This window comes from Lonchura striata, chromosome 28 (genome assembly GCF_046129695.1).
Source record: "Lonchura striata isolate bLonStr1 chromosome 28, bLonStr1.mat, whole genome shotgun sequence".
In the NCBI taxonomy this organism is placed as follows: Eukaryota; Metazoa; Chordata; class Aves; order Passeriformes; family Estrildidae; genus Lonchura; species Lonchura striata.
In genome coordinates, this window is record NC_134630.1 from 2,429,044 (window position 1) to 2,554,590 (window position 125,547).

Below are 125,547 nucleotides of genomic sequence, written 5' to 3' on the forward strand. Positions count from 1 at the left end.
CCAATGCAGGATGTTTCAAATGGTACTTAATTTCCATGTGTAAGGTGCCTGTAATGCTCCTGAGTAAATGAAGAAGTTACTCGGGTTTAATCTAATTGTATCTTCCCTGGGTTTATTTCAGGGCTGATGTTGACAAGCTGTAGCTTCAGGGGAAAAAAAAAATAAAGGCTGAAAATGATTTTTCCTCGTGACTCTGGGCCAGACACGTGGAGGTTCCTGCTCCCACTCAGCCCCTGCGTGGCACCTCAGCAGAAGGTCTGCATGTGGCTTGTCTGCTCTGAAGGAACCTGGAGGAAACAGAGTGTGACCCAAAAATGTGACCCACCAGCAGATTTTGGGATGCTAAAACCTACTGGAATTCTGTCCTCGGCAATAAATGGCAGGAAAGGGACAGCAGAGCCCTCCAGTGCAGGTGCTGCTTTGGAGAGGCTTTTCAGATGAACTCAAGAGGATTTGGGTAAAGACCAAGATGATCCAAACCAGGCACCCAGAGCATGAAACCCCAAACCAGCACTCCCAAATCCCCTCATCCAGCTTGTGAGCGAGGTCTTGGCTCCTCCAGAGAGAAAAGGAGATGGGGCTGGGCTGGCCAAGGACCCAGAGGGGTCACAGCTGCTGACGGGAGAGGAAGGGTGGTTGGACAGCCCAAATCTCCCCATGCACTTACTCCAGCCACAACCATCTCCTTGAGAAGTCTGAAGTGATCTGGAAAAGCCTGAGGGGTTTTTACACCATGCAGTGCCTGTCTTTTTGATCTGGCTTTAGGTTTGCTTTCAAACCTTTTAAACATCTCATCCTCTCACATCCAGCCCGTGCTGTCGCCCTAAGAGCACTCTCTGGCTGCCCTTGGCTGGGTTATTTTTATTTTTAAGCATCTCTGCCTTGTTGCGGCCGTGCTCGTGAAATCTTTGCACTGATGGAGGGGGAGATCCAGCATTGAAACCACAGCTCTGCTCTTTTCCAAACACTTGCAGCCGCCAGGTTTTATTCTGTAATTTGTTCCTGGCTGCCCTTCGCCAGCCCAGCAGCGCCCAGTGGGTGAGGTGCCAGTTTGCCCACCCAAAGAGAGACTGGCTCGGGGCATGCCTGGGGCTGGGGCTGAGCCAATCTTCTCAGGAGCAGACAAATCTGCAGCTCTGCCTCCCCAGCAGGGCAGGAGTGATGGCAGTTGCCATAGCAGTGTCCTCTCCCTCCAGCCCTCCCTGCCAGCCTGGTTATTTTTGGCTATTGTTTTCCAGGCTGTTTGGAATGGAACCAGGAGTGAACTGGAGGGAGGAACGAAGTGAAGTTGGAGTTTTCTGCTTCTCCCCTTGTCGAGGGTGCACAGGGGAAAGCTCCAGGGCAAATGGAGGTGGTTGTGGGTCTGCTGCACCCTTAGGACATGACGAGGCTGAAAGGCAAGGGGAGGTGCTGCAGCATCTCCATGGCTTGGTTGGGAGTCACAGAATGTGGGGCTCAGATTCAGTCAAAGAGAGAAACGGGAGTTTCTGGCCAGGCAGAAACCAGGGAAAGAGCTGGAGAAGAATGTAAATAATTCTTTATCTCTCTTGTTTTTCACATTGTTTATAGTTAAGTTCTATCACTGTGTGACAAGCACTCTGCACCAATGCTGTGGGTTGTTTTCACTTCAGGACCGATGGAGTTGGTCCTCACAAAGCTCTGTATAAAAGAGCAGTGTATTTTGAATAAACCGGAATTTTACTCTCAGCAGCCTTCTGAGTCCACTCTATTCATTCCTGTCCTGCCTCGACAGCGACAACAGAATCCTGGAATATCCCGAGTGGGAAGGGAGCCCAAAGATCAAGTCCAACCCTGCCCAGACACCCCAACAATCCCACCCTGTGCCTCCCTGAGAGAGGTGTCCAAATGCTGAAATTAAATGAAATACTACTGAAATGAAATACTTTGACCTGCCATTGCAGGATGCTTCAAATGGTGTAAGGTGCTTGTAACGCTCCTGAGTAAGTGAAGTTACTCAGATTTAATCTGATTTAGAAGTTACTCAGGTTTAATCTGATTTAATCCTGGAGCTCTGGCAGCCTTGGGGATCATTGTGGGGAGCCTGGGCAGTGCCCAGCACCCCTGGGAGGAAGAACCTTTCCCTGCTGACCACCCTGCACCATTCCAGGAGAAAGGGGTGGTGTCCAGTGGGTGTCCCATGGCAGGGGCTGCAACCAGATGATCTTTAAGGTCCTGCCCAAGCCAAACAGGTCTGGGAATCTCTGATTCTGTGAAAATCCAGCTCTGCAGGACCCAGGCCAGAACTGCTCCCATGGGATCCTAAGCCAGGGGATGAACAGACTGGACAGACAGACCTGAGGACAGACAGACCCCAGGACAGACAGACCTCAGGACACACATGCACATGCAGGACAGAACAAGGCCTTGAAGAGAACCCCTCCATGGCAGAAGCCTCTTGCTGGGTGAAGGATCTTCCTCAGCATTCCTGTTTGTCATGCAGGACCTGCTGCTTCTTCCACGTTCTCCAAGAGCAGATCCTTTCCTGGGCAGGTTTGCTTCTCCTGGAGAACCTGGGACCAGGAATGTGACCAGGTGGTGCCTGGACACCAACCCTTGTGGAGGATTTCCATGTGGGACCCACCCTGATTCACACAGCCTTCACTAATTCAGGAAAAAAAGCAGAAAATTCAGCAATAAATCTTGGTGAGGAGGCAGGAATTTTCATGGAAGCTGCTGCAAAGGATGATTGGGAAAGTTTGCAGAAAGATCTGAGGGTTATGAGGAGTCTGGGCAATAAAAGGGCAGATGAAATACAGTGTTGATAAATGCAAAGATGCACAGGGGGGAAACCTTAACCCCCTCTCTGGGCTCCAAATTGGCTGCTGCTGCTGCTCAGGGAAGAGCTCTGGGAGTTAATGTGGGGAAGCTCTCTGGAAAATCATCTCAGTGCTCAGCTGCAGACAAAAAGGCAAAAGGGAGGTTAGCAATGGCTGGGAGAGGAGCAGAGGAGAAATCAGAACAGATCATTTTAGTCCTGTGTCAGTCCACACTCCATAACCCCTCTGCTCCTGCCCTGGTGTCGGAACCCCGGCCTGGTTCAGGGGCTCCGTGTGCTGGAAAAGTCTCCAACCCGAGCTTCCCAAGAAAGGCTCAGCAGTCTCTGTTGTTGGTCTCAAGGCAGTTTATTGCAAGTTATCTAAAAGATTTTCTCCTTGGGCTGCTGTGGTTTGCTCACAGCTCAGGCAGAGGCACACACACACCCTGACATCCTCTCTGACCCCGACTGCTTCTTCTCTCCCACCCAGGGCTGCTGCTGTCTTTTATATGGGACATTACGTGTTACATATTTATGGGTTTTCCCCAATGCCTATTACCTATATTAAATGGTGCTTTTCTATCTTTTATATGGTTCATTTCGTGTTACATGTTACAGTTTTTCCCCAATACCTACTACCTATATTACAAAGTGCTTTTCTACTCTAAACCAATCTGTGAGTGCCAACAAGAACATGGAGGTAAGGAAGAAGAAAGAGGAGGAACAGGACCGGCCCAAATCCCTTCATCTTAAAACCTCTGACCCCCATGTAAAAAGTAAAACCCCCCTGTACAGGTGTTAAAACCCCCTTGTACAGCACTAAAAAATTCTTCCCTCTACTTTGTGACTACTTCTATTATAATATCTAAACTTTTGTGACTTCTTGTTCTTCCTGCAAGGTTGGTAAATCATTCCATGGTTCAAACTCAAAATCACAGCTGTTTGCAGCTGCCTGCCAGGGTCTCAAATGCCTGTGACCTGGGCCTGGAACCTCCAAAAATGTCTGAGGGACATTTTGAGTTCAAACACCCTGGGAGCTGAGCAGGGAGAGGCCCCAAGGCTGGGACTCACATGCAGGGCCATGAAGGGGCATTTGAGGAGCCCTAAAGATTGAGATCAGCCTGGAGAAGAGGGGACAGGATTATTTTCTTGCTTTCCTAAGAGAATCTGGAGGTTTCCAACTCTCTCTGAGGGCAGGCTCAGGGCAAACCAGGAGGAATCCTTTTCCTCTCTGTGCTCCCTCATGTTTAAGAACTCCCTGATGTGTTTGAGGGGCTGCAGGAACCCCTGAGGCAGCTGCACGGGGCCAGGGCAGCCTCAGTGGGGTCACTCGGGAAGCTGAAGGTCAGGAGAAATGCTTCAGAGTGACAAGGGCCACCTTCCTTGTCACCAGCTTCCCTCTGGCATCAGCCCCAGGGCACAGGGAGGGACCCAAGGCTCAGGGCAGGGAGGAACAAACCTGTGGGGCAGCAGGAAAACTTCACCTCGTGGGTTGGGCTCATCCTCACCCCAACCCCAACCCTGCCCTGGCCTGAGCTGCTGCTGGGCTCTGCTGGCTTTGGGCTGTGCTGCCTGAACCAAATTCCAGCCCTGGAGAGCTGGGGGACTCCAGAGCTTCCCTCTGGCTGCCCTGGACCCTGGCAGGGGTCAGGAACCCCCCTGGACAGAGCCCCCAGAGACACTGGCTGTGATCTCTGTCCATAGAAAAGAGTTTTCAACCTTACAGGATGAATCACCAGCTCTGAGTGTTTGATATCAGTAATAATTAAGTGTGGCACGGGTGCAAAAGTAAAATTTTAGGATTCTAGATTAGGGGTCCAAAGGGCACAAGATGGAGGAAATTGGGTGTGCCTTGTCCTTTTTCTCCTTCTTCATGCCCTCCATGTCTCACTATGGTGTTGGCATTTTTCTGTTCAGGCTGGGGACACACTGTCCAACGTAGGTGACAGATATTGGCACGTTCTTGTAAATCCAGCCCAGGGAGTTTCTGGTATTTAATGTTTGTCACATCCCACTGAGGGCAGAGCCCCACACGCTGCCCTGCAGGACAGAGCTGGGCAGGGCAGCAGAACATGTGAGAGATAAACAGAATAAACAACCTGGAAACAGCACAGACCAATTATGGCTTCTGCTTTGGCAGTGGGGCTGACAGACAGAGACTTTCTACAATCTGGGAATTATCAATACCACAGATTCCAACAGAGAGCTGCTCCTTCTTCCCCTTCCTGGTGCCGAGCTGGGGAATTGTGGAATCTTTTCAGGTCAAATGCAGTGTTCTCTTGGGGGTCAGTGCCTGTCAGCACAGAAAGCCTGAAATTCTCAGTAGCCAGGGTTCCAGCAGGAAATCAGATGAACAATCCCACTTTTCTCTCCTTACCAAGCAGGAGCAGTGAGGTTTCCTTGCACCCAAAACTGGAGAGCTCCTGTGGGAGCCCCTGGGCAGGGGCTGAGGGCCATCCCTCCTTCCCTTCCACTTCATCTTCTCTCCTCAGCTCGGATTAACCCTTTGTGAGGCAGAGGAGAGCACTGGGGAGGAGGCAGAGGAGGGGCACAGGAGACTCCTGGAGAGAGGAGTGCTCTGGGGACCCCAAGATTCCAAACAAAATTCCCAAAATTCTCAAAAAATTCCCCTCTAAAAATCCCCCCAAAATTTAGAAAAAAATCTCAACGAATTCCCAAAGAAGTCAGAAGAGTTGCCCAAAAAATTCCCAAGATGTCCTCCAACGGCAGAACTCGTCCGTGGGGAGGGATGTGCAGGCTCCACTGCCACTCCCACCCTCAGCACTGCCCTCAGTGCCTGCACACTGCCTTGTCTGTCAGTGGCAAACAATAAAGCTCAAGGTGAGCATCACCTCTGCCCTATCTCGCAGATTTGCCTCCCTCCTGTCCATCCATCACTCTGCTCTCCTGCAGCCGATTGCAGCCAACCTGCATCAGCTATTGATTTATTGACACAGGCCGGGGCTGGAAGATTCAGGGAAGCAGCTCCCCACAGAAACGCTTTTCAGAAGTAGAGATTTGATTTTTTATTTATTCTTCTCTTCAATGTATGGATTTAACAAGCTCTAGGCAACAAAGAACTTACTTCTCCAGCACGCAGGCTCTCACACTCCCTCCATCTCCTTCCCTTCTCTGGCACAAAAGTCATTTCTAAGGGATTACTCTTTAAGGGCAGAATGCAGCCCTGTGGATGGAGCAGCTCCCCAGGGCTCAGATGCTCCATAACCTCTCTGCTGACCTCTCTCACAGGGGTAAATGTCTCCCTGGCTCTCCGTGTTTGTCATGCATTTGTGTTGGTGTCAGACCAAAATTCCCTGGGTTTTTTCCCTGTGTCCTGCTGCTGAACTTCCAGCCCAAACAGGTGCGGTGGGCCAGAGGCACCTCTGGGTGAATGGTGGGGAGAAACCCACAATCTATACATGCAGTGATGTATTCCCATCCTGACTGAGAAAATATGTGTGGAGAATATCCTAAAAATCCTGTTTTGGGATGTTGCACGCAGCTCCTGTGCTGGGGGCTGCCCCAGCAAGGCAGGGCACAGCTGGCAACATCTGCACCTCCCCTTTCCCGTGGCTGCTGGTGAGTCCAACACTTGGTTTGGCTTTTTCCCTCAGGAATTCACTGCCCAGGAGTTTGGAGAGCCCAAAACCAGGGGAAAAGGCCTCTGAGCCTGGTTTTTCTCAGCCCCAAAGCAGCAGGGTGCCGCTGAGCCCACAGAGGCAGCGATGCTCCTGCCCCAGCCGGGCTGCCACCCCAGGCTCCCCCAGCACAGCCCCTGTCCCACGAGTCCTTCCATCACCTCTGGGTGCAGAGGGGCCACCCCAGAGCTCCAGAACGGTGTGAGGGGTGAGCAGGGGGTGTGAGGAGGAGGAGGAGGAGGAGGAGGAGGAGGAGGAGGAGGAGGAGGAGGAGGAGGAGGAGGCCAGTGCTGCCTCTCCAGAGTGATTCCCAAGGCCAGCCCTGAGGTGAGGGGGCAGCAGAACCCGTGGGGTTGGGGAGATGCTGCCCGAGCAAGCTGGGAGTCAATTCCTGGGAGAGCAGCAGGTTCTGAGACCTCATCTCACCCAGCCCTCATCCTTCACAAAGCTGTGTTTTTCTGGCTCAAATCTCTGCTTGTGCTCCAAATGCCCCAGCTGGGCTTTTCATCAGAGCCAGCCCCTTCACAGGCTTTGCAGGCAGCTGGAGCCTCATGAGCAGAGCACGGCTCTCACTGCCCCCATCCCAAAAATGTGGCACCAGCCCCTCCCCAGCTCCCCCTGCCCGCAGTCCAGGGGGGTTGGTGGGCCAGTCCTTTACAGACCTCTTGGTTTGAATAGTTCATGATGGGTGATTTCATTTGTGGCTGCATTAAACATCTGATTACTCTCCTGTGGAAGACTAATTTGCAGGCAATGGAGACAGATGCTTCCCAAACTATCAGCCAAAAGGTCTAATTCCTGCACAGCCAACTTTTTTAATTTGCTTCCTGGCTGATTAAAAAAAAATGTTTTACACAATTGCAGAGGTCAAGGTGGTGCAAACCCTGTCAGAGACTCTTCAATGCCATCCCTGCCCATGGCTGCCAGCACCTGCACTGCTGCCTTGGGAAGCAGCTCTGGTGCTCCAAGGGTGAGACTGCAGAGAATTCCAGAATCCCAGAACTGGTCTGGAAGGGATCTTAAAGCCCATCCACTCCCACCTCTGCCATGGCAGGGACACCTTCCACTGTCCCAGGCTGCTCCAAGCCCCATCTATCCTGGCCTTGGGCACTGCCAGGGATCCAGGGTGGGCACCCTGTGCCAGGGCCTGCCCACCCTGCCAGGGAACAATTCCTGCCCAATCTCCCATCCAGCCCTGCCCTCTGGCACTGGGAGCCATTCCCTGTGTCCTGTCCCTCCAGGCCTTGTCCCCAGTCCCTCTCCAGCTCTCCTGGAGCCCCTTCAGGCCCTGCCAGGGGCTCTGAGCTCTCCCTGGAGCTTCTCCTCTCCAGGGGAGCACCCCCAGCTCTCCAGCCTGGCTCCATGGCAGAGGGGCTCCAGCCCTGGCAGCATCTCCGTGGCTCCTCTGGCCTGGCTCCAGCAGCTCCACGTCCTCCTGCTGCTGTTCCCCAGGCTGGGGCAGCTCTGCAGGTGGGGTCTCACCTGAGCGGGGCAGAGGGGCAGAATCCCCCCTCCCCTGCTGCCCACGCTGGGCTCAGACCAGCCCAGGGGGGCTCTGGGGCTGGGGTGGGGCAGCTTCTGACCCACACCTGGCCCAGAAGTGTGGAGGACAACTGCCCACCTTGAGGGGTGTGTAGGAGATGTTCCAGAGCTCCAGTTGTGACTCTGAGGGCTGCCAGCCCAGCCCATCATCCTCCCGCCGCCCTGCTCCCTTTCGTCTCTGCAGGAGGGACACACAGAGCTGGCCATTGTGGCCACCACGAGCCTTTGGGTCCTGGCAGGGAGCCTCCCTTGCAGGGATGTCCCTCCCCAGACTGGGAGGGGGTCTGGCCGCGGGGCTGTGCCTGGCCAAGGTCAGCTGCTGCCTGCAAGGACATTTGCAGCAGAGCCCGGCTCGTGCTCTCCCCCAGCTCCGCACGAGCTGCATTGCTCCTAAGGCCTTAATGATTACCCTTAGATAACTTTATTGGCTGGCAATTATTGGCTGGCTGTGCTGCAGCACCAGCCTCCCTCCTCCCGGCAGCAAGGTGGGCCACAGGACCCCCGGCTGCCGTGGCCAAGGGCTGCTCTGGGGGCTTCGGGAGGAGGATCGCGGCTCCGGGTGCCTTTCCTTGCATGGAAACAAAGCAGGGCATGTCCACCTTGCCTGGCAAAGCTCTGGTTCCATTCAGGCTCCTGAGCACTTTTACACGGTGCTTCTCGCTGCCAGAACACTTGAAAGACAGGATTCCGTGAATTCCCGGGAGCCCCGGGGGAAGGAGCAGGTAGGGAGGCGGAGCCGGGGTCCGCACGGCACCTGGGAGCTGCGAGTTCGGCTGTGGCCTGCGGGAAAAGCAGGACGAGGATCTTCTCCAGGGCTGAGCTGTGCTGGTGCCACCTCACTGTCACTCGGGGCGAGGGGCAGGAGCGGCCGGAGGGGGCTGAGCCCCGTCCTGAGGCTGGGAGGGCAGCGGGACCCCCGAGCAGGGGGAGGTCCCGGTGGGATGCCTGCCCTGCCCGGGGTGCTGGGAGGGGTCCCCAGCAGGGCTGGGGGCGGTGGGCGAGCAGCCCATCGCCATGGAAACCGAGCATCCTGTGGCCAGGCGCATCCTGCCAGGGTGGGTTTGCTCTCCCCTCCCTTCCCCTCCTCCTGCGAGCCCTCGGCATTGATCCGGGAACGTGCTCTTGGCATGTATGATCCATGCAAACACCGTGTTCCTATTGATCAGCCTCCTCTGCTGCCTGGGCTCGGTGCTGGCAGCAGAAACAAAGGAAGGAGGGGAGGAACCACCCGGCCCCACAGCGAGCCAGCAGCCTTGGCAGCGCCCACGGCGTCTCTCTGGGGCTGCCGCCTCGGCCTTGCCCATTCCTCCCATCTGCCTTTGGTTTTCTCCTCCTTCGTCTCTTCTCCATCTTCCCCCTTGGTCCTGCACGCCAAAAATGGCCAAATTCCACCCTGTGCTCCTTCTGGGGCTGTCTCCAAGAACCGAGGAGCCAACACGTCCCTGTGCCCATCCCAGGGATGTGCGGGGGCACTCTGAGTGTGCTGGGGTCCCAAACCCACCTCCTTTGCCAGCCCAGCTCTGTGTAAGCCTTAATAATTACAGTGACGAGTCAATAACAATTAGGCCTAACAGCCACTCAGCAGAATTGACGCAAATTATTTTAATTTTATGTTTCTATCGATGAACTTTTCCAGGTTGGCACCTTCTCCCCCATTCCCAGCCCCCCACTTCCTGGGCACACTCCCAGAATTTTGGGGACTCCTCTTCCCCCATCCTCGCTGCACAAATCCAGAGCTGTGTGCACCAGAGGTGTTTGGGCATGGGCAGCTTTCTTCTCCCAGGAGAAAAACCTCTGCTCTTCCAGGGAAGGTGGTTCCCAGTTGCTCCTGAGGCACAGCCGGAGGGGAGAGGATGGGTTCAGGCTTTGTTCCAGAGAGCTGAGTGCAGCCTCCTTCCTACAGCACGATTTTAGGATATTTTACACACATATTTTCTCGTTCGTGGTGGGGATACATCGCCTCAGCTTTGGCTGGTACCGTGTCAGGTTTTTTTCACACCATTCTACACGATTGACCCGCTTGATACATTTATATTACATAGAAATTAGAATGAGTCTAATCCAAATGATGCCTCAAAAGCAAAGCTTTTCATGTCTAAGGCTGTCTGAAGTGCCTCAAATGGGAAATGCAGCCACAATCCCGTAGGTTCAGGCTCAGTGCTGGGTGTTTGCACCTCCTCCAGCCCTTCCAGCAGCCAGAACCAAACTCAGGTGTGGCACCCCAAGCTGGGAAAAAGACCCAGGTCATTTTTTACCATGTGGGTGATTCCTGGGAGTTTTTCTTTCCTGTTGACAGGACGGAGCCAGCTCCACGTCCCCAGGGGTGCTGCAGAGCTCCACATCCGAGCAGCGACCCTGGAGCCGCGCTCGGCGAGGCTCCTGCCCGTCCTGGGGGAGCCCTGGGGAGCCTCATCCCGGCTCCTTCCCTCTCCTGCCTCTCGGGGTGTTTTTCTCCTGTCTCGGCTGTAAATTGCCGGCATCCCGGCACTGCTGACCTGCATCTTTTCTCCTCTCCTGTCATTAGGGCGAGGCAGCCCATTCAGTGGGTGACAGGTGCTCAATTGCTCTTAAGTGGCTCCCGGATAATTGGGGAGGTCTTTAGCTACTTGTAACTTCCAATAATAAACAATAGAGAGAGGAGGAAATATCCACACAGAGCACTTAACTGATGGCCTCGTTGTCAAAACTGCATTAGGGCTCTTCTTCTTCCCCCGGGCCAGCCCCAGGCCATCGCCTGGGTGACACTGTGCCACCCTGACAAGCGAGAGCCACCTTCTCGCTGTCACCTGGAGCTGCTGGGTGACAAAGGGTGAGACCCGGGCTCAGCCCCACCGCTGCTGGGATGGGGGGGCTGTGCGGGGAGGTTTGGAGCCCTCAGGGAGTTCTTTTGGAGCTCTCGGGGTTTTGTTTGGGTGGAGGGGGTGCAGGTGCAAGTCTCAGATGCAGAAGCCAAGTCTCCATCTCGGGGATTGCTGCTGCAGCCAGGGCTGGTCTCAGACCCGCTGTGGGCAGTGCAGTCTGCCCCTGGCTGAGCGTGGTCTGAGCGTGCCCCATCCCTGCGGGCTCCAAGGCCAGGCTGGACAGCCTGGTCCACTGGAAGGTGGAACAAGATGGGCTTTAAGGTCCTTTCCAATCCAAACCATTCCATGATTCCATGAGCTGTTCTCTAAATCCAAACCCGCTCTGAGCCAGCTGCAGTCAGTCCCTTGTGAGGTGCCTCTGCTCTGAGCAAGGATCTTCCCATCCCAAAAGCAGCTGAGGAAAGGCCCCAGAGCTCCTCAGTGGCTCTGCAGGGAGAATTGTCCCTGGAGCTTCCACCCCTCTGCTGGGCGCTGCTGCTCCTGGGGAGCTCATCCCTGGCAGGAGAAAAGCAGAAAGATGGGATGGACCCTGCAAAACCACCCAGTTCGGGTTTAAAGCTGCAATTCCCTCCCAAAAATGCTCTCAAAACCACTTTGGGATGGGATGGGATGGGATGGGATGGGATGGGATGGGATGGGATGGGATGGGATGGGATGGGATGGGATGGGATGGGATGGGATGGGATGGGATGGGAAGCAGGGCTCATGGCACCATTGCAGCTGCAGAAATGTGATTTCCCCTTGCCCTGCTCGGGGTTAAGGGGGAACTCAGAGCCAGCAGGAAAGGTGGGAAGGGGGTCCAGGTTCTCTGCTGGAGCTTTCCCTGGTTTCCCCCTCAGCAGTTCCCTGAGGCTCTGGAGTGGCTCCATTGCCCTGGAGCACCGTCCTGCTGTCCCTTCCTCCCCACGTGGAGCCCCTGCTCCAGGCTGCTCCTAAAGGAGCCCTGGGCACGGGAGGAGACACCTGAGACCACGTCCTGCCCGGCCAGGTCACCCTGGGGGTCCATGGGCTGCTCCCCTTGGCTCAGGTGTTTCTGGGGGGTCTGGAGCCACCCCTCGCACATGGACTCTTGCTGGAGCTATTAATGCTGTTTTGATTGTTTTGTTAAATTTTTGTTGGATGTATTGAAGTAGATAAGGCATAAATATTATTATAATTACTAGTATATATATGATTAGTATATGTGTATGTTTAATTCTAAAAGTTTTTTTTAACTGGTGTAAGGTTTAGTTAATTTAATGGATTATAGTATTATGGGTTTTTTTACTTTCAGTTTGGTTATACTTTTTGTAATTGTATGTTTTTATGTGTAGATATCAAATAGCTAGAATGATTAATATTATTAAATTATAAACACATTATTATATATATAGTATTCATATTATTAAATTATAAACACACTATTAAAATTTTTATACTTATGTTTTTGTATTAATAAAAAATCCATTGTTCTGTTTTGTAGAGTTTGTGTCTTGCACTTTGAATATTAGTTAATACATTGTTTAGTGTAAGAGGAATGGTATGAGATTATTTAGTGGATTTAATTTTTTTAAGATGGTTTTTGAAGTAGTTTGAGATAGAAGGAAGGTTGTTGCGAATCTTTTTCTATAATTTAAATCTTAAAGCTATTATTATACTTAGGTCTGCATTGTTTCTGATTTAAGGTACAATCTTTTTGATCTTTTTAAAATTCCATTTTGGGATAGGCTGATTAAAATTTCATTTAAATTACACCTTGTACAAAATTTTGAACCGTAACACGATTTACACCGTGCTTTTGTTAACGAGGTTCTGTGATGTTCAGGGCTCTTACACTTTTTGCAGTGGCACAAAAGACCATCCTCCCCTTGTGCTGCTGTGCCTCCCCCAGGCAAGGCCGGGCTTGACTTTGGCCAACAACCAGCGAGATCCTGTGGCCGTGCCCGGGCTGGGATCTCCGTGCCAAACCCCACCAAAAGGCTGATGGATCCCCAAATCCATCACTGTCACCATCACCATGCCAAACCCCACCGAAAGGCTGGTGGATCCCCAAATCCACCACTGTCACCATCACCATGCCAAACCCCACCGAAAGGCTGGTGGATCCCCAAATCCACCACTGTCACCATCACTATGCCAAACCCCACCGAAAGGCTGGTGGATCCCCAAATCCATCACTGTCACCATCACCATGCCCTGGTTTTTGGCAGGTCCTGCTGCCCCCACAGCCAGTGGCCCCCGGCCGTGGGGATCCTCGCCGGTAAATTCTCCATCGATTCACCAGCAGAAGGAAAGGGCCACAAATATTATTCCTGATGAATAATTCAGGCAGCTCCGAGCCCTGCCTTGCGCCTTCATTACCCTCCACGAGGAGCTGGGGGATAGGGCTTGAAAGGCCCTATAAAAGGAAACGGGGGAAGATTTATTTTTAAGGGAGGGCAAATCCCGATAACCCACGGTGGGAGGGGTCGTGCCCGGTGCTGCTCAGCCCTCGCTCCTGCTCCCCCTCGCCGGGGCTTTGTTAAAAAAGGAAAGCACTTACGGGGCTCAGGCCACTCTCCTTTCTTCCCTGCCGAAGCTTTCAGGGATGAAAGCACTCTAAAGTGCTGGGAGCCGAGCAGGGAATAATGCCCCTCCTTCAGCTGCCTCCTGCCAGGGGCGGCGGGGTCCCGCAGGACCAGCAGAGGATTCTCACCCTGGGCTTGGTGCCTTGGGGAGTCCACGGGGAGCTGGGACCCAGCCGGTGCCACCAGGATTTGGGGGCCAAAAAGGGAACGTGGGCAGGGAGCAGCTTCTGCCCACCCTGTCCTGGGGCCAGGCCCTGCTGGGGCAGGGGACTGGGGGTGCTGCAGTGGTGCCCCTTTCACCACCCCAAACACCTCCCAAGGGAAGCCACCACACCTGAAAATTTGATTTTTGCTGGCTGAAGCTGCACGGAAAGAGAGGTGCTTTTCTTGGAGAATTGCCTTTTAACTTGCAGGAAAGGTACATGGGGTTTGCTTTTTCATTTTCAGGAGATAAACACAAAGGGAGGGTCAAGGTTTTGATGCGAGTCGGATGCTGCTGAGGTTTGGAGTCAGGTGTTGGCTCTGCCCCAGGGTCACTGGTCCTGCAGGTCACCCTGCCTGTCAGTGCAGAAGCCTGAAGTGGGTTGGGGTGGAAGGGACCTCAAAGCCCACCCAGTGCCACCGCTGCCATGGCGGGGACACCTTCCACTGTCCCAGGCTGCTCCCAGCCCTGCCCAGCCTGGCCTTGGGCACTGCCAGGGATCCAGGGGCAGCCACAGCTGCTCTGGGCACCCTGTGCCAGGGCCTGCCCACCCTCCCAGGAAAGAATTTCCCCCAATATTCCATCTATCTGTACTTTCTTTCACTTTAAATCCATTGTCTGTCCATGCTGCTGAGCTCCTTGGAGCAGGTCCTGTCCCTGGGCACAACCCCCCTGTCCATAAATCCCCCCTGTCCATAAATCCCCTGTCCCCCCATTACAGGGATGCTCCTGTAACAAATGACACCTTCTGCCGACCCCACACTTCCCTGCTGATCCAAAAACCACCTGCATTTCACCAGGCCTGTGCCCATGAACCTCCTGGGCTCGGAGACTTTCCCTGCCCTGACTGGCACTGCCCTCCCTGTTATCCCTGCCAGTGAAACCCGCTGGCTCGGGTGCCAGGATCCACCTCCCACCCCTGAGTGGGATGAGTGTGGGGTGCCTGTGGCAGCTGGGTGGGGACATCTCTCCTCGTGGAGAGCACCATCCATCCTGCCTGTGGGACATCAGAGGGGACACGTGGCTCTCTGAGGTGCAGCTCCTCCTCGGGTGGCCTCAGCCTGGTGGCTGCTCTGGAGTTAACTCCTTCCCTCTGGGCAGATGAAGATGTGGTGGGAAAGCTGCTGCTGGCCTGGACTGGCAGAGTCTCCTTCCACCACCTCTCCAGTGATTCCAGGGACAAGTGGCACCCAAGGGCTCAGCTCGTGGGGTTTCAGTGCTGAGGTCCCGGGCAGGAGGAGGATTCTGCTGCCTCGCTCCACGTCCAGCCTGTGCCTCTGGTGTGTGTCCTCAAGGCAGGAAATATCTTTGGTTGCTCACCTGTGCTTTGGCCCCTCCTCGATCAGAGGGTAGATCCCTCTCACTCCCTGGGCTCAGCGGGGTGAAGGTCACCAGGAGCATCCCAAGGGACCTTGGTGGAATCACAGAACAAAAGAATCACTGAGGATGGAAAAGTTCTTGATGGAATACCTCCCTGCCCACCGAGCCATGTGGCACAGTGCCACATCTGCTCTGCTTTCTGAACACTTCCAGGGATGGTGGCTCCACCACTGCCCTGGCAGCCTGTGCCAATGCTTGACCACACTTTCCATGAAGAGATTTTCTCCAATTTCCAACCTCAACCTCCCCTGGTCCAGCCTGAGGCTGTTCCCTCTCCTCCTGTCCCTGTTCCCTGGAGCAGAGCCCAGCCTCCCCGGCTGTCCCCTCCTGTCAGGAGCTGTGCAGAGCCACAAGGTCCCCCCTGAGCCCCTTTTCTCCAGGCTGAGCCCCTTCCCAGCTCTCTCAGCTGCTCCTGGTGCTCCAGACCCTTCCCCAGCTTCATTCCCTCCCCTGGACACCCCCAGCCCCTCAGTGTCTCTTGCAGTGAGAGGCTCCGAGCTGGGCACGGGGTTGGAGGTGGGGCCTCAGCAGTGCCAAGATTTTGTCCCTCTCTCTCTCTCATGCCATAATTTCCATCCGAGCCAGGGCACTCAGCAGGAAGATGCCCAGTGGCCACTCAGAGTGCAGGTGCTGGAACACCCATCTCTGGCTCTGGATAAGCATTGGTGATTAATTACCCTGGCTATTAAGAGCCTCTGCCTGGCTCCCAGCTCCTATCCCAGCAGCATCAGAGTCTCGTTAGGTTTCTATCCCAGAGCCCCTATGCTGGTATTTGTACAAATCCACCTTTTAACCTCCTCATGTGCCTGTGGAACAGCCTCAGACCAGCAGGGTGGGCAGCAGCCCTGGCCAAAAGATGTTCCAGTGGTGCCAACCCTGATCCCAGGCAGAAGAGGAGGGAGGTGGAGGCTCCATGGGTCTGTTGGAGCAGGCACAACAGGAGAGTAAATGTGCATGAGTGGGGATATGCCATGGCCAGGAGGCTCAGCAGGGGACAGGGACACCCATCCCTCCCCTAAAATCCAGCTGCTGGTGCCAAAGCTGTGCCCCTCGATGGAACCTGGGCTTGCCTGCTCCCAAATCCACCCACTGCTCTCCTCAGGCCCGGCCTCCATCCCTGCTCCCCCCAAACAGCACAGCACGGACAGGCCCATCAAGTGAAAGGTGGAAAAAGGTAATTAATCTACAGAGAAAAAAGTGTTAATACCTCTAAGACACCGGGGACACTGGCTGTCAGCTTCCACCAATTAGTCACCTAAAACCCTGCCTGTATGATCTCTGTGGTACAGCTGAGTTGATTACTCTAATTAATTTTGCATTGATCTGCATGGATCTGCAGCACCAGGGCCTATCACGGCCGAAGCAGGAGATGGATGCGTGAGCCCTGCTGGAGCGTGGAGGAGGGAGCACAGCCCGGCTCCCACGGCTGCCCCGCTCCCTCCCTGTCCCGAGGCTCCCATGACAGAGGTGACACGACTGTCCCCAAAGCAGGGCCAGGGAAAGCAGCAGTGACTCATTTGGGGACACCCCAGCGGCTGCTGTCCCACCCCCTGTGCTCATTCCTTCATCCCTTGCCCTTCTCAATTATATTATTGAGAACACGGGGTTATTCCTCCTCAGTTGTACCTCAGGGTACAAGGCAAGAATGCCTTTTGCTGTCTCATATCCAGCAAATACTCTGGGGCACCCCCAACAGCCTAGGGCCTGCTGCTTTCATGGAATTATGGAATGGTTTGGTTTGGAAGGGACTTTAAAGAGCTCCCCGTGCCTTGCCAAGGAGAATCCCACTCCTGCTGGGAATCAGCATCATGCCTAAATTCTGAGCCTGACCCTCCTCAGGCAGGCTCAGCCTCCCCTTTCTGAGGACTCCGTGTTCACTCTCAGGAATGTTATGTGACAATGGAAAGCCAAATGTTGGGTGGTTTCTAATTTTGTTTTTTCCCCTCCCACATTTTTCCCTCCTTACTTGGCTGAAATTTGACCTAAATTTACCAGTCTGCTCTGAACATCCTCCAAACCCAAACTCCAGGTGGCACTGGCAGAACCTGTGTGGAGTAGGATCCATCACCATCCTCCTATTTAGGGATTAATTTCTCCCCTTCCAACCATGTCCTGAAGCCTCTCAGCAGGAGGGATCCCTGATGGCCACGAGGAGGATCTGTGGCTCGTCTCCCAGCACTTTGTGATCCTGTTCTCCAGCCGGGATCGCCCTGGGATCACCCTCCAGCCCCAGTGGGCTGCACATCCCCAGCCTGGTTGGCTGGAGGAGCCAGGACAAGCTGTGGTGTCCCTGAGGAGCCTTGTCCCAGGAGCTCCTGCTGCCTCCCACGTGGATTTTGCCACTTGCCAGGAATGTCACTGCTCCTCAGATCTGTGACCTATTCTTAACCCTTCAGGAGGCCGGGCCACGTCCCCACCAGATGTGGTTTTGAGACACACAGCTCCTGCCCAGCCTCCTCCCAGAGCCAGGAACCAGCAGCTGCAGTGCAATCCCTGCTGGGGTGAGCCCATCTTTGCTCTGAGATTTGCAGAACGCCCAGGAACTCCCCGAGCCTGCTGCTCCCCTGCTCATCCCAACCGTGTCCCTGCCCTTAAAGGTTAGGCTCCAATGAGAGCTCCTCGCCCGTGCTTTCACCAGGGCCACTTCCACCCCTGGGTTTATCCAGCGTGGAAAAGAACAATTGAGGCACAGAGGGATTTAAACAACCCAAAGATGGAATGAGGCAAGCGAGCAGGGAATCCTCCTTGCATCGTCCTAACAGGAAAAGGGTTGGCCTTCATCAGCATGATTTCCTGGGATTAATATTAAAAATGTTTCTAATGGCTCCCACTTGTTTATTAAATACCCAGCGTGGAGATAAGTTATCAGCCCTGGCTAGAATCGCTATTAATCAAATATTCAAATCCGTGCTGCACTTGGCCACAATGGGACACACACATAATTCTCCAGCTCTGGTAATAATTAATCTTTTTCCCCCTTTTCTTCCCTTCTACTTTGGACTCCTGCAAATATCTTTTGGTGTTAAGAGGTCCCCAGAGAGACCTGCCTCTAAATGAGGTGTAAAAATCTAAGCCGCACAAAAAATAGCATGAGGCTGGAATCGATATTCTCTTCACAGCTACATCGATTAACAACAATATTCTTCATTTATTAATTATGAAGGGGAATTTTCCATCCTTGCATCTCTTTCTCTGTTTGTTGCTTGGGTGGGTTTGTGAGGCCTCAGCAGAGCCTCCCTGAGCATCCTCTGGGTGCCGGGCAGGCCAAGGAGGAGCTGGAATCTGCCAGGGGTGGATGGAAGATGGATGGAGCAGGGACAGGGAGCAGAGTTTGTCTGCCTGGAGCTCTGAGCAGCTCGAGGCAGCCCGGCCGGGTGGGAGAGGAGCTGGAGATGGGATGGATGGAGCTCAGGGATGGATGGGTGGATGGATGGATGATGGATGGAGGATAGATGGATGGATGGATGGATGATGGATGGATGGATGGATGGATGGATGGATGGATGGATGGATGATGGATGGATGATGGATGGATGGGTGGACGGATGGATGATGGATGGATGGATGGATGGATGGATGGATGGATGATGGATGGATGGATGGATGGATGGATGATGGATGGATGGATGGATGGATGGATGGATGGATGATGGATGGATGGATGGATGGATGGATGGATGGATGGATGGATGGAGCTCAGGGATGGATGGATGGATGGATGGATGGATGGATGGATGATGGATGGATGGATGGATGGATGGATGGATGATGGATGGATGATGAATGGATGGGTGGACGGATGGATGATGGATGGATGGATGGATGGATGGATGGATGGATGGATGGAGCTCAGGGATGGATGGATGGATGGATGGATGGATGGATGGATGGAGCTCAGGGATGGATGGATGGATGGATGGATGGATGATGGATGGACGGATGGATGATGGATGGATGGATGATGGATGGATGATGGATGGATGGGTGGACGGATGGATGATGGATGGATGGATGGATGGATGGATGGATGGATGGATGGATGGATGGAGCTCAGGGATGGATGGATGGATGGATGGATGATGGATGGATGGATGGAAGGATGGATGGATGGATGATGGATGGATGGATGGATGATGGATGGATGGATGGATGGATGGATGGATGGATGGATGATGGATGGATGGATGGATGGATGGATGGATGGATGGATGGATGGATGATGGATGGATGATGAATGGATGGGTGGACGGATGGATGATGGATGGATGGATGGATGGATGGAGCTCAGGGATGGATGGATGGATGGATGGATGATGGATGGATGGATGGATGATGGATGGATGGATGGATGGATGGATGGAGCTCAGGGATGGATGGATGGATGGATGGATGGATGGATGGATGGATGGATGGATGGATGACGGATGGATGGATGGATGGAGCTCAGGGATGGATGGATGGATGGATGGACGGATGGATGATGGATGGATGGATGGATGGATGATGGATGGATGGATGGATGGATGGATGGATGGATAGATGATGGATGGATGATGGATGATGGATGAATGGATGATGGATGGATGGATGGATGGATGGATGGATGGATGGATGATGGATGGATGGATGGATGGATAGATGATGGATGGATGCAGCTGACAGCTGGATGGAAGTTAGGGATGGTTGGATGTCAAGGATGAATGGACTTGAAATCTGGATGGAGCTGGATGGATATGGATGGAGCTGCATGGAACTCAGGGCTGGATGGAGCTCAGGTTGAATGGAGGTCAGGGCTGAATGGAGATGGATGGAGCTGAGAGGTTGATAGAGCTGTGGCGTGGATGGAACTGAGGGATGGACTGAGCTCTGGGCTGGATGGAGCTCTGGGATAGATGGATGGAGCTCTGGGATGGATGGAGGGAGCTCTAGGATGGATGGATGGAGCCCTGGGATGGATGGATGGAGCTCTGGGATGGATGGAGCTCTGGGCTGGATGGATGGAGCTGAGGGATGTATGGAGCTCTGGGATGGATGGAACTGAGGGATGGATGGAGCTCTGGGATGGATGGATGGATGGATGGATGGATGGATGGATGGATGGATGGATGAATGGATGGATGCATGGATGCATGGATGCATGGATGCATGGATGCATGGATGCATGGATGCATGGATGCATGGATGGAGAGCGACTCAGCAGATGAGAAGGGAAGAGGAGTTGAGGAAAGGCTCCAGAGGAGCTCCTGTGCTTGGAGTTTTCCCAGCCCTGCCCAAATCCCAGGGGCTGTCCCAGCTCCAGCCCAGGGAGTGTCTGACTCTCTCCCGAGTGCTCTGCTCCAGCTCCAGCTCAGGAGCGCTCAGGGCCTCCAGTTCCTGTGGGAGCTCTGCAGGGCTGCAGAAGGCGTGCAGCTTCCTCAGCAGAGCTCAGCTCTTCCCTGTGTTTCCCTTGGGATCTGCAGCTCCCTGGCTGGGCAGGGACACGCTGGCGTGGCAGACAATGCTCCCAGCAAGAATCCTTGGCAGCTCCCGTGGGAAATGCCACTCTCTAGCAGAGGACTCTTCCAGGGGCGTTGCAGAGCCAGCCCAGCCTCTCCAGGTGTGCAGCGGTGGCCCCCGGGTCACGTTTTGGGGCCAGGGAGACGGGAGCTGGCAGAGGAAGGGATCAGCAGAGAGCTGGAGGTCATGGGAGCAGGGTGAGAAAGCTCAGGGGCTGAGCCCCTTTTGTCGTGCACCTTTCTTCTCAGGGAGCTTTAGGAGCCCACCAGCTCTGCCTGGGAGGTGCCACATCTCACCCTGAGTTTCAGAGCTGCTCCTTCCCAAAGCCCCTGTGTGAGCAGAGATGGAGTTTGTGTCACCACCTCACCCCAAGAGCTGCTTCAGGCCTGACGTCAGCACTTGCCAATGAAATGTTTTCCCAAATCCCTCCTTCTAAATAAGGGGTGCAAATAGGAATTGCACTTGTGGAGCGCTGGGCAGCATCGCTGGGTCCTGCTCAGAGGGAAGGGAGCAGCAGGCCCCGCTGCTCACTCCTGGCAGGGGCACTCAGGCACACCTTGTACTTCCAAGTGTGTAATCGTTATTTAAAGCGAAAATTACCACCGTGCTCTATTAGACTTTAAAATAAAAATTAGAGGTTTTTGGAATAGATTTTCTCTAACGAGGAGCGTGACGGATGGGCTCGTTGGAGAGCCTGTGAGCCAAGTGCTGCAGGGTGAAATGAAATGGCATCAGTGGCGTTCCCCACTGCTCTTCTCCCTCAAAAATCCATACCAGCCCCATCCTGCCAGAGTGGCACTGGGACAGGGGCCAGACACGTCCTTGCCTCCAGTTAAAGTGAGCAAAGACATTTCCTTCCTCTCCAGAGACAGACATTTCCCTTCCTCCTAAATCAAAGCCAGCCAATGGTCCATCTCTTTCTCCCCTAAATGCATTTGCAGCCTGGATGGTCTCCCATTCCCTTCAACATTCACTCCAAAGCATCCTCAATTTTGGAGCAGAATTCAGCTTAGACGGCAAATTTCTATCACAAATTTAGCATGTTTAAATCGTGGAGGTTTTTTTCCCTTAGGTGGCCAAAAGCTGAACCCCTGAGCCGTGTGAGTGATAATGGCCAAACCTGGGGGTGTGGGACAAGGTTTTGTGGTTGGATCCTGCTGCTTTTCTGGCTCAAACTCATTTTGTAGATCAACATGTGGAGCTTTCATATCTGTTCCAAAGCCGAAGCATTTTCACAGGGAACATGGAAATGAGGTCTCTGCAATTCCAACCAAATACAATTGACGTTTTCCCAGCTTCATTAAATGTGCTATTTTTACCTCACAAGGTGTGATGTCCCTCTGTGCTCGGTAGCGAAGGGGCTGGGACAGGTTTAAAGCAGCAGCTCTTCACACGAAGTTCTGTTCAATTCCTGTGTTATCTTTCCCAGCACCTTATCAGCCTCCCCGGGCTATCTGCCTTCCCCACCCTCCCCTCGTGGCTGTCAGCGAGCCGGGGGATGCGGAATGTGAAAATCCTTTTCCATCAAAGGCTCCGCGCGGCGGTGCCGAGGGGCTGCGGGCAGCCCCTGAGGCAGGAGCGCAGCCCGTGGGCTCCTCCCGGGAGCTGCAGCCCAGAGCGGCCAGCCAGGGTCCAGAGAGCCCTTCCAGAGGATCTCCTGCCAGGCCACGAGGCACGGAGCATGTCTGGGATCATCCTACATTTTCCATCCCAGCTCTGCTGGGAGCTTTGAGCTGCTGGAGGGGTCCCCCTCCCACCGGTGCCTTCAGATCAGCCTGAAGCTGTGGATGGTTCTTGGAGAATCCCAGGAGGGTTTGGGCATAAGGGATCATAAACTTCATCCCATTCCACCCTGCCATGGCAGGGACACCTTCCACTGTCTCAGGTTCCTCCAGGCCCTGTCCAACCAGGATCCAGGGGCAGCCCCAGCTGTGCCAGGGCCTGCCCACCCTGCCAGGAACAATTCCTGCCCAATCTCCCATCCAGCCCTGCCCTCTGGCATTAGGAGCCATTCCCTGTGTCCTGTCCCTCCATCCTTGTCCCCAGTCCCTCTCCAGCTCTCCTGGAGCCCCTTCAGGCCCTGCCAGGGGCTCTGAGCTCTCCCTGGAGCTTCTCCTCTCCAGGGGAGCACCCCCAGCTCTCCCAGCCTGGCTCCAGAGCAGAGGGGCTCCAGCCCTTGCAGCATCTCCGTGGCTCCTCTGGCCTGGCTCCAGCAGCTCCACGTCCTCCTGCTGCTGTTCCCCAGGCTGGGGCAGCTCTGCAGGTGGGGTCTCACCTGAGCAGGGCAGAGGGGCAGAATCTCCTTTCTCACACTCTGGTCAAGGACAGCCTGAGGTTGTCTTTCTCTTCTTCCCACCCTCAGAATGACCCCAGCTCCTCCATCCCCATCCCTGGGACTCTCACAGTTTGGATGCTCCTGTCTGAGAGTGCCTGGACCCCCTGAACAAGGTTTCCCCAAGACTCTGCCATGAAGCCATTGTGCAGAAGTGCCCTGGGAGATGCTCACTGTCCCCTCTCCCTCCGGCTCAAGGTGCCACCAGCGCCTCGAGAAGGTCTCTGCTCTGGCCGCTGTCCCCAGAGGGACACGTGCTGCAGGGGGTGGCCCAGGCGGTGCTGGGGTGACGGTGCCAGGGGAGAGGAGGCAGCTGGGGGCTCCGGCGCGAGGTTAGCACTGAATCCGCAAAACTCAGCGTACCTTGAGCAGTGCTCAATACACCTATTGATCAGTCCTCTCGCCTTGATCAGTTTGCTGGTGCTGCTGCCGCAGTGCTGCTTTCGGGGAGGGAGGGAAGGAGGGAGGCACGGGAGGGGGCAGGGAGCCGGAACGCGCCTGCGCTGGAGATGCTCCAACTTCCCAAGGCCAACTTTGCTGGTCCTGCTGGGCTCGGGGCCTCCCCACCCTTCTGAGGAAGGCAGGCTGAGCTCTGGCCTTGGGCCTTGGCTCAGGGGGTGTTTTCGAGGCAGGAGGGTGGAAGAGAACCCCAAAAATCTCCTTGTTCCTGCCCAGCCGCCTTCTTTCCAAAGCCTCCTCAGATATCTAAAGCTGGTCGTCCACCCAATGCCAAGAGCAGAAGGCAAGAGCCAAAGGAGGGAGAGGGAAATGTGGTCTCTGTCCTGGCTGGGAGCCCCTTGAGGCCACCCAAAGGAGGGTGGGAAGCTGTGGGGGACTCGGTCCTGCTGTGTCTCTCCACAGGGGAGTGGCTGTGTAGGGGCAGAGGTGGGGTTGGGGTGTCCCACCCTGCCCAAGGACCTGTGCGTGGCCAAGGTGGTCGAGAAGCCAATGGCACCTGGCTCATATCAAAACCAGCATGGCCAGCAGGGCCACAGGGGCTGTCCCCCTGTGCTGGGCACTGCTGAGGACAAACCTGGAGTGCTGTGTGACCCCTCACTGCAGGACAGACATCAAGGCTGGAGCGTGTCCAGGGCAGGGAACAGGGCTGGGAAAGGGGCTGGAGCACCAGGAGAGGCTGAGGGAGCTGGAGGGGCTCAGCCTGGAGAAAAGGGGCTCAGGGGGACCTTGTGGCTCTGCACAGCTCCTGACAGGAGGGGACAGCTGGGGGGGAGTCGGGCTCTGCTCCAGGGAACAGGGACAGGAGGAGAGGAAATGGCCTCAGGCTGCACCAGAGGAGGCTCACATTGGACATCAGGAGGAATTTCTCCATGGAAAGGGCAGTCAGGCCCTGGAACTGCCCAGGGAGGTTTGGAGTCCCCATCCCTGGAGGTGTCCAAGGAATTCCTGGGTGTGGCACTCAGTGCTCTGGGCTGGGGACAAGGTGGGGATGGGGCACAGGATGGACTCGATGACCTCAGAGGGCTTTTCCAAACAAGGTGATTCTGATTCTGTGTGAGCAGAGGCACTGAGGAAGCTGTGATGGGATGGAGCAGAGCAGGACAGGTGGATACACAGCCTTGAGCTGCTCTGGGCTTGGGTTGGCCGTGTGTGGGGTGGGTGTGAACACCAGGATGACTCCGGGTGTCCCCATAGCCTGGGCAGGCTGTGTCCTACACTGTCCCATCATCTAAACACCCTCAACACCTTGGGGACATCTGCCAGGGGCTTGGCCATGGGACCAAGTTCCCCATTTCTGCTGAGAGGACTGGGAACACGTGCTGGGCTCAGGACTGGAGGGGAGCAGGGAGCCAAAACCCCACCCTGAAAGGTGAGGGAGTTAATTCCAGCTCCTGCCCCCCTCTCACACCTCACTGATTAATAATTGAAGAAAATATATCTCTTTTTCAGCTCGGTATGAATAAAATAAAACCCCCACAGCATCCATCTTCTGCCCAGGGTGGGAGCAGGAGCGTGGGCTGGGAGCTGCCTTGGAGCAGGGGAGGGTGGGCTGGCAGCAAGGGCTCTTTGGAAGAGGCTGGCATTGGCTTCGAGCTTCTCCCATTGAAAGCAGCACTGAAAGGCTCCTTGAGGGGAGACCTGGAAGGGGCCAGTGGAGCTGGGCTGTCCATCTGCTGCCACCAGGAGAGCCTGAAGGGGTTTTGGACATTTCCCAGTGCCCAGGTCCTCCATCCCTTGTGTTCCCATGTTCTCCATTCTTCCCCCTCCCAGGTCCCCCATTTCTCCTGCTCCCTGGTCTTCCTGCTCTCAGGTCCTGCACCCCTCTTGCTCTCGAGTCCTGCATCTCCCCCTGCTCCCAGCCATTCGTCAGCTGCTGGCAGCCTCTGGAGACACATTTGTGAATTGCTGGAATGGTGCTGGGGGAATTCACCAGCCTGGCACCCACAGAGTCCAGGAGAGCCTGGAAAAGGAGGAGGAATGGCAAGAACATTGCCCTGCCTCACCCAGGGCCATCTGCCTGAGCAGGTCTGGAGCACCAACCATCCCTCCATGCCACTGGCACATTTTTCTCCCTCTCAAGATTTTTCAGAGAGGTGCACAGAGAGAAATGAAAGAGAAAACCATTTCTATTTCTACTCTTTGTTTTTCCTATGTGGAATGTGTTTAGAGAATTGTTTACTTAGAGTGAGTGCTTGTTTAGATTCTGGTGAGGATTGTTTGAGCCTGATGGCCAATCCAACCCACCTGGGACTGGACTCTCGAGAGAAAATCACGAGTTGTGTTAGTCAGAGAAAGTCCTATGTAGTTTTAGTATCCTCCTTTTATATAGTATATTAATATATTTTAGCATAGTTATAATAAAGAAATAATTCAGCCTTCTGAATTGAATCAGACATCGTCATTTCTTCCCATTGAGTTCTCCTGCATTTACAATAACTGGCTCCTTCTCCCGTCTCAGGATCCTTGTCCAGGAGGGTTTGCCCATCCTGGCCTGTCCGTCCCGGCTCCCAGGGATGACCCCATGCTCAGCTGCTTCTCTCCTGCTCTGTCTGCTCTGTCTCCCTGCTTCCAGCCCCCGGCTGCTGGCAGGAGCTGATCCCAGCGCTCGGGACCGCCGTAACATCGATTTGCATTGATGGCTCCTCGAGGAACGCCCATGGCAGACGCAGGCATCCCTAACCGGAGCCGGCTCCTCCGTATTCATCTGGCAGCTGTCGGGGCTCACATCTGGGCTCCGGGGCGGCGCAGCGCTCCCGCACGCCTTGTTACGCGGATCCCGCTAAGGTGGAGCTGCGTTTCGCCCCTCGGCAGCGGCCCGAGCCCTTTGTTCGGGACATGGAGCCGGGCAGGTACAGCCAGGACGGGGCTGCAGGGAGACCTGGAGGCGGCAGCGTCGCTGGAGAGCCGGGTGCTGCTCCCGACACCCGGAGCACCCTCTCCTCAGGGCTGGGGGGCACCCACATCCCCCAAAACACCCCGAGAACCTGTCTAGGAGCTGGGAGGGACCCAGCGGACCCGGAGCACCTCTCCTCAGGGCTGGGGGGCACCCACATCTCCCAAAACACCCAGAGAACTTGTCTGGGAGCTGGGAGGGACCCAGCGGACCCAGCTGTGCCCACTCGGCTGCTCTGATTTCTGGCAGCCGCCTGCCGTTCCCTCCCCTCTCGGTTAAATAAAGCTTTGGGCTGTGATGAAGCCCATTAAAGTCAGAGGCGAAGGTGTGGGATTGAAATGTAGGACAGCAGCCGCTGCAGAATGTGGTTGCATGGGATCAATGGGAAATCGATACCCGGCTCTGCTCCGTGGGTTCCCGCCGGGCCCTGCTGCTGCTGCTGCGCTCCCCGGGCGCTTCCCAACTTCTGCACCCTCTGGAGTGGCCCCGGACAGCTCCCCCAAAGTGGGAAAGGAGGAATTTTGGCATGCAGACAAAGATCTGCGGCTGCGGAGGGCTCGGAGTTTTCCAGGGGGCTCGCATGGGGCTGGATCCCCGCGGGATGGGAGGGATGGAGCTGAGCCCCGGCCGCTGCACCTCTCCAGCTGGCTGTGGAGGGTGCTGAGGAAGCAGCCACGACCCACACGGGGTCAGGATTGGAGCCAGTGCCAGCCCCGATCCCTGCGGAGGGGAGCATCCATCGGGAGGCGGGGCTGCTCCCCGGGAGGGAGCCGGGATCACCGGGCAGCGCGGAGCGGGGAGCGGAGCACCGGCAGGGCATCCCTGTGCTCGTCCCGCTCCCTCTGCCCTCGGGAGGAAAGCACAGCTGCTGCCGGGGCTCATCCAGCCCGAGGGAGCCCCCGCACCCCCCGTGCCACGGCGCTGTCCCCGCGGCCCCAGGGCGGCACAAAGGCATCGCCCAGGAGCGGTGGCTCCGCCGCGCACCGATGGACCGATCCGAGCCGGGCTACTCCGGTTTGTGACAGCCGCAGGGAGCCCCGGCAGCGATTTGGGCTGGACAGAGCCCCGCAGGGCTGGGGGCGCTTCTGGGAGCGCCGAGCTGGGCAAGGAGCTCCCCACAGCTCCCGGTGTGCCTGTGGCACCCAGCGGTGACACCCACTCGCCGTGGTGCCCTCCGCTGTGGCAGCGTGCCCAGCCACAGCCCAGCAGTGTGCCCAGCTCAGCCCAGCCCGGCCCAGCCCAGCCCGGTTCAGTCCAGCCCAGCCCAGCCCAGCCCAGCCCAGCCCGGCACGGTTCAGCCCAGTTCAGCCCAGCCTGGCCCGGTTCAGCCCAGCCCAGCCCAGCCCGGCCCGGCCCAGCCCGCCCACCCTGATCCCGAGCTCGCTGTGCCCGCCTGCTCCCGGCTCATCCAGCCCCTCCGAGGCTCCACCGCGCCTCCCCTCTCCCCAAATGGCTCCTGGGGTCTCTCGGGGTCACCTCTGTCCCTCCTGCCGGGTGGGGACACCCCGAGGACAGGGAACGGGAGGGGATGTGCAAAACGCCATTGAACAGTCGGGTTTAGCATCCCGGCTCACGTGAGCGCGGCAGAACCGTGACATGATCCATCAGGGATGAACATTAATTATGATTGCACCTTGGGATCTTGATTGCCATCGATTTATCGATTCCTCGGCCCCTGGCAGCGGCCCCGCTCCGCGGGAATTGCACAGTGGGGAGGTGCCTGGGCCGGCCCTGCCTGGGATTTGGGGTTGGGGTGATGCTTTTGAGGGGAAGAGAGGAGGAAAAGGGGGATAAGGCGGCAGCACCGGCTCCTCCGCGGCACACAGGGGAGCACGCAGCAGCTGGGGACACCGAGGAGATGCTGGGAGCCCATCCCGGAGCAGGATCCCGCTGGGCTGGGGCTGAGGAAGCCTCTTTGTGCGGGGTCTGTCCCCCCCGAGCCTCCCTGCTGCTGATCCCATCGAGCGGCGATCGGATCAATGCTGGCCGTACCAAGCCCCGCTCGGGCGGGGAGGAGGAACGGGCTGCGGCACTTCGGAGGGGTTTTTCCATCGTCGGGCTCCTGGAGAAGTCGCCTCTGGGCTGCTCAGGCTTGGTACATCCAGCAGTGATTAGCGAGGAGAACAAAGCCCGTGGTGCCCCGATGTGCCCGTGCTGGGAGCGCCGGGTGCAGGACCTGGCTCCGGCGGCGGTGGCTGCGGGGATGGGGGTACAGCATCCTCCTCTGCCCAGCTTTTGGGGCATCCTTCCCTCTCAGCATCTCATCAAACACCCAAACCAGCCGTTCAGCAGCTCAGAGCTGCTCCAGGCTGGCACTCAGCAGGCTCCAGGCTGCTCCCGAAGCTGGAAAACCATGGATATGGGCAGGAGCAGCAGGAAAACCCAGCCCTGGAAAACCATGGATATGGGCAGGAGCAGCAGGAAAACCCAGCCCTGGAAAACCATGGATATGGGCAGGAGCAGCAGGAATTCTTGCTGAGTGACCCCGCTGCTGTCCCTGGCCCTCACCAGCTCACTGACCCCTTCCAGCAAACCCAACCATGCCCAGGGAGGTGCCAGCCCATCACTGCTGGGAGGCAGCTCAAGCAGTGAGAAAATAAATGATTTCAAATAAGCTGGCAGTAATAGGATATTGATAACCAGAGCAGGGCAGCACTGGGGGGAAACAACCCGGGAAAAACATTCCCGGTAAATCTCCGGGGAAAATTTTTTGCAAAGGTTAAAAAAAAAAAAAAAGAAAAAGAACCTCCCCCCAAAAAGCCTGCTGTACAATTAATTCCTTCTGATGGTCATTTCTCTGGCTGCCATTTAAGGCAGACACTTGGGAAGTGCTGGGATATCGATGGAGAGGAGGAGGAGATGGCAGGACCTCATCCCCTGCCCCTCTGCACAGGCTGTAAGTGCAGGGCCCGTGATTTATTTAGTATCCATGAATACTGAGTGAAATCAGAATAATGGGGCACTTAGCCAAGTTACTGAGAAATCGCTATTGTGATGCAATTTACTTCAATTAATTAAGCCTTTTTTGTTACCATTATTCCTTGTTTTACATTTTGTTTTAAATTTCAAACGATTGGGCGCATTGTGGTGGGAAGCTGATAGCGCTGCTTGGAGCCTGCAGTCAGAGCCATAAATACCCTGGGCTGCTTGTCCCAGCCCTGCTGCCCTCCCCAAAACTCAGCAGAGACCACAGAGCTCCCCTGCAGCTCCCCTGCAGCACCCAGTTTGCTGCTCAGGTGGATTTAATGAGTTTTTTAATGCAGCTCCTGAGGATGCTCTAAATTTGACCTGTGAAGGAAAAGCCTGAGCTTCGAGTGCAACGAGTGAAAAGGTTTTGGATTCTTTTCCTCGCTGCTTGAAAAAGGAAATCACAGACTCACAGAATCACAGAAATGGGTTGGAAGAGACCTCAAAGCCCATCCAGTGCCACCCCAGCCATGGCAGGGACACCTTCACTGTCCCAGGCTGCTCCCAGCCCTGTCCAGCCTGGCCTTGGCACTGCCAGGGATCCAGGGGCAGCCACAGCTGCTCTGGGCACCTGTGCCAGGGCCTGCCCACCCTCAGAGGGCAGAATTTCCCCCAGTATCTGTTGAAATCTGAGCTATTGATGATCCCCAGATTGTAGAAAGTCTCTGTCTGTCAGCCCCCTGCCAAAGCAGAAGCCATAATTGGTCTGTGCTGGTTTCCAGGTTGTTTATTCTGTTTATCTCTCACATGTTCTGCTGCCCTGCCCAGCTCTGTCCTGCAGGGCAGCGTGTGGGGCTCTGCCCTCAGTGGGATGTGACAAACATTAAATACCAGAAACTCCCTGGGCTGGATTTACAAGAACGTGCCAATATCTGTCACCTACGTTGGACAGTGTGTCCCCAGCCTGAACCAACAGAAAAATGCCAACACCACAATGAGACATGGAGGGCATGAAGAAGGAGAAAAAGGACAAGGCACACCCAATTTCCTCCAGCTTGTCCCCTTTGGACCCCTTATCTAGAATCCTAAAATTCTACTTTTGCATCCGTGCCACACTTAATTATTACTTATATCAAACCCTCAGAGCTGGTAATTCATCCTGTAAGATTGAAAACTCTTTTCCATGGCCAGAGATCACAGCCAGTGTCTCTGGGGCTCTGTCCAGGGGGTTCCTGACCCCTGCCAGGGTCCCAGGGCAGCCAGAGGGAAGCTCTGGATTCCCCCAGGATCCCATCTAACCCTACCCCTGGCTGTGTGAAGCTGTGACCCAGCCCTTGCAGCACGGAGGGAAGGATGCATCTCCCTCCTGGGACTGCAGAAGTTCTTTTCCCAGGGCAGGAAGGGAAGTTTTACCAAGTGCCCTTGGTGAGGAAGAGCCAGAGCTCGGGGAGGAGGATCCCAGAGCAAAGCAGCCACCAGCAGGCCCCGGGGAGCTGTTCACATCTCCCCAGGCCTTTCCAACGGCAATAACCTGCAGCAGGTGGGACCCACAGGAACACAGATCATCACGGGATGTGATTCCATGCAGGTGCTTTTACTGAGAGCTCTGGGAATCAGGGGTACAGCTCCAAATCTGACTCTGACACGGCTTTTGAGCTGAATGTATTTTATATTCTATCCTTATATAACTTACATATTCATTATTAAACCTATATTGTTTATAAGTTCTATCATTATATATTTTATATTCTATTGTTATATAACTTACATATTCATTATTAAACTTATATTGTTCTATTGTATACATTGACATGAGTTTCTCGTGATCTTTCTCAAGTCCCTGACCACCGTGTCTCATTATTATTCTTACAATTAAACAGTAATTCTATTTAATTACTGTGAAAAACAGCAGCCCTTTTCCCTGGTCCACTTTTTTATAACCATTTTATTATTATTAAACTTTTAAAATTTTGAAAACCAAGCGATTTGTGTTTTTCACACACATAATCACAGGATATTATTATATGCAGGTGCTTTTATTGAGAGCTCTGGGAATCAGCCCCAAATCTGACTCTGACATGGCTTTCGAGCTGAACGTATTTTATATTCTGTCCTTATATAACTTACATATTCATTATTAAGCTCATATTGTTCTATTGTATACATTGACATGAGTTTCTCGTGATCTTTCTTAGGCCCCTGACCACAGCTTCTCATGATTATTCTTACGATTAAACAGTAATTCTATTTAATTACTAAACAACATCACATCTAACAATTATATCATTTATCATGTACTAGCTACACAGGTGCAGTTCTAGCGAGGTACAAGGCCTTCATGTACCTAGGGTATTTATATTCAGGGCCTACTATATATTACATTATATATTATATATATTATAGATAATAGATAATATATTCAGGGCCTACTATATATTATGTATATATTATATATATTATACATATTATATCTCTATTATATATATAATATATAATATATGTAATATATTATATCTATTATCTATAATATATATATTTTATATTATATATTATATATATATTTATATATAATATATAATATATAATATATAATATATAATATATAATATATAATATATAATATATAATATATTATATATTATATATTATATATTATATATTATGTATTATGTATTATATATTATATATTATATATTATATATTATATATTATATATTATGTATTATGTATTATATATTATATATTATATATTATATATTATATATTATATATTATATATATTATTATATATATTATATATATTATATATATTATATATATTATATATATTATATATATTTTATATAATATTATATATATTCAGGGCCTACTAAGCTTAATTTTCCTTTTAACCCTAAATCCCCTTTTACTATCACTATCACTATCCCCAGGACCCCCTCCCCAACACAGCTCATGCCAGGAGGGGACACCAGGAGCTTCTCAGGCCTGCCAGGGGCTGAGGTGCAGCTGTGGGGGCTCTGCTGTGCCGGGTCTGTGCTTTGCCCAGCTGCAGCGCCGGGGCAGGATCGCAGCCCGGACACGGCTTCAGGGGCAGAACTGAGCCCTGAGCAGCTGGGAACTCCCTGCCCGGCCGGTGTCCTGGGCTGACGTTGTGCTGTTTGTGTCCCCAGTCTGTGTGTTTATGTCTGATATTCTGTTCTGTGCTTTCAGAACCGACTCTGAAGGTGAAGCTTTGTTTTGTCCTGTTACCAGCCGGCTCACCTCCCCCCATGGTCGCTGGCTAGAAGAGGCTGGTGCTGCCTGGCTTTGCTTGCTTGCTTCTGCTTTTGCTTTTTAGTGTGTTTAGCTCAGCAGTACAATTCTTTACCTGGACTGTTTCCTTTCCTTTCCTTTCCTTTCCTTTCCTTTCCTTTCCTTTCCTTTCCTTTCCTTTCCTTTCCTTTCCTTTCCTTTCCTTTCCTTTCCTTTCCTTTCCTTTCCCTTTCCCTTTCCCTTTCCCTTTCCCTTTCCCTTTCCCTTTCCCTTTCCCTTTCCCTTTCCCTTTCCCTTTCCCTTTCCCTTTCCCTTTCCCGAATACCATCCAACCTGCTCTGGACTGGGACCTGGAAACACCGAGGAGCACCGAGAGCTGCGCTCTGTGATCTGCAGCAGCCATTCCCAGTGCCCAGCGACCACTCCCAGGAGAGACTTTCTGGATTTGTTCATCTCTTCAGAGTGGTGAAAGAATTTTGTTGTCATCTGGTGTTGTTAATTTTTTTTTTCTTTTGGTGCTGGGGAGGGTTTTGTTTGTTAAATAAACAGGTTCTTTTCCACTTCTCTCCAAGAAAATATCTTCCCGAACCAGGTGGGTGGGGAGGGGCCGTGGGGGTTTGTTTTCTGGGGGCTCCTTCCAGAGGTTTTTCCCCAAATTTGCCCTAAACTAGGACACCGTGCTCAGCCCTGGCTGCTGCTGGGGTCCCCTGGGGCTCCTGCTCAGGGTTTGATGTTCGGCTGGACCAGGATCTTGCCAGGAGCCTGCAGCCCCTGCCTGCCCTGCATCTGTGCCAGGATGAGCCCCTCTGGCAGACCATGATCCACCAAGGGAGCTGAGGCTCAGCCAGAGTGCTGCTTTTGAAAAGAGCTGAAAAGCAAACAGTTATTGCAAGCACCCATCTTTTAGAAAATTTTAAAATATGCATGTACATAAAGGAATTTATACACAAATTTATGTAATATATATAATTCTATATATATATGTAATTATGTAATATAAAATTATATATAATATTCATATATCTAGATATAAATGTATCTACAAATATTTTTTCAGGTCCAGTTTTTACTTCTGCACTCACAGGGGAAGCAGCCAATCCTACTGACCCACACTTTTTGCAAACTTTTTCTTCATTGGGAGTACCCTAAGAGTAAAAACAGACAATGGCCCCACATACACAGCTCAAAAATGAACCACAGCAGAGCACCCAGATTAGGTGGATCCCAGCCCCACAGGCACCTCAGTGCACCTGGCAGTGCTGGGGAAGGGATTGGGTGCGATGCCCTCGGAAACCCTTTCCAACCTTGACGCTTGTGTGCCCCTGTGGTCCTGTTCTGCTCCTCCCACACCTCCAGCTCAGCAGCCCTGGCACCTGGGGTGGGTGTGCACGGCCAGGTGTCTGCTAAGGCAGGCAGGAGCCTCCCCTGAAATGGAAAACGTAACTCCCTTCCTCTGAATTATTATAATTTTGAAATTAAAGGGCGCCAAGGCAAAGATATGGGAGTAGGAATAACAGTTCTTTATTAGGGAAGAAAATAAAAATTTTAAAAATGCAATAAAAATGCAATAAAAACAACCCTGCCAGAGTCAGAGCAGCCCTGTCCCCTGTGGGTCAGGGAGGTGGCTCAGCCCCATCCCAGGGGGGCTCAGCCCTCCTGCAGTGCCAGCTGTGCTTCTGCTGGAGCAGGATCCTGCACAAGGGGGGAGTTTTCCTTGGAGCTCCAGAGCTGGGGGAGATGGGCCTGGGCTCCTCTGGGAATGCAGGGGGAAGGAAGCTGCTCCTCTGGGAATGCAGGGGGAAGAAAGCTGCTCCTCTGGGAATGCAGGGGGAAGGAAGCTGCTCCTCTGGGAATGCAGTGGGGAAGGAAGCTGCTCCTCTGGGAATGCAGGGGGAAGGAAGCTGCTCCTCTGGGAATGCAGGGGGAAGGAAGCTGCTCCTCTGGGAATGCAGGGGGCAAAGGCTGCTGTGCTGTTCCCAGGTCAGATTGGATCCAGGTAGGAATGTTTGGCTCCTCCCCTGGGTGCAGCATCCCCCCATGGGATGATGGAATTTTCTCAGCCATGCAGGGACACTCAGTGGCCCATGGAGAGAAGATAATTAATAATTAATGGCTCATTAACAGACGAGATCTCCTGGAGGGAGGATTGGCTGTGGGAGAGATAAAGAAACCTGCCCAATGAACAGAAGATAACAGCCCACCTCTGACAGATGGGAATGGAATAACACATCTCCATTTCCAACCCAAGACACCTGCTCAGCATCCCAGCCCCTCTCCCAGCACCTCCTGTCTCCAGCAGAGCCCAGGGATGCAGCAAGGCCCTGGCAAACAAAAGGGGACATTTGGTGCCATCAGGAGTTCTCCTTCCAGCCCTCCAGGTGATGCCATTTCACCTCCCCCGTGGCACGGTTCCAGCTCCTGTGCTGACACGTGAGGGGTTTCTGTGTGGGGCTCATGTCACCCCTATAATGGAGGGGAGAGAAAATATTGGTGCCTCGGACCCCTGGGAATAAATTCATACTGCAGGATTGATTCGATTTTTTCCCTCCCTTTTCCTGATTCCTGGAGCCTCCTGGGTAACAAAGATTAAGCTTCAAGCCCTTCTGATATGACTTTGAAATGCAGAAACCTGCAGAAAAAGAGACTAAATCTTCCCTCATCCTGGCAAATGGCAAATATCTTTGGGGATGGGCAAGTGCTTGGCTATTTGCTCCTTCTCCCACCCCCGGATTAAGCCAGCCCCAGGGCTCCCAAACATCCCCAGGGGCACCACACACCCCTGCACCTGCCCACGGCTCCCTCTGGCTCCCTCTCACTGCTCAGGAAATTCAGATTCACTCCTGGAACCGGGGCTGAGCTGTGGCCAGGAGCACGGGCAGCAGCCACCTTCATATCAGATCAATTCATTATCAGCCCTGTTAGGATGAAGCTGCTGAAATGTGGGCTGGGAGAGCTCAGGAGTGCAAGCACTGAGCTCTCATTTCCCCAGTCCCATAATGGCAGGAGACAGCCCTGCCTGTGATCCCAGTTTGTCGTGGTTTTGGTTTGTTAATCTGAGATTTTGTTAATGTGGAGGTTTTTTTTAGCTAATGTATTAATTTTTTTAAATTTTAATGTATTAATTTTTTTAGCTAATGTATGTGGTGGGTTTGGTGTTGGTTAATTACTAATGTACCTGATTTTTGTTGTGAGTTAGGACTAGGAGAAAGATAAAGTAGTGGGGGTACAGGAAAACAGAAAGATGCTCTTAATTAATGTAATTAATGGAATAATAAAACATTACAATGAAAATAACGACGTGATAAGTTTACTGGAGAAACTGAAAGGGTATAAAAAGGGTATTATGGTTTTTTGGGGGTACAGGATTTTACGTGTAAAACCATGACACAGTTACACCAGGATGAACCTGGAGCAGCTCCAGGTGTTTAATTGGTGCCACCTGGGAATGGCAGAGCAGCATCCTGCCCTTGGGGTGGGATCCTGGTCCTCCCTGGGGCTGCAGCTTCGCTCTGCAAGAAGATGGAAGTGGAAATTTAGGATATTTAAGGAAATTGAGGAGAAAACAGGTCAAGCTGAGGCCCAGGGAGCAGGAGATGGAGAGTCCGGAGCCTGGGGGGCTCCTCACAGCAGGGAGGGGAAGGAAAAGGGGGTGCAGATACTGCAGGAGGCACGGTCTTGGATTAATCTTTTCTGATTTAGAGATGGGGTAACTGAGAGGTGTTTTAAGAACTTTTATTCCATTTTCAGTCTCGTGTGAAGGGTGAGACAATACAGATGTTATCATTCACACCATCACAATCAGAAGATAATTGTGATAGAAGATTGTGTCTATTCTCTTCCCTCTTCAAGAGAGAAATGTAGGAAATGGATTGTAGAGAATTCTCAGAGCCCCACAGAAAGCTCACAGAGTGTGCACCTGGGTGAAAACTTTATATCAAACTTTAAAAATTCTTTACAAATCCATTTCCTACAGCACAGGAGCAATGGAGCAGAGGGGGGACAGGGACAGGGACAGGGACAGGGACAGGGACAGGGACAGGGCAGCAGGTTTTGACTTGGCCATGGGGTGTTTGTTCTCCAGGCTCTTGGGCTGCCAAGGGCTGGGCACTGCAGCCCTGACTAGAGGGCAGCTGGGAAAGTCCAACAATTCAGGGTTTTTGTCAAACTGTTCAAGACACTTTTCCCAGTGCCTGGGAGCTGCCAAGCCAAGTTTTTGTCACTTGTGTTATCTAGGGCTTTTCCTCGGTCTCAGCCACACATTTCCTTTACAGTCAGGTCCTTCAAGGTCAGAGATGTCCCCCAAATGCCATCCTGGGCTCCTTTCTTTGACCTCAGAGTCCTGGACCAGCCCAGACTCCCAGACTGGGCATCTACCTTCAGCAAAGTCTCTCATGGCCAAGGCCAACTTGGCTGCTTCCTTTTCCTCAGCATCCCACAGCTCTGGGCGAGTCCTCCCAGCTCTTTGGCAGCTTTGCTGCCTGCCCTGGCATCTCCAAAGGCATCACTTCCCTGCTCCCAGCCCCTTCCCCAAGGCTGGCCTGGGTTACATCTCCCTGCCAGGAGGTTTAACCACCCCTTTCCTCCCCTGGAGATCTGGAGGAGATTCCAGCTGAAGTCCAAACTCCTGGATGTGCTCACTGCCATGTCAGCTCTGGACACAAGGCTGTCCCTGGAAAAATTCCACGTTTTCCATTATGACTTCCATGCCTCATCCCTGGAAATGTCCAAGGCCAGGCCAAATGGGGCTTGGAGCCACCTGGTCTAGTGGAAGGTATCCACAACACAGGGATGGAACTGGATGAGCTCTGATGTCCCTCCCAACCCAAACCAGTCTGGGATTCCATAAAAATTCCCTTTGAAAGACCTTGCCATTGAGTTTTGGCCATGCCCAGGGAAGCTCAGGGAAGCTGGGAGCCACATTCACCATGCGTGTCCACAGGTCACTGCTCTCCAAAGCCAACTTGGAATTTCAAGGCAGGGACTTTTTTCCCCTCCAAACCCTCCCAGGCTGTGAAGGAAGTGATATTCTGACTCTATTTTTCTATCAATAAAGTTTATTGTCCTTTTCTCGCAAACCCTTCAGCAATTAAAAAAAAAAAAAAAAGAAGAAGAGGAGGAAGAAGAAGACAAAGGGAGTTGATGTTTGACTGCTGGGCTATCACTTAAGTCCTTGTTCCTGTTTACTCAGGACTTATTAGAGCTCATTCAATGCCTATAGCATGGCTGGATCAATACCTGCTGGGAGCAAGAGAGATTCCGCTTGGCCACTGTAGCCCATGTTGCAGAATTGATCTGCTTGGCTGCTGCAATCTGAAAATCCATCTTTTTGCGCTCCCTGCCTCTCTCCGCCGCGGGTTGCTAAGCAACAGGGGCTCCTTGGGATGGCCATTGGCCAGCGCCGCGGCCGAGCCGTGGTCCTCCCTGGTCACTTGGCCACTTTGGGCTGCCAGTCCTCCTCCAAGGCTGGCTCCGCATGCCGGGGAGGTGGGGAAAGGGCAGGGAGGAAGGGAAGGGGCTGGGGGGGTGGCGAGAGGAGGGACGAGGAGAAAAGGGAAATCGATATCACCTCACATTTAACCTTTCTTTAAAAAAAAAAATCTTTGAGAAAACTCTATTGACCCATTCCTTATCACTTCTCGCCGCCGCAGCCTGTGCGCGCTGCCCGCGCGCTCCCGTCGCCGCCTCCTTTGAGGGCACAGCACACCCCTGTCCTCCCTTCTCCCCGTCTCCCTCACCTTGGCTGGACTCAAAGTTATGCCAGGTTAGCTAAAGGTGTCTTTTTAAACTGATTTCATTAAACTGGGGCAAAACCTTTGTGCGGATGTACTGGGATCAATGTAAACCCCATTTGCATCGATTTCGCTTCGCTTTGGTAAAGGAATCGAATTATACAAACCAATACCAACCTGCTTTAAAATGATTTAAGAGTGTCTACACAAGACCAATTTTGGCTTGCAATTTTGTGTGTAGACAAGGTCCATCCCTCCTCCCAAAGAGCCCTTCATTAGGCAAATCCTGATGGCCACGGGAGGCTCAGAGCTCTGGCTCCACGGCTTCCCCAGCAGTGAAATCTCTGCAGCTCATCCCAAAAGCGGTGCCCAGGTTTTGCTGCTCCTCCATCAGCTGCAGGTCGGGGCTGGGGAGGTGCTTTCCCAGGTGCTGCAGAGCATTTGCTGCGCAGGTATTGCTGCTGCTCTGGCTCCACCCCGCTCCAGATGGAGGCCCTGGTGTGTGTTTGTCACTGCAGGCTCTGCAGGAGGTGGCACTGAGAGCCCAAACTCCTCCTGGCAGGGTTTGCAGCCCTGGTGGTGTGATTATCTCACAAGGACAGAGGGGTCAATACTGGACCACAAGTGCTCCAAGAGGATGATTCCCCCTGGGAGACATCCGTGGGAAGTGGCTTCATTTCCACAAGTGCAGATGGGCTCCCACAAAAGCTGGGGAAAGCCACATTTCTGTGGGGCCATCCAACCCATCCCCTTTGGTCCGCTCGCACAGGAGGTGATTCACACCCCGAGATGCTCCCCAGAGGGAAAAGGAGCTCAGAGCTGGCTCGGGGGAGTTCTGATCCCAACGCTCAGCACAAGCTCTGACTCCAGTAAAGCCCAGGCTCCCCACACTGGCACTGGGACAGCTGTTCCCTGGGTCACCCCTGGGATTGATTTTAGGGTTCAACACTCAACTCTGGGGCTCTGCATCTCAGCAGTTCCTGGTCAAACTGCGGGGAGAAGCTTTTTCCTGCTGGAAAGGTGATGCTGTTGAGGCAGGGACAGGTGAAATTACTTGCACAGTTTCAGCAGGCAAAATGAGTGTTTATTCAAAGGCACCTCTCTGTTTTATAGAGAACATCATGAACATTAATTCCATTGGTGTTAAATAAAAACATTTCACCTGATTGGTACTCTGGACTTAGGTCAGTGTGGAAGGACATATCTATAAAGAATATGAACAGAAAACAAGATAATTGTTTACATTCCTCTCAGACTTTTCTGCTTAGCCTGGCAGAAATCTTTCTCTTTTTCTCTCAGACTAAAATGGGAATATCCACAGAAAGGTGAGTCCACAAGGTCCTGTCTCACATCTGGGTGGGCTCTGGCTCGCAGTGGAGACAAGAAATCCACCTGGAGGGGCTTTGATCAGCACCCCTGAACACCGTGGGCAGCTTTATGGACCCTCATCTGACCTTCAGCCCAGGGAAGAAGCATCAGAGGACATGAGTATTATTACCCCATCTTAAAGATAGATTATTCTCCTATTTTAAAGATATATTATTATACTGAAATATGAATTATTGTCTTAATGTAGATTAAAAATTCCAGTCGTTTTTCATCCTGAAGAGCTGAGCATAACTCAGGCCAAGGCAGTTACTCAGACTTTATACCCAGGCATCCAGGCAGGGTGGAATTCCCCATTCTGGGTGGCCAAAGGAAGCAAATCCTTTGTTGTGAGGAGTCCTCCTGGCTCTGCTGCAGCAGATTTTCTCCTCCTCTGCAGCTGCCTTTTGGAATTTCCTTGTCCTGCACTAATTTCTTCCACCCAGAGGAAGGGCAGGACACAAACCTTGGAGGACCAGTTGAGAGCCCCATTGATGCAGGACTCTGTCCCTGGGAACCTCTGAAACCTTCCCACACCAAGCAAAGGTCAGGGATACTCCAAAAGTTTGGAAAATCAGAAAAATGTCACTTTATCAAAAGAAATCATTCTTCCAAAGAAGCCACTGCTTCCCGAACTCTCCCTTTTCAAACATTTCATTGGCTATATGAAAAGATCAGGAGTCATCAGATTATCCCACTTCAGCATTTGCAAAGGAATCATTTTCCTCTTCCATCCCCCTGTGATTTTATTTTTGTTTTAAAATCATGATTAATTTACACTAAAAGGAAATTTGAAAAACCGCCCAAACTTAAATTTAGCTGCTACTCTAAAGCCTGTCAGAACCCCCTGCCTTGATTGACAATGTCTGTAATGGTTGGAATTTCTTTATTCAATTTCTTGGGGTTTTTTCCTGTGTGAAGACGTTCAAATTCCCATAAATCCTCACAGAAGGAGGATCCTGTCAGATCCCAAACCTCTTCTCCAAATTCCCAGGAGGTTTAAGCAGGTACTTACAGGCTCTGATGAATAGCAGCACTTCCTCAATTCAGAGCAGTGATTTCCCTCTTCCCACTGGGATTTTGGGGATATTTTGTTTTATACACAGGGTAAGGGCTGCTGAATGATCCCTTTACTGAGCAGCCCCTCACAAATGGATTTTGGGGATATTTTGTTTTATACACAGGGTAAGGGCTGCTGAATGATCCCTTTACTGAGCAGCCCCTCACAAATGGATTTTGGGGATATTTTGTTTTATACACAGGGTAAGGGCTGCTGAATGATCCCTTTACTGGGCAGCCCCTCACAAATGGATTTTGGGGATATTTTGTTTTATACACAGGGTAAGGGCTGCTGAATGATCCCTTTACTGAGCAGCCCCTCACAAATCACCCGCCCCAGGTGCTGGGAGGACTCCCCACGCCCAGAGCAGGGCTCGGCAGGACCATTAACTATTTTTGTTCCACTTAGAGCTGCAGCACTGACGGCCCTGCTCGATATCTGACAAGCTCTGTGCCGGCCCCCAGAGCTGAGCAGTGTCTCAGGAACCATTCCTGGTCCTCCCTGCCCCGGGAACCTCCAGGGCTGGTCCTCAGCTGCAGCAGCAGGCAGGGTGGAGCTGCCCAGCATCCCTGGCCACCTTTCCCAGCCCTGGCTCTGAGCAGCTCCAGCAGCTGCTGCATCCCAGGGCTGGGGCTGGGCTTGGTTCCTGCCTCCAGCCCTTGGTGTGGCCCCACTGTGGCCATCCCTGCCCAGCCTCCCCCCGGCTCCATGGGCACCAGCCCAGGGTTCATCTGCGGGTGGTGAAGGTCTCCATGGGCTCAGGGATTTGCTGCTGGGTTGGAGCTGGGGATGTGGATTTTATAGGAAGAGAGGGAGGTGATCTCCTGGGACAGAATTACCCCAATCCCCTCCAGTGAAACCACTGGGTGTGAAACATTAACCAGGAGCTTGGCTTAACAGTTGGGGGTGTTCACTGGGGGAAAAAGAAGGCTCCAGGGAGAGCTCTGAGCCCCTGGCAGGGCCTGAAGGGGCTCCAGGAGAGCTGCAGAGGGACTGGGGACAAGGCCTGGAGGGACAGGACACAGGGAATGGCTCCCAGTGCCAGAGGGCAGGGCTGGATGGGAGATTGGGCAGGAATTGTTCCTGGCAGGGTGGGCAGGCCCTGGCACAGGGTGCCCACCCTGGATCCCTGGCAGTGCCCAAGGCCAGGCTGGGCAGGGCTGGGAGCAGCCTGGGACAGTGGAAGTTGTCCCTGCCACGGCAGGGGTGGCACTGGGTGGGCTTTAACATCCCCTCCAACCCAAACCAAACTGGGATTCTCTGAGAACATCAAGGAGAGGGAGGAAGAGGAGGGCTGCAAGTGGGAAGGAGAGAGACCCTTGACAATGTGAGATTGTTTGTTTTGCAGAAAAGAAAATTCATTCCACATTTTTAGGAGTAACACTGAAGGTTTTGTTCTTCAGACACTGTTTCTAAAAGTTCCTGTTCCCTTGCAAAGCCCCTGAACACCTGAGGGACTCCTTTCAAATTCACTTGGAAGCTTGAGGGAGGAAACAGAAGCTTCACCTTGCCAAGGTGATGAGTTGTTGTGTGATTAACATGAGACGAGTGCTGGGAGCTGAGCCCACAGAGAGATCCCCGTGCCAGGCTGGACAGGGGCCGGGTGCACGGAGTGGCACTGCTGGCACTTCGTGGAGTCATTTCAGCTGCCAAAGCTCTCCAAGATCTTCCAGTCCAACCATTAACCTGGCCCAGCACTAAACCCTGGGCACATCTGCACAGGTTTTTGGAACACTTTCAGGGGCAGTGACTCTGCCACTTCCCTGGGCTCCCCACGTCACAGCCAGGCCACCTGATGCCTCAGGTTGGAGCTTTTCTATGTTTCAGGTTCTGTGCTGCTTTAGTGGGTGGGTCTGGGCTTCACATGAGGGGATGCTGAGCTCTCTGCACAGAGCAGGGAGACAAAACAATTCCTGCTCCAGCTGGGGACCAAGGACAAATGATCCAAATCTCAGCCCAAGAGCACAAACAACGTGGAATGAAGAGAGAAAAACAATGATGGGGCTAAAGCTGGAATTGGACAATGAACTCCAACGTGCAAATGGAGCAGAACTGATCAAAGTGAGAGGCCCCGTGAGCAGTTGTGCATTTTGGGACCATTTTGGTTAATTCTGGCTGCAGCCCTGGCTGGGCTCTTGTGCTGCCCGAGGTGGATCCATGGAGGAGATCCTTTGAATAAATCCCTGTTTTATTCTTCAGCTCTGGCCAGTCTCTGTTCTAGCTCAGCCTTCCCAAGGCATCACACCCAGCTGGGGACCGAGGGTCCTGTGCCAGCGTCTCCTCAGCAGCTTTGTCTGCCCCCAGTGGGTCCCTCCCGGGGCTGGGGGGCTCTGGGGGGTTCTGGGGGGTTCCACAGAAGATCTCCAGGGTGGATAGATCTGGAACTTCTCTCTCCCTGCTCAGGTTCCTGTGAACATCCAAGCTGTTGCTCCAGGTCTGTGGTGCTTTTTCAGCTTCTTTTTCCTTTCTTCGCTCCTGCAGCTTTTTTTGCAGCCCTCTCCACATGATTTAACTCCCAGCCCTGGAGGGTTTTCTCCCACCACCCCCTTTTCCACTGACCCGAGGCCTCCCTGAGGTGCCCATGAAGGACCCCAGCGCCCGGGGGAGAAGGAAGAGCTGTGGAATAACCTGGAAAACCGAGTGGCTCCGGCTCTGTTTGCACACTGGATAAATCCGCCAGGAGCCTCCGTGTCCGGAGCACACGTGTGAGCACAGCCCTTTGCAAATGAAGAGCAGGAAACAAAAACTTCATCCATTAACAGAATGACAGGTATTTCCCTGTTCTTAAGCCAGGCCTGGCCGAGCAAAACACTTAAGTGCATGATTAATTTGAAGTCTAAGAGACTTAAGCACATGCTTAAGTGTTCTGCAGCCGCGGACCTAACGACAGAGGTTTGCACCGAGCAATCCACGCTCCCGACTTGTTCCAGCGGTGCTCAGATGTATGGATTAAGGGTGCCATAAACAGTCGAGATATTCTGTTTAAACAATCATTTGTTGACAAGACTATTCTAAGCCCATCGAATCCCTAAGTGATAGATGTATGTTGTCTCTCGGAGTCTCATGCTGGATCAGGCATTGATTTTTTCCAGCCTGGATGCTAAGGTAACCTTTACCTGAGAGCTTAGGCAGAAAGGCTGGGTGTGTGCTCACCACGCCGGCTGTTTGCACGCCTGGGCTCAGCTTTGCGTCCGTGCTGCTGGCACCAAGCTGCCCGGGGCTGCACCGAGCCTGGGGACGGCTGGGAGATGCTCCCTTCTCCTCCAGAGCCTTTTCCAAGCTCTCCCTCCGGCCCAAATCATGGCTCAGGGTGGTTTCTCATCCTCCCGGGATGTCCTAGCATCCCCGTCCCCGCTCAGCAGCCACTTCAGGAGATGTTTCCTCCCAGAGCTCACAGGTGCCCCGCTGGCTCCATCCCTGTGTGTCGGGACACCCTTCTTGGAGATCTGTTTTAATCACATTTATACACTTTAACCAGGGGAAGGAATCTATTGACAGTCTGTCTTCACATTTCTGTCAATTCTTCCGGAGACATCATTAAATCCGAGAGTGGATCTTAATTTAACGTGTTAGCTAACGGGTTATTTAATTAGTTTTCAATAACCCCCCAAAAAAGTGGGGGGTGGGGAAATGGGCTAAGTATTAAGGGGAGAAAAAACCCAGCAAAGCAGAGAGCAGGATGATGAACACATCCAGGTTTCCCGGATCTGCAGAGAAATTGTCTCCTCAGCCCCTTCGCCCCTTCTCTCTCACAAGAAAGAGCCATGTTGCGTTTTCCCCCTCTCCCCACTGTGTTCAATAATAAATGAAAATGGTAAAAAGCAATTCATACACAGGCTAAGCGTCTGGATTTATTATCAAGACAATTACACCGAGGAGAATTCCCGGAAAATTACTCTTCGAAGTCTTTCTCTGGCACCCCCTCCCAGTTTGGATAAATACAGCAGCAATTACTGCTGCGGGAGAGAGGAGCTCCCGGGGAAAGGGGTGCCAGCACCTCGTGCCCCAGCCAGGCTGGCTCTTGGGTGGCATCTGCCAGCGGGGGTGGCTTCGTGCGCGGGGGGGTGCCGGGGTTCGGTGGGAGGGGTGGGTTTGGGGCGGTGGGGGCGCGGTGCCCTCGGGCGGGTCTGTGCCGTGGTTTCGGCTCTGGCTGCTCCGGGAACGGCCCCGGCGGGCTCTGAGCCGCTCGGGACTGTTCTGGTGACCAGCACCCGGTGTCCCAAGCAAGCCCGGCTGGGCGAGGGGCATCCCGACCTGCAGGGACCCCCTGCCTGTCCCCCGGGGCACTGCCTGCTCTGGCTGGGGGTGGCAGGTCCCTGCCTTGTCCTTGCTTCGTCCCCGCTGATTGCTGCTTTCCCTCATCCCCATCCCTGCCTTGTCATCACTCCCGCATCATTTCCCATGTTCCTTATCCCCCCACGCCGTGTCCCCTTCCATCCTCGCCTTGTCCCTGTCTCTGTCTCCTCTCCCGTTTTCCCTCACCCTCATCAGTGCCTGTCTCTGTCCCTGCCTGTCCCTTCAGCTTCATTTCCCATTTTCCCTCAGCCCTGCCCAGCCCTTCCTGCCGGTCCCGCAGGCGGGGAGGGGTACCCGGTACCCGGTACCCGGTACCCGGTACCTGTTGCGGGGCCCGGGAGCTCTGCAGATCGGACAAGGCCCTGCCTTCCCTCTGCCCTCGGCAGCGGGGAGAGAAAAGTCCAAAGCCGGGATTTTAGCGAAAAAGCAGAGACGGCTTCTCCCGAGCCAGGTGAAGCAGCATGAAGAGACAGGGAAATATCTGCGGGAAACAGAGAAACAGAAAGGGGAAAATTAAAAATATATAGTATGTATTTTAAAAATCGCATTTATATCTAATAAATCCTCTCGCTTTCTATATATATTATGTATAGGATATAGATTGTCGATATTGTGTATAAGATGACTGCACCAGGCTCGTGTGCTGGCGGTGCACGGGGGATGCGGCGCGGCAGAAAACCCCCGGTTCCTCCCGTTCCCTCAATGTTTTACCGGCCCCCACCGCCCCCCCGGTTTCTGTCTCCCAACTCCCCGAGCCCCCGAGAGCTTTTGGGGCGCTCAGAAACGCGGGTTGGAAGGTTTCCAAAATGCAGAAGGAACAAGAAGTGGCAGAAGGCAGAGCAGGGGGAACAAGGACATCTCGGGGACTGGGGGACACCCGGGTCCCGTCCCGTAGATCACGGGCGAACTCGTTGCGTGTGTCCCACTTGGGGACACCCGCACCCCAACCCGGCGCGGGGATGGCCGGGCCTGACCGGGGATAGGCAGACAGACAACGGGAGGAAGGGCAAAAATCAGGGAAAAAAAGAAATAATAAAAAAAATTCGATTGTATAATTTCTCTATCTCGCAGCTGGGCGAAGTCCCAGAGATATTTCCTCGCTTTTCCCCCGAAAGTCCCGACGGGGTCGAGCTTTCTCCGTGCCGCTGCCAGGGTGTAAAGTTCAGCGGTGCTCTGCGGGGAACTTTTGAAAACAAATTGCGGCTGAAAGAGGCTCCCGGAGGCTCCCGGGGCTGCTCGAGGCGCGGGGGCAGCGGGGGGGACCCGGGCCCCGCTCCCCGGCCGAGGTGGGTGCGGAACCCCGGGGCCGCCGGCCCGGCCCGGGATGCGCCGCGGCTGCGGGGCCGCTCCGTTCGGGGAAAACCTGCGGGGGTTACATCGAAAAGAGACACGGCCCGTCCTCAAAGTGCCCCCCAGGGGCGAAATCGGATGGGAACCCCCCCGTCCCCACTCCCCGCCGCCGCCGCGACCCCGCCGCTGCCTCCCGCCGAGTTTCGAGGCCGCCCAAAGTTTCCGGGTAAACGAGAAAAGTCTCCGGAAAGGCCGTGGAGGGGCCGGGTCACCCCCCAGCTCTCCCTCCCGACCCCCCGCTCCGCTTCCCCCCGGTGCTGCTGCTTTTCCCCCTCCCGGCGCGGGCCAGGCCCGACCCACCGGGACCGGGGCGAGGCGGGCGGCGGAGCCGGCCGGGGGAGGGGCAGGTCCCGGCCGGACCCCCGCTCCGGCCCGGTCACTAAACAGCTCCTCGGCCGAATCTGCGGAGAGAATGAAAATTTTCACGCGGGTAGGGCATTAAAACAATTATATTCTATCCCGCCAAAGGGAAAGAGAAAGGAAAAGAAGTCGGGAGGGGTGGGGAAAGGGCCTGATCTTGCAGCTAAAACTGACTTAAAAAATTGGGGGAAAAAAAAAAAGTCTGCGAGGGTGCAGATCTCGATGCTCGGCCGAGGCGGGCCGGAATTTCAAGCCGAGGAAGCGGTCGGTGGGGAAAGGGCCGGAGTTTTTTCTCGGCTGGATTCCTTCCCGGGGCGCACCAAACCACAGTGCAACGCGACTGGGCGCCGCCGGGAGAGCGGGGAAGGGAAAATCGCACCCGAACCGGCGGGATAGGAGGGAAAGGGGCAGAATCGCGGGGCTGGCCCAGCCCGCGGCCGGCCGGGGGCAGCGGAGCCCCGCGGAGGGGGCGCGGTGCGGACGGCGGGGCCGGGGCTGCGGTGCCGGCGCTGCGCCCCCCGAGCGCCTTTCTCCATATCCCGCTTTAATGACCCCAAATCCAGGCGGAACTTTTCCGGCGTGGCTGGTTTTTTTCCTGCTTTGTTTTGTTTTGGAAGCGAAAGCGTTTGAATCCCCTTCAAGAACCGGTATCAAAGACTCTTTTTTTAAAAGCTATTGATTGCAAAAGTCTTATTTAAACCAACACATTTTAGTTTCTCACATTTTAAAACATCATCTGGGGCCCATTGTATGGAAAATCGATTAGCAGGAATTGCCACGCTCTTTGCCTCCCGCTTGATTGTTGGAAAATCGAGACATCCATAGGCAAAGGCTGGGCTGGGGAAGGTTTGGAACCGAAATGAAAGGGTTTGCGAGGGATCTATAGGCACTAAATAATTCACCTGCCAGGCGATGGTGCTGTTATTTTGAAGCCTTAGAGAACTTTAAGGAACTTTTTGGCTCCCGGCGGGGTGCGTGGAGCCACTTTCCGGCTCCTTTTCTTCCCTTGCCCGGTAAAACCCGACGGCTTGGCCGGTGCCCGGTGCCTGCTCGGCGGCAGCACCGCCCGCGGTGCGGCCCCTCCGTTGGGGCTGGTCCTGGGTTTGTGCCTTCGTGCTGTTCCTAAGTGCAATGGGAAAAAAGAAAAATAAAATAAAATAAAATAAAGCCAAACCAGAGTTGAACTCAAAACAGCCCTGGAGCTGCGCAGCGGCACCGGCGGGCACGGTACCTGCAGGGGAGCGGCAGCAATGCCCCGGCTCTGGGGCCGCGCAGCCCCCGGTGCGGGCCGCCCCAGGAGCCCCGCACGGCCCGGGGACAGCGGGGCAGGCACGGGGACACCGAGCGCAGCTCTGGGGAGCCGGGAGGTTGGGGAGGGGGCTGCTGGGTCCGCGCCTCTCTGCTCCGTGGTCGCTGCGAGGATGTGGGGGGGTGGGGGCTGCCCCGACCCCCCTCCCCCTCCGCACTTACCGCTCTGCGCCCCCGGTGCCCGCACTGCCCGGCTCCGCTCGGAGCGCTGTCCGGGCGGCTGCGGAGGAGCAGAGGGAAGGGAATTAAATAGGGAGAGGGAGCTCAGGAAGAAAGAGGTGGCGAGGGAAGGGATCAATAACATCCAGCTGGCGAATGGAGCCGGGGCCTCTCCCCCGCGCTGCGTCCCGGCCCATCGCCAGAGCCTCCGGGCGCTCCGAGGGGCTTTCCCCGGGCCGGAGCCGCCTCGCAGGCAGCGAACCCCGCGGCTCTCACGGACCGCAGCGGCTCGGCCCGGAGCCCCGGCCCGGGGAGCTCCCGCCGCCTCCCCGCGCCCCGGCCCCGCGTTCTCGGTGCCTCTCGCCCTAATGATATTGCATCGATCGGGGAAGGGCCGGGGGGGGCAGGAGGGGGGCGCGGGGCTACCGCATTACTCAATTATGCCGTACTAATTACTAAAAAGTCTCTCTCTTTTTTTGCTGTTTGCTCGGTGTGAGGCTCGGCGGAGGGCAGAGTCCCGCGCCCGTCCCGGGGGGCTCCCGGTGCCGCGGGCCGGGCGGGGCTGGGGACGGAGGGGGCGTCGGGAGCCCCGCACGGGGCCGCGGTGCGGGACGGCAGCTGCAGGGATAGATCTATCGATGGGCGGTCGATGCGCTATCGCCATTATTACACTCAATGAAACCCTTCCAGACGCGGATGCTTCATCCCTGGTTTGTTCCCCACCTCCTCCTCGATACCGCCGCTCTGCACCCTCTGGCACTGCCCGGCTCCAGGCCCCCTGCCCATCCCTGCCCAGCTCCGAGCCTTCCCCTGCCCATCCCTGCCCAGCTCCGAGCCATCCCCTGCCCATCCCTGCCCGGCTCCGGTCCCGTTACCTGCCTCAAAGCCCCCCGCCCGGCTGGTTCCCTCCGTTCCGGGGGTCCTGCCCGGGCCCCCCCGGCCCTCCAGGCAGGCACAAACCGAGGGGGAGGCCAAAGAGGGGCTGGAGTCCTTCCACATCCCGGCTCGCGGGGCCCGTCCCGGCTCCAGGGGCTGGCTCGAGGTGTAAGGGGCAGAAAATGGGCCGAGGGGAGGGCCCCCTCCCCTCCGATCGTCATCTACCCTTGCTCTCACGTCCCGGGAATTTGCGGGGCTTTATTTTAATGAACTGGGCACTTAATTGACTTCCCGGAGAGGCTGCCAGATGGGATAGAAAACAGTGGGACGGAGGGGATGCGATGAGATGGATGGAACGGATGGCTTGAGATGGGGTGAGGTGGCTTGAGATGGCTTGTGTTAAAAGCACTGAATTTGGATGAGATGTGAAATTGGGCTGAATTGCTCCCTGAGCAGGCGGGTGCCGGGTGGCTCACCACGAACACCCCCGGGAGGGCCGGGCCCGGCTCTCCCGCTGCTGCCACCCTGCACCGGAGCTCCCAGCTCCTCCCGGCCGCCCCTCGGCTGTGGCAGCCGCCTGGAGCCCGGCCGTGGCCGGGAACTGAGCAGTCCACGCGAGGCTGGAGGGCCCTACCCGCAGGAAGCTATGGATTTTATTTTTATTTTCCCGGTCTGTTCAATAAGGCTTGGGAAACCGGCGTGTGCCGACCTGGGTGAGCGGACACGGCCGGGAAAGGCCAGAACTGCCCGGGGAGCCAGCCCGGGATAACGGGGCCGGGGGCAGCTGAAAACCGTTCTGGAAGGAGACCGAGCACCAGCCCCTCCGGTGGCCTAAAACCGGCTGCCGTTGGCTCTTCATCCAGTCTTCCTCACCCTCCGTTCCTTTACCTTTCCATTTCCCTTTTCCCTTTCAATTTTCTCTTTCCGTTCTCCATTTTCCCATTTCATTTTCCATTTTCCCCTCGCGTTTTCCACTTTCCATTTCCATTTATTCTTTCTCTTTCCCTCTCCTTCCTCCTTTTTTTTTCTTCCTCCTCCACCACCGCTGCTCAGGGCCCTGCAGCACCGTGTGTCTCTCCAAGCGTGTCCCTGTCACCTCCCCTCCCCGTGCCAAGGCCACCTCTCCATTCCCGAGGCAGCGCTCGCCGAGGGGCAGGGAAAAGGTGGTGACGGGGGGACACGCGTGGGGAACCCCGGGGGTGCGGGACAGGATATTTGGGGTAGGCAGGACAGCCAGACCCTTGGGAGGGGCACGGGGTCGAGAACGGGGCAGGCAGCGGGAGGCAGGGGACGCGGGGCACGGGCGCATCCAGGGGCGGCTGGCACAGCCAGCTGCGCGCACAGGGAGTGGCCTGGGGCCAGCCAGATGTGCGGGGGCTCAGGTGGGCACTCGCCACCTGCGGTGCGCGCTGGGCACCGGGCGCGGCGGGGAGGGCGCGGCCGCCGGTGCGGGGAGGGTCAAAGGGGTCACCCCTGCGCCGGGGGAAGGTGAGCCGGGCGGGGCTCCGGGGAAGGCGCTCCCCGCGCCCGGCGGCACCGGGAGAGGCGGGGGGGCGGCTCGGTCCGCCGGGGGGGCGGGGCGGGGCGGCGCTGACGTCACGCCGCGGGCCAGAGCGAGGCTGCCGGGAGCCGGCGGCCGAGGCTCCGCAGCCGCCCCGCACCGAGCCCCGCGCCCCGCGCCAGCCCCGCGCCAGCCCCGCGCCCCCAGCCCCGCGCCCGGCAGGGCGGGCGGCGGGCGCGCCATGCCGGCCTGACCGCGGGGCGCGGACATCGATCCCCGGGCGCGGAGTCTGAATTAATCCGGGCAGCCGGCGCGGGGAGGGGGGGCGGCGGTGGAGGAGGAGGAGGAGGAGGAGGCGGCGGCGGCGGCGGCGGGGGGGTGGGGGAGGAAGGCAGCGAGCGAGCGGGCGAGGCAGCGGCAGAGCCCGGCGGCCACCATGGAGCTGGCGATGGAGAACCTGGGCAGCCTGCACGGAGTCCCGCACTCGCAGCCCGCCGAGCTGCTGAGCCCCGCGCACGGGCGGCAGAGCTCGCACCGCAACCTGGTGCCGCACGGCCGGCCCGCCATGGTCTCGGGCATGGCCTCCATCCTGGAGGGGGGGGACTACCGCGGCGAGCACAGCCTGGGAGCCCCGCTGCACCCCGCCATGAGCATGTCCTGCGAGTCGCCCTCCGGCATGAGCCTGAGCAGCACCTACACCACGCTGACTCCCCTGCAGCACCTGCCGCCCATCTCCACCGTCTCGGAGAAGTTCCACCACCCGCACCACCACCACCACCACCACCACCCACACCAGCGCCTGGCCGGCAACGTCAGCGGTAGCTTCACCCTCATGCGCGACGAGCGGAGCTTGGCCTCCATGGGCAACCTCTACAGCCACTACCCCAAGGACATGCCGGCCATGGGGCAGCCCCTGTCGCCGCTGCCCAACGGGCTGGGCAGCCTCCACAACGCCCAGCAGCCGCTGGCCCCCTACGGCCCCGCCGGCCACTTGCCCAACGAGAAGATGCTCTCGCCCAACGGCTTCGACTCGCACGCCGCGATGCTGTCCCGGGGCGAGGAGCACCTGGCGCGGGGGCTGGCGGCGCCCAGCTCGGCCATGATGCCGCCGCTCAACGGGATGCACCCGCACGGCCACCCGCACGGCCAGCCCGGAGCCTCGCTGCTGGGCGAGCGGGAGCGCCCCGCGCCCGGCCCCGGCTCCCAGCCCGGCGGCTCCGGGCAGGTGGAGGAGATCAACACCAAGGAGGTGGCCCAGCGGATCACGGCCGAGCTGAAGCGGTACAGCATCCCGCAGGCCATCTTCGCGCAGAGGATCTTGTGCCGCTCCCAGGGGACCCTCTCGGACCTGCTGCGGAACCCCAAGCCCTGGAGTAAGCTCAAGTCCGGCCGGGAGACTTTCCGCAGGATGTGGAAATGGTTGCAGGAGCCGGAATTTCAGAGGATGTCGGCGCTCAGACTGGCAGGTAGGACACGGCACGGCGCGGCTCGGGCCGCCTGCCCCGTACCCCCGGGCGGGTGGGTCAAGGGGTGCTGCGAACGCGCGTGGGAACCCTCGGGGGTTCCGGGGCTGCCGTCGCGAACTGGGGTCGGGCCCGGGCGGTGTTACCGACCCGGTTTGCGACCTTAAGACCAAAGGGAAGGAATTTTTATTTAAGGTGAGTTATACCTAAGGCGACCTCCCGCCTCTCCGGGCCTGCTGCTGCCCGCGAGAGATGCGGGATCGCGGCTGGACGGAGCCGAGAGGCGCCCGTTCGCCGCCGCCCGTCCCCCTGCCTCGGGGATTTCCCTCTCGGTGCCGCCGAACCGGCCCCGTGGCGCCGGCAGAACCCTGGAACTCCTCCGCGGTCGCTTCGGCCGCCGCCTCTCGGTACCGAGGCCGCGCTCAGGGCAATCTCCGGGCCACCCCAGCGGGGCTGCGGCACCGGGGCCGCGCTCCGCTCCCTCCGGCTGCCCCGTGTCTCAATCCCCGGCTGGGTCGCGGTCCCGCGGCGCCGCTGCCCGCGGGCTCGGGCCGGGGCTGTGCTGGAGGAACGCGGCGATCTGTGCCGAGGGCGGGCGGGGGTCGCGGGGAAAGGGCCGGAGGGTGGGACAGAGGGGACAGCGGCGAGCGGGGACGTGCCCGGTGCTCCCCGCCGGCCCCGGCACAGAGCCGCTCCCCCCGGACACCGCTGGAGCTCTTGGCTCCGCCGGGCCGAGCCGTGGCGGACAAAACACGCGTTAGTGATTTTAAATTTATTTTTTAAGAAATCCGAGCTCCCCGTGGGGACGGGCAAAGCCAGCGACGAGGACCCGCCGTTATTTATGGGGAAGAGCAGCGTTCATATGTATTTAGTGTAATTCAGTTGCTCTTTAATTAGGGCAGGGTAGTGGCATCTTTTAGTTCCAGTCGATGCCCTATTGAAAAGCAGTTAATAGAATGCAAATTGTTCCTGGCTTTACAAGGTTCTGGTAAATAAAGATTTAAACACTGCCGCGATCGGCCGTTTAATGCCCCCGTTGTTTGGGCTAATTGAGCAGCGGGTTTGGGCTTCTGCTTCGCCAGAATTGGAAATAATAATGAATAATTTAAAAATAATAATAGTAATAATAATTGAAAATAACCGTGATGGTGGTGATAAAAAGGCGGCCGCAGCTGGAGGAAGCTCAGGAGGAACCCTCTTCTCGGCCCGCCTCGAGAGGTCCTTGTCCCCGGCCCGTGTCAGGGATCCCTGTCCCCGAACCGGCTCGTAGGGTCCCTGTCCCTGCTGTCGCCTCTTTGCTCCTCACGTCGCCGTGGGGGATTTATTCTGCCCCAAATTAGTTTTCTTCCCCGGCGCCGTTTCCTCCGACGCCAGGGCCGCCATGTCCCCATTATTTACAGGAATTAACCCCCCAGATTTCCGGGGAGCGGGGTTTGTTCATTTGCTGTCCGTGAAAACAGGAAAAATTCCACCCACCACCAGCCCAAGCTCCCGTCCCGAGCCTGCCCTGCCGCGCCTCGCTCCCCACGGGGGCTCGGGCCGCTCCGGAGGGGCTCGGCCGAGCCGCCCCCCCGGTCCTGCCGCTTTGTTCCGGCCCCGAGCCCCGCTGGGTCCCGCTTTCGTTTCGCTCCTGCCGCCGTCTCCCCCGCCCGGGGCCGCTCCTGGGGCCCGCCCCAGCCCCCCGGGCCCGGCCCCGGCCCGGCGGCCCCGAGCGGCGGCATCGGGGGCCGGGGTCGCGCTGGGGGCCGGGCCCGAGCCCCCGATCGATGCAGGTGAATCCCCGGCCCGGCCCGGCCCGAGGCCTCGGGGTGAGCCCGCTTGTTCTTCCCGCTGCCCCGGCCCGGAGGGGTCCGGATGGTTGCTACCCTCGCCCCCCGGCAAGCAGGGAGGGACCTGGGCGGCGAGAGGAATTTTTCCTTCCTGGTAAAAGGGGAAAAAAAAAAAAAAATTGTTCGACGTATGGCATGGCCGGGGCAAGGACTGGTACTGATTCTGATCCTATTCCTGCTTCTGTCCTGGTTCTATTCCCGTTTCTCTTTCTGGTCCTATTCCTCGTTCTGCTCCTGGTTCTATTCCTATTCCAATTCTTGGTGCTGGTTCTGGTCGCGGTCCTATTCTTATTCCTATTGTCTTTTTTTTGTTCCTATTTTTGATCCTAGCCCTGGTCCCGGTCCGGGGCCGCAGGAGTCCATCTGATGGATTAGTCCGAGTCAGTGAGTCGCGGATCGATGACCACGCCGGGCCCCTAGAAATGGCACCCGCCGCTTTTCTCCTCTTTCCACCCCAGTTCCCCCCGTCCCTCCGCAGATGAACCATTAATTATTCAGCTGGGAGATGAGGGGGCTGCAGCTCCGGCCGCCCCGGGCTCCCTCCGGCCCCGCTCGCCCCAAGGGGCTCCGCAGAAGAGGAGGGGTCCCACGGAGAAACATCTGGGCAGCAGCTGGCGGTGCCCAGCCCGTCCCCCCGGGCCATTCATCTCCGCGACCCCCGGGCCCGCTCCAGATTCATCTCCACCAACTTTGTGACCGCCCCGCGAGGCCTGCGAGGGCCCGTGGGTGACGCACAGCTCCCACGGTGGCACTTTTGGGGTCCCTGCACGGGTGTGACCCCCACCCGCTGAACCCCCTCGTGCCCCGGGGGCGGAAAAGGCACCCGAGGGGTGCTGGGGGCGGCGGGAGCGTTCCCGCACCTCCGTCCCCGCGTGTCCGCGGGCGCAGGGGGTGCCTCGCCGCCCTGCGTGTCCCTCGCGTGGCTGTGGATGCGCTCCCATCCCAGCTCCCCGCCTCTAGCGGGAACCCCCTGCCCGCCACGGATTTATTCCGACACTCAGGACCAGGAAATTCGCTCGTGATTATTTCCCGGGAGGGCGACAACGCCGTCGTGGCACGGCGCTCCCTGCGCCGCTTCCTTCACGCCCAGCTCCGAGGGGCGCTCGGGGTCTCCTGCCGTGCTTCCCCCGGCTGTGCGTGGAATTCACCCCGCGCGTGGGGCCCGGGCAGCCCTCAGAGCTGGGCAGCTCCTGCTGCTTCTGCATTCGCTTCTCCTTTTCCCTCTTCAACCTTTCGTTTTATTTTTCCATTAGCACTTCCACCCCTCACCCCCCAGCCCCGCTTTTTCGTTCTCCATTTTAATTATTTTTTGGTTTAACTTGGTTTTGTTCGTTTTGTTTGGTTCTTTCTTTCTTTCTTTCTTTCTTTCTTTCTTTCTTTCTTTCTTTCTTTCTTTCTTTCTTTCTTTCTTTCTTTCTTTCTTTCTTTCTTTCTTTCTTTCTTTCTTTCCTTCTTTCTTTCCTTCTTTCTTTCCTTCTTTCTTTCCTTCTTTCTTTCCTTCTTTCTTTCCTTCTTTCCTTCCTTCGTTCCCCTTTACTTTTCCATTCTTTTCCATTCTTTTGCTTCCTTTTCCTTTCTTTTTTAAATTCTTCCTCTCCTCCTATGAATCCTGTCTCCCAAGTGTCGTTTTTCAACACAAACCCCAAAATCACCCCGGAACTGTGAGCACGACCGCGGGGCTGGGTCAAGGCAAATGCCTGAGAGCTTTGACAATACCAATAATTAATGTCACTAATTAATACCGCGAATTAATACACAGACTTGATAGAAAAAAGGACAAGATGGCGCTGAATAAGACCTTTGGAAATATATATATATATATATATATTTAATTTTTTTTTTTCACGAGTTTTGTTTTAATTTCAGCCTCTTTCAAACGACTTTGGCCCAACGACGGCTCCTCCCGGCCCCGGCCCCGGCCCGGCTCTGGCCCGGGAGAGCGGCAGAAAATCGCGGACGGTTTCGTTGCTTTCGATCCGCGCGTGGCCGCAGGCGACGGGGAAAAGGCGCAGCAGCCGCGGGGAGCTTTGGAGGACCGGGAGACAATTGTTTTTATCGCCGTAAAATGGGCAAAAACGAGATTTTGGGGGTCCCGGCTCGCAGCGGTTCCTCCCAGCCTGGGAGAGCTGCCCGCGCAGGGAGTCGGAGAAAGATTCGGGAAAGGAGGCAAAGCTTTGTCCCAGTTGGGAAACAAAAACCAACAAACCAAACCTTAACAAGTGTGGTGTTTTTTTGTTTTGGTTTGGGTTATATGTATTTTTTTTTAAACTTGAATTTCTTAATTTTTTCCTTAAATCACTATTTGATTTTTCTAAAAAATTTTTTTTTTTAGCTCGTAAATATAGTTGGAACGAGATGAGCTTTAAGGTCCCATCTGAAGCAACCCGTTTTAGGATTCCGTGAATTAGGGGCGGCTTTCTCCGCCTGTGCGGAGCCGCCCGGGCGGAGCGGCTGCCGCCGGTGTCCCCGGCTGCGCGGGGGCGGCCGCTGCGCGCTCCGCTCCTCTCCGTGCGCCGTGTCCCGCACCCGTGTCCCGCACTGCCTGAGCCCTGTGTCCCGCGGCTCCCCGTGTCCCGCACTGCCTGAACCCCGTGTCCCGCAGCTCCTGGTGTCCCGCACTGCCTGAACCCCGTGTCCCGCACCCGTGTCCTGCAGATCCTCGTGTCCCTCCTTGCCCGAACCCCGTGTCCCGCAGCTCCTGGTGTCCCGCACTGCCCGAACCCCGTGTCCCGCAGCTCCTGGTGTCCCTCCTTGCCCGAACCCCGTGTCCCGCCCGAACCCGCAGCTCCCCGCACCCTCCGCGCCCCGCTCCGCGCCGCCGCCTTATCAGCGCAGCGGGGCCGCCCCGCTCCGCCCGCGGCTGTTTTTCTGTTTGCTCCTAATCTGCGCCTCCGAAGGGGCCAATAAACCTCCCGCGGGTTAAACATTAAATGGGGTTCCTCGCCCCCACCCCGCAGGAAACAGCCTCCCTTCCCCGGGGGTGCCGCCCGCCGCCCATCCGCGCCCGCGGGGTTCTGCTCCCCCAGACGCTGCTCCCCGAATCCCGCACGGGCTCTGCACATCGCCCCAGCCCCCGGGGCCACGCCTCGGGCTTTTCTTGCCGCCTCCGTTTAATTTGGGCTCGCATTTTGGGTGGGTTTTTGTTGGGTTTATCTTTTTCTGGGTGTACAACACGCGGGTGATAATTTTTTTCCTTGTCCTGTCAATCGCCACTGAAACCATAAGGGAGAGATAACAGAGAAGAGAAAACTCTCGGAGTGACCTTTGAATCAATTTGAAAAACCTCATTTAACTGATAAGTCTTGAAAGGCCCAGAACTAATTTGAAAATACATCTATTAAAATCTCATTGCCGCTGCCTGGGAGCTGCTGGGAAGGGTGTGCGAGGCGACTTCCCGGGGTCGGGGGAGCCGGGAGAGCAGGTTTAACCCTGGTCAACAAAGAGATTGCAGAGCTGACTGCAAAATGATGGGGCTTAGACCAGGAGAAAAATAAGAATATTAAAAGAAAATGGGTTTTTCTCTCCCAGCTGGTGGGGAAAGGGGAGATTTACAGCATTTTCCTGCCATAACCAGGCACGGAGTCTGGGATCTCAGACAGAATATTGGATTTTATTTTTTTCTTTTTTTTTTTCTTTTTTTTTTTTTTTTCCCTTCACAAAACAAATCCAATATTTTCTCATTCCGCTCAGAGGCAGCTGCGGGGCCCTGTGGCTCTGGGGGGGCAGCGGTGCCGCACTGAGGGGCTGAGGAGGAAGCTCTGCTCCCATCGCTGCAGAGGCAGGAGAGGGATGGAGACGGCAGAAGAGCAGAGGCCCCGGCTGTGTTTTCCTGCCCAGGGAATGTCCTGCCCTGCCCCTGGGAGTAAAGGAACCAAAATCCCCGCAGAAACCTCCTGCCACAGGGGCTCCTGCTGTGAGGCTCTCCTGGGCTCGGAGCGGGCGGCGAGGGCTGAAACAGGAACAGAAAAATAAGATTGGAAATGAAATCAGCTCCATCAGAGCCTGGTCTGGAAGAGCTGAGCCTTGGCAGCTCGGTGGGAATTCCGAGTGTCCTCCTGCCCCAGAGCTGGGCTGGGATTTGGGATGCTGCTGCCTCAGCAGGGCCGTGTTCCCTGCGGGAATTGCTGCTCCCCTGGCTCGGGCAGAACTGGACCAGTCACCTCCCCAGGAGAGGAAGGGTCTCCTGAGGGTCCCTGAGGTTTTTGGAAAGGTTCGAGCAGAGGGAAGCCCACCTTGAGTAGGAATGGAGGCATCGGGCAGCTCTGATCTGCTCTCACTGCGAATCCACGTTCATGGCTCTGGCCTGGCTTTTTTGGATTTGAGCTGAGATGTCCAAATTCCTGGAGTTCAGCATGAAGCTGAGGCTTAAGGGAGCCCAGGATGAGTCCCACCAACCCAGGAATGTCCCACACACCCAGAACATGTCCCACCAGCCCAGAACATGTCCCACCAACCCAGAACGTGTCCCACCAACCAAGGACGTGTCCCACCAGCTCAGGATGAGTCCCACCAATCCAGGATGTGGCCCACTGACCCAGGATGAGTCCCACCAACCCAGAACATGTCCCACCAACCCAGAACATGTCCCACCAGCCCAGAACGTGTCCCACCAGCCCAGAACATGTTCCACCAACCCAGGATGAGTTCCACCGACCCAGGAATGTCCCACCAACCCAGAACGTGTCCCACCAACCCAGGACGTGTCCCACCAGCTCAGGACGTGTCCCACCAACCCAGGACGTGTCCCACCAGCTCAGGACGTGTCCCACCAACCCAGGACGTGTCCCACCAGCTCAGGATGAGTCCCACCAATCCAGGATGTGGCCCACTGACCCAGGATGAGTCCCACCAACCCAGAACATGCCCCGCCAGCCCAGGACGTGTCCCACTAGCCCAGGACGTGTCCCACTAGCCCAGGATGTGTCCCACCAACCCAGAACATGCCCCACCAGCCCAGGACGTGTCCTACCAGCCCAGGACGTGTCCCACCAGCCCAGGATGAGTCCCACCAGCCCAGGATGAGTCCCACCAATCCAGGATGTGTCCCACCAGCCCAGGAATGTCCCACCAGCCCAGGACGTGTCCCACCAGCCCAGGATGTGTCCCACCAGCCCAGGATGAGTCCCACCAATCCAGGATGTGTCCCACCAGCCCAGGATGAGTCCCACTAGCCCAGGATGTGTCCCACCAACCCGCAACATATCCCACCAACCCAGAACATGCCCCACCAGCCCAGGATGTGTCCCACCAGCCCAGGATGAGTCCCACCAGCCCAGGATGAGTCCCACCAGCCCAGGACGTGTCCCACCAGCCGGGGGTATGGTCTGGCCCAGCTGGGATGGATGAGCACTTGGCCATGGCCCTGCTCCTGCCCAGCCCAGGGGCAGCTCGCAGGGCTTGGGGCGGGTGGGGCCCAGAGCAGCTCCCTGCAGGTGGGCATTGCTGGGGCAGGCTGCTGGCGAGCAGCAGCTCCTGGCAGCGTTTGGACTGGGTTTAATCCTGGCTCCGTGCGCGACTTTGGCCACTGAGAGGCAAAATTTGCTGATTTAATGGAAATCCAAAAATCTTGTTAATACCCCAGATGATACTGGGAGATCTTTGTATCCAGCAAGACGTAATGCAAGTCAGGCTTGGACTGGAGAAATGGATTTTTTAAATGTTTGGTGTTGTTAAAAAATAGCAAAGCAAAGAGACAACGTGGGTTCTCTGGTGCTGGAAGGAGGGACCAGGGTATTTAAAAAATAAGGACCAAATATGAAAACTGAGAGCATGGGTAGGATTTCAGGAATGACTCTAATAAGTTAGCAAAATTTTATACACACACACACACACACACACACACACATATATATATGTGTGTGTGTGTGTATGCGTGTATTTATGTTATTTTTTACATATATGTATGTATAAATTTGTTAAGGTTTTTAAAAAAAAATTTGCTAAGTTATTAGGGTCATTCTTGAAATATATATGATGGAATATATATACATTCCATTAAAGGTCTGCATCAATGCTCTAAACACTGAAAGCAGTGGTTTCTGCAGTGCATGGAGAGGAGGTTCAGCAGTGATTTAAAAGCTGCTCCATGGGGTTCAAGGTGTCAGCAGTGATTTGAAAGCCGTTCCACGGGGTTCAAGGTGTTTTATGTCTGGAGGAGTTGGGTTCGAGCCGTTCCACAGGTGCTGGGGTCAACGCCTTGCCCAGGGGGGATGCAGGGATGCTGGGCTGAGACTGGCAGGCTTGATCGTGTTGCTTGGGTTCACTTTGGGATTTGGGACCTCGTCACCCCTGGCAGGCTGAGGGGGGCTCAGCTCTGCCCAGCCTGGGAAAAAGGCATGGAAAATCTCTGTATGGAGCAGGGGCTGTGGGAAGGCTGGGACTGGCTGTGTTCTCCTTGCTTGCAGAGGAGGGAGGAAAATCCCAACATCTTGACCAAACCAAACCAAACCAAACCAAACCACAACAAAAACTAGAAAAAACCAAAATCATGACAAAAACAAAAACCAAAAATAACCCAAAAAAGAAAAGAAAAAAAAAAAGGAAGAGCAAATTGCAGCTTTTTCTGGTCTGAACCAAGCCCACTGTGCTGAGCTCAGGGCTCAGCAGGGAGCTGCAGCTCTCCCAGCGGGCTGGAGGGGAGCGGAGCTCTCCTGCTGCAGAACGAATCCAGAGAGCCAAAATAAACATTTGGGCCCGCGGGGTTGGGTGCTCCGAGGGGGCTCGGTGTGTGGCACAGCCCTGAGGGCACCACCGGGAACCCAAAATGTCAGGTTGGGCTGTCAGGGACCCTACAAAACCCCCAGATGGATCAACAGCGGGGAAACACCTCGGGCCACGGGGGTGGTGTCCCCGAGGAGTGCAGGGGACAGTCCCAGGGCCATGGCAAGGGTGGCTTTGCCCCCAGGAAATGTCCCCAGGCCTCCCCACACCAAGTGCCACCACGTGGGAGGGACACGAGCAGTGAGGTAGCCATGGGGTGACAACCCCGCTCGTGCCTCAGTTTCCCCGGGCAGCAGAGGGGATGAGGGTGCTTTGGCAGCGCGGGGCAGAGCTCTGGCAGTGCCAGGGGAACAGGGACAGGGAGAGGGCAGGGAATAGGGACAGGGAATAGGACAGGGAGTGGGGCAGGGAATGGGGAAGGGAATGGGGGAAGGGAATGGGGCAGGGAATAGGGACAGGGAATGGGACAGGGAATGGGGAAGGGAATGGGGGAAGGGAATGGGGACAGGGAATGGGACAGGGAATGGGGCAGAGCTCTGGCAGTGCCAGGGGAACAGGGACAGGGAATGGGACAAGGAATAGGACAGGGAGTGGGGCAGGGAATGGGGAAGGGAATGGGGACAGGGAATAGGGCAGGGAATGAGGACAGGGAATGGGATAGGGAATAGGGCAGGGAATGGGGACAGGGAATGGGGGAAGGGAATGGGGGAAGGGAATGGGACAGGGAACAGGGGAAGGGAATAGGGAAAGGTAAAGGGGCAGAGAATGGCGCAAGGGAATAGGGACACCGAGGAACGCCGCGGTGCCCCGGCGCCTTTCCAGGTCCCTCTGTGGGAGCCGCGCTCCTGCCGAGGGCCGAGAAGGAGCAGGAAAGGAGCGAAGTCTCTCTCTCCATCGGGGCTGAATTCGCCAAGGCGCCGGGAGCCGCTGCCGGGCCATGGCATCGGGGGCCGGCAGATCTCAGCGCTCCGGGCGCTGCTCCGGCGCGGGGCCGCGCAGCGACAGCGCCCACCCTGCCATTTCCCCAGAGATCCGCGATTTTCCCATCTTCCGAGCGTCTCTCGTTAGGCCTGGCGCGGCACCCCCGGATAAATGCCGGGGTAAATCCCGGATAAATCCCGGATAAATCCCGGATAAATCCCAGCCCGGCTTGGGGGGATCTGGGCTGCGTTTCCCTGCGGGGATGGAGCAGCAGCTGGCACAGCGGGGCTGGATGTGATGCTCGATGCCAAAGGGGTTTGTGCTTCCAGGGCCTCCCCAGAATGGGGGGTCCCTTCTCCATCCGCCCCCCAACTCCAGGGAATGGGGCGGGGAATAGAGCAGGGAACGGGACAGGGAATGGGGCAGGGAATGGAGCAGGGAATGGGGAAAGGAATAGAGCAGGGAATGGGACAGGGAATGGGCAGGGAATGGAGCAGGGAATGGGGCAGGGAATGGGGCAGGGAATGGGCAGGGAATGGAGCAGGGAATGGGGAAAGGAATAGAGCAGGGAATGGGGCAGGGAATGGAGCAGGGAATGGGCAGGGAATGGGGAAAGGAATAGAGCAGGGAATGGGGAAAGGAATAGAGCAGGGAATGGGGAAAGGAATAGAGCAGGGAACAGGGCAGGGAATGGAGCAGGGAATGGGGCAGGGAATGGAGCAGGGAATGGGGCAGGGAATGGAGCAGGGAATGGGGCAGGGAATGGAGCAGGGAATGGGGAAAGGCATAGAGCAGGGAAAGGGACAGGGAATGGGGCAGGGAATGGGGCAGGGAATGGGGCAGGGAACGGGGCAGGGAATGGGGCAGGGAATGGGGAAAGGAATAGAGCAGGGAATGGGGCAGGGAATGGGGATAGGGAATAGGAACAGAGGGAAAGTGCGATGCCAACACTGCCCTGCCAGACTTCAGAGTCACCCCAAAGCCTCTGGAAATGGATGCCTGGATCAATGCCTGATGTTAATCCTCTTTTTGGGGCCAAATTGGAGGATTTTGGTGACATTTCTCAAGTGGAGGGCAGCGAATCCCTACCCTGGTGTTTCCCTGAGGGCTCCTCTCCTGGACTGCCCAAAGCCACCCACTCACTTCCCTGCACACACAGGCAGCCAGAAAACAGAAATTGAAAACAAATCATCAGAATCAAGGCATTTATTTGGGGAAAGATGATTCCAAACCAGCTCGCTTTTCCTGGAAAAAGTCTGAAAGCATCACCCAAAACCGTGACAGCCTTTTCCACTCCAAACTGCCGATTCCTCTGCCTTCACCATCTCCACGAGGAACCCAGCTGATTTCTTTGCTCTGGTTTTTGCCACACGGCGAGGCGGTGGCACCGCTGTGCTCAGCTGGGGTGAGCCAGGTTCTCCATCCTCGGGAGAGGGACCCTGGGGGACATTCAGGGCCCTGGGGGCTCAGACCCCCCTCAGCCTCGTACCCCAGCGCTTCTCAGGGGCTTTGCGGAGGGTTTGTGCTTCCTCTGGATGAGGGATTCACTCCCGGAGCTGCAGCCCAGCCCAGGAACCCCCGGGATGCTGCCGGGGGGAGGGGGCAGCACCTGGCAGTGCCACTGTCACTGTCCCCTGGCAGAGACCACCGGGAGTGTCACTGTCCCCTGGCAGTGCCCTGGCAGTGCCCTGGCAGTGTCACTGTCCCCTGGCAGTGTCACTGTCCCCTGGCAGTGCCCTGGATGTGCCAGTGTCCCCTGGCAGTGTCACTGTCCCTTGTCAGAGCCCCGGCAGTGTCACTGTCCCCTGGCAGTCCCCTGGCAGTGTCACTGTCCCCTGGCAGTGTCACTGTCCCCTGGCAGTGCCCTGGATGTGTCAGTGTCCCCTGGCAGTGTCACTGTCCCCTGGCAGTGCCCTGGCAGTGTCACTGTCCCCTGGCAGTGCCCTGGATGTGTCAGTGTCCCCTGGTAGTGTCACTGTCCCCTGGCAGTGTCACTGTCCCCTGGCAGTGCCCTGGCAGTGTCTCCTGCTGTGCAAGAACAGCAGACAAGAGGCAGGAGTGGAAAGGGGAAACAAGGGGCTGCTGGGCATTGCCTCGGGCACAGCTGTGCCACCCGCGGGTCCCCTTGCTCCCTCCTCTCCTCCTTGTTTTCTTTTTCCATTTTCCTTTCTTCTTTACCTTTTCTTTTTCTCCCTTCCCCCCTCCTTTCTTTCACTCTTTCTCCCTTTGTTTCCCTTTTACTTCTTCCTTTTTCTTTCCCCCTTTCCTAGCTTTTCCTTTTCTTTATATTTCTCCTTTTCTTTTATCTTTTTTTATTATTTTTTCCCCTTTTCTCTCTCCTTCTGCAACTCCTCCTTTTCCTCTTCTTCCTTTTCTTTCTCTTTGCTTTATTCCTTTTCCTCTTGCCTCATTTCTCGCTGCCCTCTTTCCCCCCTTCACTCTCTCCTTTCCTTCTCAGCCCATTTTACCCCAAACCCCTTTCCAAGAGAAACCATTCCCTGTAACCATCCCGAGCCCCTTCCCCAGCTCTGCTGCCCCATTCCACCGGCCCACCCTGGGGGGAAAGCGCTGGGGATGGGCAGGGAATGGGGTAGGGAACAGGGAATGGGGCAGGGAAAGGGGAATGGGGCAGGGAAAGGGGAATGGGGCAGGGAAAGGGGAATGGGGCAGGGAACAGGGAATGGGGCAGGGAATGGGGAATGGGGCAGGGAAAGGGGAATGGGGCAGGGAACGGGGAATGGGGCAGGGAAAGGGGAATGGGGAAGGGAATTGGGCAGGGAATGGGGAATGGGGCAGGGAATGGGGAATGGGGCAGGGAAAGGGGAATGGGGAAGGGAATTGGGCAGGGAATGGGGAATGGGGCAGGGAACGGGGAATGGGGCAGGGAAAGGGGAATAGGGCAGGGAAAGGGGAATGGGGCAGGGAACAGGGAATGGGGCAGGGAACAGGGAATGGGGCAGGGAATGGGGAATGGGGCAGGGAAAGGGGAATGGGGCAGGGAACAGGGAATGGGGCAGGGAATGGGGAATGGGGCAGGGAACGGGGCAGGGAATGGGGAATGGGGCAGGGAATGGGGAATGGGGCAGGGAATGGGGTAGGGAATGGGGAATGGGGCAGGGAAAGGGGAATGGGGTAGGGAACGAGGAATGGGGCAGGGAACAGGGCAGGGAACAGGGAATGGGGCAGGGAAAGGGGAATGGGGCAGGGAATGGGGAATGGGGCAGGGAAAGGGGAATGGGGCAGGGAATGGGGAATGGGGCAGGGAAAGGGGAATGGGGCAGGGAATGGGGGATGGGGCAGGGAACGGGGAAGTGAATGGGGAAAGGAATGGGGCAGGGAATGGGGGCAGGAAATAGGGCTGGGAATAGAGGCAGGGAATGGGGTGGGAAATGGGGAAAGGGGCAGGGAAGGGGGAAGGGAACAGAGGCAGGGAATGGGGAAGGGAATAGAGGCAGGGAATGGGGCAGGGAATGGGGACAGGGAATGGGGCAGGGAGTAAGGACAGGGAATGGGACAGGGAATATTGCAGGGAACAGGGACAGGGAATGGGGCAGACAATATTGCAGAGAATGGGGGAAGTGAATGGGGCAGGGAACAGAAACAGAGAATAAGGACAGGGAATGGGGCAGGGAATGGGATCAGGAATGGGACAGGGAATGGGACAGGGAATGGGACAGGGAAAGGGACAGGGAATGGGGCAGGGAATGACATCAGGGAATGGGGCAGGGAATGGCATCAGGGAATGGGGCAGCTCCTGCGGGATGGATCCCCCTTCCCGCACCCTCCCCGCACACCTGCCCGCGAGCTCCCGCCGGTCACGTCGCCATCAAAGCGATGTGCCAGCAATATCCAACACGCAGCTAAAGCCACTCGTGGGAGTTTCAATAAAATCGACCGGGCAAGATCAATGGGCTGCGCTGGCCCCATCCCCACACGGAATGGGGCGGGGGAGCGCGGGGGGGGGGGCAGGAAAAACACCCAGGGCTGCGAAATGGGGGCGGTGGGAGCGGGGAGCTGATTACAAATCTATCCCATCCTCGCCGTGATTAATTGCTGCGTTACCAGAAGGAACAGCGCGGGGTGGGGGTCATTTTTAAAGGTAGCGTTGAGGAGGGAGTTTCTCTGCTGCCTTTGGAGGGGAGGAGGCAGGAGCCCTTTTCCCGTGGGTTTCCCTCTGTGCAGGATAGAGCCGGGACAGTGATCGTTCACCCCAGCCCGGCAGCGATTTGGGATTTGGGAAGAGCCCTCCCCAGGCACGCAGGGAGAGCTGAACCCCATCCCCATCCAGCTGGGATCACTGGGGTCCCAGTGCTGGCTCTGCTCCCAGCCAGGGCATCGCTTCACGCACCACCAGGGTGCGGGTTCCGGCTGCCCCCCACCCTAAAACAGCCCCGAGCAGCCCCTTCGCCCCACAGCGGGACTTTGAAAGGGCTCAGCGCTCAGGGGGGCTCGGTCCTGTCCTGCCCTCCCCGGAGATGCCCAGCTCAAATTAAAACATCATCCATCGTTCCAGTGGCAGCGCATAATCCCTGGCAGATCAGCGCAATTACTGCGGGAAATGCCTGGGGAGCTGAACTAATAACGCCGGCCCGGTGGATTAAGAGTCACTGGCTTAGCGCCGCCGTGCCACCGCCGTGCCACCGCCGTGCCACCGCCGTGCCACCGCCGTGCCACCGCTGCCTGGCCCGCCTGGGACACCCCGGGCACAGCGGGGTCCCGGAGGGGCGCGGGGTGCCGGCTGTGGGGCTGGGTGGGGGTTTTGGGGTGCTTTTACTGCTCCTATGTGGGGAGCAGAAGTGGGGCAGTGATGGGGCAGTAATGGGGCATTAATAGGGCAGTAATGGGGCACTGATGGGCACTGATGGGCAGTGATGGGCAGTGATGGGCAGTGATGAGGCAGTAATAGGGCAGTGATGGGCAGTGATGGGGCAGTGATGGGCAGTGATGGGGCAGGGATGGGGCAGTGATGGGCAGAGATGGGCAGTGATGGGGCAGTGATGGGCAGGGATGGGGCAGTGATGGGCAGGGATGGGCAGGGATGGGCAGGGATGGGCAGTGATGGGCAGTACTGGGGCACTAATGGGGCAGTAATGGGGCAGTGATGGGCAGTGATGGGGCAGGGATGGGGCAGTGATGGGCAGTGATGGGGCAGGGATGGGGCAGGGATGGGGCAGTGATGGGCAGTGATGGGGCAGTGATGGGGCAGGGATGGGGCAGTGATGGGGCAGTGATGGGCAGGGATGGGCAGGGATGGGCAGTGATGGGGCATTAATAGGGCAGTAATGGGGCACTGATGGGCAGTAATGGGGCAGTAATGGGGCAGTGATGGGCAGTGATGGGGCAGGGATGGGGCAGTGATGGGCAGTGATGGGGCAGTGATGGGGCAGTGATGGGCAGTGATGGGCAGGGATGGGCAGTGATGGGCAGGGATGGGCAGTGATGGGCAGGGATGGGGCAGTGATGGGCAGGGATGGGGCAGAGATGGGCAGTGATGGGCAGGGATGGGCAGTGATGGGCAGTGATGGGCAGGGATGGGGCAGAGATGGGCAGTGATGGGCAGGGATGGGCAGTGATGGGCAGTGATGGGCAGTGATGGGCAGTGATGGGGCAGTGATGGGCAGGGATGGGCAGTGATGGGCAGTGATGGGGCAGTGATGGGCAGGGATGGACAGTGATGGGCAGTGATGGGCAGTGATGGGGCAGTGATGGGGCAGTGATGGGCAGGGATGGGCAGGGATGGGGCAGTGATGGGCAGTGATGGGGCATTAATAGGGCAGGGATGGGGCAGTGATGGGGCAGTGATGGGCAGGGATGGGCAGGGATGGGCAGGGATGGGCAGGGATGGGCAGTGATGGGGCAGTAATGGGGCAGTAATGGGGCAGTAATGGGCAGGGATGGGCAGGGATGGGCAGTGATGGGCAGGGATGGGCAGTGATGGGCAGGGATGGGCAGAGATGGGGCAGTGATGGGCAGGGATGGGCAGTGATGGGCAGTGATGGGCAGGGATGGGGCATTAATAGGGCAGTACTGGGGCACTAATGGGGCAGCAAAGGGGGCACACGGAGCTCCCCTGCCCCGCGCCTGGCCGGGCAGTTCCATTCCCGGGTTCCCGGGGGTATTCCGTCCCCCCCCCGGGGCGCGGATGGACCGCTCCATCCCGTGTGTGCGGAGCGGCTGGACGGGCCCATGGCGCCGAGGGACGGGGGGAGCCGGGGCCGCTCCATGGGGCAGCGGGGGCGGGGCGGGTCGTACCACTGCTCCCGCCGCGGGGGGAGCGCGGCCAGCCGCGGGGGGGCGCCAGAGCGGCGGGGACGGCCCCGAGCGCTGCGGAGCGAACCATTGGCGGCGGCGGGGGGAGCGGGCGCGACCAGCGCGCCGGCGGGGCGGGGGGGGCCGGGCCGGACCCCTCCTCACCCTCAGGCGGGCCGGGGTCACCGTGGGGCAGAGCGGGACACGGCTGAGGGGCCGGGCCGGCAGCACAGCGGGCTCTGTGCCTGCTTTGGGCTGGGAGGGACCCTAAAGCCACCCAGTGCCACCCTGCCATGGCAGGGACATCTTCACTGTCCCAGGCTGCTCCCAGCCCCGTCCAGCCTGGCCTTGGGCACTGCCAGGGATCCAGGGTGGGCACCCTGTGCCAGGGCCTGCCCACCCTGCCAGGAACAATTCCTGCCCAATCTCCCATCCAGCCGTGTCCTCTGGCACTGGGAGCCATTCCCTGGGTCCTGTCCCTCCAGGCCTTGTCCCCAGTCCCTCTCCAGCTCTCCTGGAGCCCCTTCAGGCCCTGCCAGGGGCTCTGAGCTCTCCCTGGAGCTTCTCCTCTCCAGGGGAGCCCCCCCAGCTCTCCCAGCCTGGCTCCATGGCAGAGGGGCTCCAGCCCTTGCAGCATCTCCGTGGCTCCTCTGGCCTGGCTCCAGCAGCTCCACGTCCTCCTGCTGCTGTTCCCCAGGCTGGGGCAGCTCTGCAGGTGGGGTCTCACCTGAGCGGGGCAGAGGGGCAGAATCCCCCCTCCCCTGCTGCCCACGCTGGGCTCAGCCCAGCCCAGGGGGGCTCTGGGGTCAGTGCCCATGGCCGGGGCAGGCTGAGCCTCTCACCCACCAGCACCCCAACCCTCCCCAGGGCTGATTTCCTTGTGTTCATCTCCCACTCCGGGCTCAGGGCTGGGGCTGCCTGTGCTGGCTCTGTGCCAGGTGGGAACACCTGGGATTTGGGGTCACACTGGAGCCGGGCTGTGCCGTGGGCTGGCAGAGGGCTGGGAATGCCCGGGGGTCCCCTGGAGTGGGGCCTCACCCCTTGAGGGGCTCCGGGCTGGGTCTCCCTCCTGCCATGCGCTGCTGGCGCTCAGGGGTACCCAGAGCAGCGATGGCCCCGTGCACATCGTCCTGCCCCCCTGCAGACACGAACCCTGAGGGTTACAGACTGTCCTGGCTGTCCCTGCACCCGGGGAAAAGCCCAGCAGCAAGGGACTTACCCACCTCACACCCCATAAATGCACCGGGACTAGATTTCATCAGGACATGCAGGAAACTCTTGGGGTTTTTCCCTCCACTGCTTTTTCTCTGAGTCCAGCTGTTGGAATCCGTGGTATTGATGATCCAGAGACTGTAGAAAGTCTCTGTCTGTCAGTCCCGCTGCCAAAGCAGAAGCCATAATTGGTCTGTGCTGGTTTCCAGGTTGTTTATTCTGTTTAACATGTTCTGCTGCCCTGCCCAGCTCTGTCCTGCAGGGCAGCGTGTGGGGCTCTGCCCTCAGTGGGATGTGACAAACATTAAATACCAGAAACTCCCTGGGCTGCATTTACAAGAACGTGCCAATATCTGTCACCTATGTTGGACAGTGTGTCCCCAGCCTGAACCAACAGAAAAATGCCAACACCACAGTGAGACATGGAGGGCATGAAGAAGGAGAAAAAGGACAAGGCACACCCAATTTCCTCCATCTTGTCCCCTTTGAACCCCTAATCTGGAATCCTAAAATTTTACTTTTGCACCTGTGCCATACTTAATTATTACTTATATCAAACACTCAGAGCTTGTAATTCATCCTGTAAGGTTGAAAACTCTTTTCCATGGCCAGAGATCACAGCCAGTGTCTCTGTGGGCTCTGTCCAGGGGGTTCCTGACCCCTGCCAGGGTCCCAGGGCAGCCAGAGGGAAGCTCTGGATTCCCACATCCAGCACACGTTTTCTGGCTGATGATGGCTCCAGGCCCACTCTGGACACCGGCTCTGCTGGCAGCAGCTCGGGGCCAGCACACGCTGATGAGGATGTGCCATTGCCACTGAACTGGCTCGTTGTGCCTGCTGAGGGTTCCAGGAGCAGCTGGAGGAGCAGGCTGGTGGGAATCCCAAAGGATTCCCCTCTGCTGCTCCTCTCCTGGGTCAAGGGGTGAGGACAGAGTGGAATGCCCAGGACCCTCAGCCATGAATGTTTCTCTTTCACACAGTTTGCATTTATCTGAAATTCAGAGTGCGTAGACCAAATGCTGATATGAAGATCTGTGAATCCCCTGTGCTTAATTAACACTTTAATTTATTAATTTACAATTTATTGGCTTATTCTATAAATATTATCTGGAACAACTCAAACTGCAGGAGTGGTCCTTCAGAAGTAAACTTGGAAGTGGATCCTTCAGCTGGCAGAACACATCCTGCAGCATAACAACACCATCAGTCTGAATGAAAACCCACGGGTTAAAAATTCAGTGTCACAGGGATGCACTCGGGCTCCCATCACTGGCTCCTTGTCCAGCATTGCCTCCTTCTCCCAGGCTGGAGGAATCCTGGAAAATCCTGAGCTGGAAGGGATCATCAGTCCCAGTTCTGCACAGACACCCCAACAATCAATCCCACCCTGAGCATCCCTGGGAGTGCTGTCCTGGCAGCCTCGGGGCCGGGACCTTTCCCTGGGAGCCTGGGCAGTGCCAGCACCCTCGGGGGAAGAACTTTCCCTGATGTCTGACCCAACAGCAGCCCCCGCTGCAGCCGTGACCCGAACCAACCCCCAAACTCCCCTTTTCCCCCCCAGAATCCGTAGCTGGGGCTCTTGCACCGACGCTGAGCACAAGCGAGTCCCGCCGGCTCCAAGGAAAGCTCATTGCAGGGGATGGAGCTTTTCCAGCCTCATCCCTCCGCCGCTGCATCCCTCCGGGCGCTGCCGCTGACTCCGGCACTTCATTAGCACCAATTTGCTCTCGTCACGCTAAGTGCTGCTGACTCGGAGAGGAGCGAGGAGATCCGAGCGGCCGCCGGCGCTCCGGGGCTCCTGCCCGGCGCTGCCCCAGCGCAGCGGCCGCTCCAGCCCCATTCCTGCAGCCCCCCATGGCCGGCTCCCCACCGGAACAACAAAAGCAGCTGATCCTGGTCCAAAAGAAGGCCTGGAAGGGGAGGAAACAGGACAAATGGGCGAAGCGATTTGCGATTTCCCAGCAGAGATGATCCCGGTTCCCCTGGGTGCAGGGAGAGCAGAGAGGGGCACCAGGTCTGCCTTCACAAAGGTGTCTGGAAAAGCAATTGGGAAATGAAACCTGTGCAGAGAGGAAATGCTTTTAACAGCAAACTCGCCTTTTTAAGTCATGTGAAACTGTTTTGGTGTCCCTGAGGGGGGTTTGTGGCTGCCACCAGGGCCAGAACAGCTCACCAGGAGAGGACAAGGATAAAGCCAGGGTGGATGTGGAGGGATGGAGCCACGCAGAGCTGCAGCAGCCACAGCTCCTCTGTATCGCTTCAGCTGCCCTCAAACCACGAAAACTCCTCTGCTTCAGTGCTGGCAAAGCTGAAAATGCCACCCATGGAATGTGGGAACCCCAGCCTTGCTCTGGGCTCCCATATGGTGGTGAAATTTCTCCTCCAACCCGTGCTTCCAAAGAAAAACTGTGCAGGCTCTTGCTGTTCGGTCTCAAGGCAGTTTATTGCGAGTTATCTAAAGGATTTTTTTCTGGGGCTGCGGCTGTTTGCTCACAGCCCAGGCAGAGGCACACACACCCTGACATCCTCCCTGTCTGTGTCTTCTTCTTCTCTCACCCCGCCCCGGGGCTGCTGCTATCTTTTATATGATATATTACGTATTACATGTTTATAGTTTTCTCCCAATACTTATTACCTATATTACAAAGTGCTTTCCTACTCTAAACCAATCTGTGAGTGCCAACATCACCAAGAACATGGAGGTAAGGAAAAAGAAGGAGGAAGAACAGGATCAGCCCACTTTCCTCCATCTTAGAACTTCTGACGGCCATGTACAAAGTAAAAACCCCCCTGTACAAGTGTTAAAACCCCCCTGTACAATACTAAAAAAATTTCCCCTCTGTTTTGTAACTACTTTTACTATATTATCTAACCCTTTGTGACTGCTTGTTCCACCTCCAAAGCTGGTAACTCATTCCATGGCTCAAACTCAAAATCACAGCTGTTTCCAGCTGCCTGCCAGGGCTTAAATGCTTCTGACCAGGGCCTGGAACCTCTAAAAAAGTCTGAGGGACATTTTGAGTTCCAACAATGGAAGAGCAGGTCAAGCTCGAGAAGTGCAGGAGAGGAAATGAGCTGTTCCTGGGGGCTCTTCTGCGTGGTGGGGCAGCTCTGATGACCCCAAATCGGGACCCCCATCTCGGGAAGGACCCTTGTCACCGGAGCAGGGGATTCCCTTTGCAGCCCCTTCCCTCCTGCCAGCTCCTGGGGCTGTGGGGGATGTGTGGGGTGGTCGGTGTGAGCGGCTGCCAGAGCCAGATTCATTGCATTATTTCTAGATCGAAGTGGAAGAGTCAAAGAATATAATCATCTTAACATCCTAGGTCCATTAGCACATGCACAGAACATTAATTTCCTAACTTCATAGGCAAATTTCACTTGCGAAGTCTCCAACCAAGAATTCACCACCTATCATCATTTTAAAACCAAAAGATCACCTGCTAAGGTCGATAACAAATTTCTAACCTCTAAGAAAAGTACACATAGAAAAATATATAGTGCAAAAAGAATGCCAGATCCAGCTCAGCTGGATCAGAGCTGCTCCCTGAGCTGAGCCACCAAAACCTCGGTGTGAGGAGAGAAAGGAAGAGCAGGGAAGGGCAGGAGGGGAGGAAAATTCAGGGAAGTGCAGGAGGGGAAGGAAGAGCAGGGAAGTGCAGGAGGGAAGGGAAATTCAGGGAAGTGCAGGAGGGAAGGGAAGAGCAGGGAAGTGCAGGAGGGAAGGGAAATTCAGGGAAGTGCAGGAGGGAAGGGAAATTCAGGGAAGTGCAGGAGGGAAGGGAAGAGCAGGGAAGTGCAGGAGGGGAGGGAAATGCAGGGAAGTGCAGGAGGGGAGGGAAATGCAGGGAAGTGCAGGAGGGGAAGGAAGAGCAGGGAAGTGCAGGAGGGAAGGGAAGCACAATTGGCAGTGCTTTGTCTCATCTCATCTCATCTCATCTCCTCATTCTCAGCGCTCAGAGGAAGATTGAATTTGCTGGGCTGGGGAAGCGGCTCCCCTGCAGCGCTGGCTGCATACCAATGACCAGGGGCTCTCCTCATCCTCCCAGGGACACCGGCGGGGAAGCCTGGCCACACCAGGGGACACGTGGCATCCCTGGCCCAGCAGGGGACACGTGCCACGGGGACACGAGTGGGGCTGGCAGCTCTGGCTGAGCCGTGCCAGTCCTGCCCAGCAGGGCTGGATGCTCTGCAGCTCCTGACCGCATCTCTCAGACTCTGAGTGGCCTCTGGTATCTTTTTTTTTCACTCTGGGACCACGGCATCCAAAATTCCCCACAAGTTTTGGAGGCCTAGGGGGTGATTTTTTAATCGTGTGCAGCTGAAGGCTGGGGGATCCCAGGAGTGGGCACTGCAGGGCAGGCTCTGCAGGTCGTTCCATGGTTGGCACTGTGAGAAATGATACTCACTTCCAAAAATTTAACAGGTTTATTAAAACCTTATCAAAAATACAGCAGCAGACTGAATAGAGAAAACATTACAGCACCAGGAGCAGAGGATTTTCCTACCATGGGCTCACCCACACAATGGAGGTTTTGCCTTTTAACCCTTTGGTCCCTCCCAAATTCTGTCCATCAGCTCCTCCTTCTCTGTCCCGTGGTGGAGATCACTGCCTTAAATCTCCATTGGAGGTCAGGTGCTGCCATAGTTAACAACTGACCCTCCCAAATGTCCCAAACCCAGGGCACCCCTGATAACAACACAAGGGGGGTAAAACACAACTATAAATCTATAAAACTTCCCTTAACACATATACAGGATATTTGCCTTTTAATGGTGAGAGTCCACATTACTCATCTATCCCACCACCACATCCCCTGTGCCCATCTGTCTGTCTGTGTTTGGAACCAAGTGGGGTTTCAAGGAAAAAAAAAAGGGAAAAAGAAAGTTGAGGTTTGTTTTTTGAGCACTTTTCCTTTGTTCTGTACTGCTGCCTGTCCTGTCAGCATTGTGTTCTCCCAGCTGGAGAAGAGCTGAATTTCTGCTGGAGACCTCTATTTGTGACAAATCTCCTTTTTCCTGCGGTGCAAGGAGAAATCAAACCAAGCTCTCAGAGTTGCCCCAGCACCCGGGCAGCCCCACTGTGAACCAAAGGATTTCTGGTTTGAGATAAAGCTCCCTGAGCTCTGCTCCAGCTCAGGGGGAGCAGACACCACGGGGTTCATTCAGAATGAATCTGGGTTCACCCCGTTTGCTCCGAGCTGAAGCTCCCAAAACCTTCCAGAGCAGCCAGCCCCCTTGTCTGGGAAAGGGAGTGACATCACAGAGCCATGGAATTGTCAAGGCTGGAAAAGACCTCTTCGATCAAGTCCAACCCCCAACCCAGCAGCACTGCCATGTTCCCTGCTAAAACACGGCCCCAGGTGCCACATCCACACTTTTCTGGAACACTTCCAGGGATGGTGACTCCACCATTCCCCTGGGCACCCTGTGCCAGGGCTGGGCAGCCTTTCCCATGAAGAAATTTTCCCTGATATCCAATCTAAACGTCCCCTGGTGCAACTGGAGGTCATTTCCTTCTGCCATTGGTCACTTGGGAGAAGAGACTGGGCCCCACCTGAGTCCAACCTCCTTTCAGATCCCTCTGCCGCTTCAAGGAGAGGGAGGAACTGAGGCTGGGTGGGTTGTGAAGGCACAGAGAGAAGCCAGCTTTGCTCAGGGCCATTCCCACCCAGTGCCCAGCAGTGGAATCAGCCTGTTGGATTCCAGGCTCCTTTTCTGACCCAGAGATGCAACTGAGGGCAACTGAGAGGTGTTTTAAAAACTTTTATTCCATTTTCAGTGTCATAAGAAGGGTGAGACAATACAGATGTTATAATTCACACCATCACAATCAGAAGCCAGCCTCCTAATCACAATATACTCCAAGTGTTTTTTGACATATCAGCTTTTTGCCACACTATGGTGTAGATACCTTAAAGCCAATCAACTAAAATTACCCCTTCTGGGTCCTACTACAATGCATCTTTCATAGTTCTATTTCTCTATAGTATCTAGTTTTTTGGGGTTTTTTTGCAAGGCCACCTTTTGAAATTTTATAGTTCCATTTCTCTCTCAACAATGTCTGTCCTGTTCCATGACATTTCTAAGTCAGCATTTCTTGTCTCAAGGTTTGCATACAGGTGCACTCTGTGTGTGCCTCCTGTCAGGCTTTGAGAATTTTCTATCAATCCATTTCCCACATCAGCCCATCCCATCTTTGCACTAGGGAAACCTGTTCCCACCTGGCCAACCACATCCAGGTTCCCCTTCTCCATCCCTTCCTCTACCTCCCTCTGAGCCCATAAATGCTCCTCAGTCCTCTTCCACCCCTGGGAGATGATTTGACAAGGAGAAAAAGTGAGAAACTGGTGGGTTTTGTGCAGAATTTCCCCCCCTCAACCTTGCTTACAGCCGCCGTGCTGGCTCTGAAAGCCCCTGGCTGTCTTTTGTGATTTCAACAAATCACCAGCACTTAAGCAAAGTGGGCAGAAAATTACAGGTTGTATTGCAAGTGAATGGAGAGGGAAGAGCACGCTGGGGCCGAAAAGCAGAGGTTTGCTGGTATAATAGAGAAAGCAGGGTCTGACAGGCTGTGGAAGCCTGCAAAGCCATCAGGTATTAGTTAAATGCTTGGCGGGGTTCACGCTGCGAGGCATAATCGCAGTTCCTGAGCAGCAGCCATTTGATTGTCTCCATTATGTCCCCTCTGAAATGATTTGGGAGATGTTTTGCTCAGAGCTGTCAAGGTTAAGTCAAGGAAAACGCGCTGCCTGTGACATGAGGCTCCTGGGAGGCAGAAACCCGGGCAGAGTGCTCTGGGGGGGAGGAGGGTGGGATGCCTCTGCTTTTTGGAGCTCTCTCCTCCTGTTTTCCCTGCTCGAGGTTCCTCCTTGGCTTTGCTCGCTGCGTTTTTTCTGCAGCCAGCTCAGAGCCGCCTTGGGGATGGATTGTTTGGATTCTGTGCCTGGCGTGTGGAGGGATCTGTGCCGCCACCAACCCCGTCCCACTGCGTCTGCCATCCCCCCTTGTCACTGCTGGGCTCCTTGGTTGGGTTTGGAGGGCGTGAAAGGAGCAGGGGAGGGTTTGATAGAGGAGCAAACCCCCCTGTGGGTGAGCCCAACCCATTGGTGGCCAGCAGAGCCGTGGGAGGCTGGAATATCCTGAGCTGGAAGGGACCCACAGGGATCATCAGCCCAGCCCTTGAGCAGCACAGACACCCCAATGTTATACATGAAAATTTGTCCAGCCAAATTAATATGAAAAAATAAAACATTTATTTTGCAATCAGATTCTATCTAGCCAGACACAAGGAAAGAACAGAGCCGAGCCCAGGGTCAGCACCAGAAGTCAGCCTCAGCAGAGGTTTTCCTCTGTGCCCACACCTCCATCCTGGCGCAAGTGGTTTTTAAAGGGAAAATTCCTCCTGAGGCCAAGATTTCGGCAGTCAGTCTTTTCTTCCATTTAGAATTTATAAGTTAATAAGATTTTCTTTTTTGGTGAAGAGGGAGAACAATTCAGTGTCCAGAGTTGCTAAATCCCTTGATGAAATGTATGGGAATGCTGCATTCACATGGATCTGCCCGAGGATTTCCATGAGATCCATCTCGGGTCGTTCACGTGACGATCAACTCCTGGGGTCCCCCATATCTCTCCAGACATGGCTCATCCCCATCTCCTGGCCGAGCCACACCTTCTTACTTGTAAATCAGTTTCCAATATACACCCAGTTTTGCCTGCGAGGGTGGGGGGGAATCCTAATACAAACGTGTATACTCTAACAAATATTCAATATCACATATATCATACTAGAAATGGCGCGAGTTATATCTACTACCCGTAACACCAACAGCCCCACCCTGAGCAGCCCTGAGAGCGCCGTCCAAATGCTCCTGCAGCTCTGGAGCCTTGGGGCCGGGGTGGTTGCTCCTGGTGCTGCCAGGTCCCTCTGTGCCCCAGGAGGAGCAGGAGAAGCAGCAATAAGCAAACCCCGGCCTTTGGGGACACACACACAGGCAGGGGGGGAAATGTCCCCATCAAATGTCCCCATCCCCACAGCCAACTCCAGAGAGTTGGGAAGGACATGATGGAGGAACAACATTAACCCAAGGTTGGGCTGTTTGGTTCTTGGAACTTGGGGGGAAAAGGGATTTTGGAGCACAAAGAAAACACCTCACCCACGGCTGATACGGGAGGGAGGCAGAGCCGTGCCCCTGGCTGCCCCTCGGCCCTGGCTGCTGCGGGGACGTGGGGACAGCCACGGCCAGCCTGCCTGGCAAAGCAGCGCCCAGGGGATGGGGAATGGGAAAAAGATCCTCCGCCGAGGGGCTGATGGCTGCCGTAAATAGATCAGAGCAGCGTGGCCATCGATCGCTGCTGTGCGGAGCTGTAATTAGATCGAGCTGGGGGAGAGGGCCGTGGGGCTGCGTCAGCAGAAAGGGAAATTAATAAATAAACAAACCAGCACAGGAAATGTGGGATGCGGCCGCCAGCGGCAGCGCAGGCCAGAAATAACCCAAAAGAGCAGGGGTGAGGAGCAGGGTGTCACCTGTGCCTGGATAATGGCACCGGTTCTGCTGCAGGAGCCCAGTTTTACCCTGATGGGTTGTGTTTGCCTCGGAGCTCAGGGTTATTAATGGGAGACTGGGGTGTAATAATCACTGCTAAAAAAGGAACAGGCTGAAAGGCTGGGCCTTGGGCTGGATGTCCAGCACAGCGGTGGGAGTGGGTGCCAGCAGAAAGGAGAGCAAGGATTGCCAGGGTGACCGCTGGGTCACATCTCCCATCCATATGGGAGACATTCCACGGCAGATCCTGCAGGGCAAAAGCCCCGTGGTGGAGTGTGAGGAGCCCACCCTGGACACAGGAGGAGATGAGCATGCCAGGGTGCTGGGAGGGCTTGGGGAGGGTGGGCTTGGGGCACAAGTGTGGGGGAGTTTTTCTGTTTGTTTTTGGGTTTGGGGGGATGTTTAGGGTGGGTTCTTTTCTTTAAATTCATGTCTGGGGGGAAAAAAGTCAAATTTTCTATAAAGGCTTTTTTTTTTTGTTCTTTTTGCAAGCATCTGATGGTCATAGGGTAGGTTTCCACATTCTCTGCTGGCTGTTTGAGTAAGGGGGTCCCCTGGCGTCACTCAGTGTCCCTTTGTCCCTAAGGATGGTGGTGAGCAGCCAACCCTGACTAGGGGGGAGAAGGGGAGGGGAAGTTCTCCAGTGGCTTTACCAGGGCTGGCTGGTTTGGACTGAGAGTGGTTGGTGGTGTCCAGCTCGGTGCCTCCCATCCCCTGCCCACTGGGAGCAGAGCTGGTGGCTCCCAGCACGGCGTGGGGACTGAGCCCAGCAGCTGGGACACAGAGCACAGTCTGTTGCAGAGTTGGTATCCTTCAGTGAGCTCCAGAATCCCACAGCTCTGGGTGGAATGGGTGGAAGTCATCCTTCCCACTCAGTTCAAATTGAAGTGAAGAGGGCTGATAGTGCAGGCAGCTGAAAAACCGCAGGAGGAGGAGATTGCTTATTTTCCAGTCAGGAAGAAATGACTCCAAACACCCACCCAAAACTCCTGAACTAAGCACTGCCTTCCCTGTGGCTCTGGACGTGTTTGGAGAGCAGGGAGGAATTTAGCCCAAGGGGAATACCCTAACCCTAGCCCTAGCCCTAGCCCTAACCCTGACCCTAACCCTAACCCTAACCCTGACCCTGACCCTAACCCTAACCCTAACCCTAACCATAACTATAACCCTAACCCTGACCCTAACCCTAACCCTAACCCTAACCCTAACCCTAACACTGACCCTAACCCTAACCCTAACCCTAACCCTAACCCTAACCATAACTATAACCCTAACCCTGACCCTAACCCTAACCCTAACCCTAACCCTAACCCTAACCCTAACCCTAACCCTGACCCTAACCCTAACCCTAACCCTAACCCTAACCCTGACCCTAACCCTAACCCTAACCCTAACCCTAACCCTAACCCTAACCCTAACCCTAACCCTGACCCTAACCTGTCCCGTGCCCCTGCAGCATTTCGGCCTCTGGAGCCTCTGGGCTCTGTGCTTGGAGCTTGGAACTCGCTTTGAGCCCTCCAGGCCAAAGAGGTTCAAGTGCCTTCAAGTGCCTGAGAGAAGCAAGCTGAAATCTGCCACCCAGACAGCAAATGTCTCCAGGGACCCTGCAAAATCCTTCAGAAGATCTGAACCCAGAAAGCCCAAAGTGAACACTGCTGCTGCCCCAGGCAAAAGTGAGACTTCCTCTGGGAAGTCTTCAGCCCACAGTTTGCTCTCTCTTTGCTGAGCTTCCCAGGAGGAAATGCTTTGTCCCCAGCCCTGTAGGGTCAGGTCCATGCTCTGCCTTGTCCGTGGCATCTCAGGTTCCTGCAGTTCCGTGTCTGTTCGAGTCCCTGATCACTCAGATCAAACCTTGACAACTTCAGGGTCAGCCCTGCTTTGAGCAGGGACTGGATCAGCCACCTCCACCATTTTACGCTTTTCTAGGAAAATATCATAGCAAAGGTCCCCTTGTCCCATCTCTTCCACCAACAGTGTGCTTGATATCCCCACAATTAAAATTCATATATTTATTTATTTCACTCACTTCCCTCTCTGCCCTCATGCAGCGTGCTGGGGTCAGGGGGGCTTTCCTGGCTTTCCCTCATGACAGCCCCTCTGTGCTGACCTTTGCCTCCAACCAAACCTGTGGGGAAGGCTTTTAATTCAGTGCTGACAAATGTGCCAGAGGATCTGGTAGCAAAGGCACACAGGGGAGACAGAATTTCCTGGAGCCTCCAGTGACTCAGGCAGGAAAACCCTTCCCAGAGCAGGTGGGTCCATGACTGGTCCTGCCAAGCTGATCCTGTGGGATTAAGGCTGCAGAGCGACCTCTCCATAATGTCCCTGGTTCTGCCCTGCATTTCCAGGCTGGCAGCTGGATGTGGTGGCCAGGAGCCACCGGTTCCCTGAGTCCTCCAGGGCCATCCACAGGTGTGATGAGGAGGCGAGTGAGGCCGAAGGATAACCCCCAGAATTTAGGGATGAATCCAGTAGACAGTCTCTGGGAACAGAGCAGTCCAGGGCTTTCCTCAGTCCCAGGGTCAGCCGGAGATGCTGAGACTTTTCCTGGGCTGTCACAAGAGGCCATTGTCCCTTCTCAGGAGGCACGGGGAGTGGTGGGACACGAGCCAGCGAGTTTCCTGGTGGGAAGGGCCTGGATTTCGGGAGGCAAGCTGGGCAAGCTGCAAGCGGGCCAGGGTGGGGAACCCCAAACTAACATCCCTGTTCTCTGTTTTGAACATCTCCAGCTTGCAAACGCAAGGAGCAGGAGCAGCAGAAGGACCGGAGCCTGCAGCCCAAGAAGCAGCGCCTGGTCTTCACGGACCTGCAGCGCCGCACCCTGATCGCCATCTTCAAGGAGAACAAGCGCCCGTCCAAGGAGATGCAGATGACCATCTCCCAGCAGCTGGGCCTGGAGCTCAACACCGTCAGCAACTTCTTCATGAACGCCCGCCGGCGGTGCATGAACCGCTGGCAGGAGGAGCCGGGCGCCAACCCCGGGGTCCCCTCGTCGTCTACAAGCACTTTCTCCAAAGCATGATGTCCCCCAGCCCTCCCTGCCCCTTCCTGGATGTCCCCCTCGTGACAAAGCCAACCCCAGACTCGCACGCACGGCCTGAGCGGGGTGGGTGCTTTCGGGGTGGGTTTGTTCACCTCCCAAACCCTCAGCTGGGTGGCACCCATGGACGTGGGCCTAGGGCCACCTCCTGCTGCCACCTCCTGCTGCCAGTTCCTGCTGCCAGTTCCTGCCAGCTCGTGGCGCAGGGACAGGGTTTGTGGCCAGGTCACTCCATCCCCGGGAGGGCTCAGAGGAAACCCGTGGGTGGTGTGGGATGGAGGCATCCCTTCAGAAGGAAGCATCCCTGGTCCTTGGGGGGCACAGAGCCCCGTCTCCCCCTGCCCATGAAGGTTTTGGGGGAGAGGGGCCTGTGCTGACCTCTCGACCAGCCTTGGTCTCTGTCCCAGCCATCCTTGTGGCTCCCACAGGGGAGGGGTAGAGGTGGGGGTGACACAAGGAGCAGTGTCCCAGGCCGGGCTCTGGCACAGCCCCACTGCACCAGGGCCAGACCTGCCGTGGTTCAAAGGGGACCGAGCAGGGGAAGAGCTCCGGGCGTGCCTGGAGGGCTCCCGGGCTCCTGCCAGGTCTCCTTGCTGGAGGCTTTCCCTGCTCAGGTGCAGTGGGCTCCCCAGGGCAGCCAGACCCTCTGTGCCATCGCCACGTGGCACTTCTGTCCCTTGAGGGTTTTGGAAACCTGGCTGAGGACATCCCTGAACCCCCCATTTCCTCTATGGGCATCCTCCTCTGATCCCCCCGGACACCCCCAGCAGCACCCACAGCCCAGGCCCCTCGCAGCCCCCCACCCACGAGAGCACCCTGCTCCCAGATCCCTCCCAGAGAAGCTCTGTGGTGAAGGAGTCACCTCCTGCCTCCACGGACCCGAGCACCCCCACCCCGAGGGGACCCCACTGCTCTGCGCCGCCCGGCGCCCCAGCAGGTCCAAGAAGCACATTTTAGCTACAGAAATCGGGTACTTAAAAATAACAATTGTTGGAGAGGAGACGGGAGGAGAGACTCGGAGCGAAGGATCTGTTCTTTCCTGGTGACTGGCTCCACCTTTCACCTCTGGATTTCTGGCTCACTTTTCGGCTGAGGAATGGACACAGACAAAGTACATGTGTTGGCTTTGCCTCTCACCCCATCCACCCTTCGACACACTCTTGTCCCCTCCCATCCCTCCTCTTCATCTCTGTTACCAAAGAAATTACAAAACCAAAAACGCAACAACGACGACGACAACCAAATAAAATTTCCCTCCTGGGAGCCGACGTCGGTGCACGGTGGGAAAAGAAAAATCCGAGCGATCTGGTGGTGAGATCCAGCCCTGGGTGTGAGAAGGGGGAAAGCTCCCCAACGAGATTGAAAGGGAAAAAAACCAACCCTCCTCCAAAAAATAAAAGGGAATAACAACAGAAACCACAACCAAACAAGCTCAACAAAGACCGGCAACTTACCAAAAAGACACCAGATTTTTTTTTTTTTTTTTTTGTGCCAATTAACAACCTGCCTTAAACGCGAATTTCTGGAGCAATGGTACTTAGCTTCAAAGGGATCGTTTCCTCCGAGCTCTCGATGGTGACTTGTGCCATATAAAAAAGCAATCACGAGGCCAAACCTTTACAATCAGCCCTCTCCCAGCCCCCAAGGGCTCCTCGGGAGGAGCAGGAGGTGCCGCTGGGGACAGGGAAGGGCTGGGAGAGGCTTGGGGATGAAGAGGGAGGCAAGGTCCCCTTCTTCCCCCCACCAGTTGGGGAAAAAAAAAAATCCTCCAAAACCAACCATCAACCAAAAAAAAAAAAAAAAGGGACACTCTTGAATTTATGCGGGTAAAAAGTACCATCTGTGTTCTATGGTTTCTTCGATTCACTTTACTTTGAGAGTGATCAGTTGTGTCACAGGAAGGCACCTTGTTGAAAAGAAGGAAAACAAAGAAAAAAGAAAAGGGTATGTGTTCACCAAAAAAAAAAAAAACAAACAAACCAAAACCAAAAAAAGAAGCACCCCCCACAAGAAAAAAAAAAAAAAAAGAGAAAAGAAAGGACAAAAGAATGAAGAGAGAAAGAAAGAAAGAAGCCCTGCACACGAAGCCCTGAGCGGGCAGGGTCAGAGGACGTCTTGAACCAAAGAGCTCCTGGGGTAGGTGGGCGGTGGAGGGGCTGGGGGTGTCAGATGGACACGGTCACACCAAACTGACCAACATTGCTGGACAGAGGGCGGGACAGAGGGGAGGAGAGCGGGCAGAGCGGGGAGGGGCAGGTGCCGCAGCGTGTTTTGCCAACCAGAACCCAAAACCTAATGGGAATCTCATCCCCCCCAGGACCCCGTTCCCCGCCACTGATTTTTTTCCCCTAATGTTGTTTCTTCGTCTTGTCGTGACGTGGTGATGATGGTGGTGGATTCCCGAACCCCATCGAGTAGTATTCAAGGGCTGCAAAGCCAGGAAGGGGGCCTTGGTTTGGGAAGTGAAAAACACAACAGGAAAAAAGGAAAAAAAAAAAAATAAAAAGGGAAAAAAAGGAAAAGAAAGAAAAAGAAAAAAAAAAGAAAAGAAAAAAAAAAGAGTAAATGCCACAGGCCCTCAAGGATGCAAAGACATTTCTAGTGAGAACCCGAGACTAAAGGCTACCTCACTTGAGTTTTCAATTTTTGTGATTTGAAAATCACGTCTGATACCAAAGATTTTGTTGCCTTGTCTGGTCTGTGCTGGAAACGCCACTTTCCCTGCTCCCCGTGGCCGGGCTGGCCGAGAGAGCCCCTGGCCACCCCCAGCCCCAGCCCCAGCCCTGTCCAGTCCCCGAGAGTGAGGGAGGAGGCGAGCGAGCGACCCCGGGATGGCAGCGTGGTAGATGAGTGCCTTTTTCTTGTACCAAAGGTGTGTGGCCATTTCTTTGCTCCTCTGCTTTGATCCTAAAGATTCAGTGTGACCTCGGCTCTCGGCAGGGACAGATTCCCAGGGCTCTCAAAGTCTCTGGGTGTTGGGATGAAGGAAAGAAAACCCAACCCTTGTCCCAGCTGAAGACAAAACATCCCCTTGGCTGAAGGAAAGGTGCTGGTTCCCCAGCATGTCCCCCCCTCTCAGATGTCCCTGTGCCCCCCAACCTGGTCCCCAGGGTCCCTCCGTGCAGCCCCTCTTGCCCCAGGAGCACAGACCTGGTGCCCAGGGACGCTGCTGCCAGGGAAAGGCTTTGCTCCATGTCCTTCTCCAGCCTCAGTGCTGGACCCTGCAGAAGCCCACAAAGTGACAAAGCTGAGTTTTTTCATGAGGTGACAAAGCTGAGTTTCCTCATGAAGTGACAAAGTTGAATTTCCTCACAGGGTGTTCTTGCTTCACTCAGCTCAGATCTGAGCTTCGGTTCCCAATTTTGGTAGCACAGTTTGTGGCATTTCTGTTTGGAAAGATGAAGGCAGGAGCAGTGGGAAGCCTCAGCCTGAGGTTTCTCCAAACTCTTCCCTTAGGGAAGGGTTGGAGCAGTGAATCCTTCCAGCAGGAGCTGTTTCTAAGTCCTCAGTTTCTAAGTTTCTAAGTCCTCAGATGGGTGTTTTTGGCTCACTGGGGAAGTCCTGTGCAGCCAGGTCTGCTCCATTCTGCCCCTTGGCTTCAGCAGAAGGCAGAGGAGGACCTGCCAGAGCTCTCCAGCAATCTCCAGAACGCCCAGCTTAGGGAAACTTGGGTTGAATTGTACCTGCCTGGGTCAGGCTCCAGCCAAGGCGACTCCTTTGAGTTGGACCAAACTTGCCCAGGGCCAACCCTGGTGTGATTCTTGGGGTTGTCCTGTGCAGGACCAGGAGCTGGACTTGGTGATCCCTGGGGGGGTCCCTTCCAATCCAAGTTATTCCAGGATTCCAACGGCCCTGGTGAGAGCAAACCCATCCTGCTGGGCAGCCTGAGAGGGCCCTGTCACCTCCCTGTCACCTCCCTGTCACCTCCCTGTCCCCCCTGTCCACCTCCACACTATTGCCTTGGCCAGGGCTTGCCTGCCCTCCTGGCCACGCCACCCCCTTGTCCCCAGTCCCACCTGGCTTGTGATACCAAAGATGTTCTCTATGCAGGAGAAAGCCTTCATTGCCACCCAGCACAGACCTTACAAGCCTTTGACAATGTTCTCTGAAATACCTCAAAATATTTAATGTATAGTTTATGTGATAAAAAAAAATTACTTAGCTAGTTTTTGGAATTTGTGACTTGAAGCTTTATACTGTTAAATTATAATTTTGCAGAAGACGGCATGTTCTTATTTCTTTGATGCGTTCAATGGGAGACATATTGAATGTTAAGGAAATGAAAGCTGGATAGTTTCACGATTTAAAAAAAAAAGAGAGAGAAAGAGAGAGAGAAAGAGAGAGAGAAAGATTAAAAAAAAAGGACCCTTGGAGTTTACAGATTTCATATTTAAACAAGTCCTTTTAAAAAAAAAAAGAAAAAAAAAGAAAAACTAATAATGATGACGATACCTTTGCGTTCAGATGTGTTACTTTTCTCTGAGTCATGTCGTATGAGAGTATTTATTATATGTGTTCTGTGTTCAAATGTAATTTAAAGAAGACAAAAAAAAAGAAAAAAAAAGACGAGATGAGAATTTGATTTATGCATGAAAAAAATATACTCTTTCTTGAAGTAATGTAATAATTATTGCGGGAGGGGTGGTTGGGTGGGAGCGGGAGGGGACAAACTGTGCTTTTTTTGTCCACGAGTTTTTGGTTGATGAAGATTTCTCTGCATGGATCATGGTTCTGTTCCAACTCACAACCACGGGAAAGTCATCATTTACCCCCTCGGTTTCTTCCTTCACCTCTTTTGTTCTTTTCCTCGCCCTGAAAATCGCGTGGCAGCCGCGGGGGAGGCGGGGGCTGCTCGGGGTCCCCCGGGCAGGGCGGGGGGCACAGCCTGGCCCCGTGCCCAGCAAACAGGGTAAGGGAATCTGGCACACGGGACCCTGCTGTGCCCACCCGCCCCTCCTGCCTCCCCCTGAGTCTGGCTCCTCACTCTGCTTTGCTTTCTGTTTGTTTCGGGGGGAGATTGTGGTTTTTGGGTTTGGTTCTTTTGCTTTTCCAGCTCTGTGGGTCAAATCCCAAGTGCAGCCAAGAGGAGGAGAGACAATCAGCCACCACCATGACCTGAGCTGGCAAAGCCATGGGGCTCCTCGTGTCCTCTGAGACAAGGGAAACAGCCCTGGGCACCCCAAAACCCCCTCAGGGTGAGACCTCTCCAGGTGATGCTCCCAAATCCCCGTCCTTGGGACAACCTCACAGCCCTGCCTCTGTCACAGAAAGAGATGCTGAAAGTGCTGCTGCACCAAGGCCCAGCTGGCCAGGCATGGGCTGGAGTGACCCATTTCTGGGGTCTTTGGCCTCAGCAATGTGGCTTGGGTCAGAGGCACAGCCAGCACTCTGTGCCACCAGCCTGGCTCTCACTCTGTGTAAAGACACCTGCCCTGGTGGAAGAAGAAGAGTCCAGGCAGTGGAAGAGCCCCTGGAGGACCCCAACCCACCAGATGGCCTCAGGGCCTTTGGAAGGGCTTTGGGGCTTTCTGGAATGCCCAGAGCCCACCCCTGAGTGGCTCCTTCCTCCCCCTGCTCCTCCTTCTCTCCCTGCTTACAGACAGGAGCAGAGGAGCGTTGAGAAGCCACATCTTTGGGGCCAGGAGGGTGATGGGGACCTGGAGGAGAGCATTTCCCTGAAACTGCCGCTTCCTCAGACCTTCCCAACCTCTTTACCATTCAAGGTGGACCCAAAGCTCAGCTCACCACGAGGAAAGAGATCTCAGCTCCTTCAGGCCCCACCAAAGTGGCCCCCAAAAGCCAAGGAAGGTGTTTTGCAGTCTGCAGCCTTTGTCTGGTGCCAGCACCACGATGCTCAGCACCAGGTGGTGGTGGAAGACCCACTGACCAAGGACCTGGCTTTTAGGAGGAGATGTTGGTGCCAGCAGCACCACCCATCTGCTGACCAACCCTTCTGTCCTCTGGGGAGCTCAGCATCTCCACCATGCCCCATTTCCTCCTCCAAGACCTTTTCCACTATGACAAGCTTGAAGACCAAGACCTCAATTAAACTGCAAGAAGGTTTGGACACAGCCCCAGTCACAGGTCCTTGGAGCTTACAGAGACCAGCTGGGTTCCATCCCGAGTGATGGCTTGGGAAAGCCTGGAGAAGCCAAGATCTGAGCCCTCTTCCCTGTCCTTTGGCCCACCAGGACTCTGCCTCGGCCGAGCCCTGCCCACCCCGGATCTGGCCGTGCCTGCTGCCCACACCAACCAAAATGCCTTGAGGAGCAACTTGCCACGATACCAAAGATTTTTTTTCCCCTGCAGGTAATGACAATCCGAGCTCTGTCCTAAAGACAATTCTCTTGACCAGGGTTGCACCCAAAGGGCATTTTTGTGCTGTGGGGAGCAGGAGCAAAAATGGGGCCCTGGGGACACCTCCGAGGGTGATGGAAGAGGAGGAGACCTGGGATCTCCCACTAAAACCACTGATTCATCCTGGCCAGTGTCTCCTGCTTGAACTGTGGAAGTCTTCAGGGATTTGGGTCATTCCATGACCTGTGATGCCCCCAGTCACTCCAGTTCTTCCTGGAGTGGAAGTTTTCCAACAATGGCTTTTATATTTTGAAACCCCATTGCCAGCAGTGGGGCAGCGCCGTCCTCGTCCCACTGGGAAAGCAGGAGGCTCCTGGGGTCGGTTCTGAACATTTTTGCCCCACTCAGAGCCAATCTTTCCCTGCTCTAACATCAGCTGTGCAGGTAGGACATCAGCACAGGGTGAGAGAAGTGGCTTTGCCAAAAATTCACCATTCACCCTTTTTCCAAACATCCCAAGTCTGGGTGGGGAAGACTTGGAGCTCCTCTTTACTGTCGCTGTTGAGGCAGGACGGGAATAAGAAGACTCTGACTCTGAAGGCTGCTGAGTAAAACTGTATATTCAAAATACACTGCTCTTTTATACAGAGCTTCATGAGGACCAAATCCATTGGTCCTGAAGTGAAAACAACCCACAGCATTGGTGCAGAGTGCTTGATGCTCAGTGATAGAACTTAACTATAAACAATGTGAAAAACAAGAGAGATAAAGAATTATTTATATTCTTCTCCAGATCTTTCCCAGGCTTCTGCCTGGCCAGAAACTCCCATTTCTCTCTTTGACTGAATCTGAGACCCACTCTTTACCTCTCTCGTGGGCATTGTTGGGCTGTCACTGCCCCATCTGCCTCCCTGTCCCCACCACATGTCCCCAGCACGGAGCTGGCTCCATCCCTTGTCTCAGAGGACACCCAGCCGTGGGGACCTGCAGGAGCTGCCACAAGGAACCCACTTCCTCTCACATCTTTGTTTGGCGTTTTTAAAGAGAGGAGATTAAAAATGCAAAGAGTAAAATTTGGGTTTGTTTTGGTTTGGTTTCTTTGTATTTTTTCCCTTTGATTTCTAAAGGAAACAAAGGAGTCAGACAGAATCCAGCCTGGCCAGGGAGAACTCACAACCTCGGCTCTGCCAGCCCAGCCTCCTCCAGAAAACATTGCTCATTTTTCTGTACAGCAATAGGTGATGCTCGTCCTCGTCCCATGCAGTCTGAGGGCCACATCTCTGAGTTTTTAAATGACTTTTTCCTTCTAATTAAATTAATTTAATTTTTTTTTGCTGCTGCTTCATTGTTACTCTCATGGGATAAGTTTTATTCTACAGCAAAATGCAATTGTTACTCCTCTGTGTCTTGCAACTATATTTGTTTAAGCTATTTACAAACGTTAAAAAAGAAAAAAAAAATAAAAAAGAGTCTTATGTGTCAGGCACTTTATCCAAAATGTGCTGTGTGCTCTGGAGTTTGTTCCTTGTTCTTTGCAATGAGTCACGCAGGGGAAGCTATCAGGAAACTCAACTCCAGCCTGTCAACAGGTTTTAAAAGAGAGAAAAAAAATAATCTCTATTTGTTCATCCTCTACTGGTCATGACTGTGTTGTATTTCTGCAGCTTTCTGTTTCTTCAATAAATTATTTTCTAGTCATTCACCCTGGCGTGTGTGGTGTCCTGTGGTGGTGAGGGGTCACTTCCCTCCCCTGCCCCCTTCCAGCACCTCACTCCTCCTGGCCTGGGAGGCTCCGGGATCATGCCAGGGAAAGTTTCTCCCCCTCTTTTCCCCCTGGCAGCTGCAGCAGTGAGAGCTTTCCCAAAGGAAAGATTTTGATTTCTTGGCACCATCCAATCCCTTCTGGCCAGAACCCAAGGGAAACACTTTAATTCTCACAAACCCGGTGCAGATGAGGCCAAAGCACTTGTAAAACAAACCCATGGAATCACGTGTGCTGCAGGCAGGGCCAAGCACCCGTGGACGATTTAATTGTGCATATTTTTACCCAGATTCCTTCTCCTACTGTGCCTTTTGCCACGACACGAGCACAGCTGGCACAGGCAGAGGGACCACGGGACCTTTCAGTGCTGCTTTCACCCTTCGTGGCACAGAAGAGGTTTCCAGGAGAGGAGAGAAAAGCTAAAAAGTCCTTTTAATTAAAAACCAAAACCCATAAAAAGGGTGACCCAGTCACCAGTCAGTTGTTCACACATCTCCAGCAGCCACTGCTGGTGGCCCTGGCTCTGTGGGACATGTCCCCTGTGCCCAGCAGGCAGCACTTCTCCACATCCCCCCCAAAAGTGCTTTTTGGGACTTTGCAGAGCCCGTGACCATAAGCTGTCCCCAAAGATGGGGACACCAGACCTGGGGGAGTGGTGTGGAGGTGGGGCAGGGCACAGAGAGGACACTGCCCCTTGTGCAGGGACAGCAAAGGCAGGAGCTGGGAGGGCTGGGGAGTGACCAGGAGGGCTGCAGGAGCCAGGCTGGTCTGGCTGGAGAAGAAAAACCAATCAATCAATCAATCAATCAATCATAGCTGGCTGCCTCTCCAGAAATTAGGAGATATTTTAAAGTTACACTGCTTGAGTCTGAGCCACCTGGGCTGGTGGAGGTGACCCTGCCCGTGGCAGAGGGTGGAATGAGATGAGCTTTAAGGTCCCACAATGTGGGAAATAAAGTTGTAGAAAATAGTGTGCACATGTATGCAAACTTTGAGGTAAGAAATGTTGACTTAGAAATGCCATGGAATGGGACAGGCGTTGTTAAGAGAAAAATAGAACTAGAAACAAGTTTCAAAGGATAGCCTTTCAAATAAGACTAGATACTTCAAAGAAATAGGACTATGAAAGATGCATTGTAATAAGACCCACGAGGAGTAATTTAGATGATTGGCTCTAAAGCCGTTTAGAACAGAATGTTGCAAAAGCTGATAAACCAAGAAACGCTTATAATCCATTGTAATTACAAAATAGTCGGCTTCTGTTTGTAATAGCATAAATTATAACATCTGTATTGTCTCACTCTTCTCATAAGACTAAAAATAGAATGAAAGTTTAAAAAATGTCTCTCAGTTACTGCATCTCTAAATCAAAAAATAAAAAACAAAAAACAAACAAACAAACAAAAAACCCCTTAATCCAACACCACCCCAGCCACTCCAGGATCCTGTGACCTGACAGAAAAGGCACAGGATTGACCCCAGGCCTTGGTGGAGAACACAAAGCAAGGTTCTTGTCGCTGTCGAGGCAGGACGGGAATGAGAAGACTCTGACTCAGAAGGCTGTGAGAGTAAAACTCAGATTTATTCAAAATACACTGCTCTTTTATACAGAGCTTCACAAGGACCAAATCCATTGGTTTTGAAGTGAAAACAACCCACAGCATTGGTGCAGAGTGCTTGAGGCACAGTGATAGAACTTAACTGTAAACAATGTGAAAAACAAGAGAGATAAAGAATTATTTACATTCTTCTCCAGCTCTTTCCCAGGCCTCTGCCTGGCCAGAAACTCTCCGTTTCTCTCTTTGACTGAATCTGAGACCCACAGGTTCTCCCTGCAGGCGCTGCAGCTCAGTCCCCGTGGGTGGGCACGAGCAGGGCAGAGGGGCTGCACCCGGGGGGCAGCTACACCAAGGAGCAGTTACACTGAGGAGCAGCTACACTGAGGAGCAGCTACACTGAGGGACAGCTACACCGAGGGGCAGCTACACCGAGGGGCAGCTACACCAAGGAGCAGCTACACCAAGGGGCAGCTACACTGAGGAGCAGCTACACTGAGGGACAGCTACACCGAGGGGCAGCTACACCGGGGGCAGCTACACCAGGGGGCAGCTACACCAGGGGGCAGCTACACCAAGGAGCAGCTACACTGAGGGGCAGCTACACCGAGGGGCAGCTACACCGAGGGGCAGCTACACTGAGGAGCAGCTACACTGAGGGACAGCTACACCGGGGGCAGCTACACCGGGGGGCAGCTGCACTGAGGAGGAGCTACACCACAGCGCAGATACACCGAGGGGCAGCTACACCGAGGAGCAGTTACACCGAGGGCCAGCTACACCGAGGGCCAGCTACACCGAGGGGCAGCACACGGAGGGCACGGCCGGGGTCCTGCGGGGGCTCAGGGCACGAGTGGTGCTGCCAGAGGTGTCCCTGTCATGCACAGTGTCCCTGTCACATAGGTTGTCCCTGCCACACAGGCTGTCCCTGTCACGCAGGCTGTCTCTGTCACGCAGGCTGTCTCTGTCACGCAGGCTGTCCCTGCCACACAGGCTGTCCCTGTCACGCAGGTTGTCCCTGTCACGCAGGTTGTCCCTGTCACGCAGGCTGTCCCTGTCACACAGAGTGTCCCTGTCACGCAGGTTGTCCCTGTCACACAGGTTGTCCCTGTCACACAGAGTGTCCCTGCCACGCAGGCTGTCCCTGCCACGCAGGCTGTCCCTGCCACGCAGGCTGTCCCCGCGGGTGATGAGCCCCGCGTAGCCCTCCCGGTGGGAGAAGGCGTATCCGGAGCGGCGGCGGAAGGAGCCACGGGGGACGTGGGAGCGCAGCTCCACCGGGGACTCCTGCTTGGCCTTCAGGTGGATCTTCTGCAAGGACACACAGAGGTCAGGGTGGGGACATCTCCCAGCAGAGCCCTCAGCCCAAGGGGGGACGTGAAGGGGATGCCTTGTGAAGGCTGAGCTAGAACAGAGACTGACAGAGCTAAAGAATAAAGCAGGGATTTATTAAAAGGCCTCAATAGATCCACCTTGGGCAGCACTAGAGCCCAGCCAGGGCTGCACCCAAAATGAACCAAAACGGTCACAAAATGCACAACCTCTCATGGGGCCTCTCACTTTTATCACTCTCACTTTTATTTTATTTTTGGAGTTCTGCTCCATTTGCACATTGGAGTTAATTGTCCAATTCCAGCTTTAGCCCATGCAGTCCCATCCTTGTTTTTCTCTCTTCATTCCACGTTGTTTGTGCTCTTGGGCTGAGATTTGGATCATTTGTCCTTGGTCCCTAGCTGGAGCAGGAATTGTTTTGTCTCCCTGCTCTGTGCCCACCCCCTCACCGTCCCCTCAGGAATCCCAGACCCACACACTAAAGCAGCACAGAACCTGAAAAACATAAAAGCTCAAACCTGAGGCATCAAGGGAGTGTAGGGGCACTTCCACCAGGGCATGGCTTGGCTCCCAGCTCTACAATGACCTGATTTTCCACTTGATGAGGGATGTGGGGATTCTCCAGGGGATCTGCAAAGCTCCAGGAGCTCTGGAGCACAGTGTCAGCGCCTGCTCCCACACGGGCTGTGGACACCTCCCAGGCAAGGCCTCAGCCAAAGGTGGGACACACAGTAGGCACAGGGACACCCTCCATTGGTGCCTCAGGTTTGAGCTTTTCTATTTTTCAGGCTCTGCTGCTTTAGTGTGCAGGTCTGGGCTTCATGTTATGGGCTGGCGAGCTCTCTGCACAGAGCAGGGAGACAAAACAATTCCTGCTCCAGCTGGGCACCAAGGACAAATGATCCAAATCTCAGCCCAAGAGCACAAACAATGTGGAATGAAGAGAGAAAAATGAGAATGATGGGACTGCATGGGCTGGAGCTGGAATTGGACAATGAACTCCAATGTGCAAATGGAGCAGAACTGAACAAAGTGAGAGGCCCTGTGAGCAGTTGTGCATTTTGTGACCATTTTGGTTCATCTTGGGTGCAGCCCTGGCTGGGCTCTTGTGCTGCCCAAGGTGGATCCATGGAGGAGATCCTTTTAATAAATCCCTGCTTTATTCTTTAGCTCTGTCAATCTCTGTTCTAGCTCAGCCTTCACAAGGCGTCCCCACCAGGACAGGGTTTGGATCCCAGCTCCACCGTGATGGATCCTTTTCCATGAGGGGATGGGGGATGTGGGGACTCTCCCAGGGGGCTGCAAAGCTCACAGAGCTCTGGAGCACAATCTCAAGCCCTGCTTCCACCTGGACTCTTTTGAAGGTATAACCCACAACCCTGGTGGGGGTGAGCTCCATCAGGGCTGGGGACCTGCAGCAGACCTCCGACCCTCCTGGGAGGTCCTGGAGGACAAGTCCTTACTGCAGCCAAAAGCAGACCCTCTCCAACAGCTGGGTCAGCTGTCTTCGCCCTTGTTGCTGCTGGACCATGGAACAATTTTGGGAGAGGCCTCTGGAGTCAGAGTTGTACCAGTATCATGAAGGACCACCATGAGTGGGACCACCAAGGAGAGGGGACATGTCCCAGCACTACAGTCCAGGCTTCCCTGGGGAACCTCCCCTTGGCATCACCAATCCCAGACACCAGCAGCGGTGGGAAGCAGGGCCCTGCCCTGCCAGTGTCCCCAGCCCTCACCTGCTGGGTGGTGGCTGTGCCCAGGGTGGCACGGACGGCGTGGACGGTGAGCGAGGGGAGGGTGTTGACCACCAGGGCCAGCAGGACCACGAGCAGGACATAGGGGTCGGTCAGGGCATTCCAGCTGGCATCTGTCAACACAGCTGTGGTGTTTGGGTAGGGAACATGGAGAGGGAGCAGGGAACAAGTGCTGGGAGACAGGCCCCCAGCCAGGAAGGTGCTGAGGGCTCTAAAGAGGAGGTGGCACCAAGACTGGAGTTAAAAGTCAAGACAGCAGTTCAAGAACGGGGAGATGATCTGCAGGGTGGGAAACAGCTCCTAGCACCAAGGCCAGGGAAGGGAAGGGCCGAGGGGGTCCCCAGGGCACTCACCTGGGAAACGGAAGATGGCAGGGGCTATCCTGTAGGCATCAACACTTTGGGTCAGGAAGGAGAAGAGGCAGAAGAAGAGCAGGCTGGCTGTGACCATCAGGAAGGACAACACTGTCCAGTACTGAGTGTCCAGGACAATCTGTGGGGACAAGGACAGAGTGGGCAGAGCACACAGTCTCATGAGGGTCACGGTGACCTTCCATTCAGCTGCTTTGTCCAAATCCCTCCTCCATCCCAGGGAGATCATTCCCCCAGCCATGGAGGCACTGGGGATAGTGCCAGAGCCCAGGGACCCTGAAGATCTGCCGTGGGGCAGGATGAGGAAGAGCAGATCAGTGCTCACCTCCACGAGGACTGACAGCAACGCTGACAGGGCCACTGTGACAGAGAAGGACTCATAGTCACCCACGGCCTTGGTGCCAACACGATCCTCAAAGGCCCAGAGTGTGATGTAGAAGCTGATGAGGGAGGTGCCCACCCCGTGCAGGAGGGTGACACCAAAAACGCGGTAATTGAAGAGCTCATCCTGCTGCCCGACCACGTAGAGCTCAGGGAACTCCAGGCTCTTCTTGGCACTCACGTCCTGCTGGGAGAGCATCTCAGAGGGGATGCAGGGATTGGGGCAGGGAGGGAATCCCAGAGGGGATGCAGGGATTGGAGGAGGAAGAGAATCCCAGAGGGGATGCAGGGATTGGGGGAGGAAGAGAATCCCAGAGGGGATGCAGGGATTGGGACAGGGAGAGAATCCCAGAGGGGATGCAAGGACTGGGGGAGGAAGAGAATCCCAGAGGGGATGCAGGGATTGGGGCAGGGACAGAATCCCAGAGGGGATGCAGGGACTGGGGGAGGAAGAGAATCCCAGAGGGGATGCAGGGATTGGGACAGGGAGAGAATCCCAGAGGGGATGCAGGGACTGGGGGAGCAGGATGGGGCCACCCCACCCCACACACCCTCTGCCCAGTGGCTCTGGGGTGACTGAGGACAGGCACCCCAGGATGGAGGGTGAGCTCCAAATGCCCACCCAGCTGCCAATGCCGTGTGCTGGCACACAGGGCTGTGCAGGTGGGTGCAGGGACTGCTGGGTGGTTCCCACCTGCCGAGGGTGGCACAGGGCTGGGTGAGCCCGGGGAAGCCGTACCTGCTCCAAAAGGCCCACGGACAGCACGGGGTAGGCAGTGTAGAAAATATTGTAGAGTGCAAGGAACCAGCCATCATACAGAGGCTAAAGGGAACAGGGAGAAGCTGTGAGCTTGGAGGTGCTTTGGAAAGACTCACAAAGGATGTCCAGGCCCCAGGACGCTCAGATTCAAACATGGAAGTCCCCTTGGACATCCCCCATCCCCTGCATCAGCCCCACATTGTCTGTAGGGTCATGCTGCAGACAGAGATGGGGCTGGAGCTCCACATGTTGCTGGTCAAGTCACACTTGATGTTGGCCCTTGAGATCAAAGCTCCCATTTTGGAGGAGAGCAGCTTAATGCACGTGGGATCCTGCATCTGTCCAAGACTGAACTGCAGCTCACAAGTGTGCAAGAGGTTTTACAGCCAGTTCTGTGAGCCAGAGAGGAGTTTGATAAGAGGATCCATATTTACCCCTCAAAGAATTTCCTACCAAGGACATTGACAGAGATACCAAGAAAGAAGAAAGGATAAATAAGAAAAACCTGCAACTGTATACTCCAATAAGAACTTTGTTTGTCTTTCCTGACCAATGAGTAAAGTGTAAACTTATGAGTTTCTTAAGGACGTATAAAAAGCATGCATGTTATAATAAAAAATGCTTTGAAGCCTTCTGAAAATGGAGTGTTGCGTTGTATTGTCTCCATCTCAACTACGACACACAAGGAGATCCTGAGTTTCCCTGAGGTTCTTTCCCAGTCCAGCCAGGCAAAAAGCAGATAACCAGTACAGATAACCAGTTGTATCTCAGTCAGAATTTGGACATGGTGAGGGAGAACAGGGGACCAAGGTGGTGATGTCCTCCAGGCAGCCCCAGGCACGATCCCTGCAGGGGAGTTGTAACTCTGGTGCAGAGACCTCCACAGGATGGATGTGACCCCTGCACCCCTCACCTGGGCCGTGAATCCGCTGTGGAAAGCGAACCACACCTGGGCCAGGAGGCCAGCGAAGGTCTTGTAGAAGAAGTAGCGGAGGAACTTGCAGATGCGCAGGTAATTCCAGCGGCCGTGGACGAGGAGCAGGCGCTGCAGGAAGGAGAACTGGGCCAGGGCGTAGTCGCTGCACTGCACGGCCTGCAGCCCCTCCAGCCCGCTGATGCCCACCCCGATGTCCGCGGCTGCGGGTGGCAAACGCACATCGGGAGGTTTGGAGGGAGCTGGGGGCTTGATTTCCCCATGGGTCGTCCCCAGGAATGTGAATCCAGGAGTGACAGACAAAGGGAACAAGCCCCCTCTATCCCACGTCCTAGATATTCCAGGTGTGGTGTGCCAAGAGCACAGCCCCGTGTCAGCGCTGCTGCGAGGGGCAGGGGTGGCTCTGCCAGCTGCCCACGCTGGGGTTTGAAGGTTCATCAGGGTTCATCCCAGATGCCAAAAGCACGTGGGCCACCCTGCACTTGCCTTGGGCTGGCCCCTGTCCTGTGCCTCTCGCTCCCCTCCCAGCACAGCAAGGTTTGGGGCTCCCCTCCCAGTTCCTCACCCCAAAGGGGAGGGTGAGATGGTGGAGATGACAAATGGGGCACCACCATCACAGTGGGACACACCAACAGAACCCAGACCTCCCCCTGGCCGAGCCTCACTTTTGATCATGTTGACATCATTGGCCCCGTCCCCGATGGCCAAGGTGACAGCCTTCTTGTGCTTCTTCACCAGCTGCACCATCAGGGCTTTCTGCTTGGGGGTCACCCTGCAGCAGATCACAGCCTGGCAGCTGGTGGCCAGGTCCACAAAGGCCTTCTCCACCAGACCTCCCTGGTCCTGCGAGGCCTTGGCTCCGTCACAGCGCAGCCACCGCCATGGCCACCCCTTCTCCTTCAGCACCTCTCCCGTGTGGAGCATTTTGTCCTTGGGGGAAAGCAGACATGGCTGGGACCTCACCCACGGCCCTCAGAGCCCTCAGCTCCTCAGCACTGCTCTCAAGTGCCCCCAAAGAGTGGCTCTGGCTTTCACCAAGCCCATCTCACAGGGGGTGCTGTGACCATGAGCCCAGTATGTCCCAGTGTGACCACGAGAGCTTGAGGTCACCACCCAGCCCGCGTCACCCCTCAACACCGGGCAGCTTTGGCCAAAGCCCCCCAGCACCAAATGCTCAGTGAAAGGTTCTTTTCCTCTCCACCCTTCATTCCCCAGCCCCAAATGGGCTTTTCCCACTTTTTGGGCAGGAGGAGAACCACATCCTGGTGCCAGCCAGGACTGTGATACCACAGGGCAGGAACAACCATCAGGCAGGAGAACAGCATCCAGGTGCCACCTTACCAGGAAGTCCCCGCTGACGATGATGGCTCTCTTGTGGCACGGAGTCTCTGGGCGCTGCTGGGAGAGGCTGCACGGGGCGTCCCCACCACCACTGAGGTTGTTGTTGCTCTCCCAGTAGGCCTGGAGGATCTCGCTGGGGGAGGAAGGGGGGTTGGACGTGAGCTGGGGAAACTGGGAATGCTGGTGAGGCCTTGGGCATCTCAAAGCTAGGGAGGTGGGACTGTGGTGGGAACAGGAAGAACAAAGAGGAGGTTCACTCATATCAGAAATCAGCCTGGTTTAGAGGCTGGAGAGAAGCTTAAAGCCTTTCTGGGCAAAGCCTGCCAAGGAGGAGCGTGGGGTGGGAGAAGAAACAGGTGGGGAGACCTGGAAAAACACCAGAGGAAGACCATGGGCATCCAGGCTGGCACAGGGAAGAAGTTCCTCTGGCTGAGTCAGGCTCTGCCCACCCTGTCGCAGTTCCTCTGCCCTAGGGTGTCCCCAGCAGGGACAGCAATGTTGTGAGCCAGGAGGGGACGATTCCTCACCTGACCTCCTTCTCCTCCAGGATCTCCATGTCGTCCGTCAGCAGCCTGCAGGCGTAGCCGATGTTCATCGCCGTCTCTGCAACACCCAGCTCTCAATGGTCCGTGGTGCTGCCCCCCAGCCCAGGGCAGCCCCCAGCCCTTGGCTCCAAAAGCCCTTGGTGGGCAGCAGCTCCTTCCCCTGCCTCAGTTTCCCCTGGCGGGTGGGATGTGCTGCTATTGGAGGGTAAAGGGAGCAGCGGGACCAGTTCCTGCCCACTTCCAGTGGCCTTTCTCCTCTCTGGTCCTGGTTAGGGGAGAAGTGAAACGTGTTGAGGGGTCTGGGGGTGCCTCCACTGACCTTGTTTGTCTCCTGTCAGCACCCACACTTTGATGTTGCCCAGTTTCAGCAGCTGGATGGTCTCGGGGACTCCATCTTGCAGCTTGTCCTCGATGGCTGTGGCCCCGAGCAGCTGGAGGGGGGTGACTGGGTGTCATGGCACGGGGCAGGGCAGGACACGGAGGTGGGAATCACCCCTGGATCCAACCAGCCGGGGGTAGACACAGCTTGACACCCCAGTGTCCACTGGCATGTCACAAAGTCACCCCTCAGGGAGAACTCCTCCCTCCGGGGAATGGGTGTTGGGTTGGACCTCCTCATTCTGGAGAGCCAAACCCCACATGCCTGAGCTCTGGGGCGCAGACAGCTCCTCCTGACCCCAGCCCCATCCCACCTGCAGGTTCTGCTCCATCTCCTCGTAGAGCCTGTCCAGCTCCTGGGCACGGTGCTGCAGCAGCACCGTGGCCTCGCGGTGCCTCCGGCTCCAGGCGCGGAACTCGGCCTCGCTCACCTCCCTGCTGGCCACGCACAGCGTCCGCAGCGTCTCCTCCGCAAAGCGCTGAGGGAGGACACGTCAGCACTCTCCTCCCTCCCCAGGAGAGGATCGTGAGACCCTCACAGGACCAGGGCATCACCCCAGGCCAGCCGTGGGCAGAGCCAGAGGCACTCCAGGACCTGGGTGTGTCTCTCCCCCCATCCTGCAGCATCCCCACAAGCATCCCTGCATGCAGCTGGATGCAGAACACCAGAGGTGGATTCCATGCCTCTTATCCCCATCCCACAAGCAGGTGAGGCTCCTAGAGCAGAAGGCAGAACCAAAATCCCTAAGGCAGAGGGAGGAAGAGCAGCAGGGCACGGACTGCAGGACACCCAGCCCAAAGCCAGCAGGAAGGACAGCAGTCCTGTCACCACGGGAGGAGGGACAGCAGTCCTGTCACCCCAGGAGGAGGGACAGCAGTCCTGTCACCCCGGGCTGGTGTGGCACTCACATCCAGAGCCCTCTCGGTGAGGGTCTCCTCGGGCCCTCGCCTGCGCAGCCTGTCCAGGATGACGGTGTCAGCACCCTTGGTGTAGAGCCGGATGGTGCCCTGGGGGTCTCGCACTGCCAGGGAGGGAAGGACACCTCAGGTCCCCTCAGAGACGGCTCCCATTCGTGGCTGTCCCCACACAGTGCTGGCCTGTGCTGGCCCCAGAAGGCACCAGAGGTTCGCTGGTGCTTTTCCATCTGCGGCCGTGGGAAGCACAGCAATATCCCCAGATCTGCACCAGCACGGGGCAGAATCAGGGACTGTCAGCTCCTCACACAGCTCCTCTGAGCCCTGGATTTAATTCCTCTCTCTTGGCTGCTCAAACCCTTCTTGGCTGCCTTGACCAAATCCACAGGGATGACCAGGATGACCCTTAGGAGCCAGCTGTGGCCACCTGCAGCCATCCCAGTGCCACCCCTTGTGGGGCTGAGCACAGAGGGACCTTGGGACAGCCCAGCCCAGCCCGCTCACCCAGGACAGACATCCTCTTGCGGTCGCTGTTGAAATCCAGCATGGCCAGCACCTCGTACGTCCTGGTCCTGCCCAGCTCCCTGATGGTGATGGTGTCCTGAGTCCGGGCCAGGAAGACGTAGCCCAAGTTCCTGGCTGCCAGCACCAGCGCTTCCTCATCCGGGGAGGCTGCCTGGTAAACCAGCTGGTCTGCAGGAGAGGAGGAGGAGGATGGCACACAGAGACTCCCAGCAAACACCTCTGGGACAGCTGCAGTGCCCCGTTCTTGCCCAGCTCTGACACCCTGAGCCTGAGCTGCCAGGCTGGGGAAACTCAGTCCTGCTCATCCCATCTGGAGAGGGACTGGGCCAAGGGGTGGAGGGACAGGACACAGGGAATGGCTTCCTACTGAAAAAGTGACATTTAGATGGGATATTGGGAAGGAATTGTTCCCTGGGAGGGCACAGGGTGCCCAGAGCAGCTGTGGCTGCCCCTGGATCCCTGGCAGTGCCCAAGGCCAGGCTGGACATTGGAGCTGGAGCACCCTGGGGTAGTGGAAGGTGTCCCTACCATGACAGGGGTGGCACTGGATGAGTTTTTAGGTCCCTCCCAACCTCAGCCATTCTGGGATTCTCTGACCCTTTTTGCTTGTTGCCCCAGCCAGGATTATCCCCGTTGTGCTTTTGTTCCCACCCGTGAGCTTTAAAACACCCCCAAACACAAATCCATGGCACAGGGACAGTGGCAGGAGCCACCCACGGGCTCTCCCACCCCACAGCTGGCCCCACAGCCCCGAGGGGCGGCTCAACCCACCGCCCCTGTCCTCCACCATGACGGTGTGGCAGAGGGCCAGCAGCCTCAGGAACTCCCTCAGCACCGGGTCCTCGTCCCTGCGGGCGGCTTCCAGCAGGGTCACATCACCAGCATCCGACTTCTGCTCCCCGGGGAGCTCCCGGCTCAGCCCCGAGCCCTGCAGAGGCACGGGCAGGATGGAGGAGCCCGGTGGGACCGAGCACTCCGTGTCCCCAGGAGCACCAGGATGTGACTCTGGTGTCCTTCTAAGGTGTCCTCCCCTCCCTGCCAGTGTGAGACCCCCTGGGCACAGCCCCCGGCCAGGGGCTGAGCCCAGCTCTGCGCTGCCCACGCCAAGGGGGTGAGTGTAAAAGAGCTGGGGATGAAAAAACCCTCAGAATAGAACTGCATCCTTTCATGACCCTGGTTTCTCTGTCCTGAATGGCAGCTGAGGAGAGGCAAACTCACCAGGCTCCTCTGAGAGCCTGGACCCTGTTGGGAGCCAGCTGAGCTCCTCAACACCAGGCTGTGTCTGGGGTCACCAGTGTCACCAGTGTCACCAGAGTCACCAGTGTCACCAGTGTCACCAGTCACCAGAATCACCAGAAACACTAGAATCACCAGAGTCACCAGAGTCACCAGAGTCACCAGTGTCACCAGTGTCATCAGAGTCACCAGAAACACCAGAATCACCAGTGTCACCAGTGTCACCAGTGTCACCAGTATCACCAGAGTCACCAGAAACACCAGAATCACCAGTGTCACCAGTGTCACCAGTCTCACTAGTGTCACTAGAGTCACCAGTGTCACCAGTGTCACCAGAATCACCAGAGTCACCAGTGTCACCAGAATCACCAGAATCACCAGAGTCACCAGAGTCACCAGAGTCACCAGAGTCACCAGAGTCACCAGTGTCACCAGTGTCACCAGAATCACCAGAATCACCAGTGTCACCAGAGTCACCAGAGTCACCAGAGTCACCAGTGTCACCAGTGTCACCAGAGTCACCAGAAACACCAGAATTACCAGTGTCACCAGTGTCACCAGTGTCACCAGTGTCACCAGTGACAGCCCCATGGCACCTGGGAGCGGGCTTTACTCACCGGTGCCTGTTTGTTCCCATGGCCTGTGCCTGGACCTGCCAAAATAAAAATAATCCTGTTAAAGGAGGGCTGGCAGGGAGCTCGGAGCAGCTTCTCTGGAGGGGCTCTGGCTCCTGCTGGCCAAAGAACAATCAAAGGGCACCAGCTCAGCATCTGCTCAGGCTCAGACTCCACTGGGATATCTCCAGTGCAGATATCCTCATCTTCTTGGCTTTTTGTTCAGATTTTCACCCTGATTTTAATGTTAAAAATTCAGGTCTACTTTCAGCTGCATTTCCTGGGAGATTCTGCATTTGGCCAAAGCCCGCTGGGATGAGGCCGTGCTGCTCCACAGGGGTGGGATGGGCTACGCCAGGCAGGGAAAATTTGGTTTATTCCTGCCTAAAAGCTATGCTAGGGATTTTTTGCCTTCATTTTTGTTTTTATCCCAGTCCATTTGTCTCAAGCACATTGTACTTACCTCAGGAAAACAGGGATTCAGGCTAAAGCTTGGGCCTGTCCTGCTCATTAAATTTCACTAATTAAGCATCATGATGTCTCCCAAAGTAAGCCAAGAGCTGAAGTGCAGCAATGAGAAGAGGAAGGATGTGGCAGTTTTCAAGGTTTTATGGGGAAAACTGAGCAGAATCATTAAAAATAATAAATTTTTAAATTTGCAAAAAAGGTTAAAAAAACTCAAAAAAACCCCACCAGACAAATTAAAAAAAAAACATAGCAAAAAATATATTCACTCTAATTGAATAGCTTAAGGACAATGATAATTTTATAATAAAATAAAAAATAAAAACTTCCACAAATAGAAAAAAATTAATCTACAAGCTTAAAAAACCTTAGATTAATAGAAAAATAAAATACACAAACATTAAATAAAAAATCATAAACTTAAACTTCTATAATTATAAATAAAATTATATCTTAAATAAATAAAAACTGTATTAATAACAAAAATTATAATATAGAAATATAATTATATCAAATAAGCTAAAATGTTAAAAATTATAACATATATAAAAACATATATATAGTTTTTTATATATATAAAAACATATATATAATATAACAAAAACCCATTAAACCAAAATATCCACAATGCAACAAAATTAAATAAAAATAATAAACTTAAAAACAAAATAAGCCTTACAAAAACTATATAAAAATTATAAAATTATATATTATCTTGTAATAAAAACATATTAATAAAATAATTTTAAATTTATACTATAAAAATTTAAAATAAACTAAAAACTAACAATTATAATAAAAACATCTATATAAACATAACAAGAACCCATTAAACCAAAATATCCACAATACAACAAAATTAAATAAAAATAGTAAAACAAACCCAAAATAAACTTTATAACAACTATCTGTTAGAAATTATATATTATAACAAAAACCTTATAACTACTTACAACTACTTACCCTTTTAAAATCTCACAACCTCTAAAACTAATATTTATCTAAAGAATAAAGCATTCTTAACCCAACAATTATCCCTTTCCTTCATTAAAACAACAACAATTGTCTTAGGTTGGAAGACGTGGCTGGGGGTGTGAATTCTATTGCCATCTGTTAGGGGTGGGGCAGTTCTCTTCTGGTTTTTTTGGGTTTTTGGCAGCTTTCTTTATCTCTACCACAACCAGTTGCCTTGGTTTGCAAAGAGAGGTGTCTGCTAAGGAAGGCAGGAGCCTCCCCTGAAATGGAAAAAAAAAATTTGTAGACCCCTTCCCTCCAAATTGTTGTAAATTTGAAATTAAGGGGGGCTCTCAGGCACAAATATGGGAGCAGGAATAACAGTTCTTTATTAGGGGAGAAAAGAAAAAGATAAAATAAACAACGCAGTGAACCCAAACAACACTGACAGAGTCAGGGTACAGCCTGGCACCCTGTTGGACAGGGTGTTGGCTGCAGTCCAGTTGGGAATTGTGGCTGCAGTCCCGGGAGTGTCAGGTGTGGCTCTGTTGGAGCAGTGATCCTGTAGAAAAGGGGGTGGTCTCCTTGCAGTGGAAGAGGCAGCTGTTCCTCTGGGAAATCCAGGGCAGGAAAAGCCGGGCTGGTGCTCCAGAAACTCCAGATTACATCCAGGTAGGAACGCTTGGCTCCTCCCTCTGGGCAGAGCATCTCCCAGTGGGATGCTGCAGCTTTTATCAGTCACACAGTGACATTCAATAGCCCATGAACAGAGGATTGGTTTGGGGAAGAGATGAAGGAAAGTGCCCACTTAGGAGAAGACAACTGCCACACCTCTAACAGATGGCAACTGAGCACATCTGGCCTTGCGGTCTAGGACACAATCCTCCCTCCAGGAGATCTCATCTGTTAATGAGCCATTAATTATTAATTATCTTCTCTCCATGGGCCAGTGAGTGTCCCTGCATGGCTGAGAAAATTCCATCATCCCATGGGGGGATGCTGCACCCAGGGGAGGAGCCAAGAATTCCTACCTGGATCCAATCTGACCTGGGAACAGCACAGCAGCCTTTGCCCCCTGCATTCCCAGAGGAGCAGCTTCCTTCCCCCTGCATTCCCAGAGGAGCAGCTTTCTTCCCCCTGCATTCCCAGAGGAGCAGCTTCCTTCCCCCTGCATTCCCAGAGGAGCCCAGGCCCATCTCCCCCAGCCCTGGAGCTCCAGAGGAAAACTCCCCCCTTGTGCAGATCCTGCTCCAGCAGAAGCACAGCTGGCACTGCAGGAGGGCTGAGCCCCCCTGGGATGGGGCTGAGCCACCTCCCTGACCCACAGGGGACAGGGCTGCTCTGACTCTGACAGGGTTGTTTTGTATTGCTGCATTTTTATTTTATCTTTTTTTTTTCTTCCCTAATAAAGAACTGTTATTCCTACTCCCATATCTTCACCTGAGAGCCCCTGAATTTCAAAATCATAATAATTCAGCAGGAGGGGGTTTGCATTTTGCATTTCAAGGAAGGCTTCTGCCTTGCTTAGCAGACACCTGTCTGTTCAAACCAAGACACAATAATAAACAGTGCACCTGCAAAGCCCCAGAAACTTGGGGGATGAGGACAAGGAGAATTCCTACCAACACCAATCCCCCTGTCCCAAGCACTCAGGAGGGGTGGAAAGACCCAGTTCCAGCTCCTCTGAGCCCCCACAAACCCATCCCAGCTGTGGTGGTTACCATAGATGGTGCCGTTGATGCAGCACTTCTTGAAGCTCATGATGTTCTGGGTCAGGGTGCCCGTCTTGTCCGAGAAGATGAACTGGATCTGGCCCAGCTGGTCGCTGAGGCTGGTGCTCCTGGCCTCGGCCGGGATGTCCTTGGCACCATAATACATCTCCAGATCCCAGTTAATGAAGCAGCTGTTCACCAGGTAGATGAATTCAAACCTAGGGAGTCCAGGAGGAGAAAACCAGGGAGAAGGAGGCAGTGTTCCTCACAGCCCAGGGTGCTGGGGACCTGAGGCAGGAAGGAAAGGCAGGTGGACATCCCCACTGCTCTGGGCTTGGGTGAGGCCAGAGGGTTTTCATCACCCACTGGTTCTCTCTGGAATTGTGGCCCTTGGTGACCAAATTCACCGATCTGGAGGTCCAGTAAAGGGCCCAAAAGTTTGGAAACAGCTTTTTCCAGCCTGAATTGTGATTGTTGGCTTCACAGAGCAGCTGTGCTCTTCTCCTCCCCATCCCTGCTGCTGTCCATAGGAAGCCCAGGAATATCTCAGATCCTGCTCCCAGGGAGCTGCACCTTCCTCAGAGCCATCCTCAGCCTGCCCATGATTCCCCATCTCCCATCCATCCCTGCTCTCACAGGGAAGCCATTCCCTGTGCCCTGTCCTCCATCCCTTGTCCCAGATCCCTCTCCAGGGATGCCCAGGGCTTGCATCCCTGCTCTGCTTTTGCCCTGGGAGATCTCAAAGCACACCCTTGGTGTTTGTGGGATACACACCCCACCCACCCTTCCCCTCTCCTGGCTAAGGGAGCACCTGGCAATGACCTGGCCACACCTGGACCTTCATTCTGGGGCCCTGACCCAGTTCCAGGTGAGGGGCAAGGGCAGGGGGTGGGTGCTGGGCCCTGGTCCCTGCCAAGCTCCGTGGTCCTTACGTTATGTACATGGATATGGGAATGATGATGCTCAGGAGGATGGTGAAGCCCCAGAAGTTGAGGAAGGCCTGCTGGGCAGGGCTGGTGTGCTGGTAGAGGGCAGCCAGGTAGCTGTGCTTCTCCTGGAACGTCCTGGCCCAGAACCCAGAGGCCACAGCAAGGCCCAGGGATGTCACCAACAGCAGCAAGAAGATCTGGTGGGAAACCAGCATGAGAAGGTCCCGAGATGAGAAAGCCTCAGGATCACAGAGCCCACCAGAATCTTCTCTAGAAGGCTCCAGGGAGAGCTCAGAGCCCCTGGCAGGGCCTGAAGGGGCTCCAGGAGAGCTGGACAGGGACTGGGGACAAGGATGGAGGGACAGGACCCAGGGAATGGCTCCCACTGCCAGAGGGCAGGGATGGGTGGGAGATTGGGCAGGAATTGTTCCCTGGCAGGGTGGGCAGGCCCTGGCACAGGGTGCCCAGAGCAGCTGTGGCTGCCCTGGATCCCTGGCAGTGCCCAAGGCCAGGCTGGATGAAGCTTGGAACAATCTGAAGGTGTCCCTGCCATGGCAGGGGTGGCACTGGATGGGCTTTGAGGTCCCTCCCAACCCAAACCATTCAGGGATTCTCTGAGCACGTTAAACCCAAGACATTTTGGACCGAATATTGCAAGGTGAAGAAAAGCAGCACCACCCAAGCAAGAGGCCTCTCATGAGGAGCCCTGTGGGCCAGCCCAGGAGCAGGGCAGAGTCTTGGCCCCACACCCACCACGATCACCAGCCGGTCCATCAGATGGTCTAGTTTGGTTTTCTTCCTCTTGATCTTCCCAGAGTTCCTCATGATTTTGGAATCAAACCCTGGGCAGAAAACATTTCCAAAGTAAAAATACAAGTCCTCAGAAGGTTCACCTGCAGGTCAGTGAGGCTGCTTCCCTCCATGCTGACACGTCCCCTCCCGTGAGGAGACCCTCCCTCCATTGGTGTCCATGGAGCTGTGGTTGCACACTCCAAAATGTGAATCTCAGCAGCTCTCACCCCTCTCCCATCCTGGTTGGACCCAGGATGAGTGGAAATGTCCAAGGCCAGGCTGGACGGGGCTTGGAGCAGCCTGGGACAGTGGAAGGTGTCCCTGCCATGGCAGGGGTGGCACTGGATGAGCTTTGAGGTCCCTCCCCACCCAAACCAGTCTGGGATTCTCTGATTCTCTGAACATGTTAAACCCAAGCTATTTTGGGTTTTAGCTGGGGGATAACCTGGGATGAGGAGACCTCTGGTACCACCTCACCTCCCACCACTGACCCCAGCACCACCGGGACACGCCGCGGCAGCTCCTCCACCTCGTGCCAGCTGCGAAGGGCACCTGGAGGTGCTGGAAACGCTTGGGCAGCTTAAAATCCCGGCTCTGCCCGGGGATCCCTGCCCTTCCCGGCCCGGGCAGCGCCACTCGCCTGCGTAGAGCACCAGGCCGTAGCACAGCGCGGTGTTGCGGACGCGGCAGCCCCGCAGCAGGAGCCGGTCTCCATCCAGGGCGTGCGTGCGGCCCCGCCAGCGCAGGACGCCCGTGAAGCTGTGCATGCGGCTGTTGGGCTCCTCGCACGCCACCCGCCCTGCCACAGGGGACGTCAGGGGACAGGGGGAAGACAGCGAGAGCCTTCCTCCCCGCTCAGCCTCACGTGTCCGTCCCCTCCCCCAAAGATGCGAGAGATGGGTTTGTAATGGTAAAAATATAGGTTATTGCTGTTAGAAGTATTAGCGGGGTTGTGTGGCAAAAGGTGACAGGCTGAAAAGGTTATAAAATATTATAACATTTAAAAAAAATTATAATTTTAACATAAATGTATCAATCATTATAACCAAGAAATATGTTGGCTTCTGATGGAATGGCGTACATCTCCTATGTCTCACCCTTCATCAAGACTGATAATGGAATAAAATCTTTTCAAACACCTCTCAGTTACCCCATCTCTGTAAAAAGCTGAGAATAATCCAACACTCAGGGCCTCAGGGAGATCCAGGGTTTGTCAGGGCATCTCTAGGTGGGATTTGGATGGCTCAGATTAAGGCTAATGGAGGTGCTGGGAGGTTGGGCAGTCCTGGAACCTCACTGGGGAAGGTACAAACACAACCCCCTTCATGCCCAAGGCCTTGGAGAGGGGAGTTTTGCTTCCTGTGGAGGAGCAGCAGGGGCTGAGCTCAGGTTTGGGAACCAAGAGCTTGCTTCCAGCAGGAAAATCTAGATCCAGGGCAGGGGGAAGGTGCCCAACCCTGATGGATCCACCACAGAAGTGATGGGAAGTGCCTTTGCTGGACTGATGGGGACAGGGGGGCAGAGAATTCCCAAGGCTGAGTGATCCCATCCCAGTGGGACTGGCCATGTCCTCCCCAGCTAGCAGACTCACCATCAAAGGCAGCCATGCTCTCCTCGCTCCCCAGCTCCTGGTGGGTGACCAGAAGGGCCTGTCTGAACTTCAGGTTGGTTTCCCTGTGAGCAGGAGCCAGGGAAAGGAAAATAAAACAATCTTGTGGGGTGACAGAGCTGTTCATCTTCTGGTCAGGCCCATGGGATACAGCCAGCCATTAATTATCAGCTAATTACACAAGAGGTGGCAGTGAAATGCCAGAGAGGGAACCTGTCATGCCAGACGTGGAGCACTCGTGCAGGAAGAGGCTGGCCTGGGGACCCTGCCCTTAAATCATCCTGCACAGGGAGGACGGGCTGGGAGGGAGCTGGGAGATGGAGACACTGGCCTTCGGTCGCCAGCTGCTCTGTAGAACCCTCACCAGAACTTTTGGACTCCCACTTTCAAAACTTCTGGGTCAAATCCGCATTTCTGGGGAGTCTGCAGGTTTGGGTTTTGGAGGATCTCCCAAATCCTGTGGTTTTCACTGAACCCCCCCAGCGCTGGGGGTCCCCAAGACCCCCAGGGTCTCTGGCCCTGTCCCCTTGATACCTTGAGTTTTAAGTTTTTCTGTTCTGTTTTGATATGCAGCTTTTAGCTTTATATTAAGGATATATATAGGATATATAGGAGATATATATATATATGTGTATATATATCTATATCTCCTATGTCCTATATATATCCTATATATATATATATATATATCTCCTATATATAGAATATATAATGGGATATAGGATTGATACTAGGATCTTTTCACAGGTTGATGAATATAAAACCATTCCTATTCCATCTGGAGACTCAAGGAAAATCTCTTCAAACTTCAGGCCCAAAACATGAACAGCGTGAAAAGAGTAGGGTGGGCAAGCAAGGAGGATGAACCTTCATCATTTGCAGCTGTTAATTAGACAGTTAACTCCAAAATGCAAATGAACTAAAACTTATAAAAATGTGAAATCTCATGACCAAGCCCTTTTTGCTTCCATCTTGGAGCCATCTGGGCTGTGGCTGTGGTACTGCCAGGGTGTGGCCTTTGAAGGGACTGCAAAAAATATCAGTTTTATTGCTCTGAACTCCATCCAGCCTCTGTTCCAGCTCCCTAAGGCATCACCCCCATGGCCAGAGGGGTCTGTGTCCCTGTCCCTGTCCCTGTCCCTGTCCCTGTCCCTGTCCCTGTCCCTGTCCTCACCCATCAATGTCAGCGGTCTCCACGTAGCACAGGCTGCTGGGCTCGGAGCTGCACAGCAGGAGCAGGTCAGCCTTGGGGAGCAAAGAGCAGGAGAGAGCAGCTGGATGAGCCCCTGGTCACAGATGTCCCCCAGGGACAGCCAGCTCTGGGCTCCCCTCACCGGGACGATGCTGTCCTTGCGCAGCCGCACGATGTCCCCGACGCAGATGTCGCGCCACTCCTGCCAGCAGAACCTGTGGGGGATCCAGGGGACAGCTCTGTGTCCCTGCAGAGCAGTGGGACTGGGGGCTCTGGCTGTTTCAGCCCGTGCCTGCCCCAAATTCCTGCAGGATTTGGGTCTCTGGGTTCTTGTGCCGCCTCGCGAGGGCAGAGCACCGAGGGTGGCACAGGAGCCGCGTGCCACATCCGTGTCCCTGTACCCACAGGTGACAGGGGCTCTCAGCACCCTGAGCACGGCTGGGAAAAGCTCATCTTTCCCTGGAGCAGTGCAGAGCAGGGACACGGCTCCGTGCTGATGGCCTGGAGGAATTCTGTGGCCCAGGAAACCTCCCCCAGCACTTCACAGCAAACTGGGGCATTTTCAGGCCTGCTGCCCATGCCTGGAACACCACGAATCCCACAGGAGGACCTGTGGCACGTTTCGGGAGGTGATGGGATCTTGCAGAGCCCGGGACAGCCCCAGCAAACCCCTCCTCAGCTGCTCCAGGGTTCCCAGCACTTCAGCTGCTCGATGGAACACGGATTTTCCAGGCTTGGCAAACACAGGCACAGCCCCCGAGCCGCTCACCTCCTCCCAGCCAGGATCTCACAGGGCCGGCTGTTGATGCTCCTGTCACTGCGGTGACGGCCCTGCCCACGGGAGAGACGGACAGGGGAAGGCATGGGTCATGCCAGCTGTGGTGTCCCACAAGAACACCCCCTGATGCCACCACCTCCCTCCTCAGCGCCAGAGCTGCGTTCTGAGCCGTGGGAAGGCGTGTTCTGATCAATAAAGAGGCTGAATTCCCCCCAGCTGCTTCTGGGGACCCAACTGGCACTACCAAGTAGTGACAGAAATGAGGGCTCGGACCTCAGGGAAGCATCCAGGGTGTCACAGCTTTCCCAAGGAAAATTAAAACCCCTCTGGATGTGGTGGAGTAGGGAGTGAGGATGGCAGCAGCCCCTGAGCTGCTCAGCCCAGCTCGCAGCAAAGGGCCCCACCCCGCCCGTGTCCCCAGGGCCACCCCCACTCACGATGTCATCCACGAGGTCTCGCAGCCCCCGGATGATGAGAAGGCAGCTCAGGGGGAACAGCAGAGTGTACCAGGGCACCGTGGAGATCTCAGGGAAGGTCTGGAGAGAGAGGATTTTACAGCACTGACACAGCTCCTGTCCCACCTTGGGGCACTTGAGGTGACTGAGCGACTCCCAGAGCCCGAGGGTGGCAGGGACCCATCTCAGAATCACCAAACCTCTGCTACAGACACCTCTTTGGGTGGGTTTCCACCTCTTTTTGACGTGTGAAATTCTCCTGGATCTCTGAATGTGCAGGGATGAATTTCTGTCTTGGTGTGGTTAATCTGACCTTCCCCTCTATACGAACCAAACCCATTTCATAGAATCAAGGAATGGTTTAGACTGGGAGGGACCTCAAAGCCTCCACTGGAGACCTCAGTGCCACCCCTGCCATGGCAGGGACACCTTCAGATTGCTTCAACCCCATCCAGCCTGGCCTTGGGCACTGCCAGGGATCCAGGGTGGGCACCCTGTGCCAGGGCCTGCCCACCCTGCCAGGGAACAATTCCTGCCCAATCTCCCATCCAGCCCTGCCCTCTGGCACTGGGAGCCATTCCCTGTGTCCTGTCCCTCCAGGCCTTGTCCCCAGTCCCTCTCCAGCTCTCCTGGAGCCCCTTCAGGCCCTGCCAGGGGCTCTGAGCTCTCCCTGGAGCTTCTCCTCTCCAGGGGAGCACCCCCAGCTCTCCCAGCCTGGCTCCAGGGCAGAGGGGCTCCAGCCCTGGCAGCATCTCCTGGCTCCAGCAGCTCCACGTCCCGCCGCTGCTGCGGGGCCGGGATTCCCCGTGGCCGCTCTGGGCACGGTCGAACCCGCCCGAAATTCCCGAGAGGTGGAAGAGCGCCGGGGGAGCCGCCAGGCGGGATGTGGCGGTGCCCACCTGCAGGAGGATGAGCAAGAGGAAGTAGAGGTTGGCCGCGCGGTGGAACTGCTCGCAGAGGTTGCGGGGCAGGAAGCTGAGCGCGCTGTACTTGGCCGTCCTGATGGCGTTGCCCTGCGGGGACGGGCGGACGCGTCGGGGGCGCCCGAGGCGCCAACGCGCCCCGGGACCCCACCGGGCAAAGGGCCGGGAAATAGCAGAGCTGGAAGGGAAAGTGTCTAAAGAATAAAATCGACCTTGTTGGTTCCTAAATAATAATAATAATAATAGCGATAATGATAATGATAATGATAAAAATGAAAATAAAAGTAAAAATGAAAATAAAAGTAAAAATGAAAATAAAAATAAAAATAAAATAAAAATAAAAATAAAAGTAAAAATGAAAATTAAAATTAAAATTAAAATTAGAATAAAATAAAAATAAAAATAAAAATAATAAAAATAAAAATAAAAATAAAATAAAAAATAAAAAAAAATTAAAAAAATTTTTTAAATAAAAATTAAAATTAAAATTAAAATTAAAATTAAAATTAAAATTATAATAAAATAAAATAAAAATAAAAATAAAAATAAAAATAAAAATAAAAATAAAAATAAAAATAAAAATAAAAATAAAATAAAAAAATAAAAAAAAATTAAAAAAAAATTTTAAATAAAAATTAAAATTAAAATTAAAATTAAAATTAAAATTAAAATTAAAATTAAAATTAGAATAAAATAAAATAAAAAATAAAAATAAAAATAAAAATAAAAATAAAAATAAAAATAAAAATAAAAATAAAAATAAAAATATAATAATAATAAATATTATCAATATTGTTAATATTATCAATATTATTAATAACATTAATATTATTGTATTTCATTATTATTGCTATTCTAAAATAAAATAGAAAATGTTGACTTCTACAATAATAATAATAATTATTATTATCATCAGTGTTATATATTTTAATATTTAAAATATTATTTTTATTTCAATATGATTATACATTTTATATTATTATCGCTATTTAGTTTTATTTTTAATATATTATTTTATTTGTATATTATTTTTATTTTTATTTTATTATACATATTAGTTTTCTATCTTATTTTATTATGCATATATATACTTAATATATATAATATATAATATATACACATATATTTTACATATATTTGGTTTTTATTACTTTTTATTAATTTTAATAGTTTTATTTAAATATATTATTTTCTTATTATTTTTAATTGTAATATCATTATATACTATTTTTATATTATATTATTTTAATATTATTTTTTTCCCTCACATGGGCCACCACTAATGTTGATTTTTAATTTTCTTTTTCTGCTTTGGTTAGGGTTGGGAGTGAACGTGTTGAGATGGTATTTTGTGCTCAGATTTAGATGTTTATTATTTTTTATCTATATTATAGTTTTACAAGCTGTTAATTTTATAATATTTTACTAACAAGCTACAAAATGGCTTTGTGTCTATTTTTATAAGTTTTTTTAAAGAAAAACTATTTAATTAAGAAATGACACTTAGATTATTTTTACTTTTAACTTAACTAATTACTGATGTCTTGTAAGGAGAACTTTTTTGTTTAATTCCAAAATACTACTTCAACTTATGAAGTTGGCCTTAAAACTTTTGTTTTATATATATTACTATATTTTAAAACTTAAAACTTTAAGTGTTCTACTATGTGATATTGCACACTTTTAATTAAACTACACACTTAAAATCTTAATTTTATTATTTAACTTTGGAAGCTTTTTTTACTGCTTTAGCTTAAATGTAGAGGTTTTTTGGGGGTTAATGTTTGAGAGTAGACAAAGTTTAAAATTCTCATAATCTCGGGTTCTGACAGGGAAATGGATTTATCCGATCCAAGGGCAGCATAAAATTCAGAATAAAACCATTTGCTTGTGGCTTCGTTCCCTATGTGCCGTTCAACACGAGCTGCACTTTTGCATTCCTGTGGGTCCCTTTCAGCTCAAAATATTCTTTGACTCTGACTGTGATCTAAGCCCAGCTCACTGACCTCGATGCTGTTTAGCTGAAAAAATAAAATAAAATAAAATAAAATAAAATAAAATAAAATAAAATAAAATAAAATAAAATAAAATAAAAAAATAAAATAAAATAAAATAAAATAAAATAAAATAAAATAAAATAAAATAAAATAAAATAAAATAAAATAAATCTGGTTTTGCTCACTCAACACATTTTGAAAAACCTTTTGATTAGACCAGCAGAGTGCAAAGTCCTCCCTGGGGGCTGCGTGAGGGAAGGGAAGGGAAGGGAAGGGAAGGGAAGGGAAGGGAAGGGAAGGGAAGGGAAGGGAAGGGAAGGGAAGGGAAGGGAAGGGAAGGGAAGGGAAGGGAAGGGAAGGGAAGGGAAGGGAAGGGAAGGGAAGGGAAGGGAAGGGAAGGGAAGGGAAGGGAAGGGAAGGGAAGGGAAGGGAAGGGAAGGGAAGGGAAGGGAAGGGAAGGGAAGGGAAGGGAAGGGAAGGGAAGGGAAGGGAAGGGAAGGGAAGGGAAGGGAAGGGAAGGGAAGGGAAGGGAAGGGAAGGGAAGGGAAGGGAAGGGAAGGGAAGGGAAGGGAAGGGAAGGGAAGGGAAGGGAAGGGAAGGGAAGGGAAGGGAAGGGAAGGGAAGGGAAGGGAAGGGAGGCTCGGCGCTCACTGAGTATTTCCTCTTGCTCAGGCAGAAGGCGAATTTCTTCCTGGCCTGCCTGTGGTAGGAGCGGTCGTTGGCCCTCACCTCCCAGGTGGCAGCTGCAGAGGCAAGGGGACATCACCGGTGGCAGCCAGGCCGGCCTGGCAGGGCACAGGGACCCGTGGTGGCCTCGGCTGGGGTGGCTTCCCTGGGGCACGGGGACCTCGAGGGCTGCGGGCACAGCTGGGTCTGAGGGGCAGTGACAGGGACAGTGACAGGGACAGTGACAGGGAGAGCAGGACATCCCAGGGCTGCAGGAGCGCTGCCCACGCCTCCCCCGAGTGTCAGGGTCACCCTTTGGGCTCAGCCCGGTGCAGGGTGAGCCCCAGTCTCTGGGGTTCTGGTCAGGTCATTCCTCTCCCTCTCCCAGCTCCGTTTTTGCCATCCCAGCGCAGACCCTCCAAGCAGGGAACATCCCAGCCCTGTTCCCGGCACCTGCCCCAGCTGACGGTCCCTGCTCACCCCAAATCTTCTCTTCCCCATTTCACACCCGTGTGCCACGTCCAACTTGCCCATAAACCAAGTGAAAGCAGGAAAATCCCCAAAGCACGCCCTCGTCACACTGACCTGGCTGCTGCTCCCCGCGTGGGCAGCCTGTGGCTGGGTCCTGCTCAGCCATGCTGCCACCGCTGCCAGGACCTGGGGACAAGGACAACCCCAGCCTGTGAAACACAGAGCAGCACCATCCCCTGGGATTCTCCAGCTCCCCAAGGCTCCAGGGCAGGACACCCTGTGCGAGGGACATTCTCCCACCAGCCTTCTCCCATCCCAGCTGCCTGTGACAGCTCCGAGACATTTTTGCCCTCTGGGGAAGCTGCAGGAGATCCCTGAAGTCACCGGTGAGGAGTTGGAGCTCTCCCTGTCCTGCCACCCCACCCCAGCTCCCATCCTGCTGGGGGAGCAGCCACCTCCAGCAATGACAAGATTTCCCTCACGCTTGGTGGCCCCGAGACCTTCCTGCAGGGATGATAGGAAAGATTAATTACGTTTGTGAAGCACTTTGTGATCCTCACGTGAAAGGAGGCAGTGAGGGATAAAGCATTAATTACCTTATTATTAAATAATCCCAGCACAAGTCAGCCCCTGCCATTGTTTCTTCTCTCACTCCTTTGATCATTTTTTCCATTTTTTTTACCCAAAGTACCAACTTCCCTCTTGCTCCTGTGGGTATTGGTTTGTCCCAACACCTCACAGATGCCACTGGCTGGGCATCCATGCTCATTCCAGGTCAAAGAGACCCAAACACCAACAGCACCTCGGCCTCTGCGGCCAAGAGCCTGCCCAGGAGAAGCTCTGATCCACAAAATCCTTCTTCACCAGCCAGGACTTGGTGCTGTCCCTGTCCTGGGAGTGTAAATGACACCCCCGAGCTCAGCACACACAGCCCCAGAATGGTTTGGGTTGGGAGGGACCTCAAAGGGACCCAGTGCCACCCCTGCCGTGGCAGGGACACCTCCCACTGTCCCAGGCTGCTCCCAGCCCTGCCCAGCCTGGCCTTGGGCACTGCCAGGGATCCAGGGGCAGCCACAGCTGCTCTGGGCACATCTGGACCCCAAATGTTGCTTTCTTTGATTTCACAGCACGGCTGAGGAGGGAGGAAGGGTTTCAGGGAGCTGCTGGGGTGGTGGGACACTCCCAAAAGTTTGTCCCACAGGTAAGGGGGAGCAGGAGGAGCAGGGGGATTCCTGGAGGGATGAGATCTCTCCCGCACAGGAATCCCTCAGAAGCTCCTCAGTGCCAAATCTGACACAGAGCAATGCCAAAATCCCCCTCCTCCCTCCTGTGCCCCACTCTGTCCTTGTCCCCAGCTGGGGACACCCTTCCCTGCACAGACAGGGCTGGATCTGATTGCAGGGGGACAAAGGCAGGACAAAAATCCCCTCACAGCTCTCCATGGACCTCCTCAACAAGACAATTCCACAGAAACAACGGCAGCAGCACTCGCCAAGAGGCCGCATTTAAAGCATGGAAAATTTGGGCGTATAACAAAATATTGCCCAGGGTCTGAGGAAAATGTGACAGCACTGAATTGTTGCCCAAGGTGCAGAAAAAGGAGACACTTGGCAAATCAGTGCCATTCCAAATATGACAGAGATGGAAATCTTTTACTGTGAAAAGTGTTTCACAACAAGTGAAACCACCATGTAACGATACAAGTGTTAGTGATGATTCAAGTACCCAAAATGTCTCTGAAAACAGAACATTTGGGGAACTTTAATCAGATCCTATCTGCACTGGCTCCCCAGTGATTCAGAGTTTTGGGGATTGCTGGTAGTGAGCTTGCAACCTCTGTTGTTTCTGTTTTCTGTAGGTAATACCCATAAATAGTGATTGTTGTTAATATTACATGAATGTTTACAAAATTCTGTCTTAACCGTTCAAACTCTTGCTGCTAATATATTGATTGTGTCGTGTGAATCACTGATTTTTGTGATAAAAATTATTTATAAGGTATTGTTATAGAGTTTACAGCTGGCTTTCATGTGTTTTACTATCTCTTTGTGCACAAAGGGACAAAGGAGGGACACCAAAGCCCCTGCTCCTGGCAAGAACCTTGCCCTCTCTCCTCCTTCCAGAGGGGTGGGCTCCCCTGGGATTGGGATGTGGGGATCTCCTCCAAGACCATAAATAGGGATACAGGCCCAGTGGAGGCAGCTGCTCCACAGGGACAATCCTGCAGGAGACAGGATGGACCTCAGGGCATCAGGGTGGAGAACACTGAGTCACCTGCTCACAAACCCTGATCCCATCCCTGCCAGTGTCCCAGGCCAGGCTGGACAGGGCTTGGAGCAGCCTGGGACAGTGGAAAGTGTCCCTGGAATGGCAGGGGTGGGATGGGATGGGATGGGATGGGATGGGATGGGATGGGATGGGATGGGATGGGATGGGATGGGATGGGATTGGATGGGATGGGATGGGATGGGATGGGATTTAAGGTCCAACCCAACCCATTCTAAGGTCCCAGCCAGGGGTGGCAGCTGGGACAAGCCCTGAGCCTCAGCCCAGCTCCTGATGGAGAGGTCCAGACTCAGGCTGGGAAGTCGAGCCAGGACTGCAAAGGGATGAAGGCTGAGGTGGGACACGGCCCATCCACTGGGACAGGACAGCTCCAGCCCAGCGTGTGGCCAGGCTGGAGCCAGACCCACCCTGGGGGCTTGGTCTGGAGCTGAGCCCTGGCTGAGCTTCCTGAGCCCAGGGGGATGGGTGGGGGTCCCAGGGGGCTGCTCAGGCCCAGTGACCCTGGTTGTGCCCTGGGGGGGCTCTGATCAGTGGCTCAAAGCATCCCCTGCCCTCACTCCAGGACACGATATTTAGGGTGAGGCTGACAGTGAGACATGCCGAGGTGTTTTCCTGGGCTCTGCTTGCAGACCTGAGCTCCACACTGGAATTCCTGGTGTTGTGTGTGGTTATCCTGGTCCCCTCGTGCTCAGGATCAGGCCTGAAGCTGCTGATCCATCACATCCCCACCATGACCATGCTGACCCTTGATGCCCCACCCACAAAGGGGCATCTCTGAGCCCCTCTGTGCCCGGTCAGGATCACCAGGACGCCCAACCGGGCTGCACTCAGCAGCTCCACAGCCTCCCCGGTCCCAAACGGTGCCAAAGAAAAGCACAGCTTGTTTGGCACCTGCAGCTGGCACGGGCAGGACACTCCATGGGGCTGAGTGCCCTGCAAAGGCAGCCGGGAGCGCTGCCTCCTGCCAGGGCCTGGAGCAGAGGGAAAGGGGAAAAAAGGTGAATCAAAGCACTGGAAAAATATTTTCAAGGAGGTATCCAAGAAATTTCGGTTCCAAGAAAGCTCTTGACAAAGGTCACTCATCAGCTCAGTAATTAGAGGTAAAAATTGCACTTTGGGGAGGCGGGAACAGGCTGGAATTGGTGTCAGGGCTCCCTGCCAGCCCCAGCCACACGGGTGGACAGCCTGGGCAGCCAAACCCTGCTCTGGCCCCGGCCCGGGGCTCCCCGGGGGCCAGGGAGGGCTGGTGATGGCCAAAGGCACGGGACATCCTGCCACCACTGCCCCGCGCCTCAGCGAGCCCAGCTGGGACTTCCATCCCACGGGATGTTCCCCCAGATCAACAGCTGGGATGGACCCGCCGTTCTGCCCGGCCCCGCAGGGACTGTCCCATCCCGGAGGGACTGTCCCATCCCACAGAACTGTCCCGTCCCTCGGAGACTGTCCCATCCCTCAGGTGCCATCCCGCAGGTCCCATTCCACAGGGACGGTCCCAATGCCAGAGGGACTGTCCCATCCCGCAGGTCCCATTCCTCAGGTCTGTCCCATCCCGCAGGTTCCATCCCGCAGGTCCCATCCCGCAGGTCCCATCTCGGAGTGTCTGTCCCATCCCTCAGGACGGTCCCATCCCGGAGGGCTCCAGCTGTGAGCATCCCCGCGGTGCTGCCGGGCGCTAAGACGCCCCAAAGCGGAGCTTCCTCACCCCGCAAGTGCCGCTCTGGGCTGGTGGAGGTTGGCACGGCTGAGCAGAAGTCGGGTTGAAGGAGGGCCGGGCACGGCGCCACCAAGGTTTGGCGCAGGCTGGTGAAAGCCGCGGAGATTTATGTCCCCGCCTGCTCCGAGCGCTGCCACGGGAATTCTGTGGAGGTTTTGTTCCTGAAATCACCGGCTCAGCGCCGGGCTCCCGCTCCGTGCAGAGCTCTGGGAGCGCCGGGCAGTGCCCGCAGCTCCCGGTGCCCTCTGTGCCCTCCCGCTCCTTCCCACGCCAAAACCGGCGGGGACGGCACCAGCCTGGCTTCGGTCCCCTCCCGGGCTGGCACACGGTCCCGGGGGTGCTGCTGCTGTTTTCCTGACCCCGTGCCCCGGTGGGACCCCAGCCAGCCCCGCGGCCCGGCCGGCTCCTGTCCCGCACGGCGACAGGCGACAGCGGCCGGGAGGGACGGGCGGCTGTCCCCCTGTCCCCTCCCGTGCCCGGCACGCCGGAAACGCCCCCGCGCTCCCCGGATCGTTAGAGCCTCTCCGGGGTTGTTTGCCCGGCTCCCGGGACGTGCCCGAGCCGCCAGTTTCGCTCCGCTCGCTGCTTTCCAGCCGCTTGGATGCGCTCCGGGATCGCTCCGCCATCCCCAAACGCTGCTCCGTGCCCGGGCGGCCCCGGCACCGGCACCCCGCTCCTCCCGGGACCCCACGGCCGCGGCTGTCACCGTGCCCGCTGCCCCCGCGGTCCCCGTACCTGCCCCGGTGCCCGGGCACGGCCCCGGGCAGCGCCGCGCTCCTGCCAGCTCCGCCGGCAGCCGGGACTGCTGCCACCGTCCTGCCCCACGCGGGACCGTGGGCACAGCCCATGCCACACCTCCCGGGACCTGCCCGCCTCCGTCCCGCCCGCCCTGCCCGACCCGAGCCGCTGCCGCGGGGCCTGCCCGGGCCTGACCCGGGCACGGTGTCGCTGCCGCCGTCCCGGGGACAGGCCGGTGGGCACGGGGCAGGGTCGGGCAGCCCCCGGCTGCGCTGGGGGCACTGGGGAGCGCCGGGCCCCGAGCGCCCCCGGCTGTGGCAGCAGCTCGGGGGGCTCGGGCCGTGCCCTGGGCACCGAGGGGAAGGGGACAGCGAGGAAGAGGAGGCCGAAGGCACATCAGCCACTCGTAGTACTTCTCCCAAGGCTTGACCGAATGGGTTTGGGGATTCGGAAACCCCTGTGGTAACCTAGCCCACCGCAGCTGTCGCTTTCTCCCTGAATCGGGGTCCTCCCGTTCAAAGGGAAATATATCCCGACTTTCTCCTGCCAGTGGACCTGCCCAAAAAGCACATTTTAGGTCCCTCACACTAAACCACTGGTGTGCTGGGGGGATGTTACTCAGCAGTGCACAGGGGTTAGGCACTACTGGGTACTGATTCACTGATCTTCGGTTTACTTCTCTTGAATCTTAGACAAGCCTGGAAGTCCCATCTGACTTCTTTACTGCTAATTTGGGTGTATTATGGGGGGCATTCATGGTTCTAAGGTCCCCTCCTCGAGTAGGTCCTGGCTCACCGGCTGCAGTCCTCGTCTCCCCTCCAGGGAAAGAGGGTATTGTTGAACTGGATGGCTCTCATCAACTCTTTTTATTACTATGTTCAATTTACCTCGATTTTTCAGTTTTGCCCACACCATCTCATGAATTTTGTCCTCATTCTCTTCCCTTAACTGGAGAAGCTTAACCACCATTCTTCCTTCCTCTAGGAGTACTCCAATGTCAAACTGCACCTGTAATCCCTCCCTAATAGATGGCACCCTGCTTCTGGAAATAACAGAACATCCCCAATTCCTACTTTATTTGCCCCTTCAAACTTTACTTCCTTCATAACTGAGACTTTGAACCCCTCTCCTTTTGCACCTACTACTTGCATGGAATCTTGTCCCTTTTTCCACCCTTTGGGATTCTGCCACTCCGGGCAGTGCCCGCACCGGGACTGCCAGCGCAGCTGGGGACAGAGGGCACCTCGTTAGTGACGGCAGCTAATGAGGCCAGAGCCTGGTGTCCGCCCCCACACATCCTGCACACCCGCAGTGGTCCTGCCATTGCCGTCATTTCGTTAATTACTGCCTGCAATTAGCCGCAGGGACCCAGAGGCGATCACCCAGCGCCAGCCCCGCAGCCCGTAAAGCATTTACAGCACAGCCAGGAGCTCCCTGAGCGCTGCCTGCTCTGTCCCTGTGTCCCCGTGTCCCCATTGGTGTCCCCATGTCCCCATTGGTGTCCCCGTGTCCCCATTGGTGTCCCCACACATGTCCCCTTGTCCACATGTACAGCCTTGTACACGAACTTTACATCCAAAGTAACAGTCCTAAACCGAACAGCAACCTCCTGAACTTTTAACTGAAAATTCCAGTAAAAACTTACAAGTCCCAACTCCAAACCAAAAAAACTGTTATACAAAACCTTGCATCGTTACTAAACACACTCCCTTAAAACAAAATAACAGCACCTTACAAAGAGTTACCACACAACAAAATAACAACCCCCAACACGAGCATGCACAGCGCCACAAACACCATTTTGTAACTATCAAAACTACCAACATCCCACTACAGCAGCACCTCCAACCACTTCTGTTGCTACAAAGAAAGAGAAAGACAAAATATTCTACACAGAAACACAAACAAAAACCCCCAAATCTAGAGAAAACAACTCATACATGTCCCCATATGTGTCCTGATGGGCCTGTGTCCCCATCCATGCCCTCACATCCCCCTGTTCCCACACATATCCCCATGTCCCCGTGTCCCTGTGTCCCTCTACATGTCCTGATATCTCCACATGTGTCCCCACATCCCCACACATGTCCCAATGTCCCCACATGTGTCCCTGTGTCCCCACACATGTCCCAATGCCCCCAGATGTGTACCCGTGTCCCCACACATGTCCCAATGTCCCGACGTCCCTAGATTGAATCCCAATTCATCCCCATCCCATCCCGACAGTGGGCAGGGGCACCTTCCACTAATCTGGCTCCTTCCTTCCTTCCTTCCTTCCTTCCTTCCTTCCTTCCTTCCTTCCTTCCTTCCTTCCTTCCTTCCTTCCAACACCATTTTGTAACTATCAAAAATACCAACCTCCTACTACACCACCACCTCTAACCACTTCTATTATTACAAAGAAGAAGGAAGACAAAAAATTCTACACAGAAACACAAACAACAACAAAAAAAACCAAATCTACAGAAAACAACTCATACATGTCCCCATATGAGTCCTTCCTGGAGTCCTTCCTTCCTCCCCATCACCGCCTGGCGCTCCCGCCGCGATCCTGCGCTTTGGAGGAAGGAATATCCCCATCCCGCTTTGGAGAAGGAAGGAATTTCCCCATCCCGCTTTGGAGAAGGAAGGAATATCCCATCCCTCTTTGGAGGAGGAAGGAATTTCCCATCCCGCTTTGGGGGAAGGAAGGAATTTCCCATCCCGCTTTGGGGGAAGGAAGGAATTTCCCATCCCGCTTTGGGGGAAGGAAGGAATTTCCCCATCCCGCTTTGGAGGAAGGAAAGAATTTCCCATCCCGCACTTTGGGGGAAGGAAGGAATTTCCCCATCCCTCTTTGGAGAAGGAAGGAATTTCCCATCCCGCTTTGGAGAAGGAAGGAATTTCCCATCCCGCTTTGGGGGAAGGAAGGAATTTCCCCATCCCGCTTTGGGGGAAGGAAGGAATTTCCCCATCCCGCTTTGGAGAAGGAAGGAATTTCCCATCCCGCTCCCGTGTCCCCGCGGGCGGGGTGGCTCTAGGTGCCCGGAACGGGAACAGCCGAGGTCACCCTGGCAACCGAGGCCAGTGAAGATGACATTTTCCCAATCAATCGCCCTCTGCAATTAGCTGACCCCCCCTCCCGTCCAGTGTAATTAAGCGAGCGCCGGGAGGCCGGGGCAGAGGGAGTCCCTGGGGCGCCGCGGTGGCTGTCCCGGTGTGTCCCGGCACCGAGGGCTTTGTCCCGGTGTGTCCCCTCTCCAGGAGTTCCCCCTGGCAGCCCCTGCGCTCCCAGGGAAGGGTTCAACCTCTGAGCCAGGTTTTTCCTTCTCCTCGAGCAGCCGAGCAGCTCCAAAGCCCCGTTTGTGAGGAAATTAATAAAATAAAAATAAAAATAAAAATAAAAATAAAAATAAAAATAAAAATAAAAATAAAAATAAAAATAAAAATAAAAATAAAAATAAAAATAAAAATAAAAATAAAAATAAAAATAAAATATTTACAAACATTAAATACCAGAAACTCCCTGGGCTGGATTTACAAGAACGTGCCAATATCTGTCACCTACGTTGGACAGTGTGTCCCCAGCCTGAGCCAACAGAAAAATGCCAACACCACAGTGAGACATGGAGGGCATGAAGAAGGAGAAAAAGGACAAGGCACACCCAATTTCCTCCATCTTGTCCCCTTTGGACCCCTAATCTAGAACCCTAAAATTTTACTTTTGCACCTGTGCCACACTTAATTATTACTGATATCAAACCCTCAGAGCTGGTAATTCATCCTGTAAGATTGAAAACTCTTTTCCATGGACAGAGATCACAGCCAGTGTCTCTGGGGGCTCTGTCCAGGGGGTTCCTGAGCCCTGCCAGGTTCCCAGAGCAGCCAGAGGGAAGCTCTGGATTCCCACACAGGACAAGTTTGGGAAGGACGTTGGAACGCTCGAGTGCATCCAGAGAAGGGCAACGAGGCTGGAGAGGGGCTGGGAACACAAACCCTGTGAGCAACCACTGAGGGAGCTGGGGGTGCTCAGCCTGGAGAAAAGGAGACTCAGGGGTGACCTTATCACTCTCCACAACTCCCTGAAAGGTGGAAGGGTTTCAGGTACACCTGAAAGGTGGCTGTGCTCAGGTGGGGTTGGGCTCTTTCTCCAGGAACTGACAGAACCAGAGGACACAGCCTCAAGCTGCCCCAAGGGAAATAAATATAGTTTGCATATCCAGAAAGGGTGATAAAGTTTTGGAATGGCTGCTGAGGGGGGTGGTGGAGTCACCATCCCTGGGTGTGTTTAACAAAGCCTGGATGTGGCACTGGGTGCCAGGATTTAGTTGAGGTGTTGGGGCTGGGACTCGATGATCTTGGAGGTCTCTTCCAACCCAGTGATTCTGTGATTCTGTGAATTCTGTGAATTCTGTGTTTCTGTGATTCTGTGAATCTCTGATTCTGTGAATTCTGTGATTCTGTGAATTCTGTGAATCTGTGATTCTGTGAATTCTGTGAATTCTGTGAATTCTGTGTTTCTGTGATCCTGTGATTCTGTGAATTCTGTGAATTTTGTGATTCTGTGATTCTGTGTTTCTGTGTTTCTGTGATTCTGTGAATTCTGTGAATCTGTGAATTCTGTGATTCTGTGATTCTGTGAATTCTGTGAATTCCGTGAATTCTGTGGGAGGATTCATGAGCCACCAGCACCTCTGAGCTCACCCCTCTCCTCTTGCTGGGGTGAAAATGGAGCCTTTTCCCCAGCAAGCTGCTCCCTTTCATCTCCTGGCTTTCAGCTCACCCCTGAGGGTTTTGGGAAGGGGAAGGAATGGGGTTCTGGGGTTCTCTCTGCTCCTTTGCTTCTCCAGTTCAGCTGCAGCATCTGAACACCAAGGTGGGGAAGGGCACTGCCAAGCCCTGGAGCCACACTCAGAGCCAGAGGCAAAGGCACCCAAAAGGGGGAAAGGCTTCAGAGGGAAGAAAACCCCTTCTGTTGGTGATGCCCCAAGCCTGGCAGTGCCCAGAGACAAGATCTTCCAGGGAGAACCAGGAGGGACAGAGCTCTGGGACAGATCTTGAACCGGCTCTGGTGTCATCGAATCCCAGGGTGGTTTGGGTTGGGAGGGATCTCAAAGCCCACCCAGTGCCACCCCTGCCATGGCAGGGACACCTTCACTGTCCCAGGCTGCTCCAAGCCCCCTCCAGCCTGGCTTTGTGTCCTCCTGTCCCTCCACATGGGGCTGGGTGAGTGCTGCTCCCTTGGCACCTGGGCTCTTATAACCCTAAAATTCCCACCTGCCTCCACCCTCACCCTGGAGGAGACTCGAAGCGTCCCTGTCACCCTCCAGGTTCCAAGATGGGGAAAAAAAGGCAAAAAAAGAGCAAAAAAAGAAGCAAAATGTTTTTGTCACTGCAGGGGTTCCCTAATGTCACCTCGGGCCATCCGGTGACCTGCAAGGGGGGGCAAAGGGACCCTCGGGGCTGGGGTGGGACTGGGGTCGCTGCCGGAGCAGCCGGGGCCACCGAAGCCGCGGAGGTGACCGAGAAAGTCGCGACTTCCCCGGCTCGGAGCAGCGCTGCCACCGCCGAGCCATCAGCGGCGTTAAATAAAACACATTGCCAGTGAGGTCATCTAATGGGCCATTATTTTTTTATTTGAACTTTTTACCTTCACCTCTTCCTGCGTGCTGAATCAGCTCCTCGGCTTGGCGCTGGGATTCCTGCCCCATTTGGGAGATTGATCGGGGCCCGGGGGAGGCTGGCGGGGCTGGGGGATGCCGAGGCTCCATCGGGGTGGGGCAGGAGGAGCCGGGATGTGCCCGGGCACCCCTCGGGGCGCGGGGGATCGCACAGAGCGGGGGTCCGGCCACGGCCAGCCCTCCTCGTTCAGCCCGGGGCGCTGGGATGGGGTTTTCTCCAGGAGTGGCACGGATTCCATTCCGGTTCCCCGGCTCACCCGGCGGGAGGGATGTGCTGGAGGGGCCGGGCTGGGCTGGGCTGGGCCGGGGCACACACAGCAGGGAACGGACAGAACCAGAGTTACAGTGCGCTCAGGACAGGCTTTTCCCCATTCCCCGGGACCCTGTGGCTCTGATCAGAGAACCCTGGACCCTCCTTCCTGCCCTGACAGGGCTGGTGGAGAGCCAGGGAAGCCCACCCTGTCCAAAGTCTGGATAAACCCCTGACATTTCCTGTTCGTCCTCTTTGCATCGCTCTCCCCATGGACATCACAGAATAAAGAGAGCTGAACCAACATATATCAGGGTAAGAGCCTCTTTTGGGAATTTTTGCCATCTCCTGATATTCCTCCCCTCAAAGCCTCGGATCTCTGGGCTAACCTGAGAATTAAGGGGGCTAAGAGGGGGGGAAATATCACCAGAGGACACAATCTCAAGCTGCCCCAAGGGAAATACAAGTCGGATATTAGGAAGTATTTTTTTACAGAACGGGTGATAAAGTTCTGGAATGGCTGCCCAGGGAGGTGGTGGAGTCACCATCCCTGGGTGTGTTTAACAAAGCCTGGATGTGGCACTGGGTGCCAGGGTTCAGTTGAGGTGTTGGGGCTGGGTTGGACTCGATGATCTTGAAGGTCTCTTCCAACCCCGTGATTCTGTGATTCTGTGACCAGCAGCTATGAATGGAAGGGGTCAGGAGACACAGAATGGTTTGGATTGGGCAGCAGCCGGGCTCCAAAAGGGCAGAGGGGGAACAGGCTGGGACCCCTCGGGGCTGGGACCCCACTGACCCCTCAGCCTGTGCCCGGGGGGTGCCTGTTCACCCTGGGCCAGAGTGGGGGGGGGGGACACACACCTGAGGGGCCAAGTGGGGATCCCACAGGGTCACCCCCAGCCCCAAGCAGCAGAATGTGGTTCTGTCCCCACCACTGTCACAGAATCAAGGAATGCTTTGGGTTTGAAGGGACCTCAAAGCCCATCCAGT

General features: G+C 54.8%; 2 protein-coding genes across 2 annotated transcripts; one reads left to right on the forward strand and one right to left on the reverse strand.

The window, feature by feature from the left end:
* Window positions 1-50,724: 50,724 nt before the first annotated feature.
* Window positions 50,725-80,247, forward strand: ONECUT3 (one cut homeobox 3). The gene is made up of 2 exons (XM_021528239.1): window positions 50,725-51,754; window positions 79,955-80,247. The coding sequence occupies exons 1-2, from the start codon at window positions 50,725-50,727 to the stop codon at window positions 80,245-80,247; spliced, it is 1,323 nt and encodes a 440-aa protein (XP_021383914.1).
* A 10,425-nt stretch (window positions 80,248-90,672) lies between these two features.
* ATP8B3 (ATPase phospholipid transporting 8B3) lies at window positions 90,673-114,075 on the reverse strand. Its single transcript, XM_077788724.1, has 28 exons — window positions 114,024-114,075; window positions 113,424-113,515; window positions 110,752-110,865; window positions 109,835-109,933; window positions 109,389-109,450; window positions 108,762-108,834; window positions 108,602-108,672; window positions 107,410-107,492; window positions 106,459-106,617; window positions 105,780-105,868; window positions 105,030-105,223; window positions 104,107-104,315; window positions 101,112-101,114; window positions 100,970-101,004; window positions 99,888-100,044; window positions 99,096-99,284; window positions 98,586-98,698; window positions 97,991-98,155; window positions 97,618-97,729; window positions 97,281-97,356; window positions 96,754-96,886; window positions 96,078-96,342; window positions 95,392-95,615; window positions 94,458-94,541; window positions 93,663-93,902; window positions 93,320-93,458; window positions 92,949-93,079; window positions 90,673-91,191 (listed from the first exon to the last, which is right to left on the reverse strand). The coding sequence occupies exons 1-28, from the start codon at window positions 114,073-114,075 to the stop codon at window positions 90,673-90,675; spliced, it is 3,882 nt and encodes a 1,293-aa protein (XP_077644850.1).
* Between the last annotated feature and the right edge of the window lie 11,472 nt (window positions 114,076-125,547).

Excerpts from the sequence above, each read along its gene's own strand:
- ONECUT3 (XM_021528239.1), top strand. The coding sequence starts at position 50,725 with ATGGAGCTGGCGATGGAGAACCTGGGCAGCCTGCACGGAGTCCCGCAC. Across the intron at positions 51,755-79,954 it reads GTCGGCGCTCAGACTGGCAG|CTTGCAAACGCAAGGAGCAG; the intron begins GTAGGACACGGC and ends GAACATCTCCAG.
- ATP8B3 (XM_077788724.1), bottom strand. The coding sequence starts at position 114,075 with ATGGCTGAGCAGGACCCAGCCACAGGCTGCCCACGCGGGGAGCAGCAG. Across the intron at positions 113,516-114,023 it reads ACGCGGGGAGCAGCAGCCAG|CTGCCACCTGGGAGGTGAGG; the intron begins GTCAGTGTGACG and ends TTGCCTCTGCAG. Across the intron at positions 109,451-109,834 it reads GAGACCTCGTGGATGACATC|GGCCGTCACCGCAGTGACAG; the intron begins GTGAGTGGGGGT and ends TCCCGTGGGCAG.